We start from the raw sequence: 144,179 nt of genomic DNA on the forward strand, positions 1-144,179 counted from the left end.
GGTGCTAAAGAAATCAACTTATATTCTTTGAAGTTCAGAAGAATGAAGAGTGATCTTATTGAAGCATATAAGATCCTGAGGGAGCATGATGGGATAGATGAAAACAGGTTTCCACTAGTGGAAGATACTCAAATGAGGGGGAACAACTGCAAGAGTAGTGTATGTTTATTCATTACTGACGTGCACTGAAACTTCTTGCAGAGGATGCTGAATCTCTGGAATTTTCTACTCCAACAGAAATCTATGTGACTGGAACATTTGATTATTGCCAATACTTCTAAGTTCTGATTGCTTCTACAACACAAAAAAGTTGGAGAGACTCAGCAGGGTCAGGCAGTATTTGTGGAAAGTGAAGAGTCTTGACCCGTGCAGAATGTTGACTCTCCATTTCTCTCCACAGATGCTGCTTGACCCACTCATTTCCTCCAGCTTTATGTTGCTCTAGATTCCATGTCTCTTGTCTCTCTGACATCTTCACCACTGTTGAATGATGCTCTCTTGTGGCTCATTTTCTCTCTTCCAAAGCAATGAACTATAGTCGGTCCTACTTTCCCTCCTCTTGTCTTTGTTGACAATAAAACTTATCAACTCCTGCTTGAGAAACAACTTGGCTCCACTTCAATTTGCTGACTGGCACAACAGGTCCCCAATAGGGGCCATTTCATTGGCTCTTCACTCTACCTTGGAACATCTGGACAGCAAAGGTATATTCACCAGGATGCTCTTTATCGACTGCAGTTATTCAATACTATCATCCCCTCAAAACTAATCACTTAATTTCAAGACCTGTTTCTCAATACCTCATTTGTAGACCTGAGTCAGTTCAGATTGGTAACAACATCTCCTCTATGATCTCCATCAGCACAAATGTATCACAAGGCTGCATGTTTAGGCTCCACTTCACTCATTTTACACTTCTGACTGTGTGGCTATATACAGCTCCAATGCATATTCAAGTTTTCTGATGACACCTTTGTCGTAGGTTGAATCAAAGTGGGTAATCAATCAGCACGTAAGAGGGAGAGTGAAAATCTGGCTGCAACAACTTCTTACTCAATGTCAGCAAGACCAAGGAGCTGATTATTGTTTCCAGAAGGAGGAAACTGGAGGTCCATGGGTCAATCCTCATTGGGGAATCAGAGGAGGAAAGGGTCAGCAACAGCTCCCCTACTTCCTTAGAGATTGCAAAGATTCAGCATGACATCTGAAGTTTTGACAAACTTCCACAGATAAGTAATGGAGAGTATATTGACCGGCTGCATCACAGCCTCGTATGGAAACACTGATGCCTCTGAATAGAAAAACCTACAAAAAGCAGTAGATATTCAAAGATTCAAAAACTTTATTGTCATTCTAACCGTACATCAGCTCTGCAGGGCAGAATGAGACAGCGTTTCCCAGGACCAGTGCAATCATAACATAACAAACACAACATTAAATAATAAGCATAACAATAAATAGTAAAACACAACAGCCACATGCCAGTTAAAATCAAGTTATAAGTGTCTGTTGTGATGGAAATAACTGGTTCTTTGAGTCTCAACAGTAGAGGCCTGGACACATACAGTTTTAATAATAAGGAATTTATTTACAAGGGGAAGTCGGGTCAACACAAGCAACTACAATACACAGGAAGCGGTGTGGGGACAGGGTACAGTTACACATACAAAGAACCTTGGATAGCTTGGATAGCTGCGGCTCCCTTACCAGGATAAACAATAAACCTTCCCAAACATCAATCAATGCACTTACCTTCAATGAAGTGGTCTGTAAGAGAGACCGAGCCAGGCATATGTCTCACCTTTTATAGCATGGGGCTGGGCGAGATAATCCAATTAAAGTGACCAATAATTTAGGTGTGCATTGATTAGTTGGGAGGGACCAAATGTTGATTGGCATGTGGTGTGTCCTCCGACCAGCCAGGTGGCAGTGCATCTATCACGTGGCTGGTATCTCTGGATACAGTGTCCAGTGCAAGTCAAGACCTGGCCAAGTCCTCCCCACTAATGAGCACATTTACACAGAGCATTGTTGCAGGAAAGCAGCATCTGTTATAGGGACCTCCACCACCCAGGTCATGCACACTTTTCACTGCTGCTATTAGGAAGAAGGTACAGGAGCCTCAAGGCCCACACCACTGGTTCAGGAACAGTTATTACCCCTGAACCATTAGGTTCCTGAATCAAAGGAAGTAACTTCACTCAACTTCACTTGCCCATCACTGAACTACTCCCTCAACCCACTTGCTTTTCAGGACTCTTCTTCATCTCATGTTCTCGATTTTAAGTACTTAATTTTGTATTTGTACAGTTTTGTTGCCTCTTGTACACTGGTTGACCACCTTGTTGGTGTGGTCTTTCATTGGTTCTATTATAGTTATCTTTATTGAATATGCCCGTAGGAAATGAATCTCAGGGTTGTATGCGATGACATATATGTACATTACTAATAAATTTACTTTGAACTTTAATCCCCCACCAACATGGTAAATGATTGTTTAACTGATTGTTCAACAGGCATAAGAAACGTTGACTGTTTATTCATTTCCATAGAGTTTCTCCAAGAATTTGTGTTTGTTGATTTGAATTTCCAGCACCTGCAGAATTTCATAATGATTACTCTGCCTTTCAACACTTCTGCCCTCTCATCTACTGAGAAGTTGGTGCTCTACCTATTTTTATGACAACCAATCTTCAGTGACGCTTGAGGGCGGGATGGATAACCAACGCGGTGACGTCATGGCGTAATGACCCGCACGCATGCGCACGGCCCCCAAGGGTAGTGCTGGCGGATGTTGTGGACTTGGTACTGGGGCCGGCCCGGGTTATTGGCTCAAGGCGGCTGCCGATACTCACTGGCTTTCTCTGCCTGGTTGCGGGGATCGTTTGCTCTGTGGTTGAGCCTCCTTTCGTAAAGGTGTAGCTCGCTTGGCGGTAAGGGCAGTTTCTGAAGCAACTTCGCGTCTTTTACCCCCAATGGCAACAAAGGGTGGGTGGGGAGGGTGATCGGGGAGTGAGGGAGGGAGGGGTTTTAGTGGGATGAGGGAGAGTGGGTGGACAAGAAGGAGGTAGGGCAGTTGGTAATGGAGGGATAGATTAGGGAAGAGAGGGGGTAGGTGGTTGAGTGGCATGGTAAGGGGCTAATGGAGTGTTGGTACGGGGAGGGTTTAAAGGAGGGTGGGTTTAGGGAGGTGTCATGGGAGGATGGGTTTGGGAGAGGGTTTACGGGAAGGTGGGTTTGGGAGGGGTGTGTTCAGGAGATGGATTGTGTGAGGTAGTGGAGTAAATGCTTAGTGGAGGGGGTAGGGAGAGGATTATGGAGACTGGTTATGGGGGAGGGGATATGAGAGGGGGCAAAGGTGGGTGTGTAGAATTCTTTGACAAGGATAATGTCCAATTTTTATTTAGATATTTAAATACAGATGAAATAAAACAAATATTAATTAGTTTTACAATAGGCATAGCAATATTTTAATCTAGATATTATAGTGGTTATCTATGTATTACATGTTCACTTCTTACCATAACTAGTTTATTAGTCCGTCTTTTCATACAGACAGCTTGCTGCTGCCAATTTATGCACCTTCTGATTTTTTTCTCTGTTTTCCTTTCTTTTGGTTTGTGATGTCCCTTTTGGACTTTGCTCTCTACCACTTAGCCTTACATGAACCTTCATTCTATTGGTGACTGTTTCCTGTTAATCTTTTCTGTTTTCATCTAGATTACTATCCCTTCAAGGATTCCTTCATGGCCTTCCTATCAGTGATTCTTGGTAATTCTGGCTATGGTGTTTACTGTTTTAAAGCTCAGTAGGCTCAACATTTGCTTCTGGCAACCAACTTGCACAACCTGTTTTTATGGAGGTTATTTACCAATTTCAATTCCCCCTAATCTGTCAGCAAAGTCAGAAGTCAAAGTCAATGTATAAGTACAGTTGCAATGAAAAAATTAATTACAGCAGCGTCATGTGCCACATTCCTTTGGCCTCTGTTCCTCCTTAATGTATACTACCTATTTGTATTGTTTATTAGACTTTGACTTTTTCACAAACTGGGTTGAATTTATACTACCAGCCTTCATAGCTCCTGAGAAGTCCCAAGTTTATCCAACCTCTCTTTATAGCAAAATGCTCTCTAATCTAGGCAGCATCTGGGTAAACCTCTTTTGCACCCTCTTCAAAGCTTCAACATCCTTCTTATAATGGGAATTCAGTTACTGGAACTGAATGCAATACTTTCCAGATATGGTCTAACTGTAGTTTTATAAAGCTGCAACATAACTTCCCAACTCTTAAGCTCAGATTCCTCAACTAATAAAAACAAATGTACTAAGCTGAGTAGCCACTTTCAGGGAGCTAAGGATGTGGACCCTGCACATTGACACTTGAAGACCATGCAAACGATACAGATCAGTGGACTACTTGTCATTTGGCTGAGTTAAATTTATTCTCCTGTATCTGCAAACGATCTGTATCCTTTGCCAGTTTTCTATGCTATCCACAATACAGTCTTTGTTGCATCTGCAAACTTACTAACCCACTCATTTACAAGGGGTGATTGATAAGTTCGTGGCCCAAGGTAGGAGGAGTCAATTTTAGAAAACCTAGCACATTTATTTTTCAACATAGTCCCCTCCTACATTTACACACTTAGTCCAGCGGTCGTGGAGCATACAGATCTTGGACCTCCAGAAAGTGTCCACAGATGGGTGATTGATAAGTCCGTGGTCTAAGGTAGAAGGAGATGAGTTATACAGCTCTTGTTACATGCACATGAGGTCAACTGTTTGATTATGCAGAAAGTTTGAAGTTAATAACATCTCCTTCTACCTTAGGCCACGAACTTATCAATCACCGTGATGAGTTATTAACTTCAACCTTTCTATATAATCACTCAAAGAGTTAAACTGCATGTGCATGTAACGAGAGCTGTATAACTCATGTCCTTCTGCCTTAGGCCATGAACTTATCAGTCACCTATGCTGTGGACACTTTCTTGAGGTCCAAGATCCGTCTGCTCCATGATCGCTTGTCTAAGTGTGTAAATGTAGGAGGGGACTATGTTGAAAAATAAATGTGCTAGGTTTTCTAAAATTGACTCCTTCTACCTTAGGCCACAAACTTATCAATCACCCCTTGTACATTTTCATTTTCATCTAATTTCATCCAATTTTTATATCACACACATCAGAGGTCCTTGTATGGATTCCTCTGGAGCACCATTAGTCACAGATCACCAGCTGGAATAAGTCCTATTAACCACTACATTGCCTTCTTTTGGCAGACCAATTCTGAATCCCAATTACTTTTCCACCTGAGTGTTCTTTAAGAAACCCAGCACTACCTCCTTTATCTCGAAATGCTACCATAAACTTGCATGATCCATACTGATATCTTTAACCATTCTACATCATTTTCCTTGGTGAATACTGATTCCAATACTGTTGCACTGACAAAGTTCTCATTAGAACCTCAGCCACATCCTCCACCTCCGAGCACGTGTTCTCTTCAGTATCTGAATGCTCCTACCTTTTCCTAGTTTTCCTCTTGATATATGTGTGGAAAGTCTTGGATTCTTATTCCTGCTTGCCGGGGACTTTCCATGGCCTCTCTTGGCTTTCCTAATTCCCTTGCATTTTTTTCTTGTTTCTTTATGACCTTTAAGGCCTCTATGCTTCCATTTTCTTAATAAAATTCATGACATCTCTTAATATCCAGCCTTCTGTTGGAACATATTTGTCCTGTACTGTGTAATTACCCTTTAGCACCCTGGAGGATGCTAAAGGAGTTGTGGCCACTGTTCCCTAACTGTCTACTGAAAGGTCAGTCACCTGGCCATGTTCATTACCCAACAATTGGTTCATTGTGGCATGTCCTCTTGATGGACTATCTAAATGATGTAAGAAACCCTCCTGGATGCACCCAAGAGATTCTGCACCACCTAAACCTCTTATATTAACAAGGTTCCTGTCTATATTAGGGAAGTTGAAGTCATTCACTACAATAACCTTGTTATTCACCTTTCCCTAATCGATATGCTTATCTGTAGCTCAGTGTTGCATGGCGACTGTGGAATCCGTAGTATAATCACATCAGAATGATTGCAATTTACTATTCTTTCCCTGACTAGCATCTAGCATTGGGAGTAATCCAGAAGCCTTCAAGGTGTTGCTTTTCAGCCTCTTTCTTAACTCACTACACTCACATTATAGGATCTCTTTATTCATTCTACCTATGCCATTGGTGTCAATGTGCACCATGACCTCTGGCTGCTCTCCCTCCCATTTGAGAATTTTTGCAGCCACTTTGAGATGTCCTTCTGTCTCTTAAAACCCTCATCAGTTTATCCTTCTGATTTTATCTGAATTGTCCTTTCTTCTCACTCGACCTCTTGTGTTCTTGAACTTAAGTCTATCTCCAACAAATTCTTCTACTCTGCCTTTTCAGTATCAATCATATCATGCCTTTATATAAATATCTATATCTCCAAAATATTATTATGGATATCGCCTGCAATATTATTGTCCGTTGCAGCAAGGTGTTTTTCATTCTTCTCCTAGTGACCAAATTTCCAAAGTGTACTTCGTCACTAACCTCCCATAATTTGACCTGGCAGACTATTTTATTGTCTCTGCTTTCCATGTCCTTTTAAGTAATTAAGCAATTGTACTTCACTTCTCTTAGACATCTATTTCAGTCCTTCAGTTTGCTCTTTTAAGCAAACGGAGCGCAACTTTGTCTAATATTGGCTAAAGTCGGCGTCGTTAGAATTGTCACTATCAATATAGGCACTATTCTGCACTGTTTTACTTTTACACAACCGTCTCAGCTTTTTAACCATTGTTAACCATCTGTTCAGACACCTTCCCCCACCCACCTGCATCACCCCCACTTCCAATAAGTGCAAAGTAATCCTGAATTTCTGAATTGGAAAAGACAGTGAAGCTTAGATTTGCTCTGATTATATTGCAATGTGCTAATGAGCACATGCATGGAATCTTCTCGTAGGATGGGTGTTATTTTACGTTTCTACTTATTTAGTCTGAACAGAACAGTGAATGAATTTAGATTTTGGATGTATTGGATTCCCACACAAGGTATTTTGAAAACTTAGCCAATCTGTGCCATCTAGGATAAGGCATAATTAATAGCTTGCCTAAAAATACATTAAGATCATTGTCATCATTTGGCAGCAGTTAGTATTACTGCTTTGCGAATCATTCCATTAAATTTCAGAAGCAGAGCATGGGATAGCACTCCTGCTGTTTCACCAGAACTGCTGTTCTGAATGTGATAGACTGCAGTTACACATTCCCACCCAAGTGCAACTTAACTTAATTTTTGAGGAAGAATGTGGTACAGTGACAGACATGATAGTTCACGATTAGGTCTGCCATTCCATCTGATCCAGTGTGTATGTGTGACTAGCTGGATTAAGTCTCTAAACTAATTGAAAAAGAAAATCAACTGAAAATGATTTGTTTTTAAACTATATTAGACATTTTAGAACAATCTTAAGTACCATTTAAAAGTGGAAGCTGAAACATTTTATATAGATAAAAGCATGCATGGCTTAAGTAAATGTGTATGAGGCATTGCATTATTAAGGAGCATGCTTACCATATTTTTAATAATGAATGAAACTTATTTTGTGTTCCGGTCACTGGTTATAGTTGTTTCATTTCTGCATGAGAGAAATCCATGGGGAATTAAAATTGCTGCATTAAAAATCTAACGATTGGGAAATTTGCTAATTGCAATGATTTTCCTTGCTATTGGTCTGATTTTCCTGGAACAAATGATACTGCTACAGCTGTAGCTGTTCACATTGATGAAACAGCATCATAACTTTTCTATGTAGGTTTTTTTTGCATTGGTGATGTGGGTCTTGGTAGTATCTCCATGCCTGTTTTCTGTAAAAAGTACAGACTTTAGTCTGGACTAGTTTAGTTTTTGGCCTCAACAACACACCTGGTTTGTAAATAATTACCTGTTTGATTTGCACACTCCCAAATAGTGTCTGCCCTCTTTTCCCCATCAGCACAGACCTTCTTTGTACATTATGCAAAGCTCCATTTCCAGGCAATTAACAGTTAATTTTTTAAGAAAGTGATTTGAAAATCTGCTTCCTTCTATCACTAGTTAAGCTTTTGTGTGAAAGTGATTAGGTGAATATATCGTTTTAAGTTATACTTTACAAAATTACCTAAGGCTGTTATAAAAATAGAAATTTACAGTACAGATCAATGGCCATTACTGGCTGAGGCCAACATAGACATATTGTGGCTTTTTCAGACTATTTGTTGGATGTAATCTGAGGCCTTTTATCCACAACTACTCATCTTTTTTTTGTCTGTTCAGCCAACCCTTCCAATACCAAATACAAAGTGCTTCTGGACAGAGCTCATTGTGACCACTTACAATGTCTTGTAAAAGTATTCAGCCCCCAACCCTTTGTTCACATAAATGAGTATTACAACCAGGGATTTTGATCAATTTAACTGCAAATTTTTATTTGTGAATCACATGGTCCTTTTTCTCACAGTAAAGCCCCAAAACAGGGAAAACAGTAAATCAGGAAAAACTAAAATTCAAAAACTGAAATGTTAGCAGTTCATAAGTATTCATCCCCCTTTGCTCAGTACTTAGTTGAACCATCTCTCACTGCTGGTAATTACAGCCAGCAGTCTTTTTGGGTAAGTCTCTATTAGCTTTGCACAACATGATGGAGCAAGATTTGCCCATTCCTCTTAAAATTGCTCAAGTTGTACCAGGTTAATTGGGGAGTGGCAGTGGATAACAATCTTGAGGTCAGGTTAAGGTCAGGATTCTGACTGGACCACTCAAGGACATCAGTTTTCTTCACTTGAAGCCACTCCATGTTTGCTGTGGCAGTGTGCTTTGGGTCATTGACCTGCTGAAAGACGAACTGCCTCCCCAGTTTAAGCTTTCTGGCAGAGGCTAGCAAATTTTTAAAAATCCAGGATCTCTCTGTATTTACAAGCATTTATCTTCCCATCCATCCTGACCAGATTTCCAGTCCCTGCTGCTGAAAAGCATCCCCAAAGAATGATGCGACCTCCACCATACAGTAGGGATGCTGTTACCTGGCTCATGTGCAGTATTAGATTTATGCCACATGTACTGCTTAGTGTTGAGGCCAAAAAGTTCCACTTCAGTCTCATCTGACCATAAAACCTTCTTTCCCATCTCTACAGTATATTCTAAGTGACGCTTTGCAAAGTCTTTACAGGCAGGGATATGTTTTTTTTAAGCCAGGGCTTCTTTCTTACCACTCTTCCATAAATATCCTTTTTGTACAAAGCCTTAGAGATTTTGGGACTATGAACTTCATCTCCAGTCACAGCCACTGACTTCTGCAGCTCATTCAGAGTGACTGTTGGTATCACAGTTGCCTCTTACAAGTGTCATTCTCGGCGACCGTCTAGAGGGATGGCCTGACCTAGGCAGTGTGGCTGTGGTTTAATATTTTTTCCACTTTTTCATGAAGAACTGCACTGAGCTCTGAGGTATGTTCAATTCCTTTGAGTAGTCTTGTACCCTTCCCCAGATTTGTGTTTCTCTATTATCATTTCCGTCTTGTCTTGAATGCTCTTTTGTCTTCATTTTGGTTTGGCCTGTTGAAAATCTACAATACAGTTGGGCCTTGTAGAGAGAGGGGGGTTTCTTATTAATTGAAAACAGGTGATTATCCGGTCTTCATCATCAATAAATTGGGTGAGTTGGTAAGGCAATGTATTACACCTGAGGAAAGTTAGTGTGGTAATTACACTTTTTCAGTCTCAATTTTGGTTTTTAATTTGTAGTTAATTGTTAATAGGTTTTGGAGTTTTTTCTTTTGATTTGACATGCACAATGTTTTGTAGATTAGCTCAAAAAATCCTACTTCAATATATTTTAAATTTAGAAAATGAGGCAGTAAAATGTGAAAATAGTTGTGTGGGCTAAGTACTTTTTCAAGGTTTTGTTCACAACTGAGATACTGGATCAAATTCACTTTATAGTTGATAACTTTGTAGGTTACATCATGTAAGTCCTTACCTAAGACGTTGATACTTGGTTAAAAATATATTTTCCTAATGAGGCACGTCCTGGATTATGAGGGTCCTTAATGATGGATGCTGCCTTCTTGAATCTGCTCTCCAGTGTCCGCTCCCTGGACAATAAATTGGACTACATCCGACTCCGACAAAATGCTCGGCGGGAGTACAGAGTTTGTTGTGCGTACATCTTTACAGAGACGTGGCTCACTGAGGGAATTTCGGACATCGCTCTTCAGCTAGACGGGCTCGCCTTGTTTCGAGCAGACAGGGATGCAGCTCTCCTCCGATAAGACTCGCAGTGCTGGTGTGTGTATTTACATCAACACGTAATGGTGTAAGAACTCTGCTGGTTTCCAGACACTGCTCATCACAAGTGGAGTCTGTGGCTGTTAGATGCAGACCATTTTGTTTGCCACGGGCATTCACCTCTGTTTATATATTCGGTGTCTACATTCCCCCCAGCGCTAATGCTAAGGAGGCGCTCTGTGAACTGTACGGGGCTATTAGCGAAATGCAGAACGCACACTCTGATGGATTGTTTATTGTCGCCGGTGACTTTAACCACGCAAAACCTTAAGTCAGTGCTCCCCAAATTCCATCAGTATGTGGACTTTGCAACGAGGGGGGAGAACGCGTTGGACCTGGTTTACACAAACATCCCCGACGTGTACCAGGCAGAGCCCCGCCCCCGCCTTGGTTACTCAGACCACATCTTTGTTATGCTAATCCCAGCATACAGACCGCTTGTCAGGCGCTCCAGACCAGTCCAGAAGCAGGTGAAAACCTGGCCAGCAGGAGCCATCTCTGCTCTTCAAGACTGCTTTGAGCACACTGACTGGCACATGTTCGGGGAGGCTGCAACCGATGGCGACTCTACCAACTTAGAGGAGTGCACGGCATCAGTGACCAGCTACATCAGCAAGTGCATTGATGATGTTACTCTGCCCAAGACCATCACTATATGTGCTAACCAGAAGCCATGGATGACCGCGGAGGTGCGTGCGCTGCTGAGGACCCGCGACTCCACCTTCAGAGCAAGCGACAAGGCAGCCCTAACAACAGCAAGGGCCAAACTGTCCCGAGCCATCAAGGAGGCAAAGCGTGCACACGCCCAGCGAATCCACAGCCACTTCCAGGACAACGGCGACACACGGCGCATGTGGAAGGGCATCCAGGACATCACCAATTACAGGACAACATCACCTGACTGTGCAGGTGATGCCTCCCTCCCAGATGCGCTGAATAACTTATATGCCTGTTTTGAGGCAGAAAATGACGTGGCGGCGAGGAAGTCCACCCCTCCTTCAAATGACCAGGTGCTGTGTCTCACCATGGCCGATGTGAGAAGAACCCTGTGCAGGGTCAACCCACGGAAGGCTGCTGGACCAGACAACATTCCTGGTAGAGTGCTCAGAGGATGTGCAGACCAGCTAGCAGATGTTCTCACTGACATCTTCAACAACTCCCTGAGCAGCACCGTCGTTCCAATGTGCTTCAAGGCTGCCACCATCGTCCCCGTGCCGAAGAAGTCTTCAGTGTCCTACCTAAATGACTACAGTCCCGTTGCACTCACATCCATCGTCATGAAGTGTTTCGAGAGGCTCATCATGAGGCATATTAAGACCCTGCTGCCCCCCTCACTGGACCCCCTGCAGTTTGCGTACCGTCCCAACCGCTCAACAGATGACGCCATTGCCACCACCCTCCAACTGGCCCTAACCCACCTGGACAAAAAAGACACATAAGTTTGGATGCTGTTCATAGACTTCAGTTCAGCATTCAGCACAATCATCCCTCAGAAACTGATTGGAAAGCTGAGCCTACTGGGCCTGAACACCTTCCTCTGCAACTGGATCCTAGACTTCTTGACTGGGAGACCTCAGTCCATCCGGATCAGGAGCAGCATCTCCAACACCATCACACTGAGCACGGGGGCCCCCCACGGCTGTGTGCTCAGTCCATTGCTGTTCACTCTGCAGACCCACGACTATGCTGTGCTGTTGCAGCTCGAACCACATCATCAAGTTCGCCGATGACACGACCGTGGAGGGTCTCATCAGCAAGAACGACGAGTCAGCTTACAGAGAGGAGGTGCAGCGGCTAACGGACTGGTGCAGAGCCAACAACCTGTCTCTGAGTGTGAACAAAACAAAAGAGATGGTTGTTGACTTCAGGAGGGCACGGAGCAACCATTCCCCGCTGAACATCGATGGCTTCTCGGTAGAGATCGTTAAGAGCACCAAATTTCTTGGTGTTCACCTGGCGGAGAATCTCATCTGGTCCCTCAACACCAGCTCCATAGCAAAGAAAGCCCAGCAGCGTCTCTACTTTCTGCGAAGGCTGAGGAAAGTCCATCTCCCACCCCCCATTCTCATCACATTCTACAGGGGTTGTATTGAGAGCATCCTGAGCAGCTGCATCACTGCCAAGTTCGGAAATTGTACCATCTCGGATCGCCATACCCTGCAGCAGATAGAGGTCAGCTGAGAAGATCATCGGGGTCTCTCTTCCTGGCATCACCGACAGTTATACTACACGCTGCATCCGCAAAGGAAACAGCATTATGAAGGACCCCATGCAGCCCTCATACAACCTCTTCTCCCTCCTGCCGTCTGGGAAAAGGCACCGAAGCATTCGGGCTCTCACGACAAGACTATGTAACAGTTTCTTCCCCCAAGCTATCAGACTCCTCAATACCCAGTGCCTAGCCTGACACCTTACTGCCCTATTGTCCTGTTTCTTATTTATTGTAATGCCTGCACTCTTTTGTGCACTTTATGCAGTCCTGGGTAGGTCTGTAGTCTAGTGTAGTTGTGTGTGTTTTTTTTCTGTTTTTTTTAATGGTAGTTCAGTCTAGTTTTTGTAATGTGTCATGTAAAACCATGGTCCTGAAAAACATTGTCTCATTTTCACTATGTACTGTACCAGCAGTTATGGTCGAAATGATAATAAAAGTGACTTGACTATCATCCCCTGAAGATGGTGGAGAGGGTTGTGCTTATGATGGAGCTGGCTGAGGTCTGCACCCTTTAATGATCCTTTTCATTGGAGCCTCCATACCAGGCTGTGATGCAACCAATCAGAATGCTCTCCACCGTGCCTCTGTATAAATTTGCGAGAGTGTTTGTTGACATACCAAAGCGCATTAAACTCCTAACAATTGGAGCCGCTGACTGACTTTCTTTCTTAATGCCTCAATGTGATGGAACCAAGAAAGCTGATAGTAAGTGGAAGAAAAAACCTCAAAAGCCATTGGAGTTGTGTCAATGTCTGATGGATGGAATGGTGCTGTGGCTTCAGCTTGTTGAGGATTTGGATGAAGGTAAATTTGCTGTGTATACAGCTGGGAAAGAAAATTATGAAGAGGATTTACTGAGCTACGGCAGGATATAGATACATTAATTGAATGGGAAAGGATATGGGGAAAATATGAGATTGTTCATTTTGGTGAGTGATTGCAGAGTTCTTGAGATGCAGAGAGATCTTTGTGCACATATTCACGAGTCTACTATGCAGATGCAGCAATTAGTTAGGAAGGCAAGCAAAGTATGATTATTTGTGAGGGAAGATGAGTACAAAAATAGGGTGGTAGTTGTTGTCTACAAAGGGTATTGGTGAGATTGTATTTGAAGTACTTTTTACAGTATTTCTTTCCTTAAGGAAGATTGTAAATGTGATGGAAGTAGTTCATATAAGGCTAGTAGAATGGACAGGTTTCTCCATGAGGATAGATGGGAAATGCTGGAATTTCATTTGCTGGACTTTAGAAGGCGAGAGATGACTGAACTATAATAGATACTGAGGGGACTTGAATAGGTAGATGTGGAAAGGATGTTTCATTTTCTGGGAGAATCTCAAACTAAAGGTTTTATTCTCTGAGGCCTTTGAGTCTTTGGAAATCTTTCTTAAAGCACAGTCAAAGGAGGGCTTTTCAACGTTTTCAGGCAAGGTTAGACTTTTGACAGATTAAAAGGTTACCAAGAGTACATGGGGGAAAAAAGGGTTAAAAGGTGCAGTCATATCACTATCCTATGGAATGACAGAGCAGTCTTGAGGGGCTGAGTGGCCTATTTCTAATTCTGTTTATTATAAAATGAGATTTGCTCCCAATTTTTAGATCAATGTGGACCAGTATAGCCTCCATAGTGCCAGTGGATTTTTCTCATTCTGTAGTATTTGAGTGTCAGATTTGTTCATTTTTTTTGTGAAAACAAGAAATAATTTTTCACAACTTAGAAAGTGAGGAAAACTTGAGTTGGTAGTAGGAAGCAGGTACAGATGATAACAAATGTTAACAGAGAAAAAATTGGACTCTGAGCTGTCACTTACCTGATTCAGATTACATTTACATTTTGATCATAGCAGTTCAGTATTTTTAGTGCTGGACATGGCTGATCAGTTCATACTAATAATCTCCATTTGAAAATGGTCTTAAACAGCAGCAAAGCCAGTGACACTGCAGTTGCAGTGCAAGTTTAAGTCTTTCCTGCTTTTTCATTTGGAGCTTTGTGTGAGGAATGATCAGTAGTTAATACTAATGAGTGTGTCTTGTGCATCTACTTTGGTATTTCAATATTTGATAGGTTTCAATGAGCTCTCCCTTCATTCTTCCAAACTTAAGTGCGTACAGGCCGAGATCCATCAAGAGATCCTAATCCTTTTATTCTTGGGATCATTCTTTTAATCTTCCTCTAGACTCTCTCTGATGCCAGTATATCCTTTCTTAAATAAGGGGCCTAAAACTACTAAAACAAAGTATTTTTCTCTTAGGAAAGTGTATGGTCATGCACATTGGTAGAATGAATAAAGGCATACATTGTTTTCTAAACGGGGAGAAAATTCAAAAATTAGAGGGGCAAAGGGACTTGGGAGCCCTCATGCAGGATTCCCTGAAGGTTAACTTGCGTGTGTTTTTATTTATTTATTGAGATTCAGCGCAGAATAGGCCTCTTGAGCCACACTGCCCAGCAGTCCCCCGACTCAATCCCAGCCCAATCATGGGACAGTTTACTATGACCAAATAACCAGCCAACTGTACATCTTTGGACTGTGGGAGGGAACTGGAGTACCCAGAGGAAACCCACGCGGTTACGGGAAAACGTACAAATTCCTTACAGTCAGCAGTGGGATGAGTTGGTTTTAAGGAAGCAAATACAATGTTAGCATTCATTTCAAAAGGATTTGTAGAAAAGCAAGGATGTAATGCCAAGGCTTTAATAAGACAGTGGTCAGACTGCAATTTTCTCCCCATTTAGAAAACTGTATGCTGTTAATCCTTCTACCAAAGTCCATGACCATACACTTTCCTAAGAGAAATGATAATTAAACATGAGATAATTTCAAATAATTAGAAAGAGAGATTTTACTATAATTTCCTCAGGATATATCAAAGCACCTTTTTCTAACTCATATTATTGATGCCGAATCAGATGTTAACTTGTCTACAAATTAAAGGTGCATTAACATTTGAGCCCAAAATATTTCATCATTTATTTCCAAATCCTGTAATTTTGTCAGATGTTTTAGCACATTGGCAGCTGAAATTGTATTTGTTATGCTATTTCTTCAATTTGACATGACCTTTCATGTCCATCTTAAAATCTTATTTTTATCAGCTCTGATGCACCCTTTCCTCTCTCACCACATCTAATTTGAGCTTCTGGAATCTTAATTGACCTCAGAATACAAGGATGTTCCTTTAGAACAGAGATGAGGAGGTATTTCTTTAGCCAGAGGGTGGTGAATCTGTGGAATCATTGCCACAGATTGCCGTGGAAGCTAAGTCACGAGTATATTTAAATTGGAGGTTGATAGGTTCTTGATTAGTAAGGGCATCAAAGGTCACAGGGAGAAGGCAGGAGAATAGGATTGAGAGGGATAGTAGATTAGCCATGATGGAACAGTCTTGATGGGCTGAATGGCCTAATTATGCTCATATGTCTTATGGTCTTATTACACTGGAAATTTTTTTTGAAAGAGTTGCTTCCACAGTGTTTATGATAGACTGCTTGAAGCTGAACACAAATATAATTTCAGAATACCTGTATCACATAGGAATTTGGAGAAAGAAGAAATGACCTTTTATTGAATATAACTGCATAACAATGCTGACACTTTCAACTAAGCTAAAAATGTTCTGTTGATTATTTTGTTTGTCCTTAGTGAAGCTTCTTGCTTAAGTGTCCAACGATAATCACGCAGCATTTATGGATTCTAGTTACATTGATACCATTTCTCCAAGACCAGAATGTCCTGGTGAAACCTTTCACCACGCTCATCACTGACAGTACCAAGATTTGTAGGGAAGAAGTCTAAATGGGAATGCAGAAAATGAATCTTTAGTGCCATGTTGCAATTCATGGTTTTGTATGCTTGAAGCATGTTGTCAACCAGCTGCAAGTAGTTTGGTGCTCTATAGTTGCCAAGAAAAAATTCATTAACATCCTCGAATGCCTTCCATGTGATTTTCTCCAGTCTCACTAGAAGTTCTTCAAATTGCCTCTCATTAATGACTTGTTTGATTTGTGGACCAACAAAAATGTCCTCCTTAATAACAAGCAACATATACAAAATTCTGGAGGAGCTCAGCAGGCCAGGGAGCATCTATGGGGAAAAAAGTACAATTGGTGTTTTGGGCCAGGACCCTTCTCCAGTCCTACCAAAAGGTCTCAGCCTGAAAAGTCGACTGTACTTTTTTCCATAGATGCTGCTTGACCTGCTGAGTTCCTCCAGCATTTTGTGTGTGTTGCTTGGATTTCTAGCATCTGCAGATTTTCTCTTGTTTGTGATTAGATGCCTTCCCTAATTTTGGCATCAGTTATTCTGACTCAAATATTGAAATCCTTAATGCGGATTCCTAAAACCTGTCCTGTCGTGCAGCATCCGCTCTTCCCAAGCATGCCCAGGTATGCCTGGACAAGATTGAGATCTTTTCAGCTTACATTGTGGGCAACATTTCAATTGACTTGAAATATGAATTGAAATAACAAATATAGATGATTCCAAAATAATGGTGCATAATAGGGAAATTCCTTGGTGACTTTCATGATCAGCAGCCCAAAATCCGTAAGATGCACCCAAAAGTACTTCGGAAGCAAAATCTTTGTGTCCAGCGTTATCAGTGAAATTATAGCTATATGGTTTGAAATTTACAAATAAAATACATTATGCAATTTCATGAATTGTTTTTAGGAAATCCTGGATATGACCAATACAGGGAAAACACATTATTGCAGCTTAGTCAATTCTAGAATGAATAGTTATTGCAATCATTGCTTGGAAAATATAGCAATATTCTGCTTAGATCTAATTGTTTTATCCCTGTTATAAAACAGTTGTCTCTAAGACAATCAGAATCAGGATTAATATAATTGGCAGATGTCATGAAATTTGTTGTTATGCGGCAGCAGTACATTGCAATACTTAACAAAAACTAAATTACAGTAGGTGTGAATATATACATATTTTAAAAGTTAAATTGAATAAGTAGTGCAAAAAGAGGAAGGAAAAAGTGAGGTAGTGTTCATGGGTTCATTGTCCATTCAGAAATCTGATGGCAGAGGGGAAGAAGCTATTCTTGAACCATTGTGTGTTCTTTCAGGCTCCTGCACCTTCTCCCTGATGGTAGCAATGGAAAGAGCACGTCCTGGGTAATGAGTGACGATAAGACTATCCTACAAATTCTTTAAAATTGCTTAAATGTCATGCTCAGCAAGTCTGTTCATTTTGAAAGTAAAAGTGTGCAGTGATCTTATTTGCATGTGCTTAAAAGCAAGCCCCATTTTAGAACTTGCTGTCAGATAGAAACGATGTGCCTGGCACGTACAGCGTTTTATGGTTTGTAGATGGTGGGGTGTATAATAAATGCGGTTGTTTACAAGACTGGTGGTGTTAATAGTAGTTATTTTTGAAGTAATGAGATAATTGTGTTTGTGGAAGCTAAGTTCTCAGATGCTAACAGTAAGATATGTTTATTGAGGGAAAGTTCCTTTCTGCTGCATAGTTTGCTCATCTTCAGTTTCCTTCATTGGCAGAAGGTAATCTGCTTGTGCCATCTAGATATTGTCTTTTGGTAAGTATGAATGTTATTTATCCACCGAAGGCAAAAATATATTTTTCTAACACTTTATTTTCTGCGTTATATGATAGCCCAGATTTTTTTTTCATCCATTTGAGTTTAAAATGTCATTGTTTAATGTTGTCTTTACATGGAGCATACACGTTTTATACAGTACTTATAAAAAGTATTCACCCCCACCCCTTTGGAAATTTTCATGTTTTATTGTCTTACCACATTGAATCACAGTGAATTTAATTTGGCTTTTTTTTTGACACTGATCAACAGAAAAAGACTCAAGTCAAAGTGAAAACCGATCTCTACAAAGTGATTTAAATTAAATACAAATATAAAACACAAAATAATTGATAACATAAGTAATCACCCCCTTCAAGTCAATATTTAGTTGATGCACCTTTGGCAGCAATTACAGCCTTGATTCTGTGTGAACCTGTCTCAATCAGTTTTGCACAACTGGACACTGCAATTTTCCCACATTCTTCTATACAAAACTGCTCAAGCTGTCAGTTTGCATGGGGGATTGTGAGTGAGCAGCCATTTTGAAGTCCAGCCACAAATTCTCAGTTGGATTGAGGTCTGGACTCTGACTTGGCCATTCCAGGACATTAATGTTGTTGTTTTTAAGCCATTGTTGTGTAGCTTTGACTTTATGCTTGAGAACATTGTTTTGCTGGAAAACAAATCTTCTCCTAAGTCACACTTTTCTTGCAGACTGCATCAGGTTTCCCCCCAGGATTTCCCCGTATTTTGCTGTGTTCATTTTTCCCTCTACCCTCACAGGCCTTCCAGGGCCTGCTGTAGTGAAGTATCCCCACACCATGATGCTTCATGGTAGGGATTGTGTGTTTTTGATGATGTGTGGTGTTTGGCTTATGCCAAACATAGCATTTAGTCTGATGGGCAAAAAGCTCAGTTTTGGTTTCATTAGACCATAGAACCTTCTTCCAGCTGACTTCAGAGTCTTCCACATGCCTTCTGGCAAACTCTAGCTGAGATTTTATGTGCGTATTTTTTCAACAGTGACTTTCTCTTTGCTACTTTCCCATAAAGCTTTGTCTGATGAAGCACTTGGGCAACAGTCGTTGTGTGCGTCCAGCTACTGAAGCTTGTAACTCCTCCAGAGTTGTCATAGGTCTCTTGGTGGCCTCCCTCACTAGTCCCCTTCTTGCACAGTCACTCAGTGTTGAGGACTGCCTGCTGAAGGCAGATTTATAGCGGTGCCATATTCTTTCCATTTCTTGATGACTGACTTAACTGTTCTCCAAGGGATATTCAGTGACTTAGAAATTTTCTTGTATCCAATTCCTGATTTGTGCTTTTCAATAACCTTATTGCAGAGTTGCTTGGTGTGTTCTTTTGTCTTTGTGATCTACTGTAGATTCCGGATTATAAGCTGCTACTTTTTTCCCACGCTTTGAACAGCTTTGAACACTGCGGCCTTTACTACGGTGCGGCTAATGCATGTTTTTTTTTCATGCCGCCAAAAACATTTTGCCTCGTAACAGTAGACTAATAAAATTGATGAGTAGTTCACAGAGGTCCAATGAAATTGTACGATAAATCAAGCGCACTTTCACGATTAAATTATTGTAAATCAGTCATTTGTACTCACCCTCATCAAAATGGAAAACACTCGAAGAAAAGCATTGTGCTGCCTTTATGGCAGTTATTTAGTTTATAATATTTTCGCTTAGTAATTCATTTGTTAGTATTTTCTAGTTAAAGTTAGAAGTGTTTTAAGTATATTTGTTTTCTGTACTACATCCCGGGATGCTATGACGTCACATCCGGTTTCGCCGCGTCTTGTGGGGAAAATACCGGTTTGCGATAAACGGAAAGGAGGGGGCGAGCGCATTAGACCCGCGCGATGATGCAGCTTTTAAGTTAAAGGCGATCAATAACTTTTCCTGGTAGGCTGCAGTATATATTTTTTTACCAGTCGTTAGGAGATATTGGAATGTTGTTCGTGCACTGTTCAGTAAAAAAGTATACGCAACGTAATTTGTGTGTTACCGATACGTATGTATATTTAAAAGTAGCCGTGTTACAGGCACGGTTCGAAAAAAAGCATTTGCAATATGTATTTGTTTATGTTACCATACGGATTTAATTAAAAGTTAAAAAATCCTCACGTGTAATATCTTTCTGTGTAAATATCTCATATTACAACGTGGGACACCTGCGGCTTAAAATTCGGTGCGGCTTGTACAAGTACAAAATTGATTTTCTTTCTAAAATTAGAGCCTGCGGCTTTTAATCAGGTGTGCTCTGTAGTACGGAATCTATGGTAGTTTTTGCCAGTAGTTGGACCAAGTATACTTACACTACAATGAATTAAAACACCTTGACTGCACACAGTAGATCTCCAATTAACTAATTATGTGACTGCTAAGACCAGTTGGCTGCACCAGTGATGATTTGGTTTGTCATATTAAAGGGGATGAATACTTATGTAATCAATTATTCTGTGTTTTTTATCTGTAAATAATTTGGATCACTTTGTAGAAATCTGTTTTCACTTTGACTCAAAAGAGTCTTTTTCTGTTGATCAGTGTCAGAAAATCCAAATTAAATCCACTGTCATTCTTAGAAACACAGAAAGCCTACAGCACAATACAGGCCCTTCGGCCCACAATGCTGTGCTGAACATGTACTTATTTAGAAATTACCTAAGATTACCCATAGCCCTCTATTTTTCTAAGCTCCATGTACCTATCCAGGAGTCTCTTAAAAGACCCTATTGTATCGGCCTCCATCACTGTCATCGACAGCCCATTCCACGCACTCACCACTCTGCGTTTTAAAAAAAAGCAACTTAACCTCTGACATCACCTCTGTACCTACTTCCAAGGACCTTAAAACTCTGCCCTCTCGTGTTAGCCACTTCAGCTGTGGGAAAAAGCCTCTGACTATCCACATGATCAATGCCTCTCATCATCTTATACATCTGGAATCATCTTATTCAATGTTGTAAAACAATAAAACATGAAAACTTCTGGGAGGAGGGTTGGTGAATATATTTTATAGGTACTGTATGTGAAATGAGGTAAAATTAGGTACTGAACTGATACTAACCCTTTTATTTTTGAGTGAGAGCTGTACAACACAGGGACAGCCCGTTCTGGCCTATCATGTTTATGCTGGCTATCATATTTATCTGTACTAATCACACCTACCTGCATTAATTTCATTTGCTTTTATGTCCTGCTCACTCAGTACCCGTGAAGATGCCTCTTAAATATTGTTACTGTTCCTGCCTCCACCACTGCCTCTGGCAGGTCATTCCAGATGCCAGTTAATCTTTGTGTGAAAAATATACCCCTCAGATCTCCCTTAAAACACCCTCTCATATTAAACCTTTGCTCTTTAATTATAGACACCACTTCCATGAGAAGGAGACACTGGTTATTTATCCTTTCTATGCCTTGCATAATTTTATATACTTCTATGAAGTCACTTCTCAACCTCCTCTGTTCCAGTAAAAATGGACTCAGCCTAACCAATCTCTCCATATTCCTCAAGCCCCACATTCCAGGTAACATCCTTGTAAATCTTTCTGCATGCTCTAGCTTAATTACATCTTTGCTCTAATGTGGTGAGCAGAATTGTACACAGTGCTCCAGGTGCAGCATAACCAACGTTTATGCAACTGTAACATGTCCCAACTCCTGTATATCATGCCTTGGTCAATGAAGACAAGTGCACCATACACCTTCCTCACCATCCATGTATTCCCATGTGTAGGAAACTACATGCTTGTACTCCAGGATCCCCCTTTTCAACAACACTTCCCAGGGCTCTGCCATTTATTGTGTTACATTGCATTGACACAAAATGGCATGTTTCACTGTATGTTTAGATGCACGGTACATGTGACAAATAAGGCTGATTATTAGCACTCTTCTCCCATGGTTTAACTTGCCAAAATGTACGTCCTTACACTTGTCTGAGTTAACTCGTATATGGTAGATGGAATTTAAATTCTGTCTTCCAGCTGTTGTCACCTTTATCTATGGTTCTTCATCATCTGCTTTACCACCAATTTTGTTGTCATCAGCAAACTTATTAATCCTGCCACCTATATTCTCAACCAAATAATTGATAATTTATAATCCACCACCTACCTGTGTCAAAACTAATCACAGGCCTCCAATCTGAAAACTTTTTCATTACCACCCTCTGCCTCCTACCATCAAGACTATTTTGTATCCTGTTTGCTAGCTCACTCTGAATGTCATGCATTCCAACCTTCCAGACCTGACTACCATGCAGGACCTGTCAAAAACCTTGTTAAGGTTTGTGAAGACTTCTACCTATTTCAGTCCCCTCAGTCTCAATCTAAGAGACATGGTTTTCTAATGCACAAAGCCATATGCTGCCTGTCTCTTGTCAGTCTTTGCCTTTCCAAAGAGTAAGAGGGGTGAAGTGAGAAGCTGTGAGGTGAAGGGCTGAAGAAGGAAGAATCTGATAGGAAGGACAGTGGGCCATGGAAGAAAGGGAAGGAGGAGGTGCACAAGAAGGAGATCATGGGCAGATGAGAAGCGAAGGGATGAAAGGAGGATCATAATAGGGAATGGAAAAAGAGAGAAGGGGGATGGGAGAGAGATTACTGGAAGCTGGAAAAATCGATGTTCATGCCATCAGGTTGGAGGCTACACAGACAGAATGTGGCGTTGCTCCTTTAAGCCCTGTGTGGCCTCATTTTCCAGGATCTTGAGGTTCCTGGATATGCTGTAGAGAGAATCACTCACAAGGACCATAGCATCTGCAAAAATGAAAGTGGTGCAGAATATATTTCCTACCATGAGATGGAATGTGGGCCCATTGTTATCTAATGTTGGTGGTCATTTTGTTTAGTTCATGCTTAAGTAAAACGGGGGAAAGCAGGCTGCCCTGTTTAACCCCTCCCTACGCCTTGGGATAGGAATGAGTCCAGTCTTGGCCTCTCCATTCTCAATAAAAATCCAGGAGTCTATATACATATCTATAATGATGTCCACGAGATGTGTACCAAACCCCCATGTACAGCCCAAGGTTTTAACAATAAGCTTTTGCATGATGGATTCAAAGGGCTATGAAAAATCAACAACAAAAACCTGTCAGATTTGTGATTTTTTTTCTGGAATTACACCCCTTTTTAATTTTTATATTATCCTTCTAGAATCTTCGTATTTTAGCCAATAAGAAGACCGTGACCCTCCTTTGAACTTCTAAAACTTTTCATCTTGGCTCCAGGATCTCCCTTGGGTAGAAGAGTGTTTGCCTTCCTTAAAGTTGAGCAACGGATATTTCATCTCCACTAAAACTATTAAAATCATTTTCTAAAATATGGGCATTAAAAATAATGAAATAAGCAAGAAATCAAAGAAAAACAAAATTCTGCTCAGCAGGTCAGGTGAGCTTTTTAGTGGTAGGACAAGGTTCACATTTGGGGTGCCATAGTAGTGTAGAGATTAGTGTAACGTTATTACAGTGCCTGATTCGGTTCGGTTCTGCTGCTGTCTGTAGGGTGTATGTTTTCTCTGACCATGTGGGTTTCTTCTGGCTACTCTGATTTCCTTGCATATGCCAAAGGTGTATGGGTTAGTAGGTTACTTGATCACATTTGGTGTAATTCGGCACATGGGCTCATTGCGCTGGAAGGGGCTGCTACTGTGCTGTTTCTCTAAATAATAAACGTAATAAAAAAAATCATTATCTCAACTAGTAATGGAATGTATAACGTTATCAACACATTCCCATCATTTATATTCACGTCAACATCATTATGGATGGTAATAACCTCTACATCTTCCTGTCTATTCTTAACACTCTGTTCTCTTTAAGGTTCAAAACTCTACTATTCACCTTTTGTCAGAAACGCACTTTGTTATCTTGGAGCCAAGCTCACTAGCAATCAAAACGTTAATGTTTTTCTTACCAACGAGTTACGTTCTTCCAATGAACTACCTTTCCTACTGGACTTCTGCTCGACTGAAAGGGTTAATAATGTCAATAATGGTTGCTCTCTGAGTTCCGCAGAGCTTAGTGCATGTGGGGTTCGTGCTGGTCCAGGCCAGTCTTTGAATGGAAAGATGTGTTACATTCGGAGTGATTGAAGAGCCAGAATCCACGTGCTTTGAGTGGGCTGCACCCTTATTGCAGATTGGCCTGTTCAAACTAAGGGAAGCAGCACATTTAGAATAGTGACAAGCAATTAGGTGACATTCACCTAATTTATTGCACTTGAGTGCCCTACTAAACTGCTTCTTAAAACATTAAAAACCATAAAACTCTCATTACATAAATTACAAATAAAATTCTGACTAGGATACATAATAATAAAATTAAAATCCTGTTGGGATTCTACATTAATAACAGTATCTACTTGTCTGAATACCACTGCATTACCATCATCACAAGACCCTAATTCTGTGCCATTAACAACACCATTAATATGAATGGAATAGCTATTAAACATTAGCACCATGACAGTTATGCTCATTATGATTATTAACATTATCAGTAAAACTTTTTTTCCCTTAAAAATATTACCAAAACTGCCATTACTGTTAAGAAACAAACTAAAAGATTTTAAATAATTAAGACTACCCCCTCCAGAAACATATTTCTGTTACAAAGAACATTAAAACCACCTGGTGGTCAAACATCGAATGCAATAAAATTAGTAAAATTTGAATTAGAAAAAAATTGCAGTCTTGCCAGAAATGCTAAAAGATCATCATCCTCAATATCAATTAAGATGCCAGGGTCACCTCCCATTGCCAGGGGACTACCATCAAGCCTGGGAGTTAAAATTTAAAACAAATTCATTCTCAGTGATTTATGTTCCTGAGGTTATGTTGATCTGATTGGGTCTGGGAAGCCTTAACCACAAAACCTACATTTATAGCAGGAATGCCTGACAACCAACCCTGTGGGAGCACTTTTTCCTTGTTCTTTCCCTCCCATCTGGAAATGAGAACATCTCGAAAGAGTCCTCTCAACATGCTTTCTAAAGGCCGGTTTACTCAAATTCTTCTTGAGAATTCTGTTAGTCAACTAAAGCTGTTCGAGACGCACCAACGAGGAGGTGGAACTGCATGTTGACCCACTGGAAAAGAAGAAAGCCACTGACAAGCAAAGTCGGTCTCGGCCCGAAATTTCGACTGTCTTCTCTTTTCCATAGATGCTGCCTGACCTGCTGAGTTCCTCTAGCATTTTGTGTGTGTTGCTTAGATTTCCAGCATCTGCAGATTTTCTTGTCTTTTTCGACAAGCAAAGTTGCCTTGCTGAGTAAACTGTATTTGAAATCACAATTCCACACGCCCTGACAGTATCACCCTTCGTTATCAGTTCCCTGGCATATTAGCACATTCCACACTGATCTCACTATCTTCTGCATCCTTCTCCTTAGTAAATATCTATGCAATGTACTAATTTGGAACTTTGTCCAAATCTTCTGCCTTTAAGCACATGTTCCTCCTTCAGTGGTCCTACACTTTTCCTCTTGCAAGTGATGTATATTTGAGAATGCCTTAGGATTCTCTTTAATTTTGTATGCCAAGGCCTTTCAAGGCCATTCCTGGCTCTTCTAATTACTATTTTGTGTTTTTTCCTAGCTATTTTATAACCTTTAGGGGCTCAATTTGCTTTTAGCTTTCTAAACCTTGTGTTTACTTCCTTTTTCTTGTTGACTATATTCACCACTTCTCTCAATGTCCAAAGTTCCGTTACCTCCCCATTGCTGACCTTTCTTGCTGGAACATATCTGTCCTGCATTCTGTGCTGTTGGTTTTTAAACACCCTCCAAGTGTCAGGTGTGAATTTGCCCACAGACGACTCTCCCCAGTTAACACTTCCTAGTTCCTGTCTAATACTTCACAAGACAAGACAAAGGAGCAGAAGTAGGCCATTCAGCCCAACGAGTCTGCTCCGCCACTCCACCATGAGCTAAACTATTCTCCCATCTAGTTCCAATTTCTGGCTTTTTCCCCATATCCCTTGATACCCTGACTAATTAGATACCTATCAATCTCTTCCTTAAACACCCTCAATGATCGGGCCTCCACAGCTGCATGTGGCAACGAATTCCATAAATCCACGACCCTCTGGCTAAAAAAAATTTCTCCTCATCTCTGTTTTAAATGGGTACCCTCTAACTCTAAGACTGTGGCCTCATGTCCTGGACTCACCCACCAAGGGGAAACATCCTTTCCACATCTACTCTGTTCAACCCTTTCAACATTCGAAATGTTTCTATTAAATCCGCTCTCATTCTTCTATACTCTAATGAATACAGTCCAAGAGCTGACAAACGCTCTTCATATGTTAGCCCCTGCATTCCAGGAATCATCCTCGTAAATCTTCTCTGAACTCTCTCCAACGTCAGTACATCCCTTCTAAGATAGGGGGCCCAAAACTGCACACAGTATTCCAAATGAGGTCTCACCAGTGCCCCATAGAGCTTCATCAACACCTCCTTACTCTTATACACTATTCCTCTTGAAATTTAATTTTTGTAATTTAATTTAATTTGTAATTTCATTTATAATTTAATATTCTTCTGCTAGATCCATATTTTTTTATTATCGAGAGCTATCTGAACACTTAAGGAGTTGTAGTCACTGTCCCCTAACTGTTTTCGGATTGAAAGGTAATTTCCAATGTTAGGTCTACTATGGCATCTCCTGTCACTGGACTTTCAGTGAGATCAGGGATAAATTCACAACTTAACCACGATGCACTTCTAGTTTCATGAGTTTAAAATATAACTGGAATTTTATTTTTTTGTATAACGTAGAAGTGAACTAATAAAGGCAGTTCAACACTACCTACTTTGTCATTGTACTTCCTCTGTATACATAAATTCCAGAAAATAGATTTATGATTTAAGTCTGTTTCCATGCAAAATCTATGTTAATAACTTAGCTTTCTGAACTTCTGAGAATTTGAAACTGTTGTTTTTGCCACATTATTGGGTCATTCAGGTAATGATTAAGGCCTTTATTTGATATTTTGTATGAAGAACTGAAATTGCAATCCTGTCCTTGTTCTTGTAAATGTTGAGTTTCGAAAGTTTATTTAATGTGTAGTTGGATTTCCAGTAAAGAGCTAGAAACCAAATGCAAGATGCGTTTTGGCCAAAATTTGGAGTTTCAAATGAATTTGCAAACTTAGAAGCTGTTGACTTGAGATGGGATGAATTCTCTGGAAAATTATTGTATCTTAGTTTAATATTGAAAGAGCTAAATGTAAAGTCTACGAGTCTGTGGTGGTGGTGTGGTGGCCAGTGCTATCTTGTTTGCTGTTGTGTGCTGGGGCAGCAGGCTGAGGGTAGCAGACACCAATAGAATCAACAAACTCATTTTTAAGGCCAGTGATGTTGTGGGGGTGGAATTGGACTCTCTGACGGTAGTGTCTGAAAAGAGGATGCTGTCCGAGTTGCATGCCATCTTGGACACCGACTCCCATCCACTCCATCATGTACTGGTTAGGCACAGGAGTACATTCAGCCAGAGACTCATTCCACCGAGATGTAACACTAAGTGTCATAGAAAGTCATTCCTACCTGTGGCCATCAAACTTTACCACTTCTCCCTCGGAGTGTCAGACACCCTGAGCCAATAGGCTGGTCCTGGACTTATTTTTTCCACTTGGCATGATTAACTTATTATTATTTAATTATTTATGGTTTTATATTGCTATATTTCTTCACTATTCTTGGTGGTGCTGCTGTAACGAAACCCAGTTTCCCTCGGGATCAATAAGCTATGTCTGTCTGTCTTGTATTGACATGGCATGCTGCCTTAAATTTATGAAGTAAAAGATAAAAATTAGCTTTGTATGTCACATGTACATCAAAACATAGAGTAAAATGTATCGTTTGTATCACTGTTTGCAATCATCTGGGGGAAGCCACAAATGTTGTCATACTTCCGGTGCCAACATAGCACAGTCACAGTTTACTAACACTAACTCGTATGCTTTAAACTCCTTACAAACAGCAGTTGGATTTGAATCCCGATCTTCTGATTGCTGGTGATCTAATAGCATTACACTAACCGTTACCCTGCAGTGCCAACCTGAAATAGTAAGCTGCATTCTCTAGAATTTAATTCCAGTCCTATTTGGGGAAAAAATCCATGAAGTTACGTTGGCACATGCAATATTGAATGCTCAGGAAAACTTTCTTTAACAGTGATGGCCTTCTGTCCCATAGATGATGGTTCGTACCTTATGATCTGTTCCATGTTCAACATTGTCTGATATTTCCCAGCAGCCCTGCATTGTACTGTCTGCTACACTTGCAGCATATGACCGTAGATCACCGTTTGTTCCTTTGCACTCTTCAGTGTTCTGCCTTTCACTGGGTAAAGTGAAGTGCTGCATCTCACAGTTGTCTGCATTAAATTTCATCTACCATTTTTCAGCCCACTTTGCAAGCTGGTTCAGATCCAGCTTCAAGCTTTGATAGCCTTCCTTGGCATCCACTGTGCCCCCATCTTGGTTTACCACATCCCACTCATTAATATAGCTCTGACAAGTAACAACCAGCCCAGCACCAATCCCTGAGGGACACCTTCAATCACGGGTCTCCAGTCATTGAGACAGCCATCTACTACCACTGTTGAATCCAGTTTACTACTTCATCCTGAATGAGAAATCACTGACCATTCTGAACCAGTCTCTCATATGAGAACTAGTCAAAGGCTTTGCTAAAGTCCACATACATAATATCCACTGCCTTGTCTTCATCTACTTTCCTAATAACCTCACAAAAAAAACTCGAGATTGGTCAGACATTACCTACCATGCCCAAAGCCATGCTGACGATCCCTAATCAGTTATATTCTCTGCTGGTAATGCAGTCCTTTACACTCTTGAGGATATGGTACTCTGCTTTTTGATGTCCTGCAGAAGTTGGGAGTTTGAGCCACATTGAAGGGTGTGTGGATGTATTGGAACCTGTAAATCACAGAAACTATGACCAATAATAAATTTAACCAAAAATCTCAGAAACAGATGTCTAACACTCATGTGACTTCAGTGTATGACTGATATACTTGAACAGTTAAATGGTTGACTAATAATGAAATTGATTTTGTGCATCAACGTACTTAAAATTAACAGTGGGGGAGAAGAAACTAATTCTGTTAACTACCTGTTGCCTTTTAGCAACTAGTTTGCTTCACTGCCGCAGAGGAATTTCTTTCTCAGTGTTGTGAATTGGTTTCACAGACTGGTTCTGATTTACTGGAAAATGCTGATTCTACCTGACTCTTACCCGTTGGTCTCATTTTCCTTTCTCACTGACACAGCCCATCTATTTTTGTCCTGTAAAGTTTTCTATTTACCTTGGAAGCATGTAGTGCAATTACACAGGGTCGTGTTTATTTCTTCAGTTAACTTGATATAGACATAAGCAGAATTGGGCGTGTCAACAAAGAAAATTCTTAGTTTCCGTGTTTGATTTAGTATTCAGATGCATTTCTGGCAGCCCCCATTTTCGTCCTTTGCACAGCAAACTGGATAGGCTGCTAAAATAACTCTTTTGAGGAGACAAGTGCATTATCAAAGGTTTAAATACACACCTTCAGACCGATCTCTTTGTCTAAGGTTTTGACCGTCTGTCATCATATCTCCAATATGATGCTTTTACCATGCATCATATGGTGATTAATTTAGGGTGCATGTGAGTTCAGATTATCAACAGTTATTCTAAGGTTATCATAGAGAAGGCACAATTAGGATGCTGCAGAGCTTAGTTTGCGATTATACACGATGTGGATGCATCTCTTCTGAGCTTTGTGCATAATCAGTGCATTATTTATATTATTAGCTTTGCTTTCAAGGCTGTGAAGAAGGACCAGTTGATTTGGCCAAATAATTGTTCTTGTTATGTTGGGTCATGTTACAGAATATACTGAGGTTAATCATATGCTAAAAGATCATAGTGTTAATATGTAACACACCAGAGTTCCTCTCCCCAAGCCACTTTACTGTGATGACCAGAGATCAGCAGTGTCACTTTAATTCCTGGAAATAACATTTAAGCTTTGACTGCATGGCTAAAATGAAAATGTACTGAACATTTCTGCATTGTTCTATTTAATAGAAATTGTGGGTAACACTATTCTTAACTGTAAATTGAAAAGTAAAACAAACAAGTTTTGACATAGATATTCATTTGATTTAGTGTGTTTAATAGGGGTGTATGTCAAATATGAAAAATATTTCCTATAGTCAATGTTCTGTAAACCTTTTAAAGGAGCTATTTAAGTTCCTATGACACAGTAATGAGCTGTTTTACTGGCAAATCAATAACAGGAGTAAGGAAATAATAAACGTCATTATTCCTTTTGCGTTATTTTTTGTAATTTATCAGTCTGTCTCTGCTGTCATACTCGCATCATACAAGTCAGTGGTAAAAATCTGATTCTGATATTAAAATCTAAATTTATATTTTTAGATACATTAAAATATGGAGTATATTACCAGAATTAGACAGATAAGCCAGGAATTAGGTGGAGTTAGATAAACATATGAAAAGTTAAACTGGAAATAGGATTGAAGTTGTCAAGTGCTAGTGTAACTATTACCCACAAAGCACGATGGGCTGCAGTGACCTCTTGTGCTGGAATTTTTATGTTTATATGATGTCAAATCTGACTAATCTACGGTTAGGATTGGTTGAAGCAGGAAAATAATTGTCCTAATGTCAAGTGGAAATCATTTAAATGAAATACTGCCATCATGTATAACATAAATTTTAGTAGATTTGTTAAATGAGCAAAGTAGTACAGCATATTAAAATGTCAAAAAATAGTCATTTATAGTAATTTATATTTGCAAGGAGAATTTTTTGACCAATTCATACGAGGCTGTAATTTGGATGTGGAAATTTGAGGAAAAACATAATAATATTTAAATTTTATTTTTAAAAAAAGTAGAATATACGGCACTTGTGTCAAAGTTTCTAACTTTTTTTTGTGTGATTTTACTGTAGTTCCAAGCCATGAATTATGTGGGGCAGTTGGCTGAGCAGGTGTTCGTTACAGTGAAGGAGCTTTACAAAGGACTGAATCCAGCTACCTTGACAGGATGTATTGATGTCATAGTGGTCAGGCAGCCGGATGGCTCATTACATTGTTCACCCTTTCATGTTCGTTTTGGCAAGCTTGGTGTTTTGCGATCAAAAGAGAAGGTGGTAAGTTCTCTTGTACTGGCTCCTTTCATTGCACTGATCCATAATGTGTTTTGCAGATTCTGCTTCTTCACCAGTGTTCTCAGTGTGTTACTTTTGAAGTAAATAAACATCATTAATTAATATCACTTTAAGTCCAGTAATGTTAATGATATTCATTTTCTAAGTACTTTCTATTTTTTAACATTTTAATCTGATAAATGTTCTGCATGAAGAAAATACTTTCTGTGAATAGTAGTGCAGAGTGGAAGGTTCTAGTATAATAACATGCACTTGGTATTTGCTGGAAGGTAATGATCTTTTTGATGTGGTTCCATTCAGCTTGTTGTATATGTCTGGGCAAAACAAAATTAGCTTTTTCTTTTGGTTTCGTAGTTTTGTGGTCTATAGCATGTGAAGTGTTTAGCCAGGTGCTTTTTAAATGGGTTGAAAGTTTTCATCTCTGCTTGCAAAGGATAAAGGGAATATCGATGATGGAGTGAGGTCAGGTTTGTCATGGGGATAAGCTTTAGTGGGAATAACTGGTTCCAGAGATATTCAGTTTGCCTTTTCCTTCCCTTCCACATCCTCTAAGGCCAGCTTATGTTCTCTCTTTTCTCATTCTGAAGATGAGTCTTTGACCTGAAGGATTAAGTTTCTCTTTTCACAGGTGCTAATACCTTCCAGCACCAGCAGCGTTCTTAGCTTTGAATGTAGATTTGGCTTCTATTTATTTAGTTAGAGATATAGTGCTGAACAGGTCCTTCTGGGCCAACGAGCCACACAGCCCAGCAACCCACCCATTTAACACCAGCCTAATCACAGGACAGTTTACAATGACCAATTAACTTACTAACCAGTATGTCTTTGGGCTATGGGAAGAAACTGGAACACCGTGGGGAAAACCCATGATGTCACAGGGAGAACGTATAAATTCCTCACAGCCGATGCTTACAGGGAGTTGAACTCTGTTGCAAGCAGTAATAGCATCGTGCTAACTTCTACACTGCCATAGTGTCCCAAGATGGACTTTTCACACAAAGAATAAAATACTGAAGTACTGTAATGCATTCTGTTTGTGTTTATTGTAGGTTGACATTGAAATCAATGGAGAACCAGTCGAGCTGCAGATGAAACTCGGTCACAATGGTGAGGCTTTTTTTGTGGAAGAAACAGAGAAAAATGAGGTATGTTGTGGTCTACTGTCTTAAGTTGGATTTGAGCTGATCTGTACTTCAACTTCCTTTACCTATTTTAGTTCCATAATCTGTTGATATTTCTCTTACAACAAGCTATCTTTTGAAAATTCCAAGTATTTTTTCATCATTGTCATTTTAGGGAAATGCCCTCCTGATTTTTACTACTTAAAGCCAAGTTCTAATTTTAGGATGTCCTTCAATTTCTTTAAGCCTCAACTCAGCACAGTGTGCAGATTTACTATAAGCATGCTATTAAGTTCTTCTAACCATTTGTACTTGATCAGAGTACATCTCAAACTTTGTTGCTCAAAAAGATAGAATTCAAGTCACAGACTATTATCATCATTAGCGATCACTGGTAGTGAAGTATGATTCTTCTCCTAGCGGTTGGTTTGGTCACTTGTGGGTCATGAGATGACTGAAGAGGCCGATCCGTGATCCACAAGTCTACTGCAGTGTTAGCAGGTGTGTGTCTTTGAAATGGTGGTGGATGTAGCTGGCTGGGCCTTTCCCAGTCTCCCCTAATGTTGAAGCTGTTTAGTCTCAATGGCACGGTGGAAGTATTCTACGAGGTGTGCAGTCACCTCATAGACAGTCCATCTCCTGCTTTTTGTGTCCTGTGCTAATTTCTCCCATCCATTCACGTTGATGTGGGCACTTCCTCAGGTGGGTCTTGATTTTGTCCTTGAACCTCTTTTACTGCCCTCCAGGAGTGTGCTTTGCATCCTTGAGTTGGCTAAACAGGAGTTGTTTAGGGAGATGGGGGTCAGGCATATGGATAATGTGGCATTTAGTATTGAGTCATGATTGTAGCTATAGAGTTAATGTTAGCTTCCTCCAGGATGTTGGAGTGACGATAGTCATTGAACCCTGGTATCCTCCCAGTAACAACATTGATCTCTTTGCTCACTGTCCTGTCATATCATTCCCTTTATTTGTGCTGTCTTTTACTCCTCCACTTTATCTCATTTTTCCCCTTTGCCGAGCCTCCTCTTCTTAAAACCCATTCCCACCCTCCATTTTTACCCACTTTAAACTTCATTTTTCCTCTCCAAGAGGACCACAAACTTGTCACTAACAAGAAAAAATCTGCAAGCGCTGGAAATCCAAGCAACACACACACATCGCTGGAGGAACTCAGCAGGCCAGGCAGCATCTATGGAAAAGAGTACAGTCGATACTTTGAGCCAAGACCCTTTGGTAGGACCCGCCGAAGGGTCTCGGCCTGAAATGTCGACTGTACTCTTTTTCCATAGATGCTGCCTGGCCTGCTGAGTCCCTCCAGCATTTTGTGTGTGTTGCCACAACCTTGTTGTGGAGGCTGAGGGGAGACCTAATAGAAGTGTGTAAGATTGTGAGTGGCATAGGTAGAAAAGACAGTGAGTATCAGGATCGAAATAGCAAATACTAGAGTGCGTACATTTAACATGAGATGGGGAATCTTCAGAGGAGAAATTTGGAGAGTGATGAATGCTTGGAATACATTGTCAGGGATGGTGGTGGTGTCAGATACAATAGAGAATTTTAAGACGTTCTTAGACAAATGCAGGAATATACAGCGAATAGAGGGATAAGGGCCTTTACCAATTTTTATCAAAGCCAACCATAGAAAAGCTTTCAACCCTGACGCATAATGACCAGTTATGGCGACTGCTCTGTATGTAACAACAAGAAACTGCAGTGAGTTATAGACGTAGCTTAGCACATCATAGAAACCAACCTCCCCTCTGTAGATTCTGTCTATATTTGTTACTTCAGTGAAGCAACAGCATAATCAATGACCCCACTCATTCCATGCATATCAATACCATGTACAGGCAGAAAGGATTACTTTAATTAGGTGTCATCAGCTTAATTATTTCAGCACAACTTCATGGGCAGAAGGGCCTTTTCCTCAATTGGCCATTCCGTGTTGTGCAAATTGATTTTCTCTATCTGAACAGGGAGTTCACTTTCAAAAAATTATAAAAGCAATGGAGATGTCCAAAGGTCATGAAGCAAAGATGTTTTCTGTTGCCATTATAAGTGAAAAGCAGCCAGTTTGTTGCACTTAAAGTTTAAGCATGAAGTTACCAGTTTTATTCTTGACACTCTTTCTCTCAGGGTATTGTTCCCACACACTTAACAACGTCTCCGATTACTGTTGAAGGAGCTTACTTTACAAAAGAATCAGATTTATCTGAGAATCAGAACTTGCCAAGTTCATTTACTGGACCAGAAATAGATAACACAGTAAATAACACTTCAGCCAAAAAGAAAAGGCGTCGCAGAAGGAAGCATAAACCAGAGAATTCAAAGAAAGATGATCAGGAGTCCTCTTCAGATGAGCAAGATGTACCCGAGATGGATGTTAGTTCAGAAGAACAGCTACGATGTGCAGCTGCAAGGTAGGTTATTTATTAACCTTTGGAAGCATTGAAATTGACTTTGTAGTTTGTGACTGATTATTCATTATTTGTCGTCTTGACCAATCTGCTCCTGTTTACCTAATAACACTTAATGAGACTGAAATTTCTGGTTTATTATTTTTTAATCTTCACCAGTCTTGTGGAAGAAGCAATCTCCTTTAATAACTTGCAGCTCTAATATCTGTTAACATTTTCTTCTTGTTTTCATTATATAATGATTTGTCTAATGGCTGTAAGCAAGGCTTTATACAAGAGTTTGGGATATGAAAGGAATACTTGCAGGAGTATACATTCACTCCCGCATTCCTGTTTTGCCATTAACTAAGATTATGGCTTTTTTTTTTACCTTATTTTAAAGTTTAAAAAAAAGCAGGTAAAAATTACCTACATTTTTCTTTCCTGCACTAACATATTTATGCTCCCTCCCCATGATATTAAAAAGGCAACAATCTTCCATTCCTTAGTTAAAAAAAGTAAGTGCTACTATATATTATAATAACTGTTTTAAAGTTTGTATTGGTTTAACCAACACACACAAAATGCTGGTGGAACACAGCAGGCCAGGCAGCATCTATAAGGAGAAACACTGTCGACATTTTGGGCCGAGACCCTTTGTCAGGACTAACTGAAAGGAAAGATACTAAGAGATTTGAAAGTAGTGGGGGGAGGGGGAAATGCAAAATGATAGAAGACTGGAGGGGTTGGGATGAAGCTACGAGTTGGAAAGATGATTGGCGAAAATGATACAGAGCTGGAGAAGGGAAAGGATCATGGGACGGGAGGCCTCGGGAGAAAGAAAGGGGGAGGGGGGAGCACCAGTGGGAGATGGAGAACAGGCTGAGTGATGGGCAGAGAGAGAGAAAAAAAACAACTAAATATGTCAGGGATGGGGTGAGAAGGGGAGGAGGGGCATTAACGGAAGTTAGAGAAGTCAATGTTCATGCCATCAGGTTGGAGACTACCCAGCCAGTATTTAAGGTGTTGTTCCTCCAACCTGAGTGTGGCTTCATCTTGACAGTAGAGGAGGCCATGGATAGACATATCAGAATGTGAATGGGACGTGGAATTAAAATGTGTGGCCACTGGGAGATCCTGCTTTCTGTGGCAGACCGAGCGTAGGTGTTCAGCGAAACGGACTCCCAGTCCGCGTTGGGTCTCACCAATATATAAAAGACCACACCGGGAGCACTGGACACAGTATACCACACCAGCTGACTCACAAGTGGACTCACTAGGTCCTTGTGGGTAATGAAACGTCCAAATTTGCTGCTTTCAGAGAACAGCATTAATGTTGTTCACTACCCAGTGTTTGTTTTGTTGTGTTGGTAAACAGTTGTATCCTAAGTGGGAAAATCCTGACAAAGCACAAAACAAATGTTAACCGTTAGTTTTGAAGAGATGTTAACTGAATGGTGTGTGCATAAAATTTAATTGCCCATAATTTTTTTAATTTCTTTTTTTCTGCTGCAGTGAAGTGTGCCAATTCTTTTCTGAATTACCTGATGAAGATTCAAACACATTCCATTCCCGGGAAATCTATCCATATTCTGATGGCGAATTGTCTTCTCTTGAGAGGTATAATTACTGATTAACAAAAATTTAGGTTTATTTTTGTGATGTGAAGCTCACCTAATAATTTATTTTGTATTTCAGTTGTTCCTATGATCGAATTTCTTCACCAAAAAGTGACTCTGAATTGGTTGTAAAGCCACACGAAGGATCTTTTGTAGGAACAGAGTCTCGGATGCAGTGGGCATGGGGAGGTTTTCCACAGGTGCAGTACCTATTGATAATTTTGTTATTTAAATGCTTTCAGTTCAAAGTAGTTTATAAAGTATTTCTTTATCTCTCTAACCTAAGCAGGTAACAAGTCTGGGGTTTGAAATTCTATCCAGTGTGATGAATTTCAGCATTTTTTAAGTATTTAGAGTAGTGATCTTGGATTCTAAGTCTCACACGTACTGTATGATACAGAGAAAAGACTGACATAAAGAATGATCTGTCAGTTGATTCTAAGTGTTTTAATCAGCTGGAACCTGTTTGGAAAGTAGCAGCAATCCAGCTGATACTTTTGTTGCTGGAGCTACTGCACAGGTATAGAAGTTCAGAATTCACTGGCAAGTTCCATTTTTGAGTTTTCCCAACTAGATTCTAGGAACCTGCTTTATTTTATATTTAGTTATCGATTCAGCCTGGTGCAGGTCCTTCCAGCCCTTTGAGCCATGTCGCCTTGCAACCCCAGCCTAATCACAGGACACCATGCAATGACCAATTAACCTACAGACTGATATACCTTTGGACTGTGGGAGCAAACCAGAGCACCCAGAGGAAACCCATGCAAATGTGCTTACAGACGGCGCTGGAATTGAACCGATGCCCCAGGCTGTAATAGTGTCGTGTCAACCATTATGCAGCCATTAAGCATATTTTGTCCTTTCAATGACATTCAACTACAGCAGGACTCAAATCTGCAGTCTTCTGATCATTCAGATCCTCATCGCCAGAATCAAATGCCTTCTCCATTAAGCTACACCTCTGACTAATTAATTCACATTCTCCTGTCAGTCAGCAGTGAACATGGGCATGCAAGAGAGAATGCAGTAATTGGAATTTGGAACAAAGACAAGCTTCTGGATGAGCATCATCTCTGGAGGTGAAGGGATAGTTAGATTGAGACTTTGTCTTGGTACAGAGTCTTGACCCAAAACATTTACGTCCCTTTAGTTCCACAGTGAACATGGGCATCTTGTTGCTGAGAACAAGTTGTGATGCTTAATATATTTCTGCCGGTACTTCAAGTTTTTTAACCATACTATTTATGTTAAGCATTTTTATTTATTGATGAATTAAACTCTCAAAAAGTTTTCAAATATTTTAATGTCAGTATTGTGCAAAAGTCTTTGGCACCCTAGATTTTTCATATAAATTTTGTTTTAGATTTTTTTTAATCTTCTGCATTAGTGTGCCAGTAGAAAAGAATAAATTTTAGATTTCAAAACATTCATTTTCCAAAAAAAATTAAATGTTACAGAGAAATGTTTGTATTTTGTTAAAGAAAGTACCATTAGCTAATAGACCACTCTTCAAATAAAAACTTGATTACTTTGTAGGTAGTTAACTCAGTGCGTGATTATACAAAGATAACAAACAGGATGCTAATGATCAGTGATATGAGTTGAATGAGCTAAACTGATTAAGTGAACCAGAGATGGGTGTAGAAGAATCAAACTAACTGAAGGATAACCAAACTAAGAGGTGAGGTTGTAGCAGATGTGACAGCTTAACCGTCAATCATCGATTCTTACACCATGGCAAGGGGAGCATAGCAACAAGGACACAGGGTGGTAATCCTGCATCAGCAAGGTCACTCTCAAGCTGGAATTTTGCGGCAGTCAGGAATTTCCAGATGTGCTGCCCATGCTCTTCTGAAGAAGCACAAAGAAATAGGCAAAGTTGAGGACAACACTGGTTGGCCACAGAAACTGAGTGCAGCAGATGAGAGGTACATCAAACTGATGTCCCTTCGAAGTCGGAAGAAGTCCAGCACTGCTATCAGCTCTGAACTCACAGAAGCCACTGGAGGCCGTGTACGCCCTTCTACAGTCTCCTGTCAGAAATGGTCTTCGTAGAAGAGTTGCTGCCTAAAAGCCATTCCCCTGAAGAGGAAGTAAAGCCAAAAGACTCTCCTGCACATAAAAATAAAGGACGTGTGCTAAACAATGGCTGCAAGTACTCTGAAATTTGAAATTTTTGGCTCAAGCAGGTGGCATTTTGTCTGTAGAAGAGCTGGAGGTGCTACATGGTTGAGTGTCCGCAGTCAACAGTGAAGCAAGGTGGAGGTTCCCTGTGGGTTTGGGGCTGCATTTCTGCAAATGAGTTGGTGATCTGGTTAGAATTAAAGGAATCCTCAATGCTGAAGAGTACAAGCAGATTCTGATCCATCACGCAATGCCATCAGTGGAGGCTTCAGATTGGTCCAAACTTCATTCTGCAGCAGGGCAATCATGCTAAGCACATAGCAAAGGTCACAAAGAACTATCTTCAGTGAAAGGAACAAGAAGTTCTGCAACTGGTGTTATGGCCTCCACAAAGCTCTGATCTCAGTATAATTGAGGCTGTCTGGGATTACCTGGAGAGACAGAAGCAAATGAGACAGCTAAAATCTGTAGAACTGTGGCAAGTTTTCCAAGATGCTTGGAACAGCCTACCAGTTGATTTTCTTACAAAGCTGCGAGACAGTGTAGCTGAGAGAATGATTTAGAAACTTTTCGTTTCATTAGTTTTGAAAGCATCTTTACAGAAATTTTTAAAATGTGCTTAAGACTTTTAAACAGTACCGTCGATCACCTATAACATATTTCCACAAAAAGATTAAGAAAATATTTTCAGTGCTTTATCTTTACTGATGCTTTGTGTTGCTTCAATTTATTATATTAAAAAAAATCTTATTTTTGACTGAATATTAAAATTTAACATACATTTTAGTAAAATATGTTTGTAAGTATATTAATAGCCATTATTTCTCCTTTATTTTACAGATGAGTAAAATGGAAAAGTCTGAACAACCAAGAGTGGCCACCATTACACCTTCTGAGCATACACATTTCAGAGTCATCATGGACACCAGTGCAGCAGAAGCAACTACTTCTGATTCGTCTGATATCAACAACACCATAACCGTTTTCAAGCCACAGCCTCGGACCCAAAGAAGTCCTTTGCTCGAAACATCAGTGGAACGAACAGTTCTATCCACTGCGGGGGAAACTTTTTTAGGAGATGACTTATGGCCATTGGACCAAACAGAAGCTGTGACAGAGACTTCTGTAATGAACTCTATGGACCAACAATCACTTTCAGAAGCTGAACTCTGTGCATCTGAAGAGAAGGGTGATGTCTTTCAATCAACTTTGCAGCCAGAAGCTGAAAGCCCATCTTTGGAAAGCAGTAACAGTCTTTTGCAGCAGATGGTGTGCTCTGATGGTGCTGCAAAAACAGATGAAATGGATAAAAAGAGAGGTAACTGAAAAAACCTAAAATAGTGTGATTCATCATATATAATTCCATCTGTGTAATAAGTTTAGAGTTATAATGCAAACACAGGAGATTCTGCAGATGCTGGAAATCTAGAGTAATAAACAAAATGCTGGAAGAACTCAGCAGGTCAATCGTAATGAAGGGTCTTGCCCGAAGCATCAACTTTATTTCTTTCCATAGATGCTGCCTTATGTGAGTTCCTCCAGCATTTTGTGTGTTACTCTAGAGCAGGGGTTTCCAAACTCTTATTTCATGGACCCCTACCATTTACTGAGGGGTCTGTGGATTCTAGGTGAGGATCCCTTGCTCCAGAGTTACATTTGTAAGAAAAAGTTTGTGAACCCTTTGCAATTACCTGGTTTTCTGCATTAATTACTCATGAAATATGGTCTGATCTTCATCTAAGTTGCAATAGTAGACAAACACAATCTGCCTAAACTAATAACACACAAACAATTGTACCACTTCTCATCAATGCTGAGTACACCATGCCTCGATCAAAACAACTTTCAGAGGACCTTAGAAGAAGAAGTGTAGAGATGCATGATGCTGGAAAAGGCTACAAAAGCATTTATAAGGACCTGAGTGTTCATTAACTCCACTATAAGACAAGTTGTCTACAAATGGAGGAAATTCAGTACTGTTACTACTCTCTTGGAGTGAGTGTCCTGCAAAGATCACATTAAGAGCACAGACTCTGTATTCTAAACGATATCCCTAATTGATATCATGATTTGCAGGTAATTATTTTGTAACACATTATAGACATTGCATGTCTCAGTTCATAGGAGGCTCAGACTTCATTTTACCGAGTGTCTTTAAGCATGCACACACTGTTGGCAAAAAATCATAATCACTTTTCTCATCATGGTCTGTTTTTTTCAAACTTTGTCTTTAGAAACATTTCTCCTGTACTTGTAAGTCTGTACCTGAGAACTCTCCAGCCACATTGTAACTAGTGGTTGGCAGCTTCGTTCTGTGTAATGATTTGTATATAACTGATCACTGTTTTATTCAAATGAATTGGAATGTTCCAAGCAGGAAAACAAGCATAAAAGAACTGTAGAAGGCATATTGAAGTGGCAAGATGTTTTCTGATGCTCTTGTGAACAAAGATACCACGTTTAATCTTTGATCTGAAATGAGTTTGTTTCACCTCCTTTGGATTTAGTAAGACAGTTGTTAGTTGTATTCTTTGCTGGATAGAATGTAGCTGGAGATAGAATATGGAGATTGATAAGTATAATATATGCATTCAGCTAGCTAGTAGCTCTCTTCACACTTGCACAAATTAACCTATCTGGCACTCGTGTTAGCACATCCCGCAAAAGTTAGTGCATTTAAGAAAAGGGCAGCAGAAATGGGGGCAAGTGATCGATGGGAAAATTGTAAAGATTAAAGAGCGGTTAGCTTTATTTGTCACATATACGTCAAAGCATACAATGAAATGTGTCATTTGCATGAAATCAAATCTGTAAGGACTGTGCTTGGTAGCCTGCAAGAATCGCTTTGCTTTCAGCGCCAACATAGCATGCCCACAAGTCACTCACCCTAACTGTACGCCTTTGGGATGTGGGAGGAAACCGGAGCACCTTGGAGGAAACTGACATGGTGACCAGGAGAATGTGTAAGTTCTTTAGACTGCGGTGGGAATCGAATCCTGAACTTACCACTGGCACTGTAATAGCGTTACGCTAACCACTACACTACCGTGCCGCCCTATGGCAATGTATTATAAAATGTGTTAATTATCATAGGTCAGTCCTTGGGGATTTCATCAGTAATTGCTGGCAAATCTTTCCCATGCAGAAATAGGTATGTAGAGTTAAACTAAAACAATGGTTTCATGGAAACAAACACTTTCACTTTGATAGTGCTATGAGCCACAGTAGTTAATCATGGCATAAGTCCGTAGTACACATCTTCCAAATATCAAAGTTTGGAGCCTTGTGCATATTTGTCAAACATGGAAATAAAGAAGCCATCTAGTAGGAATTTGCCCCAGTCTGAAAATTTATGAGCAAATAACTTAAGATCATTCCATTTGCCTGGATTGCTGCATAGAAGGCTTGAGCAGTAGTCTTAAGATCTTCTCCTGTATCACATTTTTATCACTTTTTAGGTCGTGCAGGGAAGATAGCTGTAAGAATAAGAATGATCTGCAACCATATTAAATATCATTTTTGAATATTATTCAAATGCTTCAGGTAGGTAGGGTCGTAAAGAAAGCTTTTGGCACATTGGCCTTCAGAGGTCAATGTACTGAGCACAGGATTTAGGATGTTATGTTGACGTTGTGTAAGATGTTGGTGAGGCCAGATTTGGAGTATTGTGTGAAATTTTGGTCAACTACCTACTGGCAAGATGTAAATAAGATTGAAGGAGTACAGAGAAAATTTACAAGGATGTTGCTGTGACTGGGGGACCTGAGTTATAAGGAAAGATTGAATAGGCTGGAACTTTATTCCCTAGGATGTGGAAGATTGAGGGGAGATTTGTTTGTGGTATACAGCGTTATGAGGGGTATAGGTAGAGTAAATGTAAGCAGGCTTTTTCCACCAGAGGTCATGCATTAAGGGTGAAAGGTGAAATGTTTAAAAGGAACATGAAGGGAACCTTCCTCACTCAGAGGGTGTTGAGAGTGTGAAATGAGCTGCCAGCATAAATGGTGGTGAATGTGATTTTGATTTCAATGTTTCAGAGAAGTTTGGATAGGTACATTGACGGGAGGGCTATGGTCCATAAGAAGATCGATGGGTCTAGGCAGCTTAAATGGTTTGGTGTAGACTAGATGGGCCAAATGGCCTGTTTCTGGGCTGTAGTTTTCTATGACTATAAAATCTAGACTTGGAACACTGTAGATGGTTCAAATTTAATTCCATAAATGGATTGCCATCCTGATCTCCAAAATGTGTTAAATAAACCCAAATTGTATATGACTAAATAATGATTAAATAATGGTAACATTGTGGCTGGCAATATTGGTTCCTCTGGTGCTGCTCATGGTTGGCTCACTATTCTGGAGCATGGTTGTGATGTTTCGTTGCTTGTCCACCCTAACCTTTTGTTGTTTGAAAACCAGTATCTTAGATGGGGTGATATCACTGATGTTAACAGACTCTGGGCAAGTCATAGAGGAATGCTGTATCTATATATAATGTGTAAACATTATAAACTTGCAATAAGAGTCCACAACAATAGATGTACGTAAGCAGTAATTTTTGCAGCTGTGCAAAGCAGAATAAAAATGATGGTCAGGTATTGTGTAGTGTTTAGCCATTATCTTACACCATCTAGTGGCATAAGTAGTATGGTGAATCACAAACAAGAGAAAATCTGCATATGCTGGAAATTCTCCTCACTCTCTCACTCACTCACACTCTCACACACTCGCACTCTCACACTCACTCACTCACACTCTCACACTCACTCTCTCACACTCTCACACAGTCTCTGTCTCTCTCGGTCTCTCGCGCTCCTTCTCTCTCTCTAGAATAGAGTAAACAATTGACTTTTCAGGCCAGGACCCTTCATCCTGTCGACTGTTTACTGTTTTCTGTAAGACGCTGCCTGGTCTGCTGAGTTCCACCAGCATTTTGCGTGTGTTACTAGGACGTACTGTATGTTGGTTAGTTCACTGGATTAGTACTTAGAAGGCTGGATTATTGAAGTAGATATGTGGATTTGAAGCCTAACAAGTCACATGGGATATTGGCTTTCAGTAATGCTGAACATGAGACTACCCAAATTGTTGTAAACATTGATCAGATTCACTGCAGATAGTCTGCTCTTGCCCCGTCTCTCTCTCATCCATGGTCATCTGACTACAGCCAACCCTTGAAACAGGAAACCAGCAGATGAGCTACAGTTAACAATATTGAGCAGGATTGTCTTGGCCTTTCCAGTGATGCCTATATCTCTGAAATAAATAAACAAACATAACAATAGAGTCTAATTTGTGTAGTTGAAGTCACACCTTCTAACCTCACCTCCTTATTCTCACCCTGTTGATGTGATCCACTTTGCATCAATTCACTTTGTTTGATGGTGCTGTGCAGTGCCACTAATTAAAAAAAAAACCCTTTCATTTAGTTTGTTTTGTTACTCAATAGCAGCTTTGTGCTGGCATTAAAATGCTTACTTGCTGCACTCAATCTGCAGTGGTTACTCTTTCAGCCCATCAGTCAGAATGTGGGATTCCTATTCCCACGCATCTCCACTTTGTTACTTCTCTTTGTGCCTTCAGAAATTTTCTGGAGATGTATGCTGCACACCCCTTTATCCCCTTTGAATTTCTCTTCCCATTACCCCTACTCAAAACCCACTGATTTCTAGTCTGAACGCTCTATAACAAGGGTTCCCAACCTGGGGTGCACGGACCCGTTGGTTAATGGTCCATGGGATAAAAAAAAGTGTTGGGAACCCCTGCTCTGTAACATCTTTCCATATGCAGTGTGCTGCAATTGAGTTAATTTTTGTATTTTTTTTCCTGCTTTAAAGCATCTTAGTTCAGTATGCCATTTTGTAGTATATATTTGCAACTAATTGATCTTCCTTGTAAACTTTTCACCCTGCCACACACCCAGCTCACAAAAGAATGGATATTAAATGTGCTGTATTATTGTTTTGATCAATATCTTACAGCTCTCTGCTTTCCTGCCATTGATCTACAACAGAATGGTTAAAAGATCATGATTGATTTTGTCCACTTTTTCCCCCCTGCTGAATTAAATATTTAAATATAAACTTGATTTCCAATATTTTGTGAAAATAATTTCTCCATATTTTCTGGATTTTATCTACAGTTGTAGTTCCTATTTCTGGAAATTGATAGTGGACACAGATTGAAGTCTTGGGCAATGTGATTGCAGTTATGCCTTTAGCAGAAACTCTACTAGTTAAAAACATTGTGATCTGGTGCTCCTGAGATCTTAATGAAGGGCAAAGACTAAATTCAGTGAGTTCACATTCAAACCATTCGAGTACTTTATAGGGGTATATGAGCAGCATATAGACACCTCTCAATTAAAATAGTAGTTTGTATTGTAGATTCTTTCCAAGACGACATTAAAAAGGGGCGTTGTTTAATGTGATTTAAAAGTAATTTTAACATGATCTAGAAAGCATACTGTATACAAGAGAATAAAAAATCAATTGTATTTCAAATTTTAATGCTGGATATTGTCTAGTTTTATATGTACATCTCATTCTAAACTAACTTCTGGCTACTTTCCAAGCAAATACATGACTGTTATTACAACCAGAATTTAACAACATATTTAGATTCTAATTTTAGAATGTTTCTATATTATGTTAAATGGCAGAGAGTAGATACTAATATATTTCTGTGTTCTTGGATAGGTGGATCTAAAAGAAGCCAACATCTGGGTCCTTGTGATATCTACTTGGATGACCTCCAAAAGCTGGATCCTAATATTGCAGCTCTGTATTTCCCTAAGAGGTATTGTGATCAAAATATATAGATCAAAATGTACGAGTCAGGAAGAAGATTATGAAGCATTATGTTCGACACCAGCTTGGCTACAGGAGCTGATGGGAGTATGTTCAATGACGTCAAGTTCAGGGGCTCCACTCTGGATTTGCTGTTTGGGTTTACTCCTGTAGCCTTCGTCTCTCCTGAGGCTGCCCACAAGGCGGCGGGGCCATTTACCCATAGCTGGGGAACTGGTTCACACTGTGTCCACACACTGGTGGGCCTGCATGCTACTTATGCAGGGGCCAGATTTCCTCCCCGTCCTCTGTAGTTCAGCCTGAGTCCAAAAGGAGTTCAGTTTCTGTGTGTCGCCAGCAAGTAGGCACTACGTAAGGCTTGCTGTTGGAGAGGCTATGTACCGGCTGGGAGATACTTACACATTCAGCTCTCCTTTTCATGAGACTGCTAGCCAGTGGTGGAAGCTGAAAGTGAGAGCGACGAGCACTACCCACTACACTACCACACTAACCATTTTATCCACATATATAGACGTGTGTAACTTGCCTCCTTACTTTATAGATATGTATACAAGTCAAAAATATCACAGCTGCCCTTAGGAAAAGGCAAGACTTAGATATTCCAACAGGAGCCAACAGTGATGTCTGGAAATTCACAAAATGCTTATCTTCAGCAGCTTGGGGTTGATCCCAAGTTCAAATACTAGGCTGCAGTTACAGTTTTGAGATTTATTTGATTGCCATGTTTTATTTATAGTTATTTTCAGTTTTTTTTTCAATAGTTCTACCTCTTGAAGCCTTAAAGTTATAGGTCATATTCTTATTTGATTTTTTAAAACAAATTGGAGCAAGAATAGGTCTCTTGGGGAGTTCATGGTTTGTCCATAGCTCAGTTTATTCCATTATATCATCTGAAATTATCTGTCGTGATGGATCATCTGTGTAGGTGTTACAGCCCATTAGTATAACAACATTAATGCCTTTTACTAATTGGCCAGTATGACTGACCTTGTGCTGCAATTGTCAAAAAGTGTTGATCCTGATTTCCCCTTTTGTTGCCATCTGTTTTCTGGATATGTGTTAAGAATAAGAACTTTGTCACATTTTATTTGATGTCTCCTATTGGTCATCCTTCAAATCTATTATGGCAATAATTTATGAACTGCACATTTCAGGAGTTTTTGAAGAGAAGAGAGAAATTTTGATATTTACCCAAGATTTTTGCAGTTGCATGCCTTTTTCTTCTGGTTAAGGCAGAAAGTTAGGGTGATAATATAAAAATACGGGACATAAGAGTACAAAAAAATAGGAGTATACTATCCTGACTCTCAAGCCTGTCCTGCTATTCAAATTATCATGAATAATCTTCTCCATGCTTCATTTCCTCTTCTGTCTCAGTTCCCTATATTTTCAATTCCTTAATCTTTCAAAAATGTAACTCTCCTCTTCAAAGACATTTAACCCTACACGTAGAGAATTCCAGAGATTCACTGCCCTCCACAAGAAGAAATTCCTATGCATCTCAGTTTAAATGACCACTCCCTTGTAGTTATGATCCCATATTCAATCCTCTTCCATCTGTGAAACACCTACTTTCTCATGCTTCTTTAAAAATTTGTGTCAATCAGATCCTCTTTCTAAGTTCTAAAGATAGCGATTCAGTTATTTTAGCCATTCATGATAGGACAGATCTCTTTCTAGAAATGTGTCTCTTGAAAGCAGCTTCCTAAGCCTGTATATATCCCATCTTAGGAGATATGCAGATATATATTGGGGCTAAGCACAGCTCCAATGCCATATTTAAGTTTGTTGGTATACCACTTTGTTGGCCAAATCAAAGATGGTGATCAATCAATAGACAATAGGTGCAGGAGTAGGCCATTCAGCCCTTTGAGCCAGCACAGCCATTCACTGTGATCGTGGCTGATCATCCACAATCAGTACCCCGTTCCTGCCTTCTCCCCATATCCCTTGACTCCGCTATCTTTAAAAGCGTTATCTAACTCTCTCTTGAGGGAGAGGAACACCAACTTCACTCAATGTCAGCAAAACCAAACAGGAGAAGTCGATCCTCATCAGGGGATCAGAAGTGGAGAGGGTCAACGCCTTTAAATTCCTCGGGATTATCATTTCAGAGGATCTGTCCTGGGTCCAGCATAAAAGTGCCATTACAAAGAAAGTAGGGCAGCACTTCTACTGTTATAGAAGCTTGTGCTGACTTGGCATGTCATCTAAAACTTTTGATAAACTTCTATTGTTGCGCGGTGCAGAGTATGCTGACTGGTTGCATCACAGCCTTGTATGGAAACAACATTGCGCTTGAATGTAAAATCCTACAGAAAATAGTGAATATAGCCCTGTCCATCATGGGTAAAGCCCTCATCCATCATCATCTATACAGAGCACTCTTGCAGGATAAGCAGCATCTATCATCAAGGACCCCCACCATCCAGGCCATGCTCTCTTCTCACTGCTGCCATCAGAAAGGAGGTACAGAAGCCTCTGGACCCATACTTCAGGTTCAGAAACAGTTATTACCGTGCAACCATCGGGCTCTTGAACCAGAGGGGATAATTTCATTCAACTTCACTCACCCCAACAATGAACTGTTCCCACAACCTATGGACTCACTTTCAACGACTCTTCATCTCATGCTCTCGATATTTATTGCTAATTTATTTTTTTCTGTATTTGTACAATTTGTTGTCTTCTACACGTTGGTTGTTTGTCCATCTTTCATGCAATTTTTCATTGATTCTACTTTGTTACTTTGTATTTACTGTGAATGCCTGCAAGAAAATGAATCTCGGGGTAGTATCTCATGGTGACATTTGTGTACTTTATTACAAAATTTACTTGGAACTTTGAACAAAACTGTTTGCAGTATTTCAGGTGTGACCTCCACACCCTGAACAATTACAACAATGCTTTACTTCTGAACGCCAAACACCTTCAGTAAATGTCATTATGCCATTTGCCTTCCAAATTATGTGTGGTATTTGCCACTATTGTGATTCATGCACAAGAATACGTTTTTTGGTATCTGCGAGGAGTCCCGGAACCAATCCCTCACGGATAAGGAGGGCCGACTGTACTTTGTTCCTTGTGATGGGAATTGTTGCAGATTTTTCTGTGCTGTCTGAAACTAGCCCATGGGACAATCTGCAAGTCATTTACTTTCGCAGACAGGATTAACCCAAGGATGCTGTCTTGTAAAATTCAGAATCAGTTTTAATATGCCACAGAATGAGATACAACTTCTCGAGGTGCTGATAACTTCAACTCTTTCAAGCCATAACAATTTTTATGGTGAACATTTATGAAATAGGACTAATTGGATTAAGGTGCATGAATTATAAGGAAAAAATAGGCAAAATCGTAAAGGAAAAGATTTGTGTCAATTTATTGTTGTGGCATGATTCTCCTGTGTTATAATACAGGAGTGGGTGGTTGGCAACAAACCCTGGCAATCTGTAGGAGAACTGCAGACAGGGCCTTTCCTCCTTTACCAACCACCTTGTTAAGCACCTGGATGAATTATGTCCAAAATCCAATTTGGACCTAATGACATGGGAGATGAGGTTGTATTTACAGTCAGAGATTTAAAACATTTGGACTGGTTGCATCACAGCTTGATATGGAGGCTCCAATCCACAGGATCACAAGAAGATACAGAAGACTGTAGCCTCTTCAAGACTCAGCCAGATTCATCACAGGCACAACCCTCCCCATGGCTGAGGATATCTTTAAGAAGTAGTGCCTCAAGAAGGCAGCATGCATCACTAAGGACCCCCACCATCCAGGACATGCCCTCTCTTAATACTACCCCCAATGAGGAGATACAGAAGCCTGAAGACCCACACTCAATGATTCAGAAACAGCTGCTTCTTCTCCTCGATCTGATTTCCGAACAGTTCACTAACTCATTTTTTCTGCCTTTTTTGTAATTTATAGTACTTTTGTGCCTTTGCACTACGTTGCTGCTGAATAGTCTGTGTGTAAAACCAGCACCTAACCTTACATAAGAGCATTTTCTGAGATATAGAGTTAATTGTTGTGATCAGACTGGATAAATAAGTTCAGGAGTAGATCAGTAGATGAGCAGTAGCAAATATTTAAGCAATTAGAGTCATAGAAAAGTACAGCACAGAAACAAGGCCTTCAGCCCTTCTAGTCCATGCCGAGATATTTAACCAGACTACTCCCATGCTCCTGCATTGGGACCATAGCCCTCCATACCCCTACCATGTACTTATCCAAGCTTCTCTTAAATGTTGAAATCTAGCTTGCATGCACCACTTGCACTGGCAGTTTGTTCCACAATCTCATGACCCTCTGAGTGAAGAAACTTCCCCCAAACTTTTCATTTTTCACCCTTAACCCATGACCTTTAGTAGTAGTCCCCCTCCAACTCAGTGGAAAAAGTCTACTTGCATTTACCCTCTCTATACCCCTCACAATTTTCTATACCTCTATAAAATCTCCTTTCAGTCTGCAAAGCTCCAAGGGATAAAATCCTAACATTCATTCATTCCTTATAACTTAGGTCCTCCAGACCCAGCAACATCCTTGTAAATTTTAAACTTTATTTACATCTTTCCTGTAGGTAGGTGACCAAAACTACACACAATACAGTCAGACTTCCTTATCCGCGGGGGATTGGTTCCGGGATCCTTCGTGGATACCAAAATTCGCGGATGCTCAAGTCCCTTATGCAACCTGTCTCAATCTGGTGGACCTTAGGACCCCAGCGGAACCCCAGACCTTATTTAATCTGTCTCAGTGTGGTGGACATTAGGACCCGGCGCCAGAGCTCTGAATGCGTAGTGTTTCTGTTCACGAAAATAATCATGATCACGATTGAAAATAAAGTGGAAATAATAAAGTGATCGGAAAGAGGTGAAACGCCATCGGTCATTGGAAAAGCGTTAGGCTACGTCGGTCAACAATCGGAACAATTTTAAAGGGTAAAGTGAGAAAGGCTCTGCCCCAATGAAAGCTACAGTTATTACGAAGCAACACAGTGGTTTAATTATTGGGTTTTGGGTTTTTTATCCTCACATCCACCCGGCATGGTGGAGAGCACACTTCGGAGTGATCTGTCCCGAGTCCTGAGAACTTCCGTTCCCAAGCCCGGGGCTGAAACATAAGTTCTTAAGTGTTTTGTATGCATAGAAAGGTAAAATATATACTATATACTAAGACAAACGTTTGACTAACTGACGCTAAATAATATCAGATGTACCTGTTCCGACTTTTTTCGATCCCGATGCACGATAATCTACACACATCCTCCCGTATACTTTAAATCATCTCTAGATTACTTATAATACCTAATACAATGTAAATGCTATGTAAAATGGTTGTTATACTGCATTGTTTAGGGAGTAATGACAAGAAAAAAAGTCTGTACATGCTCGAACAGCAAGTGCTGGAAGAGCACTTCCGGGTTTTCGCAATCCACGGTTGAATTCGCGCAAGCGGAATCCGTGGATAAGGAGGACCAACTGTACTCCAAATTAGGCCTCACTGATGTCTTACATAACTTCAACATAACACCCTATCTCCTTTACTCAGTACCTTGAGTTTTGAAGGCCAGTGTTCCAAGAGCTTTCTTTATGACCCCATCAGCTTATGTTGCCACTTTCAAGTAATTGTAGACTTGTATTCCCAGATTCCTTTGTTCTACTTCACTCCTCTGTGCTGCACCATTGACTGTGTAAAGCCTACCCTGGTTGGTCCTACGGAAGTGCAACACCTTGCACTTATCTGCATTAAATTCCATCTGCCTTTTTGCAGCAAATTTTTCCACCAGATCCTGCTGTAAGCCGTGATGGTCTTCCTTGCTGTCCACTACATCCCCAATCTTGGTGTCATCTGTAAATTTGCTGATCCAGTTAACCATATTATCGTCCAGATTGTTGATATTGATTACAGACAACAATGGACCCAGCATTGATCCCTGCAGCACTCCAGTAGTCACAGACCTCCAGTTAGAGAGGCAGCCATCTACTACCACTCTCTGGCTTCTCCCACAAAGCCAAAGTCTAATCCAATTTACTACTTCATCTTGAATGCTCTTGACCAACCTCCCATGAGGGTCCTTGTAAAATGCCTTGCTTAAAGTCCATGTAGTGTCCAACATCCACTGCCTTGCCTTCATCAACTTTCCCGAAAAACACTATAATATGGGTTGGACACAACCTACCACACGTGAAGCCTTGCTGACAATTTTAATTAGTCCATGTCTTATTGGAATACTCGTATATCTAGTCCCTTAGAACACCTTCCAGTAGCTTCCCCACTTACTGGCCTATAGTTTCTGGGTTTATTTTTAGAGCATTTCTTAAACAGCAGAACAGCATTGGCTATCCTACAATCTTCCAGCAATTCACCTGTTGCCAATAAAGATTTAAATATCTCTGCTAGGGCCCCGGCTATTTCTGTGCACTTGTCTCATGTCGGATCCGAGGGAATATCTTATCAGGCCCTAGGGATTTATCCACCCTAATTTGCTGCAAGACAGCAAATACCTCCTCTATAAATTGATGCCATTTTGCCTTACTTTTATAGACTCTGTGTCCATCTCCTGAGTAAATACAGATGCAAAAAATGCATTTAAGATCTCCCTCATCTCTTTTGGCTCCATGCATGGATTACCATTCCGATCTTCCAGAGGACCAATTTTGTCCCTTGCAATTCTTTTGCTCTTAACATATCTGTAGAGTTCTTAGGATTCTCCTTTGGCTTGTCTGCTAAAGGGAATCTTGTTCCTTCTTTTAGCCCTCCTGATTTCTTAAGTGTTCTCTTGCATTTCTTATACTTCATAGGCCCTTCATTTGTTCCTACCTGCCTATGCCTGCAATGAACCTCCTCTTTTTTTCCTTAACCAGGGCCTCAATACCTTTTGATTAGCAAGGTTCCCTACGCCTGTTATTTTTACCTTTTCCTCTTCAGAGCTATTAACTCACAATAGAAATTTAGCCCTGGTTGGAAAGAAGGGGTTCATGAGATGGGTGAATGTTTCATGGTTAATAACGGAGGTCAGAGAAAATATTAGATTAAAAACTAGCAGTGGGCAAGAATTTTTCAAGAACCAGCAGGGGAAAAGAAAACTGTCAAGGACTATCAAAATAAGTCGATTTAATGGATACGTGGAAAGGAAGTAAGTTGCTGAAGTCCAGAATCCCTAAAGGTGAGGGAATTACTTACAGGAGGCAAGAAAATGATAAATAAGTTAAATGAATACTTTGCATCAGTCTTCAAGAGTGGAGGAAACTGCAAGTATCCATAAGCAATGGAAAAATTTGCATCTGTGTATGCATGTACTTGTGCATATGCTAATAAACTTGACTTTGAAAACTCCAAAGCATAGGAAAACTGACAAGAAGTACAGTAATGAATCAACCATGATCCTGCTGAATGGCAGTACAGTTGAATGGGTCATTCATTTCTCTGATGTAATTAAGTTGCCTTGTGATATTTTTGATTAATATGCAAGTTGTAATTTCAGTCAAATGTCTCAGTTTTAATTATTTTTCTACTGGTTCTAACTGTGGCTGCTTCCTTTTCAGTGAGCAGGAGTCAGGTTCGAAACTGTTGAATGAACCCGGTACACATTCAGAGTCCCAATCTCCTCAATCGGTCGGAAGTGCGGCTGCAGATAGTGGTACGGAGTATCTCTCCGATTCGGCTAGTGAGCTACCTGATGTAAATCTCTCTCTCTGTGGTGGTCTCAGTGATAACAATGAGATATCCCAAGGTATAGTAAAATGGAGTAAAAATGTTGACTTTAGCTGTTAATTATGTACTTTTTTTTTGACTTTTTAATTTCTTGTATTTGGTTATTGTACTGGAATGTGATGTACCTTGTCAAGTGTTTCAATGTTTTCCAACAATGTAATTCTATTTTCTTTTGCAGTTAATGCAAAAGTCATCTTGAAAACAGTACCCCTAAATTAACTGGTATAGAATAATTTATTTGTGCTGATGATTTGATCTACAACCGAAGTTCAAAGTAAATTTATTATTAAAGTACATGTATGTCACTATATACAGTACAACCTTGAGATACATTTTCTTGCGGACATTCATGGTAAATACAAGCAACGCAACAGAATCAATGGAAGACGGCACCCCCTCCCACCCCTTAGAATGGGCAAACAATTGATGTGCAAAGGACGACAAACTGTGCAAATACAAAAAAATGAAAACAATACTAATAATAAGTAAATAAGCAATAAATATTGAGACCGTGAGATGAAGAGTCCTTGAAAGTGTGTCCAGTTCCTAGGGAACAGTTCAGCGATGGCGCGAGTGAGTTATCCCTCTGGTTCAAGTGCCTGATGGTTGAGGGGTAATAACCATTCCTGAACCTCGTGGTGTGCAACCTGAGACTTCTGTACTGCCTTCCTGATGGTAGCAGCGAGAAGAGACCATGGCCTGGATGGTGAGGGTCCCTGATGGATGCTGCTTGATGGATTATGTTTGAATTATTTGTAGGAAATGAATTTGAAGATTTAAGCCCAGAGGTAGCTGGTTTGCTGCTAATATAATTAGATTGTACTCGCATGCCTGATCTAAATGTGAATGTGTTGTCAATATGCTTACTGTTAAAAGGGTAACAAAAGATGAGGAATTATTACCCACAGAACAATTGACAACCTTTTTTTTCTTTACTGCAATATAATTGTGCACTCTCTCATCAGTCAGTCATTTTGATTTTTGGTTCTGTTTACAAATTTGAGATTTTTTTGTGTTAACTTTTCCTGTATGGTGGAGATTCTTGGAAATAAATGGTTATTATCTGCATCACAGGGAAATTTGTCCAACATATGGTCACATACCAAGATTTGGTGGAAAATCCTGGAATAATCGATGATCCAAACCTGGTTATTAGAATCAATAAAAAGTAAGTTTACTAAATTCATATAAATACATATTTTTGCACTGGTATTTTAAAATCTGGGGTGATGTGTTGAATTTTTAGAGTTTTTTTTAAAGTTAAAATTCATGAATATATAAATTTTGTATAAAGGTGTTTCTACCAGTCTGTTGTCTCCAGTAGAATCTTCTATGCGGTGGTGTGCTGGGCAATGGCATCAACATGAGTGATGCCAACAGGCTCAATAAACTGATTAGAAAGGCTAGCTCTGTTATAGGAGTCAGACTGGACACACTGGAGACTGTGGTAGAGCAAAGGACTCTACGGAAAATCCTGGCAATTCTGGAAAATGTTTCTTACCCTCTGCATGTCACCTTGGCTGAACAGAGGAGCACTTTTAGTAACAGACTAAGACAAGTGTGCTATATGAGGTAATTCTTATCCTCGGCCATTAGTATCTATAATGAGTCAACTTATAGTTGGGGAAGTGATGACCCCTCCTGTTAGATTGTTGTAACTTATTTTTTATTCTTTCTTCTCTTCTAATGTATATCTGTATTGCTACTGTGACACTGTAATTTCCTTTGGGGTCAATAAAGTGTGTGTGTGTTATATATATGTGTTTGTACATACATCTGCTGATGCCTCTGGACACATCTTCAGTGATGTTCCTGGAATCATCAGATGTTTCCGGACTTTCAACATCATACACCCTTCTCCAGGTGACCCAGCCGGGACTGATCAGACCCCAGCTTGTGTCCAGATGGCTAGCTACTTCTGACTCCATGGCTCCCCTCTTGAGCCACAGCCATCTTGAGGCCCTCTCTGCCGCATCGATGGTACTGCGGATGGCTCTCCTCTTCCTCTCTCCCTCGATGCCCAAATTGCTGAAGGCTCTGGCTAAGGAACAGGCTGCGAATCCCATACAACCAATCTCCACTGGGAGACACCTCGCTCTCCATCCAGCCTGCTGGCAGTTGCTGACCAGTCCTGCGTACTTGGAGAGCTTCCTTTCAGAGGCCTCTTCCAAGCGATCTTCCCATGGGACTGTCAGCTCCAGCATCACCGCTTGCTTGGTAGACTCAGACACAAGGATGATGTCTGGTCGCAGGGTGGTGGCTGCGATATTGTTGGGGAACTTCAGCTGCCTTTCGAGGTCCACCAACAGCTCCCAGTCCCCTGCAGAGGTCAGGATGCCTGCAGATGTTCTTTTGGTGGGTATTGGCTGCTCCCCAGCTCTGACAAAGGCAATGGTCTGCTTGGAGGGTCGGGATCGCTTCACCCGTTCAACTCCTGTGCTGATGGCTTCAGTGATGGTCTTTAGGACCTGATCATGCCTCCATCGGTACCGTCCCTCACCAAGTGCCCTTGTACAGCCGCTGAAGATGTGCTCCAGGGTTCCTTGCTTGGAGCACAGTGGGCACGCAGATGACTCTGCTTTGCCCCATGTGTGCAGGTTTGATGGGCTTGGAAGCACATCGTACACTGCCTGGATGAGAAATTGGATGTGGTGAGGCTCGGCTTTTCAAAGCTCAGCCCAGGTCACTTTCCTCTCAAATGCATTCTCCCATCTTGTCCAAGCTCCCTGTTGCTTCATTCCCACCGCCTTGCAGGTTCTCGTCTCCTCCACTGCCTTTCCTTCCTTCTGATGGTGTCCATTTGGGGAGTTGGAAAGGATCCTACCTCAGCTCGGCCTCATGTGACTGCTCCCACCAGCCTCCTGTGACGCAGCCTTTCCTCTGCCCTCCTCTTCCTGCCAGTCCTCACTTGGATCCCTGCTCTAGCCACCTTCGGATCACTTGAGTCCCTGTACTGTATCACTTCCCCGGCTCTTGTTATCTTGAATTCCTCATCCAAGGATTTGAAGGGCAGTTGCAGTTTGTTGTGGTGTCCATAGAGGGCGATGCTGCTCAGGTTCTTTGGCAGCCCTAGTCATCTTCTGAGGTGCTTGCTGACCCTCCTCTCTAAGATTTCGACTGTCGAGATCGGAACTGCATAGACAAGGAAGGGCCACAGTATTCTGGGAAGAATGCCATGCTGATACACCCAGGCTTTGAACTTCCCAGGTAGGCCAGACTTGTCCACGGATTTCAGCCAGTCATCTAACTCGGTTCAGGTCGCCTGAATGGATGTTGTGTCCCTTAGAGAGCTGTCAAAAGCCTTACCTAAGCTCTTGACTGGCTTTTCTGTGATGGTTGGGATAGCTATACCTGCGATGCTGAACTGGAACTTGCTCTCCACCTTCCCTTTCCTCAGCACCATTGATCTTGATTTGGCTGGTTTGAAATGAATCCGGGCCCCTGCACCAGCTTTTCGAGCCCCTGCAGAATCCTCTGGCAGCCTGGGACTGATTCTGTGGTGACTGTGAGGTCCCTGAATGCCCTGATGGGTGTTTGCCGTTGAGTGGAATTCATTCTGGGCCCTCTGCACTCTGGCTCAGCAGACTCAGTGAGCATGCTCATGGCTGGGGAGAACAGTGTCACTGAGATAGTGCACCCTGTGATGATGCCAATCTCCACCTTGTGCCAGCTTGAAGTAATCGCTTCTGAAGAGACCCTCATCCTGAAGTTGCTGTAATAATCAGCGATAAGGTCTCTGATTCTGCTGGGGACGTGATATTTGGTCAGTGTGAGCTGCACCAGCTTGTGCGGAATGGAGCCATATGCATTTGCCAGGTCGAGCCACAGCACTGTCAGGTTGCCCTTGTTCTCTCTGGCCTCCCTGATGAGCTGTGTCACCACACCGGTGTGCTCCAGGCAGCCCGGCATCCCTGAAATGCCACCCTTCTGGACTGATGTATCGATATAGGTGTTCTTTGCTAGGTAGGTGCACAGCCGATTAGAAACAGCACTGAGGAAGATCGTTGCCTTGACACACAGCAGGGAGATGATGTGAAACTGGTCTATTTGGGTGGTGTTTTCCTCCTTCGGGATCCACACCCCTTCAGCCACTCTCCACTGTTCTGGGATCTTCCCCCTTCTCTTGAAGACTTGCAGTATCTTCCACAGACACAACAGGAGTTTGGGGCAGTTCTTGTACACTTTGTACAAGGTGCTGCTTAGTCCTGGAGCCGAGCTTGCCCTTGCTTTGCGGGTGACCTCTCTGACTTCCTTTAGCTGCAGCTCTGACATGTTGAACTGCACATCCGGTTCAGGGGGGTCTATTAGGATGTTGCACTCTCCCAACTCCCGCTCTCGTTCAGGATCACTGTAAATCTTCTTCAGATGTTGGTCTATGTCTTCCTCCGAACAGGCCGGTTTCCCACTGCGCTTCTGCCCCAGCAACTCCTTGGTGAACTTGAAGGGGTTGGCGATAAAGGCAGCACGTTTTCGGGCCCTTTCACGACGTCGTCTCCGATGCCACTCTGCCCGGCGGAGGACCCTGATCTTCTTTTGTAGTATACACACCAGCTGGGCCAAGCCAATGCGCTTCTCTTCTGCCTCCTTGTACTGGGACTTCAGCGCTTCCATCTCCTGCCTGATGTTGCGGATCCTCAACGCTCTTTGGTTCTTTGAGTAGGGTATTCTGGAGCCTTTCTTCTCCCCTTCTCTGAACCATTCAGCTGCGATGTTGACAATGATTTCGCCGTTGCCTCCAGAATTTGGTTAACATATTTGTCAAACTGCTTCCACAGTGAAGTCATGTTAGCTGCAGGCCATTTGATCCGCCTCCTGTTAGACTTGATGTTAGAGGGATTAGTTTGCAACACTTGGAGTTTCCGGGCACTATGGGGTGAATCCGGCCCTGGCACCACCTTTGTCTCACCAGGTTGGACACCTGCGTGTTGTGCTGCTCCTGCTCCCGCCAGACACTTCATCCTCGCGTGGTGGATCTTCAAGCCATGATCGTTCTTGCAGATTTTGCCACATGCACACTGCTTGCTCATAGACATTTATTGCCTGGGTCTGATGCCGTTGTGTCCGTCTGACTGAGTGCTCATCCTCTCTCCCCCCCCCCCCCCCCCCACCCCGGCATCCCTGGGGGTATCTTTCCATTAGATTCATTGTAGCTTTTGTGGGGGGTCCTCCTCTCAGAGGACACAGATTGGATTGCCAGCCTGTTCTGCCCCGGTTGCCGTCTCTCCGAGCTGTCACTGACTCTCCGGTCGTCACCACTCTTTTCGTGGTTGTCACCCAGTCTTTCCTGGCTGTCACTGATGAACTCAGGGTGTAGGCTGTGTACATACATCTACTGATGCCTCTGGACACATCATCAGTGATGTTCCTGGAATCATCGGGTGTTTCGGGTCTTTCAACATCACACATCCTCCTCCAGGTGACTCAGCCGGGGCTGATCAGACCACAGCTTGTGTCCAGATGGCTAGCTACTTCTGACTCCATGGCTCCCCTCTCTTGAGCCACAGCCATCTTGAGGCCCTCTCTGCCACATCGGTGGTACTGCGGATGGTTCAGATATATATGACACAGTAATACCTGTGGAATTTTTGAAAATGTAAGAGGAAAATCTGGTCAAGCCATTTGATGGAAAAGAAGGGATTAATCCACCTTTGTTTGTTGCTGTTGATCCCCTGCCTTTTCCCAGTTCTTCATTGGCACAAATTGCAAGGATATTTTTCAGTAACTTTTTGTCCCTTCCTGACACTTCCTTTGCCACAACCTTGAACTACTTACGTTTAGTTACGTACTGAAATATTATTGTCTGTAACCTTTACATTGTATAATCTGCATGAAGAATTCGGACTAATTCTACATAACACTAAACAGAAGTCAACAATTCCATAAATGCCTTCATCTTTGACATTGTGTTTAAAGTTGTGCACAGAACCTAATAATTAGAGTACACTCAAAACATGTAATTCTAGTTTCAAAACAGATATAACAAGAAGTTATGAATTTAAAAATGGCTTTTTATAACAATGTAAATACCTGAAAATGACTGTTTCATGGTGGAATATGCTTCTTATGTCACTTGCATGTGCTTTTTAAATGGTTGCATCAAAAATCAGAACTCAAAGTAACATTATTTTAATTTCATTTACACAAAAAGGCTCCAAATGTAAACTCTCAAGGCAGATTGTTTGCCAAGCTCTTGTGGATTCTTGCCTTGTTCAAAGCATTGTGAAGTTAAATGCTTGAAGTACTTTGCACTAAACACATGACTTTGAAGTGAAGAAGTAAAATTCCATTAGGGTTGTAGTTGGTATATTTTTAATGATAAGCTAGCAGTTGCAAGCTGACAAATGAGAGAACGCATGAAAATTAAATAATTTATTTTTAAAAATATTAATATACATTGCTGGATGTTTTATTTTCCACAGGTATTACAACTGGGCTGTTGCTGCTCCTATGATTCTCTGCATTCAAGCCTTTCAGAAAAATTTACCCAAGGTACAGTTGTGTAGCTTGTTAAGTTTGTTTGATTCCTGTTTAAAAAAAAGTCCTCGAAAGCAGTGAGAGAGGCTAAGTCCTTGCCACTGCCATTTTAATCTTTTTTTACAAAGCAGTTATGTACAACCTTCTATCAGACAATGGTTTATCTTCCTGGGCCGTTATCTTTAATATCCTGTTTCTCACCTCTGTGAACTATAGGGGACATCTAAAATCATAGTATCAAGTTCTGTCCTGACATTCTTCTCATCAACAGTCTTGTCAGCACGTCTGGAATTCAGCACGTTGTTTCAGTCAGATATTGGGAAATCTGAAGCTTTTAGCTTTTGTCACAAGCAGTATTCTAGCCACCATTTCCATTCATGCACTGTCTAAAGCAGAAGATAATTCTCTGGGGTTTCTTTATTGGCTGTGAGTCCTGCCCCAGTATTTTAAAGATGCCAGATTTCTAGCAGACCATGATGTTTTAGTTCTGTTGAAAAGTCATTAGTTCAAAACATCAACTCTTTATTCTTTCTCCACAGATGCTGAGCATTTTTCTCCACTCAGCATTTTTTGTTTCTGTTTTACTAGTGAACCTGTCATTACATTCTCATGAGTGTTACCTAGATTAATTGAAATTCAAAGTGTTGCTGGAAATTATTTTAATCTATTTTGTGAACGCTTGAACATTTTTACATTCAATGTTCATGGTAGATTAACTGGCACCTTTGAAGAGCATTTTTCAAGAAAATTCTCCAACCGTCTAAGAGTACCTGTAGTAACATTTCAAACTCTATTCTGTTCAGTAGTGTTTTATCCTGCTTGTAATAAATTATTGTGGTCTCATTGGGATAGCATTTGTGGACAAAAAATAAAAACTTGATGCATTTATATCAGATGTTATTAGTTTTAATCTCGCAACTTGATTCTCAGTGGAATGTTACTTTCTTTAGGCTACAGTTGATAAATTGGTAAAAGAAAAGATGCCAAAGAAGACTGGTGGTTGGTGGTTCTCCTGGCGTAGAAAAAACGCTGCAGTAAAAGAGGTAATTTTTTCACGCCCTGATAAAAAGAAACACAAAAAGAGAAGCAGGTCACAAAGCTGTTTTATAATTCATCTTCCGCTGATCTGTTCTTTAGCTTCAACTCCATTTTCCTATCTGCTCCTAGTACTCTTTGATTTACCTTTGGAAAGTTATTTTTTAAAGAAAGATCATTGTTCAAAAATATCTAATAATCCAATATTCACAAATCTGAGGTGAGGTACTTACAGGATTCTCAGACACTCAAGAGAAGAAATTCCTCCTTGCCTTGATTATGTGGTCAATTCTTTTTCATGTTCCTGGGTCTTAGACCACCCACTAGAGTAAACACCCACAGCACTACAAAATAGCATCTACCTTGTTAAACCCTTCAGAGTGTAATGCCTTTCATTAAGATCGAGTCTTGTGCTTCTGAACTTCAGAGAACATCGGCCTATTTGCTTAATCTTTTTTTCATGAGGCGCCAGTTATCCCTGGGATTAATCTAATGCACTGTCTCTGAGGCAAATATATCTTAGATAAGGGCACCTGAACTGTTCACTGTCCTTCGGGTGTAGTCTCAATAAAGCCTTGAATTGTTGCAGCAAGATTTACTCTATTTTCCTTGTAGTAAAAGGAACATTCCATTTGCCTATTTAAATATTTGGCGCAGTTGCATGCTAGCTTTACTGAATACTGATATTTCACTATTTAAATAATATTCTTCATAAAATAGTTAACTTTAAATTTCCTCTTGTCATTATGCCCATTTATTTAACAAGCCAAAACCCCCTTTGTTTTATATTTTTCAGAAAAAAATGTAAATGAATCAAGAATTAAAACTGGGTAACAAAAAGTGATGGGATTAATGCAACTACAGATCTGTTTAGAGTTACATAACCTTGATCTTCAGTCTTTTGGACAGCTAATATTGATAAACCAAATAGATTTTGGTTTATTTCAGAATGAATCCATTCATTACAAATGCAGTGACCAACAAAGGAAGGTGATACATAACAAAAAAAAGTATAAAAAGTGTGATAGATATTTAAGTTTCTTTTTTGATATATTTAAGGTAGAGGCTGACTAATTCATCCCTAAGATAGTGCAATAGTTTAGCTTTTTATCAATAAAGTTGTAATCTGATTTTTATTTTTAGCCAGAATCTACTATCAAAAAGGGTGATGATCAGAGTCAAACAGGAGAAGTTAAACAATCTGGCTTACTGGAAAATTGCAGGTAATGTTCAAGTGCCAACTTTTCCACAGACTTTAAACAGTTTCTGTATTGGTTATATGATTTTGCTGTTATGTGTAAATGTAACCAACCCCTGTAGCTGATCTTCATTACAAAATCCTTTTGCCCCATATTAAATTTCATTTCCCAGATTTTTGAGCACTCAGCCCATTACTTTTGCAGACGGGATTAACCCAAGGATGCTAAAATTCAGAATCAGTTTTAATATGCCACAGAATGAGATACAACTTCTCAAGGTGTTGATAACTTCACAATTCTTTCAAGCCATAACAATTTTTATGGTGAACATTTATGAAATAGGACTAACTGGATTAAGGTGCATGAATTATAAGGAAAAAATTAGCAAAATCGTGAAGGAAAGGATTTGTGTCAATTTATTGTTGTGACATGATTCTTCTGTGTTATAAAACAGAAGGAGTGGGTGGCTGGCAACAAACCCTGGCAATCTGTAGGAGAACTGCAGACAGGAGGGCCTTTCCTCCTTTACCAACCATCTTGTTAAGCACCTGGATGAATTATGTCCAAAATCCAATTTGGACCTAATGACATGGGAGATGAGGTTGTATTTACAGTCAGAGATTTAAAACATTTGGACTGGTTCCGTCACAGTTTGATATGGAGGCTCCAATCCACAGGATCACAAGAAGATACAGAAGACTGTAGCCTCTTCAAGACTCAGCCAGATTCATCACAAGCACAACCCTCCCCATGGCTGAGGATATCTTCAAGAAGTAGTGCCTCAAGAAGGCAGCATGCATCACTAAGGACCCCCACCATCCAGGACATGCCCTCTCTTAATACTACCCCCATGGAAGAGATACAGAAGCCTGAAGACCCACACTCAATGATTCAGACACAGCTGCTTCCTCTCCTCGATCTGATTTCTGAACAGTTCACTAATTCCTTTTTTTGCCTTTTTTGTAATTTATAGTACTTTTATACCTTTGCACTATGCTGCTGCTGAATGGTCTGTGTGTAAAACCAGCACTTAACCTTACATAAGGGCATTTTCTGAGATATAGAGTTAATTGTTGTGTTCAGACTGGATAAATAAGTTCAGGAATAGACCAGTGGATGAGCAGTGGCAAATATTTAAACAATTAGACTTTAAACAGTTTCTATGTTGGTTATATGATTTTGCTGTTATATGTAAATATAACCAACCTGTAGCTGATCTTTGTTACAAAATCCTTTCACAGACACAAATCAGTTTTAATGTGTAATATAACCTATCTGATACTTAATCCTTCAGCAAATATAAATTCCCACAGGCGTCAAGCAGCTTTTATTGGCTATTTAACATATTCATGCAAAAAAAGCAACTTCTCAAAATATCTAACAGTCTTTAAAAAGAAATAGACAGTTGGGTATTGATAATTCCTGAGAATTAGGTGATAAATTTTCATCTTCAACCAATGGCATTACAGGATTTTGATCATGTCAATCACTTAGTACCTACAATCGTAAAGACTAGAAGTTAATGAAATTGGTCTTGGCATCATCTTCAAATGTGTAAGAGGTAGCAATGATAGGATCCTCAAATTATGTTGATATTTGTTGGCTTTGGAAGGAACTCGGTCTATATTGACCAAAAGTGCTCCAGAGTTTAAATTTCTGATTTATAAAGGAGTCTTTTGGATAGATACCTTACCATGAAATGAAATAATGAATTCTGCAAGATGTTTAAAAGGATATGTAGTGGTACATAGGAATAATAATTTCTCCTGCTGGGTCAATATTGAATTAGAGAGCTTAATTTTAGATAAAGTTATTTTGGAGTTATATATTAAACTGCCGCTGTCCCCTCCTCTCTCGACAAGAGCCTCTAGCAGTTGAAATTTTGAAGACAAGGCTCAGTATGCTACTGTTCTGTGAGGAAATGGACCTAAGATGGTTGAGAGAAGAAAAAATACTCTTGAGCCATGATCTAATTGAACACTAGATCTGCAGAATTGCTTTTATTAACATGATTGTGATTGGGGTGAAGATCAGCACACCTTTGAGGGAACTGCTCAATTTATAAATTATGCCAGGGTTTTTCAAACTCTTGAACAAAAGAAGATAACTACACTCATTCTACTTCTGGGGTTTCCATAACCAATGGTCTCACTTTAAGGACTCTTTATCTTGGTATTTCATGCTCTTTATTGTTATATTTGCATATTGCTATATTAATATTTGCACTATTTGTTGTCCATTGATCCTGTTTACAGTTATTGTTCTATAGTTGCTAAGTATGCTTGCACAAAAAATACCTCAAATTTTACTTTGAGCTTTGAGATGCAGTATGATCATGGTTGTTCTGTGCTTGTTTCTAGGAGCTGATATTTTATATTTTGACATCGTGAGGGCTATTGTCAGCTAGTGTTTCTACATGTATAGTTCATTTTACACACATACTTATCTATACTTGTTTCTATGTACATATTACAAGAAAGCCTGGGTGTTAATACTTTAATTATTGCTATTTAATAAGTTGGGTTTTACTGCTTTATGGACAGGCGTAAGGAAGAACTAACATCTAGTGATGATGACTTCAGTACTATTAATGACCGTCCAAAGCCAATTTCCAAATGTCGCGATTCCCCTTGTCAAAGTGGTACAGCGACATACAAAAAATCACTGAGATTGTCCACTGAAAAACTGGTAAGAAAGTAGTTTTTTAATCTATGCACAACTATATTACAACTTAAGCCAGGTATTAAGTACAGGTCTGTATTTTAATATTTCAGAATCTCACTCTCGTAAGTCTCTTCCTCACTGTCCGAGATTCTGACAACAGCGGTTTTTGTCATTTGTGAATTTATAGATGGCATTTCAGCTATGCCTAGCCACGCAGTAATAAACAGAGAGAGTAGAGTAGCGGGCTAAATGCACATCTTTGAGGTGTGTCAGTGCTGACTGTCAGCAGGAGAACTTATTACTGATCCACACTGACCGTACTCTTCCGACAAGGATGTTAATCCAGAATTTGATATAGCCTGTAAGGTTAATGCAAACAGTTTGGATGAATAAAGAAACTTGTATTTATGAGTTCTGTTTCATAATTTGAGGCCATTTCAAATTGCTTCATAAACTAATAGTTCTGAAACACGGTTGCCATTGTAATTTGGAGAAAAACAGCAAATCTGTGCACATCAGTGCTTGACAGACAGTATTGTGATAATTGAACACTACTTTTCAACTGAGTTCTTCTACATCTACCATAAACCTATACTAAAGTGTCCATTTAGATAGGCTGATGTGAGAAGTAGAACTTGACCCTGAGGACGTGTATTTTGCTTTGGGAATAATGTTGAGACTAATAGCACTTAATATGTTTATTGAGTAAATTGGAGAGCATGATCTGAATTTGTTATGCAGAAACATGGAGATCAACTTGCTCCTCCAAAAGGCTGAGCTTTGAAGCGCAGATAAGGTGTGGTTGCAATACTTTTCCACAAAATCCCCAATAAGTGATTTGGGATAGTTCAGGTGAATTTTTAAACCACTCCTCTACCCTATGGAATGTAAAAAATCTATTATAATTTCATTCTAATATTTTACTTGGTGTTAGAGATCTAAAATTATACTTTGTTTTATTTGTTTCTCTTAATTCTATCTTTCTTCCTTAATCTATATTTTGATGCTTAGGAATGATTTAACTTTAATTTAGACAGTTTATTTATTGTTTTGTTGACAGTTATTGATTGTATTAACTTGGGGTTGATGAGGTACCCTGGTGTGGGAAAACAAAGATGATGTGATTGTGGATTTTGAGTTATTTTTTAAGATATTTTTGAGCTATTGTTACGCAGTCCCCTAGCATGAATAATTTGTATCTTCTCCAGTTTTGTAGGTTATGAAGTAGCTAATGAGGCCAATATTGAAATGCTTTGCTCTAACAGCATTGCTGATGTAATTTAGAGCTGTTGTACTGGCTTCCACATTTTATATTAAAAAGAAATGCTCATGAGACTTGTGCATTTACATTGAATTGTCAACACATTAAGTTAATGAATTTATGAAACCAGCGACATTGAAACATTGGCAAATTGGACTTTTTCTGTTGAAGCATTTTAGATAGTTGGCACTTTATTGCTTGAATTGAAATTGCTGCATTTAATTTTAAATCATTTGATGGTTGTCCATTTATTTGTTTGCTTATTATTTATAGCGCAGCCTCAATCTGAAGGAAGGTCCAAATAATGCTGTGTTCAGTGTGACAACTCAGTATCAGGGAACCTGTCGATGTGAAGGTACCATTTACCTCTGGAACTGGGATGATAAGGTTATAATATCTGATATTGATGGGACAATAACAAAGTAAGTTTGTCTCTATTTGTTATTTTTGCTAGTTTGTGTTCATAGGCTGCACTTAGAAGTTAAGAGTCTGCAAGTAATTTATTAGTCATTACATTTTGCTTTGAGGTTGTATGAAGAAAAAATAGAATTTGTGAAACATTAAAGTGTTAAAAATAAAGCTGGCTGCTTTAACAGTAAAACATGAATTTATGTTTCAGTTAATTGCTCACTACTTTCACAAGGTATTAACTTTTCTGGCTAAATGTGCATTAATTCAAAGTTACGCAACTCCTCATGTTTTCATATTTTGAGGTGAATTAGAGTCACAGAGTAATATAACCCTTTGACCCAACGAGTCCATGCAGACCATGGTGCCACCCCTATTTTCTCATTTTCAATCCTTTTTTATTGATTTTCAAATAAAGAATATACAAATCAGAGGAGGGGTTTAGCAAGCAGATAATACAAAAGACATATAAACAGCAATAAAAAAAAACAGTAAGTATATATTGTCAAGATCAGATAGGTAAAATGTTACGCTGTTATATGTACAATATAATAAAAAAAACTAAAACTCCTCATAGCAATCATAAAAAAAAAGATTGGAAATTTTATTTGATAAAGGGAAAAAAACCCCCACTAACTAAACTAAAACAAAAAAAAAAGAGATTTTCTGCGTTTGGCTCATATTTTCTAACACTGCCCCTCCATGCACCTATCTAAGTGCTTCTTAAATGATACTATCGTACCTCTCTCAACCACATCTCTGACACCTCCTTCTGTAAGAAAAATTTGCTGCCTCATGTCTCTTTTAAATCTTTTCCCTTAGCCCAAATCTATGCCCCCTAATTTTGGACTACTCTACTGTATCTGTGCCTCTCATAAACTTAAACATTTCTGTAAGGTTGCTTCTCATTCTCCTTTGTTCCAAGGAGTAAAGACCCAGCCTGGCCAGCTTCTCTCTCTAACTCAGGCTCTCTAATCCTGGCAACATCCTCATAAATCTTTTCTGAAAATTGACAGATTTATGTGAATCTTTTCAGCCCTATGCCACATGAGGAAAATAACTCGTAGCTGTTTTCTGCTATGTTCTGAGATGTCTCAATCATTGTTTTAATAACTCTGCTTAAAGGTCCATAGACTGATAAACCAGAATGTTTCTGAACTGTTGGTTGGGAAATTTAAATATAGCAGATCATTACTTGGAATTTTTTTAGAAGCGTATGCCATTAGTTTTGATTTTTGTACTGCCACCCACAAACATATTACTGGACTTTTCCACTAGCTTAAGCTAGTTAGAAATAAGAACCTATAATAGGTGCATCTATATGAAACATTGCTGTAGAAAAGCATCATCCATCATCAAAGATTGTCACCACCCAGGCCATGCTCTTTTCTCTCTGCTGCCATCAGGTAGAAAGTACAAGTCCCTCAGGACTCGGACTACCAGGTTCAAGAACAGTTACTGCCACTCAACCATCAGGCTCTTGAACAAAAAGGGATAACTATACTCATTTAAGAACTCTTTTATCTTGTTATTTCATGCTCATTATTTATCGCTATTTACTTGTTATCTGCAGTTTGTTTACAGTTTACAGTTCCTGATGTTTACAGATCCTGTTTACAGATCCTGTTTACAGTTACTGTTACAGTTACCATTCTGTAGATTTGCTAAGTGTGCCCATAGAAAAAGAACCTCAGGGTTGTATGTAATGACACGTGTTTACTCTGATTTTATTTTGAACTTTGAATGTGGGATGCTCTCGGGAGAGCAGAACAACTTTCTGACTTCTATTTAACTATACAAGTACAACTACACCAGGGTTTGGTGTTCAATTTGTTCCTTAACTGAAAAAATGATTGTTATTATTCTGACTGGCCAGTAAAAACAGAGCCTAAATGATGCTTGACAGCTGTTATTTTACTGTATCACTGAACTCCTTGTAAAGTTGATCAAATCTGGTGTAATTTCCATTCATTTAAGAGGATTCCCAATCCATATGCTGGGAAGAAAAAGGTAACCTTCTCCTTTGATAAAAGCAGAAAATGCTGGAAATGTTTAGCAGGTCAGGTAGCATCTGCGGAAGAAATTAATGAGTTAAGTGACTGTCACAGTAGAAAAGAAGTTAGTATTAGGCAGCAGGGAGGGTTAGGGAGGAATGGTAGAACTCTGAGCTGGTGAAGGCAGGGTTACCCTGGGGATAAACCATAAATTAGATCATCAGGTTGGTGGGTTAAAGAAGGGTCATAAAAGGTAGAGGACATTCTCCTTTGTCATAACAGCTATGAAACATGGTATTGAGGGAGTGAGATCTCAGATATAGAAACATCAGAGTTACGACCTAGCTGGTCAGGCTGTATTAATAAAGAGAGAAAAAACTGATCTTGTTCTGATTCATGCTTGCATTGTCCCCCATTTCTATGTGAGTTGTCATGCACAGTATAAAGAAGACAACTATGTAAAGCAACTATAAAAACTCGGTGTTTCTCCTAGTTCTGACAAAGGAGCTTCAACTTCAAATATTAACATTTATCTTTCCACAAAAGCTGCCTTAACTCCTGAATACTTTCAATAGTTTCTGCTTTTATTTTCCATTTTAAACAACATCTTTAGTTATTCAGTAGAGTGGTGTAATGAAAGGGCATGCATGATGTTTTTCTGCACAAAAAATCCCAAGTGTTGGAGACTATTTTAACAAGTTCTGATAAATTCCATTTCTATTATCAGAAAGGAAGTTCTATATCAAGCCAGTTTGTGCTTTGGTGAAAGATTTATGAAGCTGAATATAGTTGAATGTTGTATTGAATGTATCTGTTAAATACTAGTGATCTTGTATATTTTCAGATCAGATGCTTTGGGTCATATTTTGCCACAACTGGGAAAGGATTGGACTCACCAGGGGATTGCCAAACTGTACCATAAAATACACCAGTATGTTTTATTTGCTTATTCAACAGAAAATATTGGTGGCTTCTATTAATTCGTATTTCTCTTTGAAGTGTGGTTTCTTAAGATGCACGGGCTCCGCTGCTTTTGGCAAGATGCTAAATGACTTGGGGGCACACTCAAATGTCTGCAGTCTCTTTCAGCTTAACAATCTACCTGTGATGCTGTTTTCCTGGTGGGGATAATGGTACTACAGAGCATTATCTGAGCACAAGACATTGACCACAAGACCGAGATGTGAAGGAATAACTTGTCTGATGGTTTTGAATCTATGAAATGCTTTTCCCTGGAAAGTTGAAGCTGCTGATTAAGTATAATAAGTGATTCAAGGCTAGGATATTTTATTTTTTATATCATAGTTACAGGAATTGGTGAGAAAAGTGGATTTAAGTTCGTCATCAGTGATATTGAATGAAAAGTAGGCTTTGAAATACCATGGACCCCAATATCACCTACATTAGAAGACCGGCATGAAATTATTTTGGAAATATTTAAAATGGAAAATATGACCTACTCTTTGAGAATTCAAAAAGAAAAAAATAATCAAATTTGGAATAAATGGATTGAATTTATAACCCCAAAGCGAGCAGACTCTGGTTGACTCTCCTAATGATTTATACTGCTTTTCTCATCAACACAGTAATATTGCTAATGTAAGCACCCTTGGTTCGATTGTTTACTTTTTTTTTTGAAAATAGGGAATTAACACAAGTAAAGGAAAAGATTTGGGAAAGGGGAAAAATATGGAAAAATTAAGTAAATAAGTACATAGGGATTGGATAATTATGTTTGGGGGTAGGAGCAAACATGAACAAGTTAGGATATAAAATCCTACAATGGTAGTTACATAGGGTTACATATAATATTTTGGACCAGACGTAATGGTTCAGAAGAGATACATGGAAATTATTATTAATCCAATATTATTACTATTTTTCTTAACATTTATTGTCATTGCTTAGTCTAATAGGGTGGAATTACAACTGCACATAATTATCTATTTAAGTGCCTTATTACTTTTTATATTATCTCGATGTGTACTTATGAATGTATAAAAATTATAGATAAAAATTAAATTAAAAATTTTTAAAAAAAAGAAATACTGTGGACCCTAAGCCTGCAATTTCTGGCTGCTCTTATCTTTTTAGCATTCCCTTGTCGTGTAAAAATAAATCTTATTTAAGTTTAACCAATGTCAAGCTTGTGCTTCAACTTTTCTTTATAACCTTATTCAACTGAGCTTAGAGCATCTGCAAAAAAAAAAATCATGCCCAGACACAGTAATTTTGGCATCTACTGCAGAAAGAGGCCCTCTCAACCTCGTGAACTTCAGCATCCATTTTCCTGCTTGACTAAGACACCACTAAGCTTGAAGCCAATGCCCAATTTCGAAAAACATTCCTCATCCAATTCCTTGCTAAAAATCACACCTGTGCTGATATTGAATCCAATTTGAAATCAACACCTAAAAAGCACTCACTGAAAATCACCATCCTATACTTCCTTTCTCTCTAAGATTGCCATTGACTGACATTGAGCTGAACCGGATAATGGATTACTGTCTGAGGCAGGTTGGCCTGGTCCCACAATGCACCACCTCAAATGTTAGAGCAGAACATAGACCCAACCTAAACCTGACAAGTAAGGTTAGATCCTTTTGGCTTGAATTGGGTAGCTGGGTTCCAGTTCTTTTGTCTCCAAATTTTTTTTTTACCGTACCTTATTGAATTTGTTATTGAAACATTTACCCAGAATAGCTACACTCAAAAATTAAAGTACCCTGTTGCTCTTCTTTGCATGTTCTAGAAGCTTGAGCTGTGCCAAGTTATTGCTGGACAGATGCCAACATGTACCAGTTCCCATTCATTCCTATGATTCTTGCCTGTGTCACTGTTTTCCAATCTTTCCATGGCTTTGCTCTGTTCCATTTCTGTGAGCTCTTTCCTCTCTTCCAAGATCTCAGCTTGCCCATGTTTTGACTTCTGCGTTTGCTCCATCTTTGGGTGGCATACCATTATTGATTTACCATCAGTTCTAAAATTCTGTGTCTTAATCTCGTACTTTTCAAGCTTCTGATCTTTGTCAGTCTTAAAATGACTCCTCTATGAGCAAGTGTTCAGTTAGATACTCTAATATCATTGTGCTCCTGACAAGGCATAATGGTAAAGCTGCTGATCTTGTAAAGCAGAGATTTGCATTGGTGATTCAAGATCACAGAAATTATGTAATTTAGATTCTTTTTGGGGAGGCACGTGACAAAAGCTGGTAAGCTCAACTTTGGTTAGTCATTTGCCAATTTTTTTCAAACCTGTCAGAAGCCTGGAAATTGCATAGGTATTAAATATGTTTGCAGGTGATGGGATAACACGCAAGTCAGGCTGTTACATGCAAGTGGGGTTCTTGAGGATGATTCAAAGCAAGAAAAAAAATTAATTCTATGCACAAACCAACAGATGGAGCTAGTGCATTGTTTTTAATGATGGGTGAACGGTTCAACATGGCACTGGCTCGTGAGAAAAGACCACACTTTACCTTGCCTTGATGTTCCTGAGATCTTGCTAATATCTTAAATTGAAAATCCAGCATTAGTCCTGCTTGCAAAACATAAAACAAAACTAGGTGACTAAGCCTCACCTTGGCTAGTTTTATGTAAAACTCTCAAAAACATTTAGAAGCACACACAAAATGCTGGAGGAACTCAGCAGGCCAGGCAGCATCTATGGAAGAGAGTAGACAGTTGACATTTCGAGCTGAGACCCTTTCATCAGAACAGTCCTGATAAAGGGTGTTGCCCTGAAATGTTGACTGTTTACTCTTTTCCATAGATGTTGCCTGGCCTGCTGAGTTCCTCCAGCATTTTGTGTGTTGCTTTGATTTTCAGCATCTGCAGGTTTTCTCTCGTTTGTGAAACACATTTAAAAGATCTGATATTCAGAAATTATTTCAACAATTATTTCAAGATTATTAATAATTAATTGAGTTAAAGAAGAACATTTGAAAATACCTCTCATATTTCAAGGTTCAAGTTTCTTTGTCACATATACATTATTAAGGGATTGGACAAGATAGAGGCAGGAAATATGTTCCAGATGCTGGGAGAGTCCAGTACCAGAGGGCATGGTTTGAGAATAAGGGGTAGGTCATTTAGGACAGAGTTAAGGAAAAACTTCTTCTCCCAGAGAGTTGTGGGGGTCTGGAATGCACTGCCTTGGAAGGTAGTGGAGGCCAGTTCTCTGGATGCTTTCAAGAAGGAGCTAGATAGGTATCTTATGGATAGGGGAATCAAGGGATATGGGGACAAGGCAGGAACTGGGTATTGATAGTAGATGATCAGCCATGATCTCAAAATGGCAGTGCAGGCTCGAAGGGCTGAATGGTCTACTTCTGCACCTATTGTCTATTGCCTATATACATTGATACACTCAGTGATAATACGTCATTTGTGTAACAACCAACACACCCGAGGGTGTGCTGGAAGTAGCCCACAAGTATTGCCCATTGTTCACAGATGGACTCCCAATCTCATAATCTACATAGTTGTGATCTTTCAACTTTATATGTCATGCACAACACTTTCTTAGTAACAGCAACACTTTATTCTGCATTTTGCCTTTATTTTACTATCTCAATCTACTCATATACGGCATGATCCATCTGGATAGCAAATAAACAACAACTTCTCACTATCTCAGTAGATGTGTCATTAATATATCAAGATCAAACACCAGTGTAAACCTGAGAACTCTCAGGAAGACGAACCTTTTTGAATCTGCCAGCATCTGTCAGGATCATTGGCCACAACCAAGTAATTTCATGTACAGTCGGCCCTCCTTATCCGTGAATTCCGCATACACGAATTCAACCAACTGTGAATCGCGAAAACCCGGAAGTGCTCTTCCAGCACTTGTTGTTCGAGCATGTGCAGACTTTTTTTTCTTGTCATTATTCCCTAAACAATGCAGTATAACAACCATTTTACATAGCATTTACATTGTATTATAAATAATCTAGAGATGATTTAAAGTATACGGGAGGATGTGCGTGGGTTATCGTGGATCGGGATCGAAAAAAATAATAAGTTCTCTTACTAAGTAAGTCGGAACAGGTACATCCGGTATTTTTTAGTGTCAGTTAGTCAAATGTTTGCCTTAGTTATATAGTATATATTTTACCTTTCTATGCATATAAAACGCTTAAGAACGTATGTTTCAGTGCCGGGCTCGGGAACGGAAGTTCTCGGAACTTGGGACAGATTGCTTCTGCATACGCTTTCCACACACAGAAGCTGATGTGGAGGATCAAAAACACAAAACCCCAAAACCCAATAATTAAACCACTCCGTTGCTTAGTAATAATTGTAGCTTTCATCGGAGCTGAGCCTTTCTCACTTTATCCTTTAAAATTGTTCTGATCGTTGACTGACGTAGCCTAACGCTTTTCCAATGACCGATGGTGTTTCACCTCTTTCTAGTCGCTTTATTATTTCCACTTTATTTTCAATCGTGATCGTGATTATTTTTGCGAACAGAAACACTGTGGATTCAGAGCTCTGGCGCCGGGTCCTAATGTCCAGCGCACTGAAACAGGCTAAGTAAGGTCTGGGGTTCCGCTGGGTCCTAAGGTCCAGCGCATTGAGATAGGTTGAATAAGGGACTTGAGCATCCGCTAATTTTGGTATCCGCAGGGGGTCCTGGAACCAATCCCCCGTGGATAAGGAGGGCCGACTGTAGTGCAAATTATGGCTCTATGTTTTGTATTGGCTTTGTGTGGTTTCAGGCAAGTTTGTGAGCTGCATTTGTGTTGCTGCAGTCTAATGTGTTCAACTGTAGGATAATTTCGATCTGTGATTTGGCTACTCAATATTTTGTTTTCTGTATTCAGTCAATGGATAAAGTTCAGAATTCCTATATGTACAAAGTTAAATCAAATGATATTAGCTTTCTAATTCAATGTATTTTTATCTTATGCTAATGAAATAATTAGTGAGTAACTTTAAGTAATTGGACTGATTTAATATTTAAATCTTCACAATTCATATCCGCTTAATCTATTAGTTCAGCATAAGTGAATAAATTATTTAAATAAACTCAATTCACTTAACTATCGTTTCTGATTTAGTTTGCTGATGTAAGACTGCATTTAAATTATAAGAATATAATTATATGTATTGGGAATATCTGTTTATTTTTAATGTGATATTTCAATGAATGTCAATTTAAACTATTTTGCCCTCATTTGAAACCCTCATATTAAACTCATAAAGTTATTGAAATTGTATCCACTTCATTAAATGTTCTGACCACAAAATGAATCGTGGTAATGGTTTTTATATGAGATCCAAGTAGAGAATACCATATAATTGATGTTTCTCGGCTTTTATACAGGAATGGTTACAAATTTCTTTACTGCTCTGCCCGTGCAATAGGAATGGCAGATATAACCAGAGGATACTTACACTGGGTTAACGACAGAGGTACTGTACTTCCCAGAGGACCTCTCCTGCTGGCGCCTAGTAGTTTAATTTCAGCATTGCACAGGTAATGATTCTTTTCAATATTTATATAACTTAAGGAAATTTGCCATCATCCATCTAAGCCTTCAAATATAATTGCATGTAAAGCAGCATTTGAGCTTTATACTGCAAGTATATTTAATGGATGAAATCCCTCAACGTTTTCCTATTTAAATAATAATTTCTGCCTTTAATATTGTCACAGCAGACATGAAATTTCTACCTAATTGAAAAATTAATTGTTTCTCATAGAGGGTAAATTTGCCAATTTATGTCAGGCATAATCTGCACCAACAAGGATTTATCATTGTGGACTATCATAGTCCCATTCAACTTAGGGTCAGAATGCTGGTAATTTTTGCTTGTAGACGGTGATATTGGTAATATTTGTCTTTGTTTTATGACATTTGAAGATGCTGCTTTCAAATAAATGTGTTAATAATTTGCAGTATAGGAGCATAATTTTTGTGCACAAGTGATGATGCATATTAATGACAGTTCTTCTGCAAATTTATGTGGCTTTTATTTTTCAATGCTTTTATATTCTAAATGGAAAAACTTGCTTTTCAAATCCTCCGTGTGTCCTACTGTCCCCAAGTTGGTTATTTGTTTATCTTTGTGTGTAGTTTTTCATTGATTCTACTGTATTTCTTTGTATTGTTATGAATGCAGCAGTAGTGAATATGAAACTGAGACGGGGTTTAAATCAAATCCTGAGATTTATTAACCTCTGCTCAAACTTAGAAAAGTAAACAAACGACTAACTTAACTGGAAGTTAACAGACGGCACAAACATTCAAACTTAGAAACTGGTCTTAATGAGTTCTCATCCAAGCACAGACTTAAAATGATACATTCAAAAGTCCATGTGATTTATACAGCCAGTAAGGAGAGACTTCCCCGAAACGAACGATTCCTTCGAAGTATTGACAATCTGCTGATTCCGCAGCTGGTAGATGCCTTGTTCGCAGAAATCACGAGGAAATGAAAGGAATTGACCTTTTGACTGGAGGGTGGTCACTGCACAATCCTTCCTGACTTTGCAGGGGTTTAACTCAAATATGCCACAATTCCTGAACGAAGTCAGAGGTCTATCATTCCTCAAAATGCTGAACGACATTAACTTTATCCAATCCTTTGAACTCGGAAACTCCGGTAATGCCTTCACTCTCCGATACTGGACTGAAAGGGAAAAATAAACGTGCAATAAACAAAACCGGTGGAGCCTCCACACTTCCGACCGGCAACAATAACATTGCACAAAAATAAAAATGAGAACTGTGTCACAGACCGCGGGTTGGTTTAAATACGGCTTGGAACATGCCATCACGTGACATAACATCATCTCACAGTCAAGAGACAATTACATCATCCCACTCACAAGACCATTACATCATCCCACTGTCCCGTGTTCAGACTGGGTATGTAACAGTACCTACTGTGAAAGTTCTCAAGAAAGTAAATGTCAGGGTAGTATATGGTGATATGGGGTAGTATATTTTGGTAATAAATTTATTTTTAAGTTTGAAAAGTTGTCAGTTACTGCAAATTTGCATCTCCCATATTGGAGAAGGTTGAATGAAATGGGATTCCTTTACCTATGCATGAAGGTACATAATGCTTCTTATGCTCCCTACTCATTTTTGCTCCATGGAAACAAAAATGTCACCCACCTTAAAAATTAGTCCTTTCCACACTGATCATCTGATTACTATATCTGATCTCAGGATCACTTGCCATCAGTTCTGAAGATTCCCAAAAGTTCTTCCTTCACCATCATTTATGCATATGACAGGTGTATTTCTGATTATTATCTTGAATAATTTTTGAACAACTTTCAGTCTTTTTAATTGACAATGTGTATGTCATACTTTTATTGGGAAGTCTGAAAGGTTTTATTGGCTAGTAGATGGACGAAGTCCCAGAACTTTTTTTTTATGTTTCTCAGAGAAGTAATTGAGAAGAAACCAGAACTGTTCAAAATTCAATGCTTGAATGACATCAGGAATCTATTTAATCCGCATAGATCTCCATTTTATGCTGCTTTTGGAAACAGGACTAATGTAAGTGAAAATTTAGCTAAAAACCAATTGCATTAGTAAACCTTGCATTTAAGTAAGATTTTAACACTTAGCTCTGTTTCTGCAGCTTTTTATGCCCGTGTACTTTGTATTTAAACTGTACATTGCAGTAAATACTTTGAGACTCTGGGTGGGTGAGTTGCCTTTCCTTTGAATTTCTCAGAGGACATCAGTGTCCTATGACTAACTGATGAGGGATTCTTGCAGTCTTACGAAATGGACTGTTGGTTATTCCATTTGTTCAGAAATGTTTATACTTTAAGGTTTGGGTAAATCATCAATGTATTAGATTTATTGCATCTTTTTTTGAGAAAGATAGACTGGCATGGATTAGAATAGAACTAGATAAAATAGGAGAAAATACACCAGAAGATTTTATATATAAATGTGAATCTAAATGGATACAGGAAAAGAAAGAATCTCCTATATTAAAACATTTGATTGACTTATGGAATAAGATAAATGTTGATGATGAGACAAAGAAATTTTTATTAGCAAAGAGATCTTTAATTCAAAATAGACTTATTCCTTTTACAATGGATAATCAACTTTTATATAATTGGTTTCAAAAAGGGATTAGATATATAGGAGATTGTTTTGAAGGAGGTATATTAATGTCATTTGATCAATTAAAGAATAAATATAAAGTATCAAACAACACTCTTTTTTGTTACTTCCAATTAATTTGCTTATTTAAGAGAAAAATTAGGTCAAACAATGTTATTGCCGAAATCTAATGAAATAGAAACTTTAATTCAAAAAGGAAAAACTAAAAAATTTATTTCTTGTATGTATAGTTTGATTCAAAAACAGGCAATTAAACAAGGAGTCCATAAGTCAAGACAAAAATGGGAAAGTGACTTGAATATTAAAATTGAAGAAACAAGTTGGTCAAGACTATGTCTTGATAGTATGACAAATACAATAAATGTCCGGTTAAGATTAGTGCAATATAATTTTTTACATCAATTATATATTACACCACAAAAAATAAATAAATAAAATCCAAATTTATCTGATCAGTGTTTCCGATGTAACCAAGAAATCGGCACATTTTTACATTCTACTTGGTCTTGTTCTAAAATTCAACCTTTTTGGACAAATTTAAGGGTTTTATTGGAACAAATTATTGGAACACAACTTCCACATAATCCAATATTATTTTTATTAGGCGATATTGAAGGGATAAAATCAAAACCCAAATTGAATAAATATCAGAAAGAATTCATAAAAATTGCACTGGCAGTAGCCAAAAAGGCTATTGCAGTTACTTGGAAATCGGATGCATACTTAAGTATAGATTGTTGGAAGAATGAAATTTCCAGCTGTATTCCACTTGAAAAAATTACTTATAATTTAAGAGATAAATATGAAACATTTTTGAAAATTTGGCACCCTTATTTACAAAAAACAGGATTAAATATATAGATGCTCCAGAGATAAAATAATTGGTTATTTGGGGAAATAAATAAATATATATACTAAAGTTATTACGAACTCTGTGGAGCATGTGGGGATCTTCCGATATCCAGGCACTCTTTCTTTCTTTCTTTCTTTCTTTTTTTTCTATAGGGATGTTAGGGGGGAGGGGCTAAGGGGGAAGGGTATATATTTTTTTCTTTCTGTAATTATTTGAAAACGCAATAAAAAAAAGTTTAAAAAAAAAATCATCAATGCAGAAGCCATGAAGGCAGTTCGAACAATGAAGTTAGCACTGTTGTTGCTTATCTATCTGGCTGGTATGATTGCAAAACTGTTATTTCGAAGCTTTTTGTATACAACGCTGAACTTCATCAAATCATAATTGCTGCAGTTACACTTCTGTAAATATTCATTGCAGGATGCCTATGCCTATAAAGAGGTCAATGTACAAGAAAGCAGAATTTTCATTGTAAATCCCAAAGGAGAGCTAATTCAGGAACAAACGAAAAGCAACAAATCATCGTAAGTGCTTAGTAATGTTGGTTTATTAAAAGTGAGGATGGTTTTAAAATTACTATTTGATGGAAGTTGCAGATATGTAAAAATTAATACCAATTATAGTGGAATAATCAACATTTAAGCTTTATAGTGCAGGTTGCAGGTTTGCATTAGGCTTCATCCTGACAATAGAAAAATCTAAGGATGGTCAGGTCAGTATGGGAAATTGAAATGGTTGCAACTGGGAGCTTGGGATGGCCTTTGTGGACTGAGTGTAGATGTTCATTAAAACTGTTGCCAAGTCTGTGCTTGGACTTGCCCATATAAGGTAGGCCACATTGGGAGCTTGGACTGTAGTAGGCAATGTTGAAGAAAGGAGTGTGTAAACCATTGCTGCACCTGGAAACGCTGTTCATGTCCCTGGATGGTAGTAAGAGAAGTGTTATGACAAGCATTACATCTACTGTAAGGGCAGAGGTCAGTGTGGGGTAGGTGGGGAGGGATACAGATGAGGGAGTGGTATCTATAGTGATAAGAAAGAGATAAGGAGAAGATGTAGCTGGTTCCTGTTTGTATCCCTCTAATGGCTGTCTCCTTCTCACTCCTCTCCCCCCACATTGTTCCATCTTTTTTTTCCTTTCTGCCTGCCTCCATCTATCATTCACCTGCCCGTCTTCCAACTCCAACCCAGCTCACCCTCTCCTCTCTGGCAGTATGTGCCTGTTACCATACGCCCCTCCTCAGTCCACCAATAAGCTTAGAATCCTTACGATCACTCTGCTTCTCTTAGTTCTGGCCGATGCAGCTTTAGACCTGAAATGTCAACAGTTTCTTTCCTCCCAGCACCTTGTTTGTTGCTTTAGATTCTAGCATCTGCAGTCTCTTGTGTCTCAATTGTACTCCCAATTCGCCACAGAACTGGGGCAACTTAAGTATAGCTATTCTGATATTGATCTGAAATGACGAAGTTTACCTGCAGAAGTTTTTTTTAACTAATGAAAAGTTTAATGGACAAGGTGCCTGCCTACTTAAGCAAGTTTTTCACTAGCAAAAATGAACAAAAGCATTTCTAGTTTCTGAATTCAAATTCTCATCAACACTCACAAAATGCAGGAGGAACTCATCAGGCCTGGCAGCATCAATGGAAAAGAGTGAACAGTTAACGTTTTGGGCCGAGACCCTTTAGGACTGGAATAAAAAGATAAATCAGTGCAAGAAAGTGGGGGGAGGGGAGGAAGAAGTACAAGGCGGTAAGTGTTAGGTGAAACTGGGGGGGCTTGCTGTGGAGGGGTGAAGTAAAGAGCTGGAAAGTTGATTGGGCTGGAAAAGGGAGAATCTGATAGGAGAGTGTAGAAGACCATGGAAGAAAGAGAAGGGGGGGAGGAGCACCTGAGGGAGGTGATAGGCAGGAGAGGGAAATGGGTACGGTGAAGGTGGGGGGGGGGTGGAATCATCAAGAACTCGATGTTCATGTCATGAGTTTGGAAAATAGAATATAAGGTGTTGCTCCTCCAACCTGAGTGTGGCCTCATTGCAGCAGTAGAGGAAAGGAGGCCGTGGACTTGCATATGGGAATGGGAAGTAGGATTGAAATGGATGGCCATGGGGAGATCCGACTTTTTACGGTGAACGGAGTGTAGGTACTCGGCAAAGTGGTCTCCCAATCTACGTCGGGTCTCACTGATATACAGGAGGACACTCCAGGAGCACTGGGTAGATTACCCCAACAGACTCACAGATGAAGTGTCACCTCACCTGGAAGGACTGTTTGGGGCCCCTGTATGGTTTTGAGGGAGGAGGTGTAGGGACAGGTATGCCACTTGTTCTGCTTGCAAGCAAAGTACCAGAAGGAGATCAGTGGGGAGGGAAGAATGGACAAAAGAGTTGCGTAGTGAGTGTTCCCTATGGAAAGTGTAGGGGAAGGAAAGATGTTGCCTGGTGGTGGGATCCTATTGAAGATGGCAGAAGTTACGGAGAATTATGTGCTGACTTGAGAAGTTAGTGGGGTGGTAGATAATGACAAGAGGTTTGGGTAACATTGTGAGTTGTTTTATATTTCAGTAATACAGACCATCTGAAACTACTCTGCAGTTGTTTATCAAATTGTTCCTTTCTCTCCTCAGGTATTCACGGTTGGGTGAATTAGTAGAACATGTATTCCCGCTAATAGCACAAGAAAGAAGCTCAGCTTTTCATTATCCTGAATACAGTCATTTTGCATATTGGCGCGAACCACTTCTAGAACTTGATGCAGATGAGCTCAATGAATTTAAAACCTCGAAAGATTAATAAAGGCTTTTTAAGAACTTTGATTTGTAAGCATATTAGTACCTTTGATTATATTAGAGCACATTGTGATCTGTAACTTCTGATTTGAAGTCCAATGATCTGTAAGTTGATTCGCACTTAAAATGCAATTTATAAGTATTTAATCTAAGTGAATTCAAGTGGAGTTCCAACAGACGCCACTTGTAACGATGCTCACATTACTATTTCCCCACCTAGCAGTTTGCACATTGACGGTTTAAATAAATCTAGGGTACAGCTGAAGCTATAAAATAGCCAGTTTAAAAAAAACTACCTGCTAGTGCCTGCGATTGGGTCAGTAATAAAATGCAGTTGATAAAAGATTCTCAATTGACTTCAAAGGACATTTTCCTTGTAGTATAGCACTTTGAACTCGGGAGAATAGTTTTGGTACACTCCTTTCAGGATAGAGGAGGCAGAACTCTTTCATTTACCTTATCAACATAGTAGAAAGTAAATGCAGTTCTCAGGTATCTGACACTTAAATTGTCAGCCTGTATCGGTGCAATAGAGACTCCCTGTGAGAAAGTGCACTCAGAATACATTTGTGGGTTAGAGTGAGGTGGGGTTCATCAAAACAAACAAATATAAGGAGGGCAGAAATGCTCAAAAAGCTATAATTACTTGGTTGAATGGAACCAAATGTGGAGGAGGGTGGAGCAACTAACTGGAGGTCTTATCTAAAATAGAATGAGGACAGGTAATTTAGAGGCCTGGCTATGAAGAGATTAAGTTAGCAAATTAAACATAGAGTATATGGTTGGATGTCACACAATACTGTTTTGGAATCTGAAGGTATTTCCCAGCTGCTGAAGTGTGACACAAAGCAAATGGTAAAAACTCCAAACAGTTCAACATAAACAAGAGGAAAATCTGCAGATGCTGGAAATCTGAGCAACACACACAAAATGCTAGAGGAACTCAACAGGCCAGGCAGCATCTATGGGGGAATAAAAGGTACAGTCAACATTTCAGGCTGAAAGCTTAAGCATAGATGCTACTGGGCTTCTGAGTTCATCCAGCATTTTGTGTGTGTTGTTTAGTTCAACATAAAAGAAGCTTTATCTTGCTTAAAATTTTAACTTTCCTAGGGTCACAAGAATTTGACTCTGATGTAACTCTTAGCCAAGGCAATGGAATAATTGCAACACATTTAAAAAGATGATGGACTTGAGTAAAAAAAAATTATAGATTTTTTAAGGTACTGTGGCGGGTACAGTGGAATGTTGCATGTGAGTTGCTGAGGAGAAGGCAATTGTTACATTAACTGTTCCAGTTTTACTGGTGTGATCAGTGAGGATTTTTGCTATTGCTTTAGAAAATTTGATATTTAAGTCTGATTATTTCAGCTTTTTCAGAGAAAGTCACCATTTATAATTGATACTTTCAGTCAATTGTTTATTCTTTGCTTTGTTTATCTTTGGCAAATACTGTACTTCTCTCATTAGGTTTCCTTGACAAGTTTGACTTAGTCAAATACAAGCTATTTATTTGACTCTAAATTTCTTGGAGTTATAACCTGAAGTTAAAAATGTTGGTTAAGTGGAAATGATCTTTCCTAGGATGTATCTTGCACATTCAATTATTATATATCAATCAAAGGAGATTTCTTGTTCCTGGGTGCATTAATATGCACCTTAATTACAATGCCTGAAAATCACTTCTGAACAAACTGTAATATGACATGGAAAAGCTAGCAGAATTTAGAAGTAATGGTGAAATTAAATACAATTCAGCAAAGTAAGACACTAGAACATTTTATGTAAGGAATTTTTAGTAATTTAGATGTAAATATTTAATGAACATGCTATTTGCTAGGAAGTATAAACTTAGCTGGTATTTTAAATTAACAGCCATATATTGCTGAACCTCAGATTTAAAACCATGAATTTGACCAGTTTTAGTTGAGGTAATTAGAGTTGTGAGATGGGTCATATGCAAAAGAATCTTGAGAAACACAGGTTTCCTTCTCTTGCTTCAATCAAGATTCTTTTCTTGGCCTAGTTTATAGTCAGCAATAAACCTAGTTTATAGTCAAGTATTAAGGCTATTGATCTGGCCTAAAGAGAGAGATGTGTGTGATATTAAGACAACTAAGAGAGAATGAATAGATCGTAGAACTGCATTTACATTGCATTATGGAAAAAAGTCATCATGCAATATTTGTGAGTTTTTATAGGTGAGGATTATCCCCTTGTTCTTCCACTCAATACAAATGCATAATTTGTTGGATCTGAATGTAGATCCAACAATTGAATTTAAGATTAAATTGAATTAAATTAAATTGAATTTAAAAGAATTTAATCTCTTCTTACCATTCAGCAAGCACTGATTGGGCATTGATTAAAAAAAAAGACCATTTGAAAGGTTTGTTCTTTCTGTGAAAGTTCAAATATTTGTGAAGAGACTTTTAAAGCTCTTTTCTATTTTAACAGTGCTATATGTACTGCCTGTTTGAAATAAACTTTTTTTGTTCATCAGAAATTGCTTAATGGATAGAGTGTTCACTTATTGTAACACGTTGAGTTGGAATCAAACCGTAGTGTAGTACAGCAAGCAAATGCTTACAATTACAGTTCTGACTGGGGAAAATTTTGTTCCTTGAACAGTTATGCAAGCACTTTATTAGACCATCAATATCTTTTATTATTGGTTACAAATTTGGTTAGACACAATCTTAAGTGGTGTGTATCTTTCACATTCAATTTTCATGTTACCAAAGGAATTTTCATGTACGAAGGTGTATTAAAATAAGTCTTAATTATAATGCCAGCCGACCACTCCTGAATCAAACTAATATGGCATGGAAAAGTAGAATTTTGAATATACTTGATTCACTTATTAAAGGGAACTTGTTTTAAAGAATGCTATTGCTTGTTTCTTAAATATTTCTTAAAAATAACTGGAATAATTAAAGAAAATTGAACAAGTATGTTCCAATGTCTGACTGTTATTTTTACACTAATGTACTGATTTTTTTCCTGCGAATATGTTACTAAATAACACAACAGAGAAATAAATTAATGAATATTTATATTTACTGACTGGAATCTTAGGGAGTTCACCACGGGGAGAAAGGTTTTGCTGTTTTGGGCTATGGCAACTTCAAGGACTGTAACAGAAAAACTCTAAAGTAATTCCCTTAACCTCATCTGTGGAGATCTCCTGTGTCAAACTTCACTCAATTGACTTTAAAGTAGAACTCAAGATATTTAAAATACAGAGAGATCTCAGTTTATGTAATGATTCTGTTTTGGAGAACTGTCCACAAACTGATTTTTCTGTAAGTTAGAAAGGAACACTTTCTCCCTAAGTCATAATGTGAATTCTTGAGCCTTGACAGCTCTTGGGCACTGATCTACAAGAGTGTGCTGAAGAAGGGTCAATGTAGGTGATGGGAGTTGTTACCAGCAATTGGACTGCAACAAACGCAGGTGTAATGACAGGGTGCTGATCTGTAAATCAGCAAAAAAGCTACTGGCAGCTTAATAAAGTGCGTGCTAATGACAAGTTGGTCAGTGTTCATAATGTTTTATCCTACCTGATGAAGAGTTTGGAGAAACTTTGATTGTTTTTTTCTGTCTGGGTGTTTCTTGATGAAGATTTCAAATACTGTTCCTGAGAGCAGTCGAGAGCAATTTGCATAAAGTTGAAATTTGTTGGCCCAGTTCTTGCCCTGTATGTATTTCAAAGAATTAGTACTTTCATTCCTTGTTAGTAATTCCAAATGTGGATGTTTTGTCATTGTTTTAGAGTAGGGTTCTCAACCTGGGATCCACAGACTCCCTTGGTTAATGGTAGGAGTCCTTGGCATAAAAAAATGCTTGGAACCCTGTTTTATTCCATCTCATAAGTACTTCACCAAATTTTGTTGTGCAAATTCCACATTTGTCCTGTTTAGAATAAAAATACCAGGCCCTTCATAGACTCTTTAGTAGAACATTTTAACTTCCCAGGGCTGAAATGGCTCGCATGAGAGGGTACAAGTTTAAGGGGCTTGAAAGTAGGTAAAGAGGAGATATCAGGGGTAAGTTTTTTTTTACATAGAGAGTGGTGAGTGTGTGGAATGGGCTGCTGGTGGTGGAGGTGGATTCAATAGGGTCTTTTAAGAGACTCCTGGATAGGTACACAGAGCTTAGAAAAATAGAGGGCTATGGGTAACCCTAGGTAATTTCGAAGGTAAGGACATGTTCAGCACAGCTTTGTGGGCTGAACAGTCTGTATTGTGCTGTAGGTTTTCTATGTTTCATTGTCTCCTGGTTATTTTCCATTTGCCTAATTCATAGAAATAAATACAGAATTGGAGGCTACTGAATGGTGTTGCCAGAAGATTGGGTCTAATTTGATTAAATATATTTTGCTGTTACCTTATTGCTCAGTAATGCTTCTCTTGCAGGTTGGCATCTTGTTCCTTTAATATCCTTCACATTTTGGAAAAACGTGACCTTAGACTGTGGTTGATAGTTTAAATGTTTTCAAAAAGCTACGTGTAACTACACGGATGGGAAGCCTGCTGGCAACAAGATGTATCACAAAGGCCAGAACTTAACCTGTTCTGTTTGGACAGGGGCCAGGTATGTTAAAGCCAGATTACTGTTTTGGCATACTATGCAAAATGTGGCCATGAGTGCCTTAGGCAAAACATTGTACATTCTATGAATTCCTCAACCCTAATCATCAGATGGAATTGTATATTTGATAGAAGGTGAATGTATTTTCTTGCCACTTGTGGAGAAGAGTGTGTTGCTACATTCTGCTGTAACAAAGAAGCCTCTGGTCTTGTTAGATGTTAGGCTCTTGTTAGATGTTGTTTACGTTGAAACCATTTGTACTGCACATCTGATTAACACCAAAAACACTTGGCAGCCATGGAGAATGTATGTCTGCCCTACCATCACAGTGTTGTGTTCTGCTTCTAAAGAAATGCATTAAAAATTATCAGTGCTTTAGTATATATATTTATTTCTTTCCCCAGATAACCAATAATTTTATCTTCGGAGCACCTATATATTTAATCCTATCTTTTGTAAATAGGGTGCCAAATTTTCAGAAATATTTCATATTTATCTCTTAAATTATAAGTAATTTTTTCAAGTGGAATGCAGCTAAAAATTTCATTCTTCCAACGATCTATACTTAAATATGAATCTGATTTCCAAGTAACTGCAATAGCCTTTTTGGCTACTGCCAATGCAATTTTTATGAATTCTTTCTGATATTTATTCAGTTTGGATTTCGGTTTTATCCCTTCAATATCGCCTAGTAAAAATAATATTGGATTATGTGGAAGTTGTGTTCCAATAATTATGAGCTCCATGGAGCATGTGGGGATCTTCCGATATCCAGGCATTTTTTCTTTCTTTTTTCTTCTCTTTCTACAGGGATATGTTAGGGGGGAGGGGTTAATTTTTTTTCCTTCTGTGACCTATTTGAAAATTCAATAAAATTTTTTTTATTTAAAAATAAATAAATTATCAGTGCCTCGAATAGCACATGAATCAGTTACCACATAATATGCCAGCAATGATTTGAACGTCGGTCTGCCCCTTGGGGATTCAGTAAGGTCCAAGACCATGCAATACAGAAGGCCTCTTTGCACATGCAGTGCATTGAAAGATAAATAGTGAAGTCCAGAACTGAGACTTGGGAAAGAGGCAGACAAATATTAGATGGGGAGAGCAACACATATTTTTGGAGGATGTTAGTAAACTCCAGCCTGTGGTGGCTCAACATCAGGCTTGTGACATAGAGCGTTGAGAGGGAGGGAGGGGCCCAAGTCTAAAAATGTATCATGCCAGGAATGATGTCATTAGATCAGCATCAGGATGCGAAATGACTCAAAGCAAGAACAATTTGATATGCAGTAAACCACTCAAATATCTGGAGCAGGCTTGAAGCCATTGTTAATCAAATTCTATCTAGAGAAGTGTTGATTATATCTTTTTTCAAAGCATAGTCCTAGAAAATGCAGTTCTGTGTCTTTAATGTGGAAATTTTGGTATTTGCTCTTCCAAGATCCATTCTACACTTTTTTACAGAAATATCCAAGGTAGCTCATTACAAATGAACTTTGAATATCTTAATAATCAATTTCACTGTGCATCGGACATAATTTCAAACCATGTTTATTGCAAACATTAAATTAAACAGTAGAAAATGTGTATTTAATTTACAGAAAATAGCACCATAACTTGTTCATCAAGTTTCATATGTTCAAAGATGTACACTAATATACAAACACGAGGATTTCAAGTTCATGTGTATGTTGAACAATTCTTCATTGTGTTAAAAATGTTTGAGCTGCAATGTTATGTTAGCATTTATTACTAAATATAAAGAATTATACTTTTTCTCAATACATTTTTGGGGAAATATTTCAAATTACTGCAAATGTTCTGGCAGTTTGTTTTACAACAGTCAACTTCAAACAGTCAGTTGATCAAATACTTAAGTGATTACTGTGCTATAATCTGCATTTGAATGTTATTTTTAACAACTAATTTCAGTTAAATACCATAAGACATTAGAGCAGGATTAGGCATTCAGCCCATTACGTCTGCTCTGCTGTACATTCATCCACTTCAGAGTCTTTGACCATTCGCAAGCATTCATTGACATTAAACAATCATTACTGAAAATGCAACTTTTCTGCCTTAGAAGCGAAACTGGATATTGCTGACAAAATAAATCACTTCCCTAACTAATGTTCAGTTGATGCAGAAACAATTCATAATCCATAATGTTCAAACATAGGAAGCATATTAGCAACTGACTCCTTGATGCAAGTCAATTATCTCATTGTTACCAAATTGGCAGAAATTCTGAGAGTGCAGCCTAGGTAACTGCTATTCATTTCTCAATATCTGCTCTCTGAATCTTTGGATATTTAAAAGTAAAGGCAAATGCACACAAAATTTAAAATGAAGATATGTAAGGTTGGCATGGAGTAAGTGTAGCTTAGCCTGTATGAGGAATGAAGTTTAATGATGAATTTTCATAGAAAAGAATGAAAAGTTTACATTTAAAAATAAATTATTCTGGTAACTATAGGGTTCTTTTAGGCTACCCAAGTCAAAATATTTGCTACCACTTGGCCTGGTTTTATAAGCTAACAATGTTCTAATGGCCAATGATAGCTTACATCCTGATATACAGTCTAGCAGGGAATGGTGATGCCAGGATATTTCTGAGCTCCAAATATTGAGATTTGCTCTAGTGTAAGTCATGCTGTTTAATATTCTGGGTTTGAGCATTTTACATGGAACTTCCTTTGATGAGAAAAGTTCTTTTGATTAAATGGCCACTGACAAACATTTTAAGATCCCACATAAAATCTTCAGCTTTTCGACCTGTTCAGCACTGAGACTAAGCTTTCAAAGTACTATTATCTTTGTATAGACTATATAAAACTGGAAATGTCAGAAAATGAGTAATTTAAAATAGAATCATATGTACAAAGGAAATAGCATTTTTAAAATCAGTAATCTTAATATTAAATGATGCCATTATCTGGCTGAACAGTACTATTCTCAAAGGGTTAATAACACATGGACAGTAACCTGCAGGCTTTGTCTCCGAAGATATTTAACTTGAATATACAGTAACTCAGTTTGTTTCACTTAGTGGTTCTTGATTTAACAATTTAGATTGGCCGAAGACCATTGCAGTTCTAGTGTAGTTCAGTCTGCCAGATGTTTACAATTGAAATGAGTATTTCCAGTTAGTTCATTGTGAGATTTACAGTAAGCATTTTAAATCAAATGATGGCCAATTCTATCAGTTCTAGTTACCTCTCTTTACCTCGGTTTTGTCAACTATGCATTGGTGAATCGTTCAATAAAACAGCACTGAATGTAGAGTATAGCTCCTCTGTTCCCGTGTAAGCTAATTTTCCTGACATGACAACAACACTGACTTCATCACCAGCTTTCAGCCTGAGAATTAGGCTGAACACAGCAAGGCCTCCTCCGGGATGATTCTCAGTTTCATCCACTGAAGTTTCTAGTCGTTCAGTCCTATAGCCGGCTGTGTCCACTTGTGCAATGCTTACATTGGATACTGTCAGCACAGCCTCTATGCGTTCATTTCTTTGCGGAGTCAGTACAGCACTAATAAAATACTCTCCACTGTGAGGGACAGTAAATACACCTGCAAAACAAACAGAGAACTTTAGATTCCTGTCGACATGGTCTGGATCTGAAATCTGGTCTAAAGTTCCATTGCTACTCGTACTAAGCAATAACTATTTTCAGTAAATTCTGAGCCAACCTGCAATGAGATACTACCTGTCAGATGAGCAGGTAACCATTGATCAGATCAATACTAGACCCAAAATAGCGAGTCAGAGTATGGGTAACTTCAGATAAATGAATAGGCTCTTAAGCACCTATGAGGCACAGATGAGGAATGCACTGGTACATCTTTCACTTGGGTTAGATTAACCGAGCTCCAAATTGCTCAAGAAGTTTAACATTATCCAGGTTTCAAGACAAAATTCCTTGATCAGCTTCACCCACCACTGACACAAACAGCTGGAGAATGTGCTATACATAAATAGTAATTTGACGAGGCTTTTTTGACAGCTCCTTTCAGATGTCAACTATGAATTACAGGTAAGTGATTTTACTTTCAGAAGTTCGCTTAGAACATAGAACACTGCAGCACACAGCAACAATTTGTCTCTGGGGCTTTCAAAATAGCTTACGCTGGCCTGAAATGATAAATTACTGTACTGGCCAAATACCTGTGCATTTATTTCTTTATCAATCTTTTTATTAATTTAAAGTACATATATACAAACGGAGAATTATCTCAAATATCTATATTGATAATTCATATAAAAGGTAAAATAAACATGATCAAGATCATACATAGTATTAATCTAATAGTATATAATAAAAATAAGAATCAATTCTCTTATTCCATAAAAAGAAAAAAAGATAAAGAAACTTTTATAATTTTTATGTACATAAAAACCCCACTCTTCTCTATAAACAGAAACAAAAAAAATTAAAAAGAGAGGGGGAAAAAAGACTGGGCAGCCCATACTGAGAGTAAAGCAAGAAAAAAGAGGAACTTTCTGATCAAATCCAAAGTTTTGAGAAAGTAACTGGAAGAGCAATAAATCAAACCCTATGAAAATATTGAACAAAGGGTTGCCAAGTTTCTTCAAATTTAAAGGCACCTGTGCATTTACCAAGGATGTCATACCTGTGTTAGTTGCATAATGCCCTCCATCGTTGATCAGAATTTTGTTGAACCTTACAACACCATTATCAGCAGTAAAAGGCACTTCAGTTAGACCAACAGAAAATACGATGTGGTTAGTAAGACCCTTGTTTCCTGTAAATAAAACATCAACAGTAAACACACTTTAAGCAAAATAGAGGTGGAAAGCACAGAATTTGTTGATTTTACTGATTGAATTGAAATTCCACCAATAAATTTCATTAAACATGAACAGCAGTGTTCAATAATGGAAAACAGTCATGCGTATTGGATCTATTTAATGAAAATATTCTTGAGATATATAAAATCTGCCGATGAAAAGCCTGGCCAGCTGGTAACTGCCAATGTAGGAAATGTTTGTGATGGAAAGAATCTGGTCAAAACACTTCCCTATGTTGGGAACAGTGAACTGTAAAATGAAGTTAATGTTTTTAATCTTATGCTTTCTTTAATTGGGTATATGCCAATGCTATACAGTATACGGTAGTTAATTGACCATCGGTTACCTGAATTTTTTTAAAATCCAGAATATGTGCATTTGCTGAACATTTTTCATATAATACTCTAAATGTATTAGTTCCAAGTAAAGATATTGAGATGTCACTGACATTAGGACTTGTGTACTCTCTTTTAATACTGCCATCTGATGTAGATTTGAGCTTGATACAGATGTATGGAATAAAATTCTCGACCAGTGCCCTTAAGTTTAGGCTGTTCTCAGCTCTAGATGATTAGAAACACAAAGGACAAAACTAAAGTGAAACTTGGCACGTTTATCAAGGAAAATATTCCTCAACTCTTGCCATGATTCACATTAAACTCCCATACACACACAGAGAAATCAAAAACTTGAACAAAGTTCAAAAAGAAACACCTTTGATGCATTCAATATGGTTCCGTTAGAAGTGTTGCTGCTGATCATTGACCTTCTTGTGAGCTCCCTTTAATATATACAGCATGTGATGCACATTGTGGCTAACGTTTTTGGCTTCTAAACCTGGCAGCTTGTCATTTTCTTTCCAATGACTGTGGTGGGGATAATATTTTTGTCCAGTTATTGCAGGAGGAGCAAACCAAGACTAGAATATCATTCTCAGATGACAAAAACTGGACACTCTACGGTAAGCTACTGAATAAAAAATCTTGCCAATTGGGATAGAACCAGAATTTGAAAGGTTTTAACTTTGTCTCCGCCGAACGGGCTCCCACTTAGCTCCTTTAAAAGGAACATTTGCTTCTGACCTGAAAGTGCTCCTGTTTTATAGCAGGCCTAAGAGGAAATGATCCTCCTGGGGTTTTATAGATATCCACTGTGGAATAAGCTGCTCAGTTAATGTAGAGTTGCACTCAGACACTATGTTTACTTGGAATGGCACTATTAATTGAAAGAACATAGCAATTAATAATTTTATGTACAGGAGGAAGGAGAGGGATTTCTGTTCCAGATGCCCCAAAGCACTTTAATGTACTTGTTTTCGTCGCTGGGTCGTATAGGAAAAATGTTAGCTAATTTGAGCATAGTAATTTCTCACGGAATTTATTCATTATTAATGTTTAGCCAAGGATAAATATTGATCAGTGCAGTGGTGAAATTGCCCCGTTGAAAACAGTGCCATGAGGTTTGTCTTTTTACACACATGGAATCGCATAGGCCTTGGTTTACTGTCTCACTGGCAGCACTTCAAACGGTACTCTACTGGAGTGTCGGTCTGATACCAAGAAAGGGGAAAAAATTATTTTAAATTGAATGACCCAAGTCAGAAATAGATGCATTAGGCTTAATGAATGATACTGCTTTAGTTACACAAGAATAAAACTTGCAGATTCTGTGCACTGATGCTGAGCTTTCTTTTGACAATTGGGTCCAATAGAACCCCTGTGTTCAACGGCTACAGGGTAAAACGTAACTTCTCATGGACGAAAGCATCTCATTTTAAAATAGACGACTCTTTCATAACAAAAGAGTAGATACACAATAACTCATTTACATTGTTTCTATAGTATTTCACTGTTCTTTAGATGTACCCAGACATAATGGATGATCTAACAAAAGAACAAGCTATCCAGATGACCAAAAATGAGAGCATGAAGGGAGTACAAAAGGATATATCACATATCGATTGTTAATGGATATGCATTCACATATCCGCATTTTATCTACAATGGAATAATGCTAACTTCTAATTTAAGAACCATCTGCGAGCTTAATCAGTGAGCCATTCTGATCAGTAGCGCATCGCTGTGTCCATAGGGATAGTAAATACTAAATGGCAGAGGCATAAATCTCTGTTCCACTTGAGTGCAGTAAATTCAAAGTATAAACACTTGAGTTAAGTTTTATTACAGTGTAATTAATCTGACAACATATTGGAATGCATGCACTAATTTTCACTTTACACAAAAAGGGGCTTTCCCCATCCTTAAATATTTTTAAAACCATTTTACACTTTTTAAAACTTCAAAATCTAAAACTGATAATCAGAAATAACATTGTGTGACAAGCCCTAATTCGTTTTGTGAAAGCATTTTAATTTCCAGCCCAGTTACCTCATAATGTTCAGTTTTAGTAAGAATAGCGATACTTTTGGCAGCAGTGATGCACATCACTGATTATTCTTGTCAAACAATTTTAATGCAATTTGACAAGGGAAATAAAGTTACAATAATTGATAGAAATACTCATGGTAAATCAACAAAGACGATAATTCAAAGATGCATGCTAACAGTAGAAAAATTCCTATACAGCACCTCACCCAAATACAGCAATTTTATCAAACAGAACTCAACAAAGTTAAAAGTAAATTTGTTATCAAAATACATATACAACCCGGAGATTAATTTTCTTGTGGGCATACTCAACAAATCTATGGAATAGTAACTTTAACAGAATCAATGAATGACTGCTCGACTAGGTTGTTCAACCAGAGTGCAGAAGACAAAAAACTATCCAAATATAAAAATAATTATAATAAATAAATAAGCAATAAATAACGGGAACATGGGATGAAGAGTCCTTGAAAGTGAGTCCTTTGACTATGGGAACATTTCAATAATGGGGCGAGTGAAGTTATCCCCTTTGTTCAAGAGCCTGATGGTTGAGGAGTAGTAACTGTTCCCTAACCTGCTGGTGCGAGTCCCAAGACTCTTGTACCTTCTTCCTGATGGCAGCAGTGAGAAGAAACCATGGCCTGGGTGGTGAGGGTCCCTGATTATGGATGTTGCTTTCCAGCGACAGTGTTTCCTACAGCTGCGCCCAATGGTGGAGAGGGCTGTACCCATGATGGGCTGGGCTGTATCCACTACTTTTTGCAGAATTTTCCATTCAAGGTCTTTGGTGTTTCCATACCAGGCCATGATGCAGCCAGTCAATATATTCCCCACTACACATCTACAGAAGTTTGTCAAAAGTTTTTGATGTCATGCTGATTCTCTGCAAACTCCTAAGGAAGTAGACGTACTGCCGTGCTTTCTTCATAATTGCACTTATGTGCTAGGCTGAGGACAGGTCCTCTGAAATAATAACACCTAGGAATTTAAAGTTGCTAACCCTCTCACCTCTGATCCTCCAATGAGGACTGGCTCACGGACCTCTGCTTTCCTTCCCCTGAAGTCTATAATCAGTTCCTTGGTCAAGCCACTTAAGGAGACATTAGGCCACATGATTGAAAGGTTAGCCAGAAAAGAAGATGTAAGGAATGTCTGAAAGCAAAGAGAAATGCAGAAAGGCAGCTTGGGAAACATTCCAGAGCACTGGGTTTAGGCAACACAAGGCACAACTGTCAAAGACCTAAGTAGAGAGATGGAAATTGGGGTTCTCAGAATCCAGTGTTAGAGGAGCACAGATCTTGAAAGGTTTACAGAGGTGGTGAACCCTCTTGAGATCATGTGCTTAAATTGGCAATAACCTTCTAAAAAAAAATCTCTCATGTGCCATGACAATTTTGAGCTGAAATTAATATTGATTAATGAATTAGTAATAATTATGGATGCTAAGGAGAAAGGACGAGTCCTGTTGCTTTTTTACATGTATTCAATGTTTTACTATTAATAAAAATATAATGGAGACAGATTGAAATAAATTAAGCATTTGAGATAACCTGTTCAAAAATTAATATTAATCTTTTTAAGTCAATTGAAAAATTACATAAGTCCTAAATTTTATTATTGTAACCATTTACTACCTGAATACAACAAGACTGCGAGAACTTTAAAAGGTATTGTTAACGTACTGTGTTGTCAGAACCATCTAACCAGCACCAAGCTGACACAGGCATTTCCTGTGAAAACACCTCACTGCTTTTGAGTTGTAATAAATCATTCTGGCAGTAAACATAATCATTGTAAATATTTGTATTATGGATGGGGTTTAAAGAATTGTGTGGCAGCACCACATGCTGCGTGCCAACAAATTTCTTCTTACATGTGCCACACGTTTACCACCTCTGTATTTTTGAAGATTGGAGGAGGCATGGATATGGAGAGGTTTGGGGGCCAGGGTAGTGGTAGGGGATGATTATGAAAACTGACGAGAATTTTATAATTATACTGGGAGATCTGTAGGTGATGAGCATGAATCAGGATATGGGCTGCAGAATTTTTGTTCAGCTTCAGTTTACAAAGGACAGACGTGATGACAAACACACATGCATGGGAATTAAGAGGTAATGTTACAATGGCAGGGATGAAGGTTTCAGCAGCAGATAACTGAAGGGAAGGTATTATAATGAAAAGGATGAGACTTTGATTGGAAGTTCTGCTCAGATTTCAAGGCTGCAAACAATCTGGCTCTGACTCAGTCATCAGGGACATCAGGAATGTCAGTATTTAAGGGAATACAGTCTGTGGTGGGCAATAGTTTAGGTTGTCCCAATTTCATCCATTACAGAAGGCGAGAAACATATCAGAGTTGGCACATAGATGCTGTCAGCATGTGTGGAACTTTACAACACACATTTATGTGATTCCCATTTAATTTCCCCCACTGTTCCATCAACTTCCTTCAGGTTCTACCACTCACCTACACACAGAGGGCAATTTAAACTACCAACGTACATAGCAAACAGCAGTAACACACACTAAAGTGCTGGAGGAACTCAGCAGGTCAGGCAGCACGTATGGAGAGGGATAAACAGTTGATGTTCTGGGCCATCAGAGCAGGAGTACCTGGAGGAAACCTTTGGGGGTCACAGGGAGAATGTGCAGTCTCCACACACACAGCACTGGAAGTCCGGACTGAAGCCAGGTAACTGATGGTGTAATGGTAGCTTTAGCAGCTAGCACTTGTATCTGAATCAGTCACTTATAGCAAACCTCAACAAAATCCACACTAAGCCAAATAAAACTGGAATTATTCTAAAATTTGGAAATTTATCTGTAGGTACAGAACTTCAAATATCACTACACCAATACTACCAGTATTTGTAATGTTACATAATATTTTTGGAAAATAAATAGTTTTTTCTTCACTGGACAACTTTACCTGATGATCCTGAAAGGCCAGTGGGTTCTTGTAAACCTGAAATTCAAAATAACACAATTACATTTTGGAACTCTGCCACTGCTTAAAGTGTTTGGAATTTGATCTTTATACCGGCAGACTTTTTTTTTAAGAACATTGATTTTGATGTGCAAAAGTAATATCCTATGACGTAAATGAAATAATTTTGTTGGAAGTATCATGTGTTTGCTATTTTGTATTCAATTATTGATGGTCTATAAAATTAAGGAGGTTAATTGTTCATCTGTAATGCAAAATGACCACCTGATAGAGAAATACGGAAGTTGATCCATGGAAAGCTGGAAGATTTCACTGTGATAAAAGTGTACAAAGAAATTAATTAATTCTTGTAAGGGAAGCTTTAATAAAAGCACATTTAAGCCCCTTATCCTGGATAGGCTTAATTTATTCATATCACCAAGCACCGTTTGTGGAGAATGGACAAGGTTTTGTTTCAGTACCACAAATCGCATCAACGTACACTGTAGCTTCTTCTACCATCCATCACATGAACTGTGCGAGTGACGTGGATAAGTTAAAGGGAGTTTCTGGCACGTATTTAAGATGAATCAGCCAATTTCCAATCACAACAGACTGCCCAATGATTTAATATGATTTGGATATTCTTCCTTGACCTAAAATGCTGTTGGAAATCACTGCCAATATTTTATGAGCTGAGAATGGATTTATAAACTAATTCTCTGTTTAACATATATCATATAACAATCACAGCACGGAAACAGGCCATCTCGGCCCTCCTAGTCCGTGCCGAACTCTTAATCTCACCTAGTCCCACCTACCCGCACTCAGCTCATAACCCTCCACTCCTTTCCTGTCCATATACCTATCCAATTTTACCTTAAATGACACAACTGAACTGGCCTCTACTACTTCTACAGGAAGCTCATTCCACATAGCTATCACTCTCTGAGTAAAGAAATACCCCCTCATGTTTCCCTTAAACTTTTGCCCCCTAACTCTCAAATCATGTCCTCTCGTTTGAATCTCCCCTACTCTCAATGGAAACAGCCTATTCACGTCAACTCTATCTATCCCTCTCAAAATTTTAAATACCTCGATCAAATCCCCCCTCAACCTTCTACGCTCCAATGAATAGAGACCTAACTTGTTCAACCTTTCTCTGTAACTTAAGTGCTGAAACCCAGGTAACATCCTAGTAAATCGTCTCTGCACTCTCTCTAATTTATTGATATCTTTCCTATAATTCGGTGACCAGAACTGTACACAATATTCCAAATTTGGCCTTACCAATGCCTTGTACAATTTTAACATTACATCCCAACTTCTGTACTCAATGCTCTGATTTATAAAGGCCAGCATTCCAAAAGCCTTCTTCACCACCCTATCTACATGAGACTCCACCTTCAGGGAACTATGCACTGTTATTCCTAGATCTCTCTGTTCCACTGCATTCCTCAATGCCCTACCATTTACCCTGTATGTTCTATTTGGATTATTCCTGCCAAAATGTAGAACCTCACACTTCTCAGCATTAAACTCCATCTGCCAACGTTCAGCCCATTCTTCTAACCGGCATAAATCTCCCTGCAAGCTTTGAAAACCCACCTCATTATCCACAACACCTCCTACCTTAGTATCATCGGCATACTTACTAATCCAATTTACCACCCCATCATCCAGATCATTTATGTATATTAGAAACAACATTGGGCCCAAAACAGATCCCTGAGGCACCCCGCTAGTCACCGGCCTCCATCCCGATAAACAATTATCCACCACTACTCTCTGGCATTTCCCATCTAACCACTGTTGAATCCATTTTATTACTCCAGCATTAATACCTAACGACTGAACCTTCTTAACTAACCTTCCATGTGGAACTTTGTCAAAGGCCTTGCTGAAGTCCATATAGACTACATCCACTGCCTTACCCTCATCAACATTCCTCGTAACTTCTTCAAAAAATTCAATAAGGTTTGTCAAACATGACCTTCCACGCACAAATCCATGCTGGCTACTCCTAATCAGATCCTGTCTATCCAGATAATTATAAATACTATCTCTAAGAATACTTTCCATTAATTTACCCACCACTGATGTCAAACTGACAGGTCTATAATTGCTAGGCTTACTTCTAGAACCCTTTTTAAACAATGGAACCACATGAGCAATACGCCAATCCTCCAGCACAATCCCCATTTCTAATGACATCTGAAAGATCTCCGTCAGAGCTCCTGCTATCTCTACACAAACTTCCCTCAAGGTCCTGGGGAATATCCTGTCAGGACCCGGAGATTTATCCACTTTTAAATTTCTTAAAAGCGCCAGTACTTCCACCTCTTTAATTGTCATAGGTTCCATAACTTCCTTACTTGTTTCCCACACCTTACACAATTCAATATCCTTCTCCTTAGTGAATACCGAAGAGAAGAAATCGTTCAAAATCTCTCCCATCTCCCTCGGCTCCACACATAGCTGACCATCCTGATTCTCTAAGGGACCAATTTTATCCCTCACTATCCTCTTGCTTTTAATATAACTGTAGAAACCTTTCGGATTTACTTCCACCTTATTTGCCAAACCAAACTCGTATCTTCTTTTGCTTTTCTAATCTCTTTCTTAAGATTCCTTTTACATTCTTTATATTCCTCGAGCAATTCCTTTACTCCATGCTGCCTATATCTATTGTAGACATCCCTCTTTTTCTGAACCAAGTTTCTAATATCCCTTGAAAACCATGGCGCTTTCAAACCTTTAACCTTTCCTTTCAACCTAACAGGAACATAAAGATTCTGTACCCTCATAATTTTACCCTTAAATGACCTCCATTTCTCTATTACATCCTTCCCATAAAACAACTTGACCCAATCCACTCTCTCTAAATCCCTTCGCATCTCCTCAAAGTTAGCCTTTCTCCAATCAAAAATCTCAACTCTAGGTCCAGTTCTGTCCTTCTCCATAATTATATTGAAGCTAATGCTATTGTGATCACTGGACCCGAAGTGCTCCCCAACACATACATCTGTCAGCTGACCTATCGCATTCCCTAACAGGAGATCCAACACTGCCCCATCTCTGCCCCATAGTTTACTTCCTACTAAAACAGTGAAACTAAAAAATAACTCCCATTTCCATTAAAGAAACTATGGAAAGTTAATGGGAAAGTGTTTAATGCATTTTTCACTAAATAGCCATCCTTAATATTCAACTAATTATAGTTCGGTTGTAATGTGCCATGTCATACGGCATGGGCAATCATGATCTTTCCATGACCATGATTGTTCTCAGCAAATTTTTCTATATTAAATCAAGTGGTTTGCCACTGCCTTCTTCTGGGTACTGTGTCTTTACAAGACATTATCAATACTCTTCACAGACTGTCCGCCTGGCGTCATTGGCTGCATAACCAGGACTTATGATATGCACCAGCTGCTCATACGGCCATCCACCAGCTGCTCCCATGGCTTCACGTGACATTGATCAGGAGGCTAAGCAGGTGCCACACTTTGCTCAAGGAGGATCTGCAGGCTAGTGGAGGGAAGAAACGCCTTAGATCTCCTTTGGTAGAGACGTATCTCCACCTCGCCACTCAACAATTATAAACATAAGAAATTCTGCAGATGCTAGAAATCCAAAGCAACACATACAAAATGCTGGAGGCACGCAGCAGGTCAGGCAGCATCGATGGAAATGAACAAACAGTGGAAGTTTCGGGTTGAGTTCCTTTTTCAAGACTAATCATCTAATTAGACAATTATTTCAAAGGGCTGGCACACACTTCATATATCTTTCTGTATCATCTAATTCTAATAATTTTTAAAGGTTTACTCACAATAACATGGTTAGTTATTGTGAATCTATGAAATCTGCATGTCAAAGGAAAAACCACATCCTGCACTGACAGTAATTTATCTAAAAATATTTAAAAAAACTATTTACTGCCAATTAAAGATCTGCTATTGGAAATGGTTGCAATGCTCTTCTTGTAAATCAGAATTACAGAATAATTTATCATTTGCTAAATCATTCTATACCGTTAACAGTACATTATTATGAAGCATTTACAATAAGCATAATTATCCATTGATAAATGATAAAACATATTTCATGCAGCAGGTCTGATAAGATCTGATCTGACGTGTAAAGATGAATCTCTACAATTAGGTAAGTACCTTAAATTCATTTACACTTACCTATTTTGTTTCCAAAATGTCACATTAATTACAGTCAATATACGTGAAATTTCATACTGGATTGTAAAGTGCATTAAAGAAAAATGCAATTCAAATGAAAGATTTAACAAAAGTCATTGACATGATGATGTGTTTTTAATGGTCTGTGATCAAGTTGTCGCCAGTTCCAAGAGCATCATTTTATGGTGCTACATGACAAATAGTTCAGCCGACTTGTTAAAGCACAATGAGGAGGAGCCTCAGATTACTGTTGATATTGATATTTCAAATGTTCAAAATGAACAGTGTTATTTAAATGTCTGCATCATCATGTCAAAAGATCAATTCAACAGCTGGCACAACTGATGCTAGCGAATTCCAGTTATAGATTTAGAAGTTTTAAGAGATTCTGCATGTGCTGAAGATCCATAGTAACATACACACAATGCTAACGGAACTCAGCAGGTCAGGCAGCACCTAAGGAAAGGAGAATAGATAGTTGATATTTTGGCCAAGACCCTTCATCATGACCCTGCTGAGTTCCTCCAATATCTTGTGTATGTTACTCTCCATTTTTCTATGATCCATTTGGCACATGGATGACAGAAAAATGGAGAGCTATGTGGGAAGGGAGGGTTAGATTGATCTTAGAGTATGCTAAAAGTTCAACACAATAGTGAGGGCCGAAGGCCCAGGACCGTTCTATGTGCTATGTCATTGGGAATCTCTTTAGCTTCAAAACAAGTGCAAGGCTCTCATGTCAGGTACAATATGGTATGGGAAGGGGAATGTTGCAACACAATTCTTTATACTCAATTATAACTGGTGCTTACACATGGATTATAGATGCAAAAATGCCATTCAGCACATGGACCGTCAAGACATTCCTGCTGATACCAAGAATTCCATTGTCTTAAAAGTCTTTGCATTTACAGTTTAATCTTTGCTGTCACATTCAAAGTGGGGCAGTGTCGACGACTGAATAGAATGCTTAACGTGTTTCCCGAGCTCAGAGTCACTGTGGATAATTTTGTTGTGACCAGCATCAGAATCGACAAGTAACCACAATGCTAAAAAGCGGCACTTGCTTATGAGTTGGGTTAAGTTTCTTCTAAGTTTTAAAGGTATTTCAGTAATTTATTTTGTAAACTCAGATTTGCTCTAAAGTTTTCAAAGGTTCATTCAAAACACTGAGGAAGATTTGGATCTCAGTCTAAGGTTCCAGTGGATCTAAAGTTCTCAATGAAACGTGCTCTAAAACTGTTATTTAAGATGCTGAAAATTTTACGTACCCCAGTATTAATGCAGTAACACCTCTATTACTGCAGAGAAGAGAAACCTGAGCAAATATTGAGAGTGGCATCACAGGTAGATAGGGTTGTAAAGACAGCTTATGGGCTTCATAAATCTAAGTATTGAGTACAGGAGATGGGATGTTATGTTGAAGTTGTGTAAGACATTGGTGAGGCCTAATTTCAAGTATTGTGTTCAGTTCTGGTCACCTACCTACAAGAGTGATGCAAATAAGATTGAAAGAGTACAAATTTTAAATTCAAAATTCATTCAAGTATATTAATCAAAATTCTGCAGCTACTATTGGAAGCGATAGTTCAGGCCCTGTGTATCAGGGCACTAACTTTGGGAAAGCTAAGGAAGTCGCCATATTAATGTAAATTCTTTTAAATAGATTCCAGCAATGGACTGGAGCAAATTTGAGAACAATTATGGAGTAGTCTGTTCAGAAATATATTGCAGTCTGATCCTGAGGACTTAGCCAAATTACATTTCTGGTGATCAACATGATTGGACAAGCAATGAGTAATAAAGGAGTCATTTAACCTTTACAAGCTAAAGAGTGGTGCCGGTCACTTATTTTAATGGAATCCTTGCCAAAACTATATAAAAGCCAAGTATTTTTATCACAGCATCAAACCACAAATTTCTTATTAAAGCTGAATTAATTTAGTGAGATTGTGGTATTGTAGACATACCGGAAAGAAAATTTGCTTCCCAGAATATTTGTGAATGGAGACTGGGAGGCATTCATGTTTTAATTGCTACTTCTCAAAATTATATCTTCACCAGGAAACAATGAGCTACATATTTCAGAATTCAGAGCAGTAATGGATTACATATTAATTTGACTAAAATGCCTATTTTTAAATTAATTGGATTTCCTACCGCAAGTTAATAATTACCTTATAATACATACTAAAATTATACCTTATCAGTTAATACATAAACTTTTTTGGAAAATTAGAGATGTTGTTTAAACTGGATCTGCAAGTATCAGCTATAGTAAATCATCCATCAGATTTGGAAAAAAATCAAATCTGTTTCATAGAAAACTAAGAAAATAAAGACTGCAGATGCTAGACATCAGAAACAAAAAGTACTGGAAATACTCCACAGGTCAAGCAACATTCCGTGAAGACAGGCGCAGAGTTAACATTTCCTGTCAATAACCTTTCTCTGCTTTTCTCTCCACAGAATGTTGTCTGACCGCCTCAGTATTTCCAACACTTTGTTTTAATTTTATTAAGAGACCAAACCTCCATGAGGACTACAACCTTGCTATGGGTTTGGGGGGATTGCGAGCCTCAATAACCTACAGAGTTGGCTGGAGTCAGGGCTTTATGCTTTGGCTCTTGGTAGGGTCACCCATGCCAAACAGGTCAAAGGGTAGAAGCCAGACTAAGAGTGGTCCGCTGGTCTTCCAGGTTTAGGAGTTCAGCTCAGAACTAACAACCCTGACTGGTAAAAATAATATTGTTACAGAACGAGCGATGAAGAATCCTGCTACATCTGAGTGCAACAGTGTTCCTGGGTCTCCACCCAAGACTTGCATGACTGACAGCAGTGAAAACCAACAGGCAGCTATTGACATGATGAAGGAAGCCCAGAACACCATCAGAGATGGAGGACCTTCACTGCTGCCCTAAATGCCAGCGGTGTAACAGACACTAAGTAAGAAAGAGACCAAAACCACAATGTTAGAAATTTGTACGTTTATTAATTAGGTGATTTCAAAGCCAGTCACCATTTTCTAAAAGCAGATAAAAGACATTTACAGACTCTAATGGCACAGCCCTGGCTGCTGATTAGTTGGCTCCTAACGATTATTTTATAATTAAAGGCATATTTCATAAAATAATATTTAGAAGCCAGTTGATAAGCAGCCAGCTTTTCTATTCTTTAACTTAGAATGTGGGTGTTGGCCTCATGCTACTGAGAAAGTAACGGGAAAGTCCTGACCTGACCCTGTCTGACAGTTGCAAAACATGCACTTAATGATAAGAAATCAAATTGGATTAACAATGTGGCTAGTTTCTCTCTAGATTGCCCTCGGAGATCAAAAATACCAAGTGTGGCATTCCTACAATCAACACTAATGTTCCGAAGTTCCAGTCATAATGATGCAATAGGTAGCACCTTAAAGTGCTTGAATCAAATGAGTAAACTCTGAAGAATTGGAGAATAAAATGCACCTCCACTCTGTGGGCCTCTTCCTGAATAGATGATCCATTGGCCATATTTATACACCTAGTAATCTAGCTGTTTCAGTACAAGGCGTGTATTCAAATCCTGTAACTGAACTATTGTATGCTGCCATCTAAAAGAGGAAGCAGTGCTTAAATATATTAAAAGCAGAAACAGTGGGCAGTCTGCCACTCAAGGTTAGATGATGTCTGAGGTCTGGTGTTTATTTTGAATGGAATTTAAAAGATTGAAGCTTAAGATTTAAAAGAACAAAGGAAATTTCTAAATCTCAAATCTGTAGATGCACCAGCTTACCTGAGTGTTTCTACATATGTACAATTACTAGTTTATACAGTAAACTTTAGTAATAAGCTTTGAGAAATTAAAGACAATTTTTGGGAAAAAAATGCAAGATTGAACTGAGAAGAAATCAAAATTATAAAATGTGTTGGTCCAGCTTATTTACTCAAGAGATTCTGCAGATGTTGGAAATCCAGAGCAACACATGCAAAACTGGAGGAACTCGGCGGGTCAGACAACATCCATGGAAATGAATAAACAGTCGATGTTTCAGGCTGAGAGCATCAAGCTGACACCCGAGAATCATTAAGTCAAGCAATACTCACAAGTCTACATGAGTCCTAATGAAAGGACATGGCCCAAAACATTGATTGCTTATTCCCCTCTATCGATGGGGCATCACAGTAGTGTAGCGATCAGCATGATGCTATTTCAGCTCGAGGCGTCAGTGTTCGAAGTTTAACTCTGACATCCTCCGTAAGAAAGTTTGTACGTCTTTCCCAGGGGAGGGGGTGCTCCCACGGTCCTATGACATTCAAAGACAGTTACAACATTTTTCATGTCATATGCCAGAGATATTAAACCTGTTTCTCATTCTAATTCCCTACACCATATTCCATCTGTCACTTTGCACGTTCTCCCAAACAGTGCAGGTCCTTCGGCAAGCCCCCTGCTTTCTAAACATTACCTTCCCTGCCATTTATCTTTGTCTTGCCTGCAAACTTGGCCACAAAGCCATCAAATCAATGACATACAATGTGAAAACAAGCGATGCCAACACTGACCGCTGCAGAACACCACTTGTCATTGGCAGCCCACAAGAGCAGGCCTCCTTTATTCCCACTCTGCCTCCTGCTAATCAGCCAATCTTCTGTGCATGCTAGCATCTTTCCTCTGACACCATGGGCTCTTAACTTGTCAAGCAGACCCATGTGCAGCACCTCGTCAAAAGTCTTCCGAAAATCCAAGTAAACACCATCCACTGATCCTCCTTCGTCTAGCCTTCCTGTTATTTCCTCAAAGAATTCCAACAGATTTATCAGACAAGATTTCCACTTAAGGAAACCATGTTGACTTTGGCCTACATTATCGTGCATCTCCAAGTGCCCCAAAACCTCATTCTCAATAATGGACTCCAACATCTTCCCAACCACTGACGTCAGGCTAAATGGTCTATAATTTATTTTCTATTGCTTCTTTTCCTTCTAAAAGAGTGGAGTGACATTTTCAACTTTCCAGTCCTCTGGAATCACTCCAGAGTATAGTGATTCTTGAAAGATCATTACTAATGCCTCTGCAACCTCTTCAGCCACCTCTTTCAGAATCCTGAGGTATATTGCATCTCGTCCAGGTGATTTACCGACCTTCAGAACTTTAAGCTTCCCAAACATCTTGTCCTTAGTAATAGCAACTACACTCACTTCTGCCCCCTAACACCCTTGAATTTCTGACATACTGTTAGCGTCTTGCACAGTGAACACTGATGCAAAACACTTAAGTTCATCCAACATTTCTTTGTCTCCTTTTACTACCTCTCCAGCATCTTTTTCCAGCAGTCCAATATCCATGCTTGCTTATCTTTTACTCTTTATATATCTGAAAAAAACTTTTGGTATCATTTGATATTTTAGACCAGCTTACCTTCGTATTTCATCTTTACTCTCCTTATTTTTTTTTTAGTTGTCTTCTTTAGATAGTCAAAATCTTCCCAATACTCCAATTTCCCACCATTTTTTGTTATATGCACCCTCTTTTGCTTTTATGCTGCTTTGGACTTCCCTTGTCACCTGTAGTTGCCTCATCCTCATTTTAGAATATTTCATCCTTGGGATCTATTTACCCTGCACCTTCTGAGTTGCCCCCAGAAACTCCAGCCATTGCTGTTCTGTCGTTATCCATGCTAGTGTCCCCTTCCAATTAACTTTGGCCAGCTCCTCCCTTATGCCTCTGTAATTTCCTTAACACCACTGTAATACTGATACATCTGACTTTATCTTCCCCTTCTCAAACTGCAGGGTGAATTCCATCATATTATGATTACTGCTTCCTAAGGGTTCCTTTACCTTAAGCTCCCTAACCAGATCTGGTTCATTTCACAACATCCAGTCCAGAATTACATTTTCCATAGCAGCTCAACCACTCAACAAAGCCATCTTGAAGGCATTCTGCAAATGTTCTGTCTTGGGATCCAGCACGAACCTGATTTTCCCAATACACCTATATATTTAACTCCCCCATGACTATTGTAACATTGCCCTTATTACATGCCTTTTCTATTTCCCATTGAAATATAAATTCCACATCCTGGCTACTGTTTTAAGTCTGTATATAACTCCATTCAGGGTCTTTTTACCCTTGCAATTTCTTAACTCTACCTATAATGATTCTACACTTTCTGAACCTATATCACCTCTTCCTAAGGATTTAGATAGATAGATAGATAGATAGATAGATAGATACTTTATTCATCCCCATGGGGAAATTCAACTTTTTTTCCAATGTCCTCATTTTTTACCAGCAGAACCACCCCAACCCCTCTGCCTACCTGCCTATCCTTTTGATGCAAGTGATATCCTTAGATGTTAGAACCATAGAACACTACAGCACAGTACAGGCCCTTCAGCCCTCCATGTTGTGCTGACCCATATAATCCTTAAAAAAAGTACTTAACCCACACTACCCTATAACCCTCTATTTTTCTTTCATCCATGTGCCTGTCCAAGAGGCTCTTAAATACCCCTAATGTTTTAGCCTCCACCACCATCCCTGGCAAGTCATTCTGGGCACTCACAACCCTCTGTGTAAAAAACTTACCCCTGATGTCTCCCCTAAACTTCCCTCCCTTAATTTTGTACATATGCCCTCTGGTGTTTGCTATTGGTGCCCTGGGAAACAGGTACTGACTATCCACCCTATCTATGCCTCTCATAATCTTGTAGACCTCTATCAAGTCCCCTCTCATTCTTCTACGCTCCAAAGAGAAAAGTCCCAGCTCTGCTAACCTTGCTTCATATGACTTGTTCTCCAAACTAGGCAACATCCTGGTAAATCTCCTCTGCACCCTCTCCATAGCTTCCACATCCTTCCTATAATGATGTGACCAGAATCGAACACAATACTCTAAGCGCGGTCTCACCAGAGATTTGTAGAGTTGCAACATGACCTCTTTATTCTTGAACTCAATCCCCCTGTTAATGAAGCCCAGCATCCCATAGGCCTTCTTAACTACCCTATCAACCTGTGCAGCGACCTTGTGGAATGTATGGAGTTGAACCCCAAGGTCCCTTTGTTCATCCACACTCTTAAGTAACTGACCATTAATCCTGTACTCAGTCTTCTGGTTTGTCCTCCAAAATGCATCACCTCACACTTATCTGGATTGAACTCAATCTGCCATTTTTCTGCCCAGCTCTGCAGCCTGTCTATATCCTCTTGTAACTTTGACAACCTACAGTTCCATCTACAACTCCTCCAATCTTCGTGTCATCAGCAAACTTACTCACCCATCCTTCCACCTCTACAGTTTTTAAAAATCACAAATAGCAGGGGTCCCAGAACAGATCCCTGCCGCACTCCACTAGTCACCGACCTCCAGGCAGAATACTTTCCTTCCACAACTACCCTCTGCTTTCTTCCTTTAAGCCAATTTTTTATCCAAACAGCCAAGGTTCCACTTATCCCATTCCTCATGACTTTCTGGATGAGTCTCTCGTGAGGGACCTTGTCAAATGCCTTGCTAAAGTCCATGTAGACTACATCCACTGCCCTACCCTCATCAATTTCTTTTGTTACCTCTTCAAAAAACCTAATCAGGCTCGTGAGGCACGATCTTCCCTTAACAAAGCCATGTTGACTATCCATGAGTAGACTGTACTTCTCCAAATGCTCGTAGATCCTATCCTTAAGAATCCTTTCCAGTAGTTTGCAGACCACTGACGTAAGACTCACCAGTCTGTAGTTCCCAGGTTTCTCCCTATTACCTTTTTTAAACTAGGGAACTACACTTGCCATTCTCCAGTCCTCTGGCACTTCCCCTGTAGCCAAAGAGGATTCAAAGATCATAGCTAATGCTCCTGCAATCTCTTCTCTCAATTCCCACAACAACCTGGGGTGTATCATTGATGCACCATCAATAACTCACGCTGAGACTTAGGAAGCGAGATATCGGCTTTTATTGACTGGAAGAATAAACAGCACTACATCCTGGGGAAAATGAGGGAGAGCAGCAGCCCACAGTCACCTTTATACAGGGGTCTGTGGGAGGAGCCACAGGAGCAGTCAGCAGGGTCTGTGGGAGGAGCCACAGGAGCAGTCAGACAGGTATATCTAGTTCACCACAATCATATCTGGCCCTGGGGATTTATCAATCTTAATGTGTTTAAGAAGATCCAGCACTTCTTCTTTCTTAATTTCTACATTGTCCAGCACACAGGCCTGCTCTACTTCGACCTCATCCTGATCAAGATCCTTTTCACTTGTGAATACTGAAGCAAAGTATTCATTTAGGACCTCCCCAACCTCCTCCACCTCCAGGCACACATTGCCCTCTTTATCCTTTAGCGGTCCCACCTTCATTCTCGTCATCCTCCTGGTTCTTCACATACGCATAGAACGCCTTGGGGTTCTCCTTAATCCTACATGCCAAGGCCTTCTCATGCTCCCTTCGAGCTCCTTTCTTTAGCTCCTTCCTGGCTACCCCATATTTCTCATGAGCCCCTCCTACTTCCTGCTTCTTATATCTAACATATGCTTCCTTTTCCCTCTTGATGAGTTGCCTCACTTGTTTCATCAGCCACAGTTCCCTTTTCCTACCATTTTTTCCTTGCCTCAGTGGGACAAACCTATCCTGAACCCAGCTCAAGTGGTCCTTAAACTTCTCCTACATTACTTCTGCGCTTTCCCCTTTGAACATCTGTTTCCAATTTACTCTTGCTAGTTCCTGCCTCATCCCTTTAAAGTTAGCCCTTCCCCAGTTAAGCACTTTACCATTTTGTCTGATTTTATCCCTTTCCATAGCTATGCTGAAGCTAAGGGAGTTGTGGTCACTCTCACCAAAATGCTCCCCCACCAAGAGGTCTGTCACCTGACCAGGTTCATTACCCAGAACTAGATCCAGTATAGCCTCTCCCCTCGTCGGCCGGTCCACATACTGTGTCAGGAATCCTTCTTGAACACATCTGACAAATTCAGCCCCATCTATCCCCTTTGCACTCAGGAGGTGCCAGTCAATATGAGGGAAGTTGAAATCACCCATAACTACTACCCTGTATTTCCTGCACCATTCTAAAATCTGCCTGCTTATCTGCTCCTCGGTGTCCCGAGGGCTATTTGGGGGCCTATAGATTACTCCCAGCACAGTAATTGATCCCTTCCTATTTCTGACTTCCACCCAGACCGACTCCATGGACACTCCCCCTGCAGCGGACAAAAGAGGTCCCAATGATCCAGAAATCTGAATCCCTGCCCCCTGCTCCATTCCCTCAGCCACACATTTATCCTCCACCTCATTCTATTCCTATTCTCACTGTCACGTGGCACAGGCAGTAATCCCAAAATTACTACCTTTGAGGTCCTGCTTTTCAACTTCCTTCCTAACTCTCTGTAGTCTTCTTTCAGGACCTCTTCCCTTTTCCTACCTATGTCATTGGTACCAATATGTACCATGACCTCTGGCTGTTCTCCCTCCCACTGCAGGATATCTTGGACGCGATCAGAAACATCCCGGACCCTGGCACCTGGGAGGCAAACTACCATCCGAGTTTCTTTCCTGCGTCCGCAGAATCACCTCTCTGACCCCCCTGAATATAGAGTCCCCTATCACTACTACCTTCCTCTTCCATTTCCTACCCTTCTGAGCCACAGGGCCAGACTCTATGTCAGAGGCATGGCCACTGTCGCTTTCCCCAGGTAGGCTGTCCCCCCCAACAGTACTCAAACAGGAGTACTTATTGTCAAGGGGTACAGCCACAGGGATACTCTCTGGTACCTGACTTTTCCCCTTCCCTCTCCTGACTGTGACCCATTTCTCTGTCCCTCGTGGCCCCGGAGTGACCACCTGCCTGTAACTCCTCTCTATCACCTCCTCACTCTCCCTGACCAGACAAATGTCATCGAGTTGCATCTCCAGTTCCCTAACACGGTCCCTTAGGAGTTGCATCTCTATACACCAGGTGTAGATGTGGCCATCCGGGATGCCGGGAGACTCCAGGACCTCCCACATCTGACACTGACCACAGAAAACCGGCCTCACACACAGACTACTTCCTTTAGCAATCAACAAATGCCTCGACTCATCCCGTTACCACCGAAGCCCATTGAGCCAAAGCCCTTTCACTCTGCTGCCTCTCACTCCACTGCCCACTGGATATGGCTGCCTTCTTTTTAAACTGTTTACGCTCAACTGGCTGACGTCACGCGCCTGCGCAGTCTGGCCTCTCTCTTTCCCCGAGAACTCAAAATGTCTTCCAGCTGGAAATCCTTAGGTGATCTCCCGCTGCCTTCTTGTTCCGAATCATGTTAACTATGATTTTCTTTCAGCTTATGTCGCAGTGTTGACCACAACATCATACCTGCCAATCTCTAACTGTACTACATCTACCTTATTCCGTATTTTGCATGCATTCAAATATAACACCTTCAATCCTGTATTCCTCACCCTTTTCGATGTTTCCCCCATTGTTACACTTCACTTCATCCCACTGACTGCAATTTTGTCCTATCATCTGCCTGTCTTTCCTCACGGTCTCACTACACACTGCATTAACTTGTATACCAATTGCCCATCCGCAGCCCTATCACTCCAGCTCCCATTGCCCCGCCAGCTCAGGTTTAAACCCTCCCCAACAGCTCTATTTTCACTTTTCTAGTTTTATTTATGCTTTTTGCTATTTCTGGCATCTCCAAGCCTGAATGCTTGAAACCACAGTGAGGAAAACAGTTCTGAATTTTCTTGCAGCTTATTTCTTGCCAAGTATTAGTGACAAAAATGACAGCTTTTTGAACACAAACACATGCAGCTATTTAAAAACTGCTAGTTCTAAGCACAATGTAATGTCTAACTAGTGCATGTCTGACACTAGTTAGAAAGTAGCTGCAATTCACTTTTCTTTGAGAGAGTACACTTTAGCTAGAGAATACTCTTAAATGGCAACATACATATTTGTTTTTATCCTTTTAGATCCGTTTATACAGTAGAGTAAAACTGATTCAGTTTACATAATGTCTAATTTCAATATGATAAAACTGATGCATGAAAATTCAGAATGATGCCTTGTGCATGACACAATGAGTTTTTCCCACTTTATAAAAAAAATTTAACTGCTGATCAACACAATGCACATTCAGATTTAGATCAATGGTTAAAGGGTGCTTCTAAGCTTTCAATTAAAGTTTTGCAAATGGAGTAACACTTAAGGATATGGATTCAACATAGCCTAATTTTTGAACATTAAGTGATTAAGCCCTAATATTAACAATGATAACTGAAGATCTTTTTTCTAAACTCTGTTTTCCTGTTCTACTCCTACATCCCATGATTCTCTTTGTATACAGAAATCTCTTTCTAAAATAAAATGAATAATCCTAGACTATGGGGAAAACAGTTCACAACTCCTATGACCAAGGATATTTCCCCTTGTTCTCCAAATGGGAAAATGAGCTTGGTTAACATCCATGCTGTGAAATTCCTCAACACTCTCCCACCTAACTCACTTTTAAGTAAATGATTATACTTCAGATTCATGTAAATAATCTCTTATTTACTGGAAATCAAATCCTTGCCAGTAACTATTGCAAGCAACATTCCACTTACCTGATTAGAATGAAAAGTAAACTGAAATCTGATGAAGGACCACCGCCCGAAATGTAAAGCGTTTTTTCCTCTCCGTAGACACTGCCTGACCCACTGAGTTCCTCAGTCATTTTGTGTCTGTAACTCTGAAATCTGCCTCTGTAGATTATGCTGATGCCATAACTGACTTCTTTCACCTCCCATCTAATGATTCAGTTACAGCAGAAATATTGAATGTAATCATGGGGTTTTACCATATTTTGGTCCAAAATAAAAGCTAAAATAGTGGAATCTGATAGGATTTGTTCCAAAGGACTAGGTAAGGAATTTATGCTGAATATTCTACTTTTGATTTGTAGATGATATACTTATAGCTAGTTAATAGGTATAGAATCTACCTTCATAGAATATATGGTGTAGAATATGTAATACTCACCAAATAATGTCTGGTCTTCAATGCCTGCAATCTTGGAACGGCACTCATGCACTGAGTCTTTCAGACCAGTGATTTCTTGACCATGTATCACAAGGGTTCCATTCATTTGGTCCAAGTAACTCCACAGATCACCAGCATGATTATCCAAAGCATCCTTAATAAATTCCAGACTGGCTGTTAGTGCGTTTAGCTTACTACACACACTCTCCATTTCCGCCACACGCCTGTCAACCTGAGATACCTCCTTCTGGATGTCTTGAGCATTGTGCTTGCAGTTATGGAGATCTGACATAACCCTGTGGTTAATTCGCTGAAGATCTCCTTTGAGTTCATGGACACGCTTGCCATTAAACATAAGCTGGGAACCTTGGCTAGTCAGTATCTGTTGAATTAGGTGAACTTCATCTGTGATTTTGCGTTCGTGTTCATCCCAGGTTGAATTGGCATTGGCAAAATCGTCAGCGTATCGGCTGACAGCCTCTTTAATTCCTTTCAGGGTTTTGTTAACTGAGTTGATGTTGATCTTCAGTAAAGTAATTTCTCCCTGCACTCCACTGGATTCTTCTTCCTCTTTAATTTTCCTTTGTATTTCAAACATGGAATAGTTGAGTCTATTGAGTAGGCCGGAGTTCTTATCCAGCTGGATCACAATATCTCGGCAGTTTTTCTGACAGCCATCAACATCTGTTCTGAGAATTTCAATGTCGCTAATAACTGAGGTACACTGATTTTCCAGAGCTATAATTCTCCCCTCCAGGTTATCCAGACCATCATGATTTTGCTTTTTAATATTAGCAATTTCTGTTTCTAGCATTGGGATTACTATTCCCTCTAGGTTTGCAGGCGTAGTTACATTGCTTAATTCTTCAACTATAACCGTAACCCGGCTCTCGATATCCTTCAGCTTATCTTGCAGAGTTGTTTTCATTCCATCCAATTCAGTCCCAAAATACCTCTTAATGTTGTTTTCAATGGTCAAGCAATTTTCTTCTATGCTTTTCTCTGTTGTGTTGATTTTAGCCTCAATGTCATCCAACCTACTATCATGGATATTTTCTATCTGAATGGTGGAGAAATGTGGTAATTCATTCTCAAATCGAGTTGTTAATGACTTTTGATTGTCTGAGAGCTTATGTAGTTTTTGTTCCAAGGCAGTGACTTTGTTTGTCAAATACTTAACAGTGTCACAACAATTTTCAGTTACAGCCAATCCATCAATTTGAGTTTGTAAGTTATTAATCTCCTTCTTTAGGTCAGATTCTTTCCCATCTATTGTTTCCTGAAGTCTTTGGTTTATACTTTTCAGTTCATCGCACTGCTGTTGGACTAGCTTTACCTTGTAATCACAGTCGGTTTGGACGCCTGTAAACTTGTTTTCAAAGCCATCCAATAGATCCCCTCTGAACTTGGTGAGTTTGGCATCTATGTAAGGACCAATTAAGTTCTCAGTGACTAAAGGTGAAGAGGGTCTACTGGCCTCCAGTAGTTGTCTGAGTTGTCCATCGTGGCCAATCACCATCCCATGAACTTCATCAAGCAAGTCACTCTTTGTTTTCAATACATCCTTAACTTCTGTCACTTTGGCCACCAAGTCTCCCATTGCTGGTGGATATGCTGGTTCCCCTTTAGTCAGGTTTTCTAGGCCATCAGTTATATATCCAAAGCCAACTGCGGCATCAGGGTATTTCAGATTATTCAGCAATGAAACAATCATTTTGTTGGTATCCTCCTGAATTGATAGCCTGAGGCTATCACTGATTCCACTGACCATTGTTTGGAGTTTCTCAAATGATTGTGAAAATCGTCGCATTTCATCTTCTAAACGGTCAATTCGTTCTCCATATATATCTGGAGCTTTAGGGCCTAAAAGTAAACAAATGTTACAAAATTAATAAATGACACAAATTGGGCTGAAATTGATGACATAAAAGTGCCTCAATTTAACTTCCCATTTATGTATAATTAGAACTATAACTTTAAAACTATAATTAGAAATTAGAAGTTTTACTTGTTGTTTGTGTGAACATGGAAATGAAGTCATAGAACTGGGGAATTTATAAATGGAACTCTAAGGCACACTCTTCCAGTAAAGAGCCTGTGAATGTGACCTCTACAACGATGATTACATTATGTTGAACCTTTAAGTGGCTTATGTGTATACTTAATGCTTCATAATTTTGAGTTTCTCACATTGCTAGCATAATGTTTTTACTTATGAGAAAGTTGTAACAATTAAAACCAAGAGGCAGAATTTGCAGCTTAGCAATAGTACAAAATGTGTGGCCATAAACTGGTGATCTTTTTACATGCCAGCCATTTCTCTAAGCCAATGGAAAACAGATTCATGGACTATTGATTTGCTCATGCTGTACCGTCCATAAGACTAAAGGCCCATTAACCTCCAAACTTCATTTTTGCTTCCCAAATGCATTTTCAGATGAACACAGCTTCCTTGATTAAATCTTCATTCATTCCTTTATGAAGTGTGGATCACACTGGCAATTTGCTACCTGCCTTTGAATGGAAGGTGGAGCCCGACAGATTGCTGGGTCTGTAGTTACTAGCTAAGTTCAAAGTTCAATTTAAATTTATTATCTAAGTGCGTATCATATACTACCTTGAGATTCATTTACTTGCAGGCATTTACAGGAAAATAAAGTAATACAATTGAGTTTATGAAAAAACTTTAAATTATAAAGACAGGCAACATCCAATGTGTGAAAGAGGACAAATCATGCCAATAATAAATAAAAATAAGTAAATAAACAATACAAAGAACATGAGCTGTAGACTCCTTGAAAGTGAATCTGTAAGTTGTGCAGTCAGTTTAGCGTTGAGGTGAGGAAAGTTATCCACGCTGGTTCAGGGGCTTGATATTGGTGTGGGACCCAAGACTCCTGGACCTCCTGCCTGATGGTAATTGCGAGAAGAGAGAAGCTCCTTGTAAATGTGCTCAATGATGCTTTGCCTGTGATGGACTGGGCTGCATTCACCACTTTTTTGTAGAGTTTTCTGTTCCTGGGTAAGTGTGGGAGATTACCTTTCCTGAATAACAATGGGGAGCAAAATAGCATTTGGCATTTGGCAGTAATCCAATGGTTTCAGTTCTTTAAACTAAATTCCATAAATTTAATGCCCAGCTGCCCAGATTCAAACTTGCATCTCTGGATCAATGATCCAGAATACTGAATGCAGAAACTTAGCCAACATACTCTTAAAGACTTTTAATTGTATCCAGCAGTGGCAATTTGTCCAAGCATTTTGTCTTGGGGCATTTCCCAAACAATACAATGCTATGAAATTTCCTGAAATCGTGTAGAAGTATTGACTTTATGAGGAAGGATACAATTTTCTAGTGCAAAAAATAGTGACTTATTTGGTGTCTGACTTAGAGATGTATTCGAACTTTGCCTGAGCTTTCCCTATTTGTTGTACAGTCAGTGGAACCTATACCCAACTCACTGTTACTCCCTAACTTTGTTCTGCCTGTTATCCAAAAGTTTGAATAACTTTGTGGTTAGATCAGGCTGTAAACTTGTGCCTACATTTTCAAAGCAGGAGCAAATAATATAATTTTTGTTTCTGTTTAGTGAAAATTTCAATTATTTTGCTTCTCAGCATTAAAATCATTTATTGTATTTTGAATGTCTGTTACTGCATCAGAAGAAATTCCACAAAAAAAAAACCCAAGAAGATTGTTTTGGCAACTTTCATAGTCAGCCTGGGTCTGAAGAACTTGTGAAGGGAGGTTTCAAGTTAAGTGTAGGATTAACAACCATGCAAGCACTTCCACTACCATGAATTTCAACACTTGCAGAAAATGCCACCCATTATTGTTTTCTTGAATATAGCAATTAGTGTGCTAAATGCCATGCTTTCTCACTTTTCATCATATTCTAAATGAATTCACAAGGAATTATGCCAGTTTAACAAATATTTTGCTGAACTGCCCATACACCCTTGTTGCAAATTCCAAGTAAATGTTTACATGAATACACTAACTCACTTGAACGTTCCCACAAGTAATGGACTCACTTTCAAGGACTCTTCATCTCATGTTCTTGATATTTATTGCTTATTTATTTGTATAATTGTTTCTTCTTTTGCATTTGCCCAGTTTGTTGTCTTCTGCACTCTGGTTGAGCATCCGAGTTGGGTGGTTGTTCATTGATTCTATGATATAGTTACTATTCGATAAATTTGTTAAGCATGCCCACAAGAAAATGTATCTTGGGGTTGCATATGGTGAGATATATGTACTTATATAATAAACATTAACTTTGAATACACTAATTAACTAACTCATTTGTCACAAAAAAGCAGAGTATGTTGGAAATGCTCTGCAGATCAGGCAGCATCTGTGGAGGGAGAAACAGAGTTAATAATTCAAGACTAACACCTTTTATCAGTCCTGAAACATCATCTCCTTTTCGCATTCCACAGATGCTGCCTGACCTGCTGAGCATTTCCAGCATTTTCAGTTTTTATTACAGATTTCCAGCATCTGTAGTTTGTCGATTTTCGAGTAATTTCTCGTGCTGCACTGGCAGTCCTTGCAGTTCTGCCTCAGGATATTCTCTCCTGAAGCATTAACAATAAAAACGACCCTCTTCTGAACCTTTATCTCCATCAAGTTTCAAATGAATAAGAAGAATACATAAGCAAAAATTGAATAACCAACTATAAGACCTGAAAATCAGCATGAAATTTCTCTATCACACACCATTTTTTTGTAATGGCTTATATTGTTATTTCAATTCATAATTCAAGTCAACTAAAATATTGCCCACAATGTTAGTTGAAAAGTTGTCTACTTTGTCCAGGCATGCCTGGGTACTTTTAGGCAGGCAGATGCCTCATGGGAGGACAGATTTTAGAAAAATAGGACACAGAGCCTAGAGGAAGCAGATGAAGATGCCAAGATGTACGAGCCAAGAATGGAAAATTTTGAACCCTTTATGTCGAGTGAGCCTCATCTGATAACTCAGTCTGAGTGAAATGACCTGGTCAGACACTTAGGTTTGTCAAAGGCAAAAGCAGAAAGAATTACTGGGTTCAAGAATGCAAGGATGGAATCTGCTGTCACCAGGCACAAAAATTTCTGTGAAGGATTTCGATATTTGAGACAGATATTTCCCAGAAGAACTGATGCCGAGATTAAGGCAGGCATCTTTGTTGCTCCACAAATCAAACAGATCATCAATGACAGATAATTCGAAGAACTTCTAGTGGGACCGGAGAAAATCACATGGAAGGCATTCAAGGATGCAAATTTTCTTGGCAATTACAGAGCACCAAACTATATACAGCTGGTTGTTAACGTGCTTCAAGCATACAAAACCACGAAGTGCACCATGTCACTAAAGATTCATTTTCCGCATTCCCATTTAGACTTCTTCCCTGCAAATCTTGGCGCTGTCAATGACCAGCAGGGTGGAAGATTTCTCCATAACATTGCGGTCATGGAGAAATGGTATCAGGGCAACTGGAATCCCTCAATGCAGGCTGATTATTGTTGGACAATTAATTAAGTGAGAAGCCTCAGACACTGAGTGCAAATGAAAATCATCAACAAAGCATTTTTAGATTATTTGAACAATTGCAAAACATCAGCATGAATATGCAATTAAAGACATTATATTCAATAAAAGTTAATTTCTTGTTTCTCCCAATTCCTATGTGATACAAGTAGTCTGAAATTATAGTTGTGTTCAGCTTCAAGTTATCTATCATAAACAAACAAAATTCTGAGGAAGCAACACTTTAGAAAAAAATTATTATCCAGTGTAATTAGATAGGACTGTTCATTCCTTAGTAGAAAAGAAAGTACATGCCATTTTATAAGTTTACAAGACTGCTTTCAAGAGTTTTTCAAACTAATAAAAAATGGTTACTTTACAGTATGGTCAGATTATGCAGGCATCTTGCACATTTCTACCAGATTTGGAGCTTAAGTGCAATTTACAATGCAATTGATCTGCAGTTAAAAAGAAAAGTTCTTGATATTCATTAACACTTACCATAATAACCTTTTCTGGGTCCTGGATATGATGGTCCAAGTTCAGGGACTCCTATAGGAACTTCTTGGCAAGCATCACCAGAATACCCTGGACAACATCTCCATTCCAACTCTGTAACCGTCTTGTATCCAATTTTATACCTAGGCTTTAGAAAGGTCCGATACCTGTGTGAAAAAAATAATTGATAAAAAAATTACAGCTGGCCAATTTAAATTATGTATTTACCACTGTAAAAGATCTCTATAATGGCAGGCAAACCACTGGCAAAAAGCAACATTGTTTTCAATGATTTATTGTTTACTTTGAACTTACTAATTTGCACAAATCATTAGTGACAGAGTAAGGCTTCAGATATAAAAACTATCATTAGTACTCTACACTTCCAGAACCTTAGCTTTGGTGGAAACTGGGTTAAAGAGATGAAAGATTTCATCTTTTTTCTTGTCAACTTGGAGCCAAATTGAATGGGATCCCAACAGGATGTACACCGAAAGCTATTCCTGGTTCAAGTATGAACAGAGAGTTCTTTAATACAATTGGCCTCAGTTTGAGCACAGATAGAGCAGAATGAATTGCTTTTATTTTTAAGTTTGTCACTTGCAGTTTTGATACTTTTATCCCTGAACTGATTGAAAACTTCATTTGGATATGCATGAATATCTCAGGCCTCAGTATACTTCATCAGCTTTGCACACGACTGCCATTATTAAACGACAACTGTGAAGTGGATTTCATCATCTGATCAAGGTTCAAAGTCGCTCGGCTTTCTCAGCTGTCTGGAAATTGATTCTATCAACCAAAAATAGCTGGTTAAATCAAGCAATGTGTTTTTCATTAGAATTAGACGTACTGTAGTAACTACAGAACACACAAGCTCGAACAGATGAGGGAACAGATGAGAGGTCCTTAGCCCACACATCACTTTCCATGCTGTTTTGGACCGAATCCTCTCTATTTAAAATGATATAAAAATATACTATTCCTCAAGTAAGAGTGTAATCTGGTACTTATATATTGTATACTTGCAGATGTATGGCTCACAACTACCCGTTTGGCAGTCTCTCTAAATCTAATGCAGAATAATTCTCAAGTGACAAGGGAGGTGGTCATTCTAGCCCACCGTGTCTATATAACTTCTCAAAGCAATCCCATTCCCTATTAATTTTCCCTGTAACTTAATTTCCCCACATTCCCATCAACTTGCCCCAGATTTTACTGCTCTCAACATAAAAGAGCAATTTATCATGGTCTATTAACCTAGCAATTTGCCATCTTCAGGATGTGGGGAAAAATGGACGATGCAGAAAGAATGTGCAAACTTGACACAGACAGGCCAGAACTGAACCCAGTTTACTGGAGCCATGGGGCTTGAGCTCTGGGCAGCTGACTGCACAACCCACCTTGTATCTTATCGACTCATACAGATTCAGATACAGATTATATCACGTGTATATTGAAACATCAGGTGGCGGGGTGGAGGTATGTCTCTACCAAAGGTGCTCCTTCCTTCCACTAGCCTGTTGGTCATCCTTGAGCAAGGTGTAGGATCTGCTTAGCTCCCCAGTCACGGGTCACATGAAGCCGTAGGAGCAGCTGTGCCTATCACAAGTCCTGGTTATGCAACCTCTGATGCCAGGGAGACAATCTGAAGGATATTGATAATGGCTGGGGTCATCTGTCTTGTAAAGACACTGCCCAGAAGAAGGCAATGGCAAACCACTCTTGGAAAAAAATTGCCAAGAACAATCATGGTCATGGGACCAAATGATTGCCTGTGTCATACGACACATCACATAATGATGATGATGATGAGGACATTGAAACATACAGTGAAGTGCATTTACAGCCAACACACTCGGGGATGCACTGATGCCCACAAGTGCCACCACAAATTCCAGTGCCAACATTGCATGCACACAATGCTTGGTAGAACAACAGAGAACACAACAAAACAGAACACAGATGATAAAACAAGCCCACTTCCTTACCCACTGCATGTTCACATTAGTTATTAAACCTTATTCTGCAATACTGTTATTGCTTTACCTTGTACTATCTTAATGCACCGTAATGTGAATTGATCTGTATGAATGGTGCACAAGCATGTTTTTCAATGTACATTTGACACTAATGAACCAATTCCAATTCTGCTACCATGTCATGCAAATTAGTAAGCTATCTTAAGTTAATTTTCCAGTCGTTAAAGATTTAGCATTTGGTTTTATGGATATCACCTACATACAAGTTGCAGTAATGTACCTCAAGTTAGTGAGACTCTGCATTGAATAAAAATGGTTGTATCTGCAGAATTTTCAAATTGAGATAGCCCAAGCCTTTGTCTTACTGATATAATTGAAATAGTGTAGCAACAAATAACAATAATGTTCCTTTATGTAATTATCATCCCAGGGAAACCTGCTCCTGAGACAGCCTTGTTTCCATTTCATTTATTTATTTAGAGAGACCGCATGGAGCAGACCCTTCCATCATAATGAGCCAGGCTGCCCAGCAAGCCACCTATTTAATGCTAGCCTTATCTCAGGAGAATTTACAATGACCAAATAACCTACCAACCAGTATGCTTTGGACTGTGGGAGGAAATGCACACAGTCATGGGGAGAACATACAAACTCCTTACAGACAGCACCAGAACTGAATTTCGAACTCCGATGTCCCGAGATGTATTAGTGTCCAAGTAATTAACACACACACACACACACACACACACACACACACACACACACACACACACACACACACACACACACACACACACACACACACACACACACACACACACACACACACACCACTACCATGGCGCCCAAGATTTTCCCCAATATTGAAAAGGCTTCTCCACTAGGGGTCCCAAACCTTTTTATGTCATGGTCCTCTTCCATTAACCAAAGGGTCCATGGACCCCAGGCTGGAAACACCTGTCCTATACTAAGCTATAGAAGACTATGGACCTACTACATAACATATAGGGTTGGTGTAGATGGGTGCACTGGTTAGTATTCACATAGTGGGCTGAAAGAATTTGTTCTCTGTGCTTTCCTTGTTCTTTTTTCATTTCAATTGTAATCTGTTAGTTTCAAGGGAGAGGTCTGTTCTGCTTCAGGTCTTCACCAAGGTGACCACAGAATGATTTCTCAGTAGATTGTTCTTCCCTTGGAGAAGGGAGGAAACCAACTCTCTGCTCATGAGATGAAGACATTCCACCTGTTATTTTATAAGAATTAAATGGGCTAAGTTCTGATAATACTGAACTTGGACAGCAAAGATGAATCTAGGCAGTACACAGTCCATGCAATTGTCTACTTCTCTTTGTAGCTTGGGTTCCTAACCTGTGGTCCACAGACCTCTTGCTTAGTGGTATTGTGTGATGGCACAAAGAAGGTTGGGAACTCCTATGACATCAAGAGAACTGTATCCAATCTCCCTCTGTTGCTGAGCAAATAAAGAACCAAAAAAAAACATATTAGGTGGAAACTCAAGTCAAACTTCAAACTCAAGAAACTCAGTGTTCTCTTCTCCCAAGGGTGGGATTCACCAAGGCATGGAAAAGTGATTAGAAGCCACTAATTTTGATTGACAGCATTATCCTTGGTAAACAAATACAAAATCACACCTATTAAGACTTCACAAAGAAGAGAATCTGCAGATGCTGGAAATCCAAGTAACACACACGCAGAGAAGCCTTGAACATTATATCTTAATAGACATACTGATAAAGGGCCTTGGCCCAGAACGTTGACTGCAGACCTGGCTTTCTGGGTGGGGGGGGGGGGGGTGTGTGTGTGTGTGTGTGTGTGTGTGTGTGTGTGTGTGTGTGTGTGTGTGTGTGTGTGTGTGTGTGTGTGTGTGTGTGTGTGTGTGTGTGTGTGTGTGTGTGTGTGTGTGTGTGTGTGTGTGTGTGTGTGTGTGTGTGTGTGTGTGTGTGTGTGTGTGTGTGTGTGTTTCATTAGAGTTTCTTTGAATTAGGAAATGTACAAACTTCAGCTGCATCGAGCACGTTAACATCTGCAGTCCAAATTACACCGGTAACAAACCTGCTTTGACGAGCTGCTACCCATCATTCTTGGAGTTCCAGGCAGCATCTGCATTCAGTTTTTGGAAAGAAGCTGTCTGCAGTAATAGAACCTGGCCAAGGCGGTGACCTAATGTGAAACATCCTTCCAAGCACACTTTAGGAGTGCTCTATTTGATTGAGTGGTTTCTCTGACACCTGACAGATCTTCCATTGCTTTGTCCCTGCTGCCATTCTTCAAGTTGTCCAGCACATGCCTGAACTGAAAATTGCCACTGACAAAACAGTAAGGCACCATCATGATGTCAAAATTACGACGGCAGTGGTCTTTATTCATTCAAATGTATGTGTGGTGTCTAAAGCTACCTTTTGCATCCAGTCATAGACTAATGCGCATCAGGAGGCCATTTGATGCCTCATATCTGATCTAGCTCTTTGAAGGAGATAATTAATCTCACGGGTTTGCCTTTCCTCCAAAGCATTCCAATATCCTTCTTTTCTTTTTTTTCAAGTCCACATCTAACTGAAAAATTAATTCTCAATTTGTTTTTAATCACCTTGAGGCAACGCATTCCTAAATGCAACATGAAAGCGCGTAAAGTTTTCATCAGCAAACTTGTGATTCCCTTGCCAATTGTTTTAAATATGTGTCCTTCGGTTACTGACCCACCCACAAGCACTATTTACTCTGTGAAAACTTATCGCAATTTTGGAATATTTTTCAAGCTTTCCTCTTCTTAAAAAATGTTCTGTCATGCATCTAATTAAACACCATTTTTTTTTAAAAAAGCAACAACTTCAATCAAAGTAATGCTGTGGCAGGCAACCTTTGTACACTTCAAATGATTTTTCTCCCAAAATACACTCGTTATTCTTCCAAGTTCAGTCTTGACTGCGGTCTTTGTTCAATTCAATCCGTAGGACTCTATACATTGAATTTAATTAAACTTTAACAAGGTAATGGTAGTAGGAAATCATATCAATGTCACGAAAGCCGTCAAAGGACATTTTTTCCCCCAATGAAACATGTATCTGGCATCTACTGCGAATGGGTAGTGAACGTCCGCTGTTCCTTTGGTGGCCACTAGAGGATGCGAAAGCACCAGCGTTCAGAAACTTTCTCCCGCTCCCTCAAAGATAAATAATCCTGAGCAGTGCAAAGCTGTTTCTTGGTTCAAAATCTTAATCCTATTTATTACTCCAAATCTCTGTACCAATGCATAAAAACATTTCGGTCGTTTAAAAACAATTGATTAATTCCTATTGTTTTAAAAGTAATAATATTAAGCCAGAAACCAAACGTAAATCAGATCAACCCACTCAATGCAACTTCCCATAGGACACACCACAAAAGCATCCACTTGGTGCATGATAAATAATTTTAGAGATCCAGCTGTGAATTTGAACTTTAAGGCACTTAACGTCAATCAATATCCGATTTGCCCCACTGCACAAATCTTACTGTTTTGGCTCGGATTAAAACATGTGCCTTATTTCCTGATGGATGGAGGGTCCCGTCAGTATAAATCTGCACGGTACATTCCACCGTGACAGGATCGCCGAAAGTCTATTGTGTTCAGGGCACTAGACTGGAAACAATCTCGCGGTGTAGCTGCGAATTCAGTCAGCTTCCTCTCTGGGTTGTCCCGTGTCGCGCGAGGTAGCGCTGCGAACTTACATGACTACGCCGGGACACTTGAGTTGGCCCCAAGCACAGTGATGGTATTCGGCTTTCACAAAGGTGTCTGCGCCGTCTTGCATCGTGCAAGTGATATTCTTCTTCACAATGTAGGCGCAATAATTCCTAGAGGAGAAAAACAAGTCACTCGTTGATATTTTTCGTGCAAAGTCCCCATAACACAAACAAATTTTGTTTATTATAAAATAGAAGAGTACCGCACAGGGACAGGCCCTTCGGCCCATATCTGCGCCTAACACAATGCCAAATTAAATCACATCCCTTCTGCCTGCACACGATCCATAACCCTGCATAATTGAGTGTCTAATACTTAGGTGCACGATTTTTAATATTGTTGATGCAAAATATAATTGAAATATCATGCACATATCTCATTTTATGTGCCATTTGCGTTCGCATTTAGTTTTCCAAAGCACCGAGCGGAGGTTTAAAACTGCAAAAGCTTTTAATAACTGTTTAACCTTTCAGCAAAGTAGAAGGAACTCACTTGTGCCGGGCCGTGCTCCGCCCTGCTCCTTTCAGACTGGGGCTTGTCCCTGAGGTGAAGAGGTTATAGCGGTACGGAGCGTAGAAATTGCCCTTCGCTTCGCTGAGTGTAAGAAGGGTCAATGCCACCAGGCAGCACAGAATCACAGAGGAAGATGCCGACGCGCTTTCTAACATCGTGACAGCTTTAAAAAAATATCCAGGTGTAGAGGCGCAGTCGAGCCCGTCTCTAAAACTGGAAGCGGTGCGAAATGTGTCCGAAAGCCTGAGACTCGGGGAACGTGAGCATCAGCTGCAAAAGAGAAGGTGGGATGGGTGGGGGGTGAACGAGAGTCCCGCGGTAGCGCACACACACACACACGCGCGTCAGGTCAGAGCTGAGACGGGGGAGATTGTGGGGCAGGGGGCGATTGATGAGCCATTGGCTCTGGCCCTGAGTCTATATTGCCACCAGCAGTCGCCCACCTCCACAACTTAGCGGACTCGTGCGAGTGGGCGTTTCGTTGACATTAGCACAGACCCAGCCCTCACCCCCTCCCTCCCTTCACCAGCACTACCAATGAGGGTGCAGCCACCCCTCCTCTCCTCACCCCCTCCTCCAACATTTACAGACCCACTGGTCGCCAGCAACACGCACTACCGTTCGGGCTGAAGCCAATCATTTGATCTTTCATGGCAAACTCTGGTCTCGGTCTGAAAGGGGAAATGCACCTCCTTCCCCCCCACCTCCAACAAACAAAATACTCTTGGTGCAAATCCACATCTCCGCGGAGGACTTTACACGTTCAATCACTGGCCACAAGACACACAGCCACGGCGGGCAAACTTACTGGTCGCAGTATAATCCCAACTCAGTTACGCTGTCAAAAGCTTCGTAAAAGTTCAGCCCAGTCTGCGCCTAAGAAGCAGTATTGAAGGAACTTGTTAATTATTTGAAAGGCGCAGTGTGACCCAGTCCTGCCCGCGTTTATTTTAGTTTGTAGGGTTTCTGATATCCTTAGCTGCAGGTTTGAGAGAGAGAAGGAGAGAGAATGGAAATATTTTTTCTCTTGTGGTTTGATTTTTTAAAACTATATAATTGTCACCTGGTGACCGTAGAATCTGGAAGATACACTGCGGTGAGGGAGGGAGGGAAGGAGGAGGGGCGGAGGTGATCCAGAGCAATCCTTTCTGAAAGCACCGCGGCTACGGTAGTAACGTGCTCCAGACCCCGGCTGCCCACTTTCTCGTTCCCCACCGTAGTCGCCAAAAACGTAATGACAGCATTGAAGGGGCTTGAATGAATTAGTAGAAGGAAGACAGAAATAGTTATCAACAACTCAGGTTGAGTCGCCAACAATCTGCTTTCGTAGAATCTCCGGTCTTATTTCTGATCCCCGTTTGCTCAAAAGGGGAGGGGTTGCTCATTCTCCGTTGTGGAAGGTGGTAATTTCAGAAAATCAATCAGCCCTTCACCTGAAACTTCGGCAATGTTTATTATTTTCTAAATATGTTAACTGGCCTGCTGAGTTCCTCCAGTTGTGTGTGTGTGTCCATTGGCAAAGGTTTGCGTTCTCTAATGACCGGAGGGCATCACTCGGACTCGCTTGCGGAGCGGTTCCTCAAGCGAAGGTTTGGTATAAGCCGTCAGCTCCCATATTTGAGTTCGTGTACTCCTGGAGGTTTAGGTATTGATGCTCGGTAATTGCGTGGTTAACGATTCAGCCAGAGCTGCATCTCTAAATAAATAAAATAAACTGACGTTGTGCCAGCAATGCATTTGGCAACTTGGACGACATAGACGGGCTGGGCCGAAGGGCCCGCGTCCCCAGAATAGCTCCCATGACTCTTTGACACCAGAGTAGCGAATCTGCCGTGTTGAACCGGATCAAGCGCCCACTCTGCAGAGTGACGATCTCTGCCGAGTCCCCCTTCACTTTGTTCGACCGGCAGAGCTGGGAGCCCAAGACAGACCTCTCTACCTGATCATTAATCGTAGAGTCACGGATCATCACAACACTGAAACAGGCACTTCGGTCCATCCAGTCCGCGCCAAAACGTTCTTCTGCCAAGTCCGTTCGACCTGCACCCCGACCATAGTCCACCATCCCCCTCCTGTCCACGCACCTATCCAAACGCCTCATAAATGTTGAAATGGAACTCACTTTCCCTGGCAGCTCCTTCCCACTCGCACCACCCTCTGAGTGAAGAAGTTCCCTCTCAGGTTCCCCTTAAATCTCACCAACTAACCTCCAAGATTAGTTTGAAATGGATTCAGAAACAGGCTTAACTTTATACTACGAACAAGAGAAAAGCAGCATTTGCTGGAAATCCGGGCAACAACCACAAAACGCCGGAGGAACTCAGCCTCTATGGAAAAGAATATAACAGTAGTGGATGTTTCGGGCCAACATCCGGCCGAAGTGTGTCGACCCGAAACGTCGACCGTACTTCTTTCCATTGATGCTGCCTGGCCTGCTGAGTTCCTGCACCATTTTGTGTGTGTTGCTCAACTTTATACTGAACAGGTTCGTTCCCCCCCAAAAAAAAAAACTCACTTTTGGCCCACGTGCAGATTAAGTTTCCCATATCATTATTCACCTCAAATTAAGGATGCGGACCTCGCTCGCAAGCGAGGTAATCTGTCCTTCGTTCATGTACCACTGCAGTTTTCCTGGTCTGATGGTCTAGAGGGCAGTGAGTTTCAGGAATACGAATCCGCAGTGACGAGGATCAGAATGATGTGTCACTTTGAGCGGAACCTGGCGATGGAGGTGTTCCCGTGTGCCCACTGTCTTTGCCATTCTTGGTGACAAGAGGCCACCAGGTTGGGAGATGCTGCCAAAATAGTCTTGGACCTCTTGCTTCTTGAGTGTTGTTGGAGCCCCGTCCATTCAGGAGTCTTGTGGACGGGGGAAAATCTTTGCAGTGATAAGAGGTGAGTTTGGATACCTTGCAGTCACTATCTTTTACCTGGCCACTCTGAGTATCTGAGACCTTCAGGGCGTTGGTGCTAGAGATAAAGCGCGAAACAGGCCTTTCCGGCCCAACAAGACGGCCTGTACAACAGCCCGCTTATTTAACAGTAGCCTAATTACAAGACAATTGTAACGATCAATTAACCTTTAACCGTGGGAAGAAGCTACAGCACCCGGAGGAAAGCCCGCACGTTCACGGGAAGACCGTACTAACTTTCTTACAGAGGATACTGGTATTGAACTTCAAACTCCTATGCCCCATGCTGTAAAAGCGTCGTCTTAACTGCGACGCCACCGTCGTGCCCTTTTTGAATTAAGTGTTAGTTGGACATTGGGTTCCATATTTCATTTTTTTTTCTATTTAGAGACACAGCACGGAGGCAAGCCCTTCCGTCCTTCGAGCCACACCGCACAGCGACCCCCGATTTAATTCGAGCCTAATCTCGGGACAATTTACAATGACCAACTAACCTTCACTACTTCACTATGGACAGTGGCAGGAAACCCGCGCACTAGGATAAGCCCCATGCATTCCATGTAAAGACGACAAGCTCTTTACAGTCGGCATCGGAACTGAGCTCTGAATTCGGATGCCCCAGCAGTAGTAGTGTCGCGCCATGGTGCCCTTTAGCTAGAGAATACTCCTAAATTACAATGCCTTTTCTTTTCCGCCAAACCATGCCTTTAAAATTATTAACAATTTTCTTCATTACGTACTACTTCTTGCGTGCGGGCTGGGCTTAATTTTTATGAAGCTACTGACAGTGTTACTGAGTTGGGATTCTATTGCGACCATAAGTTTGCCCACCGTGGCTGTGCGTTTTATGACTGAAACGTGACTGAAACGTGACTGAAAGTGCCAAAGTCCTCCGCAGAGAGGCGGATTTACACTAAGAGTGTTGGGGAGACGGAGAGGGGGTAGAAGGAGGTGCATTTCCCCTTTCAAACCGAGACCTGCGTTTGCCATGAAAGATCAAATGATTGGCTTCAGCCTGAACGGTAGCGCATATTGCTGGCGACGGGTTGGGGAGTTGGTCATTACATTGAATGGAAAACAAATTATTGCCCACTTATCTGCTCAAACCGGGATGTTTTCCGGTTCTTGCTGCATGTAGACATGGGGAGCCCCATTTTCTGAGGAATTACCAATGGAGTAAAACACTGCCCTTGAGAAGCGGGTGGTTGTGAGATACTTCCCTGGACTGTTGACATTGTACAATTGTACAGCACTAAGACCAAGCTTACTGTCAACCACCCATTTAACAGCACTCCTGCGCTTATCCCAAGCGTCTCTACATTCCCATCACCTCTCCACCACTCAGTCATACACAGTTCATGGTAGCAATCTAAGCAACCAATCCACACCGATTTGGGTTGGAGCACCCCGAAGAAACACAGGCGGTAGCAGGGGAATGTCCAAACTCCACACACCCAGGATGGAACTCAGCTCTCTGGAGCTGGGAGTGAGGCAGCAGCTGCCCTGGCAACACCACTCTGTTGCTCCTAGGTCTGTGTAGGTTCCAGCATTCTGACTCAGAAAGGGAAGGGAAAGGTTTAGAAGCCATGACAAATGGGACTAGCTTCAATGGGCAGTTTCAGCAGTATGGACCGAAGTGCTGTTAGCCTGAAAGCCTGCTTCTGTGATTTCTCATTCTATAACTCTAATGATAATTCTAAATACACTATATAAATCTTTATATATGATTGCTCTGGGCCTGTACTCGCTGAAGTTTAGAAGAATAAGGCGAGATCTCACTGAAACACATTGAATATTGAAAGACTTAGATAGAGTGGACATGGAGAGGATGTTTCCTACCGTGGGGGAGTCTAAGAGCAAAGAGCACAGCCTCAAAATACAAGGAAGTCATTTTAGAACAGAGATGAGGAGGAATTTCTTTGGCCAGAAGGTGGAATATCTGTGGAATTAATTGCCATAGACAGAATCATTGGATGTATTGACACACTTCTAAATCAAGAACCGATCAAGAGGTTGATAGGTTCTTGATCTAGAAGTGTGTCAAAGGTTAGAAGGGATTGAGAGGGATAATACATTGTCTATGATGGAAGGTGGAGCAACTAAATCTACCGAATGGCCTAATTCTGCTCCTATATCTTTAGTTTTTATGGCGAGGGACCTGTGGGAAACTTGCCTTTGTTTCTTTAGGCTGGTAATGATTGGGATGGCACAGTAGTATAACTTTCAGTATAATGCTTTACAGCGCCGGTCACTATCTGTGAGGAGATTGTGCTTGTGTGGCTTTCTTCCTGGTGCTATGGCTTCCTCCCATCTTCCAAAGACATAGAGGCTAGAGTTAGTAAGTTGTGAACACACTATGTTGGCACCACAAGTGTGGTGACATTTTTGGGCTGCCCCCAGAACATCTTCAGATGGGCATTGGTACAAACACTGCATTTCACTGTACGTTTCAAGGTGCACGTATCAAATAGAGTTATTCTAATCTTCAACAGAGAGTGCTGGGTGTTTGGAATGCACTCCAGTGGTGGTGGAAGCAGATACAATGGGGTCTCTTAGATAGAGCTTAGAAAAATAGAAGGTTCTGCGCTAGGGAAATTCTAGGCAGGCTTTAGAGTAGGTTACATGGTTGGCACAACATTGTGGGCTGAAGGGCCTGTAATGTGCTGTAAATTTCTATGTTCTATGTTCAGATTTGGGAGTTGCTGTTGAAGAAGGACTGAAATGAGCCATTAAAGAAAGCAGTTCGGCTGGCAAATATTCTCAGGCAAAAATGATCTCCAAAAAAATTTTTTGATGCAGCAAAAATTGTAACAATTTACATTTCTACCTTAAGATGATGCATGGGATCAAGCATTGACAATATTGCTTTGAATGAGATTTCATAACAAAGTGAGAATTAAGGAAACAATCCTTGAACTTCTAAGGAAGAGTGTTTGGGGCTGTTTGTGAAATGTCTCGAATGCCAGTGTTGCAAACAGAACACATTGGTTTCACTGTTTTCATTTGTGAAACTGATTGAAGTGCTCCAGTTTGGCTGTTTGTGTCTTTAACCCTCAGAGGCAGGGCTCATCACTTGCACAACATCACTTCATGATCAAACCCTGTGCCGTGTATGTAGCAATCACCTGCCACATGCAAACTTTAAAGGAGGAAGTTATCATCCTGGTGCAATGCCTGATTTTATTTCCCCCAGAGCAGAAAGTATTAAGAAGCATCCGCCAAGCTGTCCAAAACTTTTAAAAAAAGGGCTTTAGGGCAGTGATCATGCACTGAAATGAAAAATGGTCAGTAACTCATGGGAGTCTTGTATTTCAGGGTTGGTTTTTCAGACTGTGGTTAAAATGTGGCTACCAATCTTACAGTTGGCAGCTGTGAATTTATTCTGTCTGGCTGTGAATCCATGTCCTCTGGCCAAGAGAGAGCGAGAGAGCTCAATGTTTGTGGTTCTACATATACATGCAAAAGTTTGCTCTATTTGATACACTTAAACTTTTAAAAATATGAGTTTTTTTTCTGAAGGGACTTTCGCTGGGCCAAGACAGTTTATTTTACCCTTTATGTTATACTTTCACTTCTGTTTGACAGTGAAGGTTTCAATATAACCACAATCTAACAGTGCTGGTTGTGTTTTTTTATTATTACTGTGGAATTCCTCTCTAAAAATTCAACGTTCAGAGTTGATTTATATTCGGAAGGTCAGCGTGCATTCCTCTGAGAACGTGCCAAGCTCAGTGACTACAGATGTGCAGTAAAAGTTCATCAAATTCTTTCAAGCAGCCAAGGCTCTACGTTGTTTAAACCAGATGTCCAATTTGTGACTGTTACTGATGTACATCAAACTGACAAGACCTGTAACTCCTGTAAGCACCGTTTGAGTGTCAGAGGCAGAGTTTACACTTCTGTAGAAATTGCAGTTCCTGGTGCATGTCCAGAGTGAGCTGTTCGAAACACTGGAGTGTAATTAAAGCTGTGAAGGTCACCTCTCTTGATCTTGAACTTCTGCAAGGACGAGGAGCTCTTCAAAATCTTAAATTTCCTTTGTAGAGCCTAGTGGGTACCTCAGAGTAATTGCTGGCAGAATTCTAACTCTATCATCACCTTATGTTCACTGGGTGGGCTGAGTTGAGGTAGTCCATTTCCCTTCTCTAAATTCTCCTTACAAATAAAACTCCTTACTACTGCCATGACCTCTGTACATTAATTGTGCACTCTCTCCACAGCTCTGTCAATCTTAAGATTCAAGATTGTTGACGAGTGTTAAGGGGAATGAAATGATTGTTACTTTGGATCCAAGGCAGCATAAAAAACACAATAAGCATGAAACACACTAAATATAAATACAAAAACAATTCTATAAAACACAATGTACAAATAACTGTTTGAGTGTGTCCGTATACACATAAGATTAGCTTATATTCATAGACAAATTGTATGTTTATAAAGTGATGCTAGACACTTGCTGGAATATCTGAACATAAGGTAGCTCTGAGGGGAAATGATAAAGTGGCAAATTAACTCATGGAAAGTGGAACTCTTCTAGGTTACAGCAGGGTATAAGAAAACGTGATACAAAATAATAAAGTAATTCAGTTTCCCCCCACACCCAACTCCAATAACCTGTACAAACTTTTTTTTTAAGTAAAGTAACTTCGTTTTACCTTCTTTTTGCTTACTAAATTTTCTTTCTTCTTGTCTAAGCATTGACTTGTTGTTGAAGTCCTGTCTCACAGGTGCTTTCTGGTATAGCCCAAGTGGCAAAGCTTCAGTGTGAGCCAAGACAGTGCCTTTATTCAGGCCGTTCATAGAATAACCCAATTCTTTCCTCATCATGCACGGTTCTAGCAGGGGACTCCGAGTTAATGAAACCCTGTTGATTTTAGTCTTTAACCTGGGACGGCTGGAATCAGTTACAATGCCCAGGTGAGATCGAATAACTCCTTGGACAGTTATTGCCTCAATGGCTTACTCACAGAGAAATTAAGGCATCAGGAAGTATTTACTTAACCCTTTTGAAATCTTATACATTCAAATCCTCTTCTCCAATCTGACTGTAATTATTAGGGGTTTTAAACAATATAGTTTACCAGAAGACTAGTCCAAGTATGCAAACGGCAAAGTGTTCTTAATTCATATGCACAATTTTGTCAGCCCAAATCTCATACAGCTCCACAGTTTTCTCATTGCTAACTTCAATACCAGATTTTAAATGCTACTTACACCTTATAGACAAGCCATAGAAATAACAGAATTTTAGAGCACTGATACCAGAAATTAGAGAAATATATGAAGGTATTAAGTATTATAACAATGGCCACACTGACTTATGATAGTTTGGAATAAATAGTTAAGATAAGCTCTCTTCTCACTGCTGCAATCGGGAAGTAGGTACAGGAGGCTTAAATCCCGCACTACCAGGTTCAGGAAGAGTTATTACGCTACAACAATCACTCTCTTGAACCAGCGTGTATAACTTCACTCACCTCAACTCTGAACCGATTCCATAACCTATGGACAAGCTTTTAAGATTTCTAAAGCTCATGTTCTCAGTGTTATATATTTAGCTATCTATCAAACTTTTCCTCATAAATAAAATAAATATTTTTATTTACACAGTTTTTCTTTTGCACATAGGTTGTTTTTCACTCTTTGTGTATAATTTTTCATTGATTCTATTGTACTTCCTTGTTTTCCTGTGAATGCCTACTAGAAATTGAATCTCAGGGTTGTATTTGGTGGCTCATACGTACTTTGATAATAAATTTACTTTGAAATTTGAATTTTGAATAAATGAAGCTGCTCAAGGCAATTGAGAATATCAAGAGGATAAAATAGCTAAGGTTGCTTGGGCCTAGAACATTTCTAACATGTGAGTAGCACTCTTGATTCAGTTTAGATAATTCAATACTGTGCTCACATATGTATTTGTTTGCTTTGGTATCCTTTTGTGTTTGGCGTCCAACTTCTCAAACCAATGCAGCAGAGAGGTGTTGGTTCCCCTATTACTGGAGAATACTGTCATTTGCCAGACGCTCTAAATTTGCAGGGATCTAGGAGAAAATGCCTTTTTACTGTTTTATCATGGTAGCTCAGAATCCCGACTGTTCCCTTCTATGGGAACATGGGGATATGTTTCAGCCATTTTGCCTCTTGAACCTGTTTCACTTTTCACTTGTTTCGAGGCTGACCCAAAGCTCAGCTTAATTTATCCACCCTCATACCTACTATCCAATAAAATTTAACCAGTCTTTGTCTTGCACGTTATAATTGTTCCAGCATCCATTGCCTCTTGGGGAGCAAATGCCAGATTTCCACTACACTTTACGTGATGAAGTACTTCCAGATTTCACTCCTTGCTCCAATTTTAAGATTATGACATCTGGTTTGTGATTTCCCCCAGTGGAAGAAAGCATTTTCCTGTAGCCACCCTATCAAATTGCTTTATCATTTTAGACAACTTGATTGGATCACCTTTCCAACTTCAACTTAAGTGGGATACAAGCCAAAGTTACAAAACCTGTCTTTATAATTTAACTCTTTAAGACATGGTTTCACTCTGATATTGTTGTACTGCACCCAAAATATCTTTCCTGAGGTTCTGTGGTCAAATCTGATTTGAGTACTCTAGCTGTGGCCTGACTGGGCCCTGTACAATAAGGCATTAATTTCTTATTTCTGAATTCTAAACATTTTAACATTCCATCATTCCATTAGCAGTTCTGACTACTCTTTCTAGCTGTATAGTAGTTTCAATGAACATATACATAAATATCTAAATCCCTTTGCTTTGTAATATTCAATCATTTGGTTTGTACTTGGCTGGGACTGAAAACTGCTACCCTACCATGACGCCCAGCCAAGTTTTTGTCAGCACCAGTGACCCACCTTCAAATACTGCCACTGCCTGTGTGGGTTCCCTCTGGGTGCTCTGGTTTCCTCCCACATTCCAAAGATGTACAGGTTAGTAGGTTAATTGGTCACATTAGTGTAATTGGGCTCTTGGGCTGGAGGGGTCTATTACTGTGTTGTAAATCTCTAAACCTAAAACCTAAAAAATTTATACATGCTTTGGTTACCTTTGGAATTGGCGGGGCTAGTTTATTTCTAAACTACCTGTTGGCTTGAGTCTTAAGAGTGAATTCGGAGCCCACAGTAGAGCATAGGAAAGTATCTTTCAGCAGACACTGTCAAATCAAACCAGCTCTCTTCTGTTTGCTCTTGACTCATATTCCTCTAGTTCCTGCGTATTCATGAGTCTTAAATGCCCCTATCAAAAGCCTCTTGAACATCCCTATTCTGTCATTACCTTTGGCAACCTGTACCAAGAACTTTCCCTGCACATTAAGTTTCAACTTTGCCCTTCTCACCTTAAATACATGTCCTCTAGAATTTGACATTTCTACCCTGGGAAAAAGATCCTGAATGAGGTTCACCTTCGTCTTTTGTGCGCAGACTGCTAATGGATAGAGGTCACAATGCTGTGGCCATCCAGAGCCTCAGATGATTTTATTGCATTGAACTTCTGCTCTTTGCCAGTATTGCTAGGAAATCGTACAGGCCCGCCAATGGGCACCGATCAGTAGCGTAGTGATTAGCGTGACGTTAACACAGCTCAGGGTGTTCTGGAGTTCGGAGTTCAGTTCCGGTGCCATCAGTAAATTCTTTCCGTGGAATGCTTGGGTTTTCCCCATGTGCTCCAGTTTTCTCCCACAGTCCAAAGAGGTACCAGATAGGTTAATTTGTCATTGTAAATTGTCCTGTGATTAGGTTAGGGTTAAGCGGGTCTGTTGGGGTGGCAGGTCTCAAGGGCTGGAAGAGCCTACTGCACGTTTTATCGCTAAATAAATACATCAAATTAAGTCAGCAATCTTGGAGAAAGAGAATCAGGAGCAAAGTTTGGCTAATTACGGACACAGAGCATTAGAGTGGAAGGATTAACAATGTGACACCAGGGTTGCATTTAAACTCCTCACACTGTGTGGAAACTTAAATATTAATTTTAATCTAATTGTTCCTTTTTTTGGCTCATTTTCCTTATTTCTTACTTTTTAATGAATGAATCTAGGATTCAGTGGCTGCCATGCTTATCTACTTCAGAATGACATCAAAGGCAGGTTAAGACCCGCTATTCTTACTTCATCTCCCCCTCCTGAGCCACCACCTTTCCCCTTCTCCTCACTACCTGGTTTCACCTATCACCTTTCCCTCCCCACCTCTCTCTTTTCTGGCTCTCCCCCCCCCACCCTCCTTTCCCGTCTTGATGAGAAGTCTTATCCGAAAACATCGATTGTTCATTCCCCTCCATAGATGCTGCCTGACTTGCTGAGTTCCTCCAGTATTTTGTGTGTGTTGCTCAAGATTTCCAGCTTCTGCGGTATCTCTTGTGTTTAAGATTAAGACCTTTGTTTGTTTGCTGGCAGTTCTGATCACCCGTACTGAAGCCTGTTTAAAAGTGGAAGCCTTTGGGCTTAAGTGAGAAGCTGACAATGATTATTTTTGTCAATTTAGCTTCAGTTAATCATCAATCCCAAAGATAAATAGATTGATGGAAAGAACAAAATGGAGGCAATTTCATTCAAAGGCATTGAGCTGCCCTCTGCTTCTCAGTACTCTTTTTACTGAGTCCCAATCTTTTACTGGCCTCATCTTTTCTAACCTTCTTTATTTAATTCTCTACTCCACCATTGTCCAATTCATTGTTCTCAGCAGTGAGACCCTTTATGACCACTAGCCCTTCCTACACTTTAGCTCTTGCAGTTGTCTCCTCCTTTGTATTATCACTCTTTCTATTCCATCCTCAGCAACAGAACATTGACTCATTCCCTCCTCTGAAATGTTCTACTTAAACTGAACTGCATTGCCACCTCTGGGTCAGGATCCTGTTTTTACTATTCCTCAGTGTTTAGTTGTTTTCATCTCAGAATCAGAAACATGTTTAATATCACTGGTATATGTTGTCTCCTATCAGATCCCTTCTTCCTCAGCCTTCAATCTATCCCATCCACCTGGATACACCTGTCATCTTCCAGCTAACCTCCTTTCCACCTCTCCCCAACTATTTAGTCTGGCATCTTCCCCCTTCCTCCTCAGTCCTGAAGAAGGGTCTTAGCCTGACACGTTGACTGTCTGTTCATTTCCATAGATGCTGCCTGACCTGCTGAGTTCCTCCAACATTTTGTGTGTTGTTGTGAAATTTGTTGTTTTGTGACAGCAATATATCACAATACATAATAAAAAGACTATAAATTATGACATATATATATAATTAAATTAGGTAAATAGTGCAAAAAGAGAGCAAAAAAATGGTGAGGTAGTGTTCATGGGTTCATTGTGCATTCAGAAATCTGAAGGTGGAGAGGAAGAAGCTGTTCCTGAAGTGTTGAATACGTATGTGTCTTCAGGCTTCTGTACGTCTTCTTTGATGGTAGCAATGAGAAGAGGGTGATGGATGTCCTAAAAGATGGATGCTGCCTTTTTGAGACATCTCCTTTTGAAGGTGCCTCGATGCTGGGGAGGCTAGTGCCCATGATGGATTAGGCTAAGTTTACAACTTTCTGCAGTCTGTATCTGATCCTGCGCAGAGGCCCCTCCAAATCAGACGGCGATGCAACCACAAACAAGAGAAAATCTACAGATGCTGGAAATCCGAGCAACACAGACAAAATACTGGAGGAACTCAGCAGGCCAGGCAGCATCTAGGAAAAGAGTACAGTCAATGTTTCGGGCCAAAACCCTTTGGCAGGACTAGGGAAAAAAGCTGAGGAGTAGATTTAAGAGAAACTTCCACCATCTCCAACAGGATCCTATCATCAAGCTCATCTTTCCCTCCCCCCTACTTACTGCTTTTTGTAGGGATCACTCCCTATGTGACTCCCTTGTCCATTCGTTTCTCCTCACTGATCTCCCTCCTGGTACTTATCCTTGCAAATGGAACAAGTGCTACACCTGATCCTACACCTCCTCCCTCACTACCATTCAGGGCCCTAAACAGTCATTCCTGGTGAAGCGACACTTTACCTATGAGTCTGTTGGGGTCATATACTGTGCCTGGTGTTCCCAGTGTGACCTCCTGTATATTGGGGAGTGGATTGGGAGACTGCTTCACCAAGCACTTACTACCACCAGAATATGTGGGATCTCCCAGTGGCCACTCATTTTAATTCCACTTCCCATTCCTGTTCCGATATGTCTATCCATGGCTGCCTCCACTGTCGTGATGAGTCCACACTTAGGTTGGAGGAACCACACCTTATATCTGTTTGGATAGCCTGATGGCACGAACATCAGTTTCTAAGACTTCTGGTATTACCCCTCTTCCCCCTCTCCTTTACCATTTCCCATACCTTTATCCCCTCTCTCCTTGCCCACCCATTGCCTCCCTCTGGTGCCCCTCCCCCTTCCCCACTTTCCTTTCATCTATGGCATTCTGTCTCTTTCACCAATTTACTTCCCAGCTCCTTACTTCATTCTCTCCTCCTTCAGGTTCCACCTAGCATCTTGTGTTTCTCTCTCCCCTCCCCCCACCTTTTAAATCTGCTTCTCAGTTTTTTATTCTCCGGTCCTGCTGAAGGGTTTTGGCCAGAAATGTCGACTGCACTCTTTTCCTAGGTGCTGCCTGGCCTGCTGAGTTCCTCCAGCATTCTGTGGGTGATGCAACCAGTTAGAATGGTCACCAGTAGAAATTAGCGAGTTTTTGGTGACATACCAAGTTTCTTCAAACTCCTAATGAAATATAGCCGCTGTTGTGCCTTCTTTGTCATTATAACAATATGTTGGACCTAGGGTAGATCTTCAGAGATGTTGACACCCAGGACTTGAGACTGCTCACTCTTTCCCGTTCGATGAGAACTGGTGTGTATTACCTTCCTGAAGTTCACAATGAGTTCCTTGGTCTTATTGACATTGAGTGCAAGGTTGTTGTTGCGATACCACTCAACCAGCTGATTTATCATTCTCCTGTACATCTCCTCATCGTGATTTGAAATTCTGTCAGTAATAGTTGCGTTTTTGCCAGATTTATAAATGTTATTTGAGCTGTGCCTAGCCACATAATCACGGGTGTAGAGAGAGTAGAGTTGTGGGCTAAGCACACATCCTTGAGGTGGACCAGTGTCATTTGTCAGCGATGAGGAGTTGATATTTCTGATCTGTGATCTCCTTGTGAGGAAGTGAAGAATCCAGTTGCAGAGGAGGTATGAAGGCTCAGATTTTGCAGCTCCTGAAGTGATTTTAATTTCTCTCTTTCTCTCTTTTTATGTACAATCAATTAATTAATTTATTTAGAGCCCTAGCACAGTATCAGACTCTTCTGGCCAATGAGCCCATGCTGCCTAATCCCACCCATGTCTTTGGAATTGGGAGAAAACCAGAGCATCTGGAGGAAACCCATGTTGTCACCAGGAGAATGGAATTGAATGCAGGTTGCGGGCACTGTAAGGTGATGCGCTAACCGCTATGCAACCGTACTGCCCATAGTTGTTTAGCATTAGAGTGCAACTTGGCTTTTGTTAATTACTATATGGGGAATTGGTTAAATGTTTAATCAGTCATATCTTAGACTTCAAAGATAAGTATACTTAGTATATTTGCACAAGCCACTGAAACACAAATGTACACTGACTTTAAAAATGAAAACAAAAGCGGGGACAATCACTGCATCTTTCTGGACACTTCTTGTCAGACTTCACTGGTCGACAATGGATCATAAAACGCAGTAATCATGAAGTATGAGAGGACTTATTTTCAAATTTCCTCTCCCAGTCAATGCAGGGAATCCTACACTTGTAATGACTGGTATACGATTATTCATCATGTACTCTCACCTTATTGTTAGCCTACACTGCACTCTCTCCATAACCGTAACACTTTATTCTCTATTCTGTTATAATTTTCCTTGAACTACCTCAATATACTGTTGAGATTAAGTGATCTGTATGGATGGCATGCAAAGCAAAGATTTTCACTATATCTCGATGCATATGGCATGGCTAAACTAATTTACCCATTAGTATGATTCAGTTGATTGCCTTTACCCATTCTAGCAGGTGATCACCCGACAATTTTACCAAGACCGAAGTGACAGTGCAAAATTTTATCATTTAAGGGACATATTTTTCCAACAAGCTTTTTCTTTAGGTGGTTCTGCCATTGAACAAATAAAGTGAAGTAGGCACAAAGCTGTCTGGTTGCACATTGGTGAGGTGAAAAACCTTTGCTTGGATCACCCTCTGCTATTGGGGGGTGGGGGTGCTAATGCACACAATTGAAATAAGCTGCTGAGAGTTGTAAGCTTGGTCAGCTCTATCACGTTGCCTCAGTTGTATCCAGGACATCTTCAAGGAGTGATGTCTCAAAAAGATGACATCCATTACTAAGGACCCCCATCACTCAAGTCATGCCTGGTGCTGCCGAAGGGTTTTGGTCTGAAACGTTGACTGTATTTTTTTCCATAGATGCTGCCTGGCCTGCTGAGTTCCTCCACCATTTTGCACGTGTTGCTCGGATTTCCAGCATCTGCAGATTTCCTCTTGTTCATGCCTTCTTCTCACTGCTGCCATCAGGAAGGAAGTACAGGAGCCTGAAGCACACTTTCAACGATTCAGGAACAGATTCTTCCCCTCTGCCATCCGATTTCTGAATGGACACTGAATCATGAACATTACCTCACTACTTTATTATTTCTATTTTTGCACTACTGATTTAATTTAATTATTATTATATATATATAATAATATATATATATATACACCCACACACTTGCTGTAATTCACAGTTTTTGCTCTATTATTATGTATTGCATCGTACTGCTGCCACAGAGACAAGAAAGTTCACGACATATGCCGGTAATATTAAACTGGAATCTGAAGACTGAAGCAGAGTAATATTGGGGGAGCACAAGGGTGTTGATAAAGAACTATGCAGTGCAGAAGACAGGCACTGCATCTTTTGTGTCAGTTTGCCATGGTAAGAATTTTTGTGCTCGTGAGCAATTAGCAAGGGTTTACTGAAATCTTATTCACAGATTACTTAGTCTCTATCCTTGCACAGAATGAAAGTGAGGATATAAGTTCAAGGCTTCAGTACACAATCAATACCATCCCTCTGGTGAATTTAATTAATATTCCAGTAGATGGCACAATTCACTTAGAAGGACATTTTCCCTCTGGCACTCCTATATGGGTGTGTCTCTGTACACAGACACAGGTGTCCTGGTAGGGGTAGGTGAAATATACCACCACTTCCTCCCCACCCTCCCACCATTTCTTATCTTTTTTTTTCAATGAGTTCCTCCCCTATTCAAAATGAGAGATTGTCCCACAAAATTCTGCCGAGTGTTGTAAACATTGGCCCCAAACATTATGCAAAGTGCTGGAGGAACTCAGCAGGTCTGATGAGGGACCTGATGAAGGGTCTTGGCTTGAAATCTCATCTCTTTATTCCTCTCCATAGATGCTGCCTGACCTGCTGAGTTCCTCCAGCATTTTGTGTGCGTTACTCTGGATTTCCAGCATCTGCAGAATCGCTTATGTCCCCAAGCATTACACTACTTTGGCCTTTACGAAGGGGAAGGGCTTCTTGCCTCATCACTGAGAAGACAGAAGACATATATAGAATTTTAATTGTGACGAACAGAGATTTTGCGGCCGAAAATTTTAAAAAAAACGGCAACAAATGCAGCCAGAAATGCAGGACTCAGAACTACAAAATTAAAGATTCCTGTCATGGAAAAGTGCTTGAAAAAAAAACAATAGTCTTCACTTCACAGACTTAATTATTGAAAGAACACAACTAGCTTCACTTTCATCAGCCATTTTTGCATGGGTGCCAGGTGACTATCAGCCAACAATGCATTCCTTTAAAAGAATTGCCTCAAAGGTCCCTGAGGTTGATAATCCTATTGGGATAGGTCAAAATGAAATGTTATGGTCAATAGAATAGGACATCAGGAAGATCGTGAAGAGTGATAATCTGAACCATAGAATCACGTACTCATACAACATAGGAACATGACATTTGGCCCATCATGTTCATACTGGCCCGTCATGAAGCCCCATTTCTCAGCTTTTGGTGATTCTGAGTTATGAAACATGATATCTTCTGGTTAAAAAAAAGAACAAGAAGATTGAATTATTAAGAAAACACTGACAGGATTAAGAATATCCATAGTTTTGAGGTCCATGCAAAGAATGAGTTACTTGATTTAAAGGCAACAGGAATTATAGGACAAATTTTCTGTAAGAGAGAAAATTAGATTGCTGTACTCATGAACTATGAATAAAATAGCAAGGAAAGAAAGATAATGGGAGTGTTGGCCGAGTGAACAGTTGCTTCTCAGCCATTGGAATTATTCTTCATTTTCTGTTTAATTAAGACCTTAATCATTACACATTGAGTTAATAAAGCATCTTCAATTTGAAACATTATTTCCTTCACAGATGTTGCCTAAACTCTTTCCAGCATTTTCTGTTTTTATTGCAGATACTGGTAATAAGGATCTTTTTGATTTTGAACTGTATAAATGGTGGGTGCTGTCTCTTCATGATGCATTCCATAGAACAGGGCTTCATTCTAGTCATTGTTCAGTCCATGAATACTTGATCTGGTGACCATACAGTGTAGCTTCAGCATTTTCCCTTGGAATTAGGGTAGTTTAAACTTTGGAAAATTCATATTATTTATTTGTTTATTTAGAGATACAGTGCAGAATTGGCCCTTTGAGCCATGCCGCCCAGCAACCCCCGATTTAACCCTATTCTATCACGGGACAATTTACAATGACCAATTAACCTACCAACCGGTACGTCTTTAGACTGTGGGAGGAAACCAGAGCATCTGGAGGAAACCCATGTGGTCACGGGGAGAACGTACAAACTCCTTATGGGCAGCAGCAGGAATTGAACCTGAATCGCATGTACTGTAAAGCATTGTGCTAACCACTATGCTACCGTTCTGCCCCAGCATTTAAAGCCATTTAGTAATAGAGTCATGGAGAGACACAGCATGGCACCAGGCCCTTTGACTATAGAGTCTGTGCCAACCATTAATAACTTATTTGCATTAATCTTATATTCATCCTATTTTTCATTTTTCTTGCTTTTTCCATTTCCTCATCAACCACACTCCACATTCTACTGCATTAGGGGCAATTTACATTAACTAACCACACATCTTTGGGATATTGGGGGAAAGCAAAGCATCTGGAGGAGAGTCACATGGTCACATGGAGAATGCGCAAACTCCATACAGATTGTGAGATATTAACTAAATACAGACAGCAACCATGTTCAAGATTGAACCCATGTCTCAGGCACTGTGCTGCCTTTTGCTCCATTGTGCATATCCCACTATGACTCCGTGTTAACTGTCCTGTGGCAGCCAAGAGTTCACTTCTTGATTCCTCAGTGTTGTCTCTTCCTATAAATATGAAGCAGAATTGAACAAAAATATTCATCATCAGTGCTGGACTAACTCAAGTGAGATATTTACTAAATTGACAGTGAGGTATCAGCTGTTCCGTGGGGACGAACAACTTCTCTGCAACAGTATCAAAACCCAGGAGCATAGGTTTAAGATTGTTTTGGCATGATGGCTCCTTTCTAATGTAGGGCTTTAGTTATAGAACTCATGAATCACAAGATAGGAATGAGATGTGCAGATAGCCTATACTAAAGGGGCAAGCATGGTTCAAGGCTTTTAGGACAGCGGGGAGGGAATTAAAATTTATCAAACAGTTTAAAACTAAATTATGGGTAAAATGCAAACTACCAATTGTGGGGAGAAAACTTTGACATTATGTCAACTTAACTTGTCATTTTATACAATCGGGAATTCATCTGTCACAACAGAAGTTAAGTAGCTATGGCACAGTACTCATTTAAATTAGTTCACCTATTTTTCAAATAAAAACTTACAGAAAAAGATTATTAATAGTCTTGTTTATATAAATGGAAAATCTCTCATTTTGTCAGAATTTTGGAAGTGATACAAGAATTTTTTTTGAAAGAATTTTGTGGTAAGAGTTATAAATTAAAGAACAAAAGGAGTTTATCAAAAGTTTGTTACACCATTAATGGTTGAATACATGGAATACAAAATGAAAAGCAGATAAAATAGCACCCTTCAAAGTAATTCCAAAACTTTGACTGACTGGGGTTTCTTGATTATTTAAATATGATGAACTTTCCAGTAAAAATTATTATTTTTACTGAACATAATACTGTTTAAAAATCAACGGCACAGTTTTGAATTACATTATTATATGCACTTACCAGTGCAAAACATTATTGCAGTGGTATTTATACATTAAAAGCCTGAATTGTTTACATTTTATCACAGGGGAGGTAGTATTATTATTGGCACTGTAAACTAGGAAGCTGAGATAGTAATCTATCGGAAGAAAAATGGGAAGTACTTTAAGAATAAAATGGTAGTTCTGTTGAATTTCACAATGGCTGTCAGCAAATTCCATGATGTTAAGAAACAAATAGTCCAATTCTATATGTTCTTTTTATCCGCCATTGAACTCAATAGTAAGAAGGCGGAGTTTCCAATCAGGTCACACATCCAAAAATGGAGCTCTAAGGGAAGAGAGGGGTTAAATGCCAAACTTGGCTATACACAATCTTCTAATCTCACGACTGATTTTACTCCATTGCAGTGGTGTCAAAGGTACAAAGGATGAATTTTTGTTTTCTTAGGGAGCAGGCAATTTTAATAGTACAGTTTATTGGGAGCAAATGCACTTAACTTTGGCTGGCAGTGTGGATGAGAATTGCTGATGAAGAACTCCTCGCAGGTCAGTGAACTGCTGATTTCCACAACTATGTGCAGCAGTAGAAAGCTTAAAATTCAGCACATCCAGCCTTTCTTTTTCTCTCTCTGCTATTGGACTTGGCATCGAGTTTATAACAAGGTGGAATGGAGTCCTAACAGATATAAGCAAATAAATGCCAACCTTGGTGGCAGCTTGTCATACATTTTCCTTTTCTAATCTATTGGGGCCAGGAATAGTTTATAAACATCTTTAGCTGAGAGGTGGGTACAGGTTATATCTGACTTTTAGTTTTTTTGTCAGTCATTTGACTCACGCTCTTTCATTGAACAGGGTTACTGCCCTAGATGGAAAAGAAAACAAAGGAAAATGGGTTTTTTTCCATATTAGCTAATATTAATGCTTTTAACTAACATACA

General features: G+C 39.8%; 2 protein-coding genes across 4 annotated transcripts; one reads left to right on the forward strand and one right to left on the reverse strand.

Moving 5' to 3' along the window:
* The first annotated feature begins 2,773 nt into the window (after positions 1-2,773).
* Positions 2,774-83,871, forward strand: LOC140736113 (phosphatidate phosphatase LPIN2-like). 2 transcript variants are annotated; one of them, XM_073061894.1, is made up of 20 exons: positions 2,774-2,933; positions 31,127-31,327; positions 32,395-32,490; positions 34,606-34,889; positions 36,381-36,485; positions 36,564-36,684; positions 39,449-39,926; positions 45,306-45,405; positions 52,970-53,157; positions 54,213-54,306; positions 59,558-59,627; positions 60,563-60,655; positions 61,791-61,870; positions 64,390-64,534; positions 66,045-66,193; positions 69,018-69,104; positions 74,504-74,656; positions 76,580-76,694; positions 78,553-78,656; positions 80,756-83,871. In XM_073061894.1, the coding sequence occupies exons 2-20, from the start codon at positions 31,136-31,138 to the stop codon at positions 80,919-80,921; spliced, it is 2,820 nt and encodes a 939-aa protein (XP_072917995.1). In that variant the 5' UTR covers positions 2,774-2,933; positions 31,127-31,135; the 3' UTR covers positions 80,922-83,871. The 2 variants fall into 2 exon arrangements, with proteins under 2 accessions (XP_072917995.1, XP_072917996.1); XM_073061895.1 differs by lacking the exon at positions 2,774-2,933 and adding an exon at positions 21,563-21,673.
* A 3,177-nt stretch (positions 83,872-87,048) lies between these two features.
* Positions 87,049-124,780, reverse strand: LOC140736114 (EMILIN-3-like). 2 transcript variants are annotated; one of them, XM_073061896.1, is made up of 8 exons: positions 124,699-124,780; positions 124,060-124,350; positions 123,552-123,677; positions 117,844-118,007; positions 111,824-113,686; positions 95,647-95,682; positions 90,150-90,281; positions 87,049-89,087 (listed from the first exon to the last, which is right to left on the reverse strand). In XM_073061896.1, exons 2-8 carry the CDS (start codon positions 124,233-124,235, stop codon positions 88,750-88,752), a joined length of 2,835 nt encoding a protein of 944 aa, XP_072917997.1. In that variant the 5' UTR covers positions 124,236-124,350; positions 124,699-124,780; the 3' UTR covers positions 87,049-88,749. The 2 variants fall into 2 exon arrangements, with proteins under 2 accessions (XP_072917997.1, XP_072917999.1); XM_073061898.1 differs by lacking the exons at positions 87,049-89,087; positions 90,150-90,281; positions 95,647-95,682; positions 124,699-124,780 and adding an exon at positions 102,881-104,124 and having other exon boundaries at positions 124,060-124,550.
* Positions 124,781-144,179: the final 19,399 nt, after the last annotated feature.

Source organism: Hemitrygon akajei, chromosome 11, assembly GCF_048418815.1.
Source record: "Hemitrygon akajei chromosome 11, sHemAka1.3, whole genome shotgun sequence".
Classification (NCBI taxonomy): domain Eukaryota; kingdom Metazoa; phylum Chordata; class Chondrichthyes; order Myliobatiformes; family Dasyatidae; genus Hemitrygon; species Hemitrygon akajei.

What these genes read in the sequence shown, in the direction of transcription:
- LOC140736113 (XM_073061894.1), top strand. Translation starts at nt 31,136, where the DNA reads ATGAATTATGTGGGGCAGTTGGCTGAGCAGGTGTTCGTTACAGTGAAG. An exon ending in TGCGATCAAAAGAGAAGGTG is followed by an intron (nt 31,328 to 32,394) that starts GTAAGTTCTCTT and finishes TGTTTATTGTAG; the next exon opens with GTTGACATTGAAATCAATGG. An exon ending in TAACAATGAGATATCCCAAG is followed by an intron (nt 53,158 to 54,212) that starts GTATAGTAAAAT and finishes TCTGCATCACAG; the next exon opens with GGAAATTTGTCCAACATATG.
- LOC140736114 (XM_073061896.1), bottom strand. Translation starts at nt 124,235, where the DNA reads ATGTTAGAAAGCGCGTCGGCATCTTCCTCTGTGATTCTGTGCTGCCTG. An exon ending in AAGTGTCCCGGCGTAGTCAT is followed by an intron (nt 118,008 to 123,551) that starts GTAAGTTCGCAG and finishes TTTTTCACACAG; the next exon opens with GTATCGGACCTTTCTAAAGC. An exon ending in TGGCCTTTCAGGATCATCAG is followed by an intron (nt 90,282 to 95,646) that starts GTAAAGTTGTCC and finishes TTTTATTTACAG; the next exon opens with GAAACAAGGGTCTTACTAAC.